This window comes from Muntiacus reevesi, chromosome X (genome assembly GCF_963930625.1).
Source record: "Muntiacus reevesi chromosome X, mMunRee1.1, whole genome shotgun sequence".
In the NCBI taxonomy this organism is placed as follows: domain Eukaryota; kingdom Metazoa; phylum Chordata; class Mammalia; order Artiodactyla; family Cervidae; genus Muntiacus; species Muntiacus reevesi.
This window is the reverse complement of record NC_089271.1, coordinates 131191436-131304549: the sequence shown is the minus strand read 5'-3', so window position 1 is coordinate 131304549 and position 113114 is coordinate 131191436. Positions and strand designations below refer to the sequence as shown.

The 113114-nt window shown below is 42.6% G+C and overlaps 1 protein-coding gene and 1 long non-coding RNA gene across 4 annotated transcripts; both read left to right on the top strand.

Moving 5' to 3' along the window:
- Positions 1-6134: 6134 nt before the first annotated feature.
- Positions 6135-9303, top strand: ZCCHC12 (zinc finger CCHC-type containing 12). Its single transcript, XM_065915604.1, has 4 exons — positions 6135-6329; positions 6679-6730; positions 6937-7076; positions 7477-9303. Exon 4 carries the CDS (start codon positions 7587-7589, stop codon positions 8793-8795), a length of 1209 nt encoding a protein of 402 aa, XP_065771676.1. The 5' UTR covers positions 6135-6329; positions 6679-6730; positions 6937-7076; positions 7477-7586; the 3' UTR covers positions 8796-9303.
- A 13240-nt stretch (positions 9304-22543) lies between these two features.
- Positions 22544-79695, top strand: LOC136153427 (uncharacterized). Of its 3 annotated transcripts, none has more exons than XR_010660397.1 (8): positions 22544-22731; positions 26131-26246; positions 33047-33122; positions 33969-34114; positions 34205-34282; positions 52360-52401; positions 62415-62506; positions 78454-79695. It is a non-coding gene; the product is annotated as an uncharacterized lncRNA (long non-coding RNA). The 3 variants fall into 3 exon arrangements; XR_010660396.1 differs by lacking the exon at positions 33969-34114 and adding an exon at positions 33720-33743; XR_010660395.1 differs by lacking the exons at positions 33047-33122; positions 33969-34114; positions 34205-34282; ... (1 more) ...; positions 62415-62506; positions 78454-79695 and adding an exon at positions 26438-27581.
- Positions 79696-113114: the final 33419 nt, after the last annotated feature.

Here is a 113114-nt window from a genome sequence, read left to right as displayed (position 1 = left end):
TATGCCACAACTACTGAGCCTGTGTGCCACAACTACTGAAACCCACGTGCCCTAGAGCCTATGCTCTGCAACAAGAGAAGCCATCACAATGAGAAGCCCATGCACTGCAATGGAAAGTAGCCTTCTCTTGCCATAACTAGAGAGAGTCTGTGCAAAGCAAGAAAGATCTAGCACAACCAAAAATAAAAATTATTTCATCAATTAATAAGAAATTCAGAACAAGGGTGTGATGAGAGATTAGGGTCAGATTTCACAGCACTGGGGAGCTGAAGAGAGAGTCTGAAGGTAACCCATAAGTTACTGCCAGCATTACCCTCATCCCTGCCAGGTGACCAACCTACCTTCTCTCTTCCTCCATCACCCTCCACTCTCCACCACCAGCACCCTACTCTTCTGTCCACAAGATAAAGGCCACACTCCTGAGTTGGAAGGTGCCTCATCTCCAAATTGGAACTGTCTATTCCAAAGCATTCTAACTATTGGAATTGGGAGTAAGAAAGCAGAAAGGAGCAGATGAAGTACCTTGGCAGGCTAAAGAGGAACCCCACAGCAGCCAAAAGACATCGGATCATTCACTTGCTTCCAAGCAAGAACAGTCAAGAACAAGATCAACAGCAACAACATTGCCCTTGGGCAGTCCATTTGTGCAGCACATGCTGCCACCACCCTGACCCCCAAAAGTCCCACAGTTCAGTTCAGTCGCTCAGTCGTGTCCGACTCTTTGCAACCCCATGAATCGCAGCATGCCAGACCTCCCTGTCCATCACAAACTCCCGGAGTTTACTCAAACTCATGCCCACTGAGTCGGTGATGCCATCCAGCCATCTCATCCTCCGTCGTCCCCTTCTCCTCCTGCCCCCAATCCCTGCCGGCATCAGGGTCTTTTACCAATGAGTCAACTCTTTGCATGAGGTGGCCAAAGTATTGGAGTTTCAGCTTCAGCATCAGTCCTTCCAATGAATACCCAGGACTTATCTCCTTCAGGATGAACTGGTTGGATCTCCTTGCAGTCCAAGGGACTCTCAAGAGTCTTCTCCAACACCATAGTTCAAAACCATCAATTGCCACAGGGACCTCCTAATCACAATCTACATGAAGGAAAGTAAACATGCTTTCCTAGAATCAGAAGTAAGGGGAAAGATAGTGTTGTGGGCTGAATTGTGTCTCCCCAAAATTCATATGTGGAAGACCTAAGCCCTAGCATCTCGGAATGTGACTGTATTTAGAGATGCACATATGTGTGCTCACTCATGTCTGGCTCTTTGTGACCCCATGCACTGTAGCCCTCCAGGCTCCTCTATCCATGAGATTCTTCTTCCTTTGAAGGAGGTCGCCATTACTGTCATTACCCCTACCATAGTTGGGTCCAAACAACAGAGAGGGTACACAGCCCTGCCCATCAACAGAAAATTGGATTAAAGATTTACTGAGCACGGCCCCGCCCATCAGAACAAGACCCAGTTTCCCCCACAGTCAGTCTCTCCCATCAGGAAACTTTCATAAACCTCTTATCCTTATCCATCAGTGGGCAGACAGAATGAAAACCACAATCACAGAAAACTAACCAAACTGATCACACGGACCACAGCCTTAACTAACTCAATGAAATGATCAGTCATGCCATGAAGGGCCCCCCAAGACAGAAGGGATCATGGTGGAGAGTTCTGACAAAATGTGGTCCACTGGAGAAGCGAATGTTAAACCACTTCAGTATTGTTGCCTTGAGAACCCCATGAACAGTATGAAAAGGCAAAAAGATATGACACTGAAAGAACTCCCAAGGTTGGTAGGTGGCCCCATATGCTACTGGAGAAGAGTGGAGAAATAACTCCAGAAAGAATAAAGAGATGGAGGCAAAGCAAAGACAACACCTGGCTGTGGATATGACTGGTGATGGAAGTAAAGTCTGATGCTGTAAAGAACAATATTGCATAGGAACCTGGAATGTTAGGTCCATGAATCAAGGTAAATTGGAAGTGGTCAAACAGGAGATGACAAGAGTGAACATTGACATTTTAGGAATCAGTGAAGTAAAATGGACTGGAATGGGTGAATTTAATTCAGATGACCATTATATCTACTACTGTGGGCAAGAATCCCTTAGAAGAAATGGAGTAGCCCTCACAGTCAACAAGAGAGTCCAAAATGCAGTACTTGGGTATAATCTCAAAAACGACAGAATGATCTCTGTTTGGTTCCAAGGCAAGCCATTCAGTATCACAGTAATCTAAGTCTATGCCCCAACACCTAATGCCTAAGAAGCTGAATTTACTGGTTCTGCAATAACCTACAAGACCGTCTAGAACTAACACCAAAAAAAAAAAAAAAAAAAGATGTCCTTTTCATCATAGCGGACTGGAATGCAAAAGTAGGAAGTCAAGAGATACCTGGAGTAACAGGCAAGTTTGGCCTTGGAGCACAAAATGAAGCAGGGCAAAGGCTAAAAGAGTTTCGCCAAAAGAATGCACAGGTCATAGCAAATACCCTCTTCCAACAACACAAGAAATGACTCTACACATGGACATCACCAGATGGTCAATATCAAAACCAGATTGATTATATTCTTTGCAGCTGAAGATGGAGAAGCTCTTATATAGTCAGTAAAAAGAAGACTGGGAGCTTACTGTGGCTCAGATCATGAACTCTTTATTGCAAAATTCAGACTTAAATTGAAGAAAGTAGGGGAAAACACTAGACCATTCAGGTATGAGCTAAATCAAACCCCTTATGATTATACAGTGCAATGACAAATAGATTAAAGGGATCAGATCTGATAGAGTGCCTGAAGAACTATGGGTGGCGGTTCATGACATTATACAGGAGGCAGTGATCAAGACCATCTCCAAGAAAAAGAAATGCAAAAAGGTAAAATGGTTGTCTGAGGAGGCCTTACAAATAGCTGAGACTAGAAGAGAAGCTAAAGGCAAAGAAGGAAAGGAAAGATATACCCATCTGAATGCAGAGTTCCAAGGAATAGCAAGGAGAGATAAGAAAGCCTTCCTCAGTAATCAGTGCAAAGAAATAGAGGAAAACAATAGAATGGGAAAGACTAGAGATCTCTTCAAGAAAATTACAGATACCAAGGGAACATTTCATGCAAAGATGGGTACAATAGAGGACAGAAATGGTATAGAACTAACAGAAGCAGATGATACTAAGAAGAGGTGGCAAGAATACACAGAAGAACGATACAAACCCACAATGGTGTGATCACTCACTTAGAACCAGACCTCCTGGAGTGCAAAGTTAAGCGGGCCTTAGGAAGCATCACTGCAAACAAAGCTAGTAGAGGTGATGGAATTCCAGCTGAGCTATTTCAAATCCTAAAAGATGATGCTGTGGAAGTGCTGCACTCAATATGCCAGTAAATTTGAAAAACTCAGCAGTGGCCACAGGACTGGAAAAGGTTGGTGTTCATTCCAATCCCAAAGAAAAGCAATGCCAAAGACTGTTTTAACTACTGCACAATTATATTCATCTCACACACTAGCAAAGTAATGCTCAAAATTCTCCAAGCTAGTCTTCAACAGTACATGAACTGAGAGATTCCAGATGTTCAACATGGATTTAGAAAAGGCAGAGAAACCAGAGATCAAATTGCCAACATCCGTTGGATCATTGAAAAAGTAAGAGAGTTCCAGAAGAATATCTACTTCTGCTTTGTTGACTATGCCAAAGCCTTTGACTATGTGGATCACAAGAAACAGTGGAAAATTCTTAAAGAGGTGGGAATACCAGGCCACCTTACCTGCCTCCTGAGAAACCTGTATGCAGGTTAAGAAGCAACAGTTAGAACCAGACATGGAACAACAGACTGGTTCCATATTGGGAAAGAAGCAAGGCTGTATATTGTCACCCTGTCTATTTAACTTATATTCAGAGTACATCATGTGACATGCCAGGCTGGTTGAAGCACAAGCTGGAATCAAGATTGCTGGGAAAAATATCAATAACCTTAGATATGCAGATGATACCACCTTTATGGCAGAAAGCAAGTAGGAACTAAAGAGCCCCTTGATGAAAGTTAAAGAGGAGAGTGAAAAAAGCTGACTTAAAAGTCAACATTCAAAAACGAAAATCAAGGCACCTGGTCCCATCACTTCATGACAAATAGATGGGGAAACAATTGAAATCGTGACAGACTTTATATTCTTGGACTCCAAAATCACTGTAGATGGTGACTGCAGTCATGAAATTAAAAGACACTTGCTCCTTGGGAGAAAAGTTATGACCAACCTAGACAAGTTAATAAAAAGCAGACATTACTTTGTCAACACAGGTCTGTCTAGTCAAAGCTATGGTTTTTCCAGTAGTCATGTATATGAGTTGGACTATAAAGAACACTGAGCATCAAAGAATTGATGCTTTTAAACTGTGGTGTTGGAGAAGACTCTTGATGGTCCCTTGGACTGCAAGATCAAACCAGTCAATCCTAAAGGAAATCGGTCCTGAATATTCATTGGAAGGACTGATGCTGAAGCTGAAGCTCCAATACTTTGGCCACCTGATGCAAAGAACTGACTCATTGGAAAAGACCCTGATGCTGGGAAAGATTGAAGACAGGAGGAGAAGGGGACGACAGAGGATGAGATGGTTGGATGGCATCACTGACGCGATGGACATGAGTTTGAGCAAGCTCTGGGAGTTGATGATGGATAGGGAGGCCTGGCATGCTGCAGTCCATGGGGTTGCAAAGAGTCAGACATAACTGAACGACTGAAATGAACTGAACAGAACTGAACAGTAAAGACTCTTTCACTTGATAAGGTAACATTGAAGGTTCCAGCGCTTAGGACTTGATATATTTGGGTGAACATTTAGTCTCCTACAGAATCCAAAACCTTTGCAAACAATTTCAGGAAGATCATGGACCCCAGGAAGAATATCTGCTCTGTCGTTGCATGTCAGCATAGGTATGCTGTGAACATATACACTGGAAGTTCAGTTCAGTCGTGTCTGACTCTTTGTGAGCCCATGAACTGTAGCATGCCAGGTTTCCCTGTCTTTCACCATCTGCTGGAGCTTGCTTAAACGCATGTCCATTGAGTCAGGGATGCCATCCAACCGTCTCATCCTCTGTTGTCCCCTTCTCCTCCTGCCTTCTATCTTTCCCAGCATTAGGGTCTTTTCCAATGAGCTGGCTGTTCACATCAGGTGGCCAAAGTATTGGAGCTTCAGCTTCAGCATCAGTCCTTCCAGAGATACGTTGGAAGCAGGTCTATTATTCACCATCCTCTTGACACCTCCAAATCAAATACAGTGTTTTTTTTCCCCTAAAAAGGTAGAAATAGCGATACAGATGTACAGAACAAATGGATGGACACCAAGAGGGGACAGGAGGGGGCATGAATTGGGAGACTGGGATTGACATATATACACTACTATGTATAAAATAGATAACTGATGAGATCTTGCTGTGTAACACAGGGAACTCTGCTCAATACTCCAGTGACCAAGAGGGGATATATGTATAACTGATTCACTCCGCTGTACAACAGAAACTAACATAGCATCGTATAGCAACTAAACACCAATTAAAAAAATACAACCCCCCACCCTCCAGCTCTAGCCCTAGTAAGTCAGAATCTCCCACAGGCCAGGCCCAGGAATCTGCATTTCCAATAAGCACCCCAAAATGATTGAGGCAGCCAGCCTTGCACACATCCTTTAGTGAGTATTGGTTAAACAGTCTGAGGGCACAAGTCCCCTCACTGTTAAATGGACGCAGTACTGCCACCTCCTTCACAGGAGAAAAAAAAAAGTCTGTGTAAGCTATTTGCACAAAGAAAACGCTAACGCTTTTATTTTCCACTCCCCCGATACAAAGGTGAAGAACTTTTACTGCTTATTTGATTTGGATTCCGCCTCATGTTTAATGCACCTGGCTCCAAGGCCCAAAGTTGAACCGACAGAGAGAGGGAGAAGGGACGACTCGAGAAAACTCCAGTTCCCACAACCAAGCCGCACTTGACCTCGCGGGGACCTGCTGCTCATCTCCACCCTCCACCACCGGCGAGCATTTGTATCCCGCCCGAGGCTGCGCGGAAAGCCCGCCCCCGCGCCCCGTTGATTGGCCGCGCCCGCCCGCCCGTCACGCTCTTTTGTCTCGGTTAGCTGAGGATAAAAGCTGCCGCGGCTGCCGTGGGAACTGCTGCCTGGACTCGGCTACCAGTCTCAGGGTGGCCGTGCGAAGCAGCTTCATCGGGTGGTCCCGGCTAGCTCAGCGGCTGAGGAGGCGCCCATCTTTTTCCCCTGCAGGGCCGCGGAGACAGAAGGCGGAGACGCAGCTGTCGACGCCAAAGCGTCCGGTGCCCACCAGCCCAACACAGGTAAAGAAAGGGGGGCGCGATTGCCCCGCGCGGAGAGAGCAGGGGGAAGCCCTACCAGGACTGGCGGCTCCCAGTTTAGGGAATGGAGGTCTGCGCGGCAGGGGAAGGAGCCCTCCCGCGGCCTGGCTGCGCTGAGGGAGGAGGCAGGGTTCCACTGGATGCTGCCGAATGGGTAGGATTTGCCTGGATTGAGAAAGGGGGCGTTTTCAGGGGGAGGGGGCAAGGGGCGCGTTTGGGAGGTTGGAGAATCGCAAACTGCCTTGAACCCCCTTTGCATCTCCTCATTCCTTCCGGCGGGAGGAATATGTGGGTGTGCGTCTCCAACTCCGATTCTCTTTCTCGGTGGCAGGCCACCAGAGCCGAAGCTGAACTTGAATTCTGTGCGGCTGATTACAGAGCTGGTAGGACGACGATTTCCCCGGGGGAAATGGAATGGGGGGCCTTCTTTGGCTTGTATTCAGAAGGTGGGAGAAGGAATTTTCCACCTGGCTGCTGCGGAGGCCGCGGGGTGGGGTGTGGGGGGCGGGGAGGAGGAAGCGGGATGAGGAATGAGGCTGTTTCTGACCCTTCCCCTCCCTGCCCTGCCCTACCCTCTGCGGCGGCGCAGTCTTGACGCCCTGAGGTCCCAGATCGGCGACCCACGGTGGACAGCAATCGGTTGAAGCCCGGAGGCGAGCTTTCCCACGGAGGCTACCGGTTGCAGAAGCTGGAAGTGAAATAAAGGCGCGCACTTGCTCCTGAGCTCCTGTAAGAATCTGAGAAATAGCGGGGCGGGCTGTGGAGTGGACTTTAAGAAGGGGGTGTGGTTGAGACCGGAGGAGGTTAATGAGATCTTGTTTATTCCCACAAATCCGTGACCGATGTGCTCTATTTTGAGAGCCCACTATCCTCTCCATACACTGTTACACTTAGAATTAGAAGCAACAGTTGCCGTCCCTCTTGAAGGAACGGAGGGAAGGGATAGAAGTGGCTGTAAAAAGCATCGTGCTAACACGAGACACCGGCTGGCTCCGTGAGGTTTAATTGCCAGTCTCCTGGAGGATATTTTTAGGGTAGTGGGCAGATATAAAATGTACTGCAGGATATTCAGGAAGGGAGAAAATAACCCCTGCTCCCATCTTTTATTTCGTTTGTTTCTTTTCTACAGTTTCTACTGAGGTAGGAGGACTACAGAATCCCCCAGGACGCCTGCAGATTAGGCTTTTTGTAAAAGCCTGAGCATCTTGTTAACATTTAGAGACCCGGACATCGTCCGTCATGACTAGCATCATTGCGCGCGTGGGTAACAGCCGGCGGCAGAACGCACCCTTGCCACCTTGGGCCCATTCTATGCTAAGGTCTCTGGAGAGGAGTCTTGGTCCTTTAATGGCCATCCTGGCAGAGAGAAACCTGAAATTGTTCTCGGGGAGGGTGGTGCCAGCCCAGGGGGAAGAAACCTTTGAGAACTGGCTGATCCAAGTCAATGAGGTCTTGCCAGATTGGAATATGTCTGAAGAGGAAAAGCTCAGGCGCTTGATTAAAACCCTGAGGGGCCCCGCACGGGAGGTGATGCTTTTGCTGCAGGCGGCCAACCCCAACCTCAGCGTGGCAGATTTCTTGCACGCCATGAAATTGGTGTTTGGGGAGTCTGAAAGCAGTGTGACTGCTCATAGTAAATTTTTTAACACCCTGCAGGCGCAAGGGGAGAAAGCCTCCCTTTATGTGATCCGTTTAGAGGTGCAGCTCCAGAATGCTATTCAGGCAGGGATCATAGCTCAGAAAGATGCCAACCAGTCTCGCCTGCACCAGTTCCTTTTAGGGGCCGAACTGAATGGGGACCTGCGCTTCAGGCTGAAGAATCTTCTCAGGATGTATGCAAATGAGCAGGAGCGCCTCCCCACTTTCCTGGAGTTAATCAGGATGATAAGGGAGGAAGAGGATTGGGATGACACTTTCATTAAACAGAAGCGGGCCAAGAGATCTGAGTCAGTGGTGGCAAGGGCAACTAGCCCAGTGGCACTTGGGGGCTCCCCACCCATAGTGATTAATAATAAAGACTGTAACGTGATCGAGATAGATGATACCCCCGATGACTCAGATGAGGATGTGATCCTGGTGGAGGAGTCTCAGGACCTTCCACTTTCATTCTCGGATTCTCCTCCCCCCAGATGCAGGGCCAGACCTCAGGATCAAGTGCTAATCATTGATTCCCCCAACAATTCCCAGCCTCCATCTCCTTGCACCAGTGGGGGTTCTGGGTATAAGAATGATGGTCCTGGGAATATGCGTAGAACCAGGAAACGAAAACACACAATTCGCTGTTCATATTGTGGTGAAGAGGGCCACTCAAAGGAAAGCTGTGACAACGAGAGCAACAAGGCCCAGATGTTTGAAAATCTGATCATCACTCTGCAGGAGCTGGCACATAGCGAGGAGAGGTCAAGAGAGGCCCCTGTCGAACCCAGTGACCCTTTTGAGCTTCAGTGAGGTGCTAGCCCCCAGCTTTAAGTGAATCCTAACCTATATGCAGAGTCCAGCAGTGGGAAAAATGGGGGCAGGATGCTTCTAACCACATAAATTAATCCACAAAGCAGCTTTCTTTTGGGGTGAAGGATGGAGGGTCTTGAATATTGGTATAGTGGAGGGAGATGGCCTGACCTCCATCCTTGCTACTAATCCCCTGCTGCCTAATCCTAATCCTCTGTGTGTGCTGCTTTCCTTGATGCCTTTATTCTCTTTGTGAAAGTGATATAATTCATTGTTAAATATTAAAACAGTAAAGACAAATGCAAAATATACAAATTACCCCAAACCCTTCAACCCTTAAATAACCATTGTCAACCCTTTGATGAATGTCCTTCTAGGTAGTTCCATTTACCTATGTACCCAGATAGATATATGTATAGATAATAGTGAGCAAATATAAGTGTTGTTCTAAAGTCTGTATTTTTTCAGCAAATAATATATGTTGTGAGCTTCTTTCTATATCAATAAATAGCAGCAGTTAGTTTACTGTCTGTGTATTATTTTAGGAAGAAGTAGAGGAAAAGAATAAGAAAAATACAGTGAAAAGCTATAAACGGGGGGGGGGGGTTATACACTGAGGTGGGGTTTTGATTAACTTCACTTTGCAGATGAAGAAAAAGGAAGAAGAAATGGGCTGAAATCTTCCCCAGAGGTAAATGGACAGAGCCCCTTACCACAGCTGACCTGTCCCTTAGGTCACAGAGCCAAACTGTGGCACCCGCTAGTTGACAACGTTCAAAGGCTTTCTTCTCTAACATATCCAGAAGATTCTGACCGGGGGGAGGCTGGTGCTGAGGTAATAGCCCAAACGGAGGATGCCAGGGGTCCATTCCTGATTACGTGGGGAGGGGCCGTTCTCCCTGCTCTGGGCCGGTTTCTGACATCGCCATTGCAATGTCTTCTCCCTGTCCAGGTCACAGTAGGAAATCTCTCCTGTGGGCTGATGTGGCCCCTCCCCCACCCCACTCCCCCAGTTAAGGAAGGAGAGAGCAGCTACTGGTGGGAGCCAGCATCAGGGGGCTCAGCCCCCAGAAGCCCTGAAGTGACACGTTAGGGGACACTGTCAGCCCAACGACTTCAAGGCAACCCCGCTCAATCCCGCAACTGAGAATAGCTGGGGAGGGATGAAAAGCAATATAGTTGCCCATACACATGAAGGAACACGTGGTCAGAAAGCCAGGAAGCCTTCCACATTATTTTAGTGGAGTGGAGGACATTCATGTCCTGGGGAGAAGAAGCAGGGTGGCGGGGTGGGGGTGGCGGGGTGGGGGTGGGGAACACCTTCCCAGGAACTTGCCCTGTCCCTTCTCCCAATCTCATATTGGAGATATTGGAAGGGGTTAAAGAGGACTCATCTGACCTCAGACCCCAAGGTCCTTAACGCTTCTTGTAGGTGTAGAAACACCTACCTCTGTGAGCAGCACAGGGCTGGGGGCACGGGAGTGGGGAGGACTGCATTTAAGACAGGTGACTGAAGGAAGGAATGGGCACACCTGAGAATCTGAAGGAGTTGATGTACAGGAAATCGGTGCTCCTCAGAGCCAAGAGGAGGGAGCCCAGCGGCTGGAGAGGGTTTGCCAGGGGCTAGAGAGTAAGAGGAGAGCAAGTGAGGGCCCATCAGGGACACTCACAGGAGACTGACAGTGACAGGAAGGCTAGTCAGAATCAGACCCCGGGGTCCAGGCTGAGGGTACCAGCAATGCACTGGTTGATGTGCCCAGAGAGAGACAGTGGGGTTCCCATTGTGTTAGCAACTGAGGGAGGAAGGAGAGGGAGACACCAGGTGCTGTAAGAAGCCAGTACAGCCTTTCCTGGGCTGTCAAGCCTCCGGAACCTGCTTTGAAAGAACACCCTACCCCCCACCCCCAGGCACATTCTCCATCGGTGGAAAGGGTACAGGCTCAGCCTCCCTTGTTCTGCCATCACCCCTCCCCCGGACCCCAGCATCCCAGGTTTGGCTTAAGCCTCAGCCTCCTTAACCCTCCTGACCAGAGGGAGGCTGGGAGGGCCTCTCTGCCTTAGACCCTTTAGCTGAGAACCAGCCCAGCGTGCAGATTCCAGAGGCACTCTCCTTGCATCCATCCCTGGCACTTCTGGGACCCTGGTAGCCACCACCATCTCTCCAGAGCCAAAGGGGACCCCCTCCCTCACCTCCAGGCAAGAGGCAGCTCCACTCAGGCCCCCAAAGCCATATGGACCCCCAAAATTTCCCAGATCATATAGAGTTGGAAAAATCCCTGATGCTGGGAAAGATTGAGGGTAGAAGAAGAGGGTGTCAGAGGATGAGATGACTGGATGGCATCACCAATGCAATGGACATGAACTTGGGCAAACTCTGGGAGATGGTGAGGGACAGGGAGGCCTGGCATGCTGCAGTCCATGGGGTTGAAAAGAGTTGGACACGACTGGGCAACTGAACATCAACAATAACATAGAATTTAAACTTTAATTCTTCTCTACCTCTCCATCTCTGCTGTTTTCTTAATTTTACTTTATAAACACTTGTTGAATATTTGCCCAAAGATACACTCTATGTTGCCACGTCTCTCTAGTATCCAGTAGAAGAGATAGCTGAAATAAGACAAAAATAAATCCTGCCCACCTCACTAACCTCCTTTTCACTGGAGTTAGCTTGGGAGTTCAGTTAGACCACCACTTTGAAAATATATTCTGTGATTCACCCCCTTTTTCTTCCCTCTTTCATCCTCCTCTCTGGTGTATGAATTTGAGACTGTCTACATTTTTATTTCACCAACCTGATGCCATCTGACATTTCTTTTCTGTTTCACTTTGTGTGACACTGGCTTTTCCTTTACTTGAGAAATACATATTCTCCCTAATTAGGAGACATGGACCCAATGCCTGAGCATTCAGATCAGACTAATGGGGTTAGCCAAAAAAAGCCTTCATTTCAAACTCTAAGCTTCTTTCTTCCTTTCTGCCTTCATTCTCATTGGTCGCTAAGAGGTGAAAATCACTCTTTTGTCTTGTCAGAAGAAACCGGCCTTTCTGCATTAAGGATCCCTCCTTCCTGGCATTCTTTTCCTTTGGTTTCCATGATGCCCCTGTCTCATGGTCCCCCCTTCCCTGACCTGTTTGGTGCCTGGTTCTCAGTTTACTTTGCTGAATCTTCTTCCTTTTCTTGATCTTTCCTTGCTGCTGCTGCTGCTTCAGTCATGTCTGACTCTGTGCGACCCCAAGGACAGCAGCCCACCAGGCTCCTCTGTCCACGGAATTCTCTAGGCAAGAGTACTGGAGTGGGTTGCCATTTCCTTCTCCATAATAGTAATCAAAATCAAAATCATTACAATTGTGATTTAAGAGCTTATTGCATGCCTGTACCAAGTCCTTTATTAGCAGGCCCCAGCCTTTTTAGAACCAGGGACCAGTTTCATGGAAGACAATTTTCCTATGGTGGAGGGGAGTGGCTGGTTTCGGGATGATTCAAGTATATTACATTTATTGTGCACTTTGTTTCAATTATTTTTACATCAGCTTCACCTCAGATCATCAGGCATTAGATGCCAGAGGTTGGGGATGCCTACTTTAAATGCATGCGCTCCTTTAGCCCTCCACATCAATTCCATAAAATAGGTATTACTATTAGCACATGTTTCAGATGAGGAAAGGGCTTCCCAGGTGGCTCAGCAGTAAACAATTGATCTGTAATGCAGCAGACACGGGTTTGATCCCTGGATTAAGAAGATCCCCTGGAGAAGGAAATGGCAACCCACTCCAATATTCTTGCCTGGGAAATCCCACGGACAGAGGAGCATGGCTGGCTGCAGTCCATGGGGTCCCAAAGAGTTGGATACGACTTAGCGACTAAACAACAACAACAAAAACAGATGAGGAAACACACTGCAAAGTTAAATAAACTTGCCTAGGGGTATGCAGCTAGTTAGCGGTGGAGCCAGAGGTCACACTCTAGGGTGGGAAGCCTACACTTCTTACGTATCTTAGCTCTCCTGTGTACACAGCACCCTACAATGTAGGTGCTGCTGAAGCTGCCTATGAACAGGAAACTGAAGTTTCTAAATTCAGGATGATAAGACCTGCCTTGCCCAGGTGCTTGGTGTATGAGTGATTAGCATCAGGCTTTCAAGAAATGGTAACTATTACTTGGTTAGAATGCGTGATTCTGCTACAAAAGGAAGGATGGGGGAACGTAAATACTGTCTTTGCTAAGCAGACAGTGCTTATTCAGTGATAATCTGACACTGTAACAGTTGGGCTCCAGGAGTTGTACCGAGCCTGGCCCCTGGCAGGCACAGGAGTGAAATCAGAAATGCCTGAGTGTTTAGTGGGCTTCCCTGGTGGATCAGTGGTAAAAAATCAGCCTGCCAATGTAGGAGATGTGGATTAATTAGACCCCTGAGTTGGGAATATCCCCTGGAGGAGGAAATGGGAACCCACTCCAGTATTCTTGCCTGGAAAATCTCATGGACAGAGGAGCCTGGTGGGCTACAGTCCATGGGGCTGCAAAACAGTTGGACATGACCGAATGACTAAACAACCACAACAGCCACAACAAATATATATACACAATACATATTTACATGTGTATATATATTAATATATACATACACAGTGGGATATTACTCAGTCATAAGAAGAATGAAATATTGCCATTTGAAGCAACATGGATGCAGCTAGAGATAATCATACTAAGTGAAGTAGTAAGTCATAAATAGAAAGACAAACACCATATGACAGGGGTCCTCAACCTCCAGGCTGTGGACTGGTACCTCCTGCCAGATCAGCGGCACCATTAGATTAGAAATAAGGTGCACAAGAAATGTAATGCACTTGAATCACCCTGAAACCATCCTTGCACTCTAGTCTGTGGGAAAATTGTGTTCCATGAAATCTGTCCCCAGTGTCAAAAAGGTTGGGGACTACTGCCATATGATATTACTTATACGTGAAATCTAAAATATAATATGGGCTTCTAGTATTCTCGCCTGGAGAATCCCATGGACAGAGGAGCCTGGCAGGGTTCACAGTCCATGGGGTCACAGGGTTGGACATGACTGAGCGACTAAACACAGCACAGCACAGGGATCTTGATGGGCTTCCCAGGTGGTGCTAGTGGTAAAGAACCTGTCTTCCAATGCAGAAGATGTAGGAGACGCAGGTTCGATCCCTGAGTCTGGAAGATTCCCTGGAGGAGGACACAGAAACCCACTCCAGTATTCTTGCTTGGAGAATCCCATGGACAGAGGAGCCTGGCGGGCTATAGTAATGGGGTCACAAAGAATTGGACATGACTGAGTAAGCACCCCCACACACAAAATATAACGCAAACGAACCTCTATCTATGAAACAGAAAGAGATTCATGGACACAGAGAACAGACTGGTGGTTGCCAAGGGGGAGGGAGGTGGGGGAAGGATAGAGTAGGAGATTGAGGTTAGCCGATGTAAGCAGATTGCACATTCTATCATGTGTGGAATGAACAAACAAGGTCCTCCTTATACCACAGGGATCTCTATTTGCTATCCTATGATAAAGCATAATGGAAATGAATACATAAAAAAGAAATATATAACTGAATCACTTTGCAGTACAGCAGAAATTAACACATTATAAGTCAATAATAAATAAATAAAACTGCACGCCTGGACCAGCATTCTCATTCTGTTTTCCCTCCTCTGTTTGCCCATCACATGCCTCTCTTCTAGCACACCACATAATTTACTGATTTATTATATTATTTGTTTATTCCTGTCTATCCCCCACTAGACTGTAAACATTTTAGTCTGCTTAGTTCACTGTGGTATCCCCAGCTCCTAGAATACTACCTGGAACATAAATTGGATTTCAATAAATGCTTGTGAATGGAACAAATCAAGTGCTTGGCACAGAGTAGGTACACAGACAATGGCAGCCTTTATTATTGCTACACTCCCAGAACAAATGTTGTTGGAGGGAAGTCAGTCAAGGAAAGAACAGTGTATACTGCTGAACTGCCATCCATCGAGTTGATGAGATCAGGAACCTGGGAGACATTCTAAATCAACTGCTTGCTTCTCTCTCTCCCACTCACTCTCTGTGACTTGTTAATTGGACCACTCACTCCTAGCAAAGCAGAAAGAGAGATGGGTTTCTTTGTAGCTTCATCCATATCACATCATCAGATCTTAGGTTTAGGTGTTTCAAAGTCCCAATTTCACGTGCACTTATAAGTATTAAAAGACAACTGCCCTGTAAAATATGGATGTTTTGGGTACTCTTTGCTATTCGCCTTTTACTGAAGGATAAGTAAAAGGATAATTATGTGGTGCAGTCACTATGGAGAACAGTATGGAGGTTCATTAAAAAATTAAAAATAGAGCTACCATGTGATCCAGCAATCCCACTCCTGGGCCTATATCCAGAAAAGAGGAAAATTCTTATTTAAAAAGATACATGCACCCCAGTGTTCATATCAGCACTGTTTATAATAGTCAAGACATGGAAACAACCCAAGAGCCCATCAAAAGATGGCTGGTTTAAGAAGATGTGGTATTATACATACAGTGGAATATTACTCAGCCATTAAAAGTGAAATAATGCCATTTGCAGCAACATGGACCTAGAGATTATTGTACTAAGTGAAGTAAGTCAGACAAAGACAAATACTATGATATCACATGATATCACTCCTATGTGGAATCTGAGAAATTGTACAAATGAGCTTATTTACAAAACAGAAACAGACTCATAGATATAGGAAATGAACTGATAGTTACCAAAGGGGAAAGGGGGGAGGAATAAATTAGGAGTATGGGATAACAGATACAAACTACTATACATAAAACAGATAAGCAACAAGGATTTACTGTGTAACACAAGGAACTATATTCAATAACTTGTAATAACCTATAATGGAAAAGAAACTGAGTCATTTTGCTGTATACTTGAAATTAACACAGTAGTGTAAATCAACTATACTTCAATAAAAATATGTAAGACTTATGTGCATAATAAATAACCTAAGATGTAAAAAAAGAGTAATAATAATGAATATTATTTTCACTTGCTCTGTGTTGAACATGTAAGTAATATAGTAAGAACTATTAACCCCATTTTATTTTATTTATCTATTTATTTATTTTTTATTATTAACCCCATTTTAGAGGAGTTAAATGGGTCTCAGTAAGAGAGAGCAAGAGGATTAAGGTGTTATATGCCTGTAAACACAGAGTAAGTCTGGCACCAAAGCCTGTGAACTTTCCATCATATATTTGAAGTAAAAGTGTTGACATTAATGAGATAACCGGTATCACAGTGGAAGATCAGTTATTGGGGCAGGAGTAACAGACAGATATGAACATCTGATCAATTTCCTGTTCATCAAGTACAGGTTAAAGCTGTTTGAAAATCTGTAAGTGAAAGAACTTAAATTTTACTAGAGGGAATATGATGGAGGTTGATTTTAAATATCCTGAATGGACCAAGATCAATTTAGCTAGGGAAACATAATTGAAAATAGAATCTCTTTAGTATCACTGATCTCTGAAACTCAAGAAATCGACACATAAACTTTTCCCTTCTCTGTCTGCCAGAATGTTTGGTAAAACTATTTTATTCACTAAATGACTTTAGAGTTGCTGTAAAAGTAGGAAATTTAGAATACCATAAGATTATATAAAATTTTTATATGCTTAATATTTAAAAAGGCATCAAATGATACAGAAAGAATAAATAAGCCATAGGTAAGTACTGAACATTTGGCATATTTCTTTTAAATCTTTTTTCTAACTTTGAGAGTGTGAGTGTAGATATATGTACAATTTATTGAGTAAAATTTGTTCTTTTTCTATTAATAAGTACAATAACTTCAAAAGCACAAAATAAAGATTGGCAAAAGAGAAGTAAGGGAGTGGTAACACCTGAGCAAATATAAAAACATACCAAGAAAACCTACAAGAAGTAAACTGTTACTGGCTGACAAATAATGATCATTAATTGTAGTAAGTATGATTATTTTCATAGACAAAGCAAAAGAATTGGTGGAAACATTTCTGAAAATAATGAGGGACATTAATGTAAAATCTGAAAGGATTAGGAAAGGAAAATGATAAGAAGAAATTTTATCTATAGAGGATACGAGTGAAAGGACAGAACTCAAGTTAAGCTAGAAGATAGTGAGTGAGCTTGGTAGTTGTAGAGAGGAAGACATGATTATAAATTCACCCAGGCCCCAGCCACATCACAGACTGACCTCACAATTAGAATGCAGAGATCCTCTGCCTTGAGTGAAGCAGCTTATCAGAATAAAACAAGAGTGACGACATGAATCAGCCATGGATTTACATGTATTCCCCATCCCGATCCCCATGTAAATCCATGGCTGATTCACGTCAATGTATGGCAAAAACCACTACAATACTGTAAACTAATTAGCCTCCAACTAATAAAAATAAATGGAAAAAAATAAAAACTATGATGCGAGAGTTCTTCTCTCTAGACTAATTAAATCAAGATCTGAAAATGCATTAGGATTTGTCCATAAATGATTCTCACATGCAACCAAGGTATATATATATATAAAACAAACAAGAGTGATGAGAACCATGGCAGGGGGAGCCAGGGGACAGAACACAGAGGAGGGCCCTATAATCCAGGGGCTCAGAAATGGCTTCTCACAGGGGGTCATGTGTAGGCCATAGGACTAATATCCTCAGCAACTGGGAGAGCAAAGTGATCAGCGCTTTAACCAGTGTGAAACCTACCTACCTTACCACTGTGGTCAGAGAGCCCCAAGAAGGCAGTCCAAGAGGACAGAGGAGCACACTGTTTCCAAGTTGAAGGTCTTGAGCTGTTGTGCTGAGGTCTCAGCTGCATTGGATGTCAGTGGGGACTTCAAAACTATCAAGTGCCGACTCTCCAAATATCTCCAACACACCTGTTGATATGACCAAGTTGAGTTTATCACTTACCTCTGTAAGCGAGAACCCCCACCTCACAAAGCTTTACTAGTGTTTTAGGGAGGAAGGAAGTTCCAATGGATTGAGAAATGAAAGCATGGTTTACGGTTGAGGGTCTTTTAATCTGGGACTTGATTAGGACTGGAGTAGTGACCTTGATGGACTTCCCAGGTAGCACTAGTGGTAAAGAACCTGCCTGCCAATGCAAGAGACATAAGAGAAGCGAGCTTGATCCCTGGGTTGGGAAGATCCCCTGCAGGAGGGCATGGCAACCCACTGCAGTATTCTTGCCTGGAGAATCCTATGGGCAGAGGAGCATGGCAGGCTAAATTCCATAGGGTTGCAAAGAGTCAGGCATGATAGAAGCAACTTAGCACGCACAGCAGAGATCATGATACTAAAAGGCTGGGATTGGTGGAAGCTGCAAGGGGAGGATTTTGAGGAGGGGGACTTAAAGAATTTCAGAGTGCAAACTGTTGATGGCTTCCATAGAAAAGTTTATGGATCTTTGGGGAGGATGCTGTAGTGAAGAAACCATTTGCCTGGACAGAGGAGTCCTGGAAAAGTCAGTCAGTCAGTTTAGTCTCTCAGTCGTGTCCAACTCTTTTCGACCCCATCCTTGTCCATCACCAACTCCAGAAGCTTGCTCAAACTCATGTCCATCGGGTCAGTGATGCCATTCAACCATCTCATCCTCTGTCATTCCCTTCTCCTGCCCTCAATCTTTCCCAGCATCAGGGTCTTTTCCAATGAGTCAGTTCTTTGCATCACGTGGCCAAAGTATTGGAGCTTCAGCTTCAGTCCTTCCAATGAATATTCAGGACAGATTTCCTTTAGGATTGACTGGTTTGACCTCCTTGCAGGCCAAGGGACTCTCAAGAATCTTCTCCAACACCATAGTTCAAAAGCATCTATTCTTTGGCTTTCAGCTTTCTTTATGGTCCAACTCTCACATCCATCCATGACTACTGGAAAAACCATAGCTTTGACTTTGACCTTTGTCAGGAAAGTAATGTCTCTGCTTTTTAATATGCTGTCTAGGTTGGTCATAGCTTTCCTTCCAAGGAGCAAGCATCTTTTAATTTCATGGCTACAGTCACCATCTGCAGTGATTTTCGAGCCTCACCCACCCAAATAAAGTCTCTCACTGTTTCCATTGTTTCCCCATCTATTTGCCATGAAGTGATGGGACCAGATGTCATGATCTCCATTTTTGAATGTGGAGTTTTAAGTCAGCTTTTCCATTCTCCTCTTTCACTTTTATCAAGAGGCTCTTTAGTTCCTCTTCACTGTCTGCCATAAGGGTAATGTCATCTGCATATCTGAGGTTATTGATAGTTCTCCCAGCAATTGTGATTCCAGCTTGTGCTTCATCTAGCCTGGCATGTCGCATGATATACTCTGCATATAAGTTAAATAAACAGGGTGACGGTATACAGCGTTAAGGTATTTTTTCCCCCCAATTTGAAACCAGTCCATTGTTCCACGTTCATTTCTAGCTGTTGCTTATTGACGTGCACACAGATTTCTCAGGAGGTAGGTGAGGTGGTCTGGTATTCCCATTTCTTGAAGAATTTTCCACAGTTTGTTGTAATTCACACAGTCAAAGATTTTGGCATAGTCAATGAAGCAGTAGTAGATGTCTTTCTGGAATTCTCTAGGTTTTTCGATGATCCAATGGATATTGGCAATTTGATCTCTGGTTCCTCTGCCTTTTCTAAATCCAGCTTGAACATCTAGAAGTTCTCAGTTCATGTACTGTTGAAGCCTAGCTTGGAAAATTTTGAGCATTACTTTGCTAGCGTGTGAGATGAGTGCAATTGTGTGGTAGTTTGAGCATTCTTTGGCATTGCCTTTTTTTGGGGATTGGAATGAAAATGGACCTTTTCCAGTCCTGTGGCCACTGCTGAGTTTTCCAAATTTGCTGGCATATTGAGTGTAGCACTTTCACAGCATCATCGTTTAGGATTTGAAATAGCTCAGCTGGAATTCCACCACCTCCATTAGCTTTGTTCGTAGTGACGCTTCCTAAGGCCCACTTGACTTTGCACTCAGGGATAGTGCAAAGTGGGTTCTAGGTGTGTGGGTTCTAGGTGAGTGATCACACCATCGTGGTTATCTGTGTCATTAAGATTTTTGTACAGTTCTGTACCTCTTCTTAGTATCTTCTGCTTCTGTTAAGTCCATACCATTTCTGTCTTTTATTGTGGCCATTTTTGCATGAAATGTTCCCTTGGTATCTGTAATTTTCTTGAAGAGATCTCTAGTCTTTCCCCTTCTATTGTTTTCCTCTATTTCTTTGCATTGATCACTGAGGAAGGCTTTCTTATCTCTTCTTGCTATTCTTTGGAACACTACATTCAGATGGATATATCTTTCCTTTTCTCCTTTGTCTTTTGCTTCTCTTCTTTCCTCAGCTGTTTGTAAGGCCTCCTCAGACAACCATTTTGCTTTTTGCATTTCTTTTTCTTGGGAATCAATTTGATCACAGGCTCCAGTACAATGTTACAAACCTCTGTCCATAGTTCTTTAGGCATGTTATCATCTAATTCCTTAAATCTATTTGTCACTTCCACTGTATAATCATAAGGGATTTGATTTAGGTCATACCTGAATGGTCTAGTGTTTTTCCCTACTTTCTTCAATTTAAATCTGAATTTTGCAATAAGGAGTTCATGATCTGAGTCACAGTCAGCTCCCCGTCTGGTTTTTGCTGATTATATAGAGCTTCTCCATCTTCAGCTGCAAAGAATATAATCAATCTGATTTCGGCATTGACCATCTGGTGATGTCCATGTGTAGAGTCATTTCTTGTGTTGTTGGAAGAGAGTATTTGCTATGACCAGTGCGTTATTTTTGCAAAACTGTTAGCCTTTGCCCTACTTCATTTTGTATTCCAAGGCCAAACTTGCTTCTTACTCCAGGTGTTTCTTGACTTCCTGCTTTTGCATTCCAGTCCCCTATGATAAAAAGGATAACTTTTTTTTTTTTTTTTTTTGGTGTTAGTTCTAGAAGGTCTTGTAGGTCATTGCAATTCAGCTTCTTGGGCATTAGGTGTTGGAGCATAGACTTAGATTACTGTGATATTGAATGGCTTGCCTTGGAACCAAACAGAGATCATTCTGTCATTTTTGAGATTATACCCAAGTACTGCATTTTGGACTCTTTTGTTGACTATGAGGGCTACTCCATTTCTTCTAAGGGATTCTTGCCCACAGTAGTAGATATAATGGTCATCTGAATTAAATTCGCCCATTCCAGTCCATTTTAGTTCACTAATTCCTAAAATGTCAAGGTCACTCTTGCCATCTCCTGTTTGACCACTTGCAATTTACTTTGATTCATGGACCTGACATTCCAGGTTCCTATGCAATATTGTTCTTTACAGCATTGGACTTTACTTCTGTCACTAGTCACATCCACTGCTTTGCGTTGTTTTCCTTTTGCCTCAGCCTCTTCATTCTTTCTGGAGCTATTTCTCCACTCTTCTCTAGTAGCATATTGGGCACCTACCAACTTGGGGAGTTCATCTTTCAGTGTCATATCCTTTTGCCTTTTCATACTGTTCATGGGGTTCTCAAGGCAAGAGTACTGAAGTGGTTTGCCATTCCCTTCTCCAGAGCACCACATTTTGTCAGAACTGTCCACCTGTGACCCATCCATCTTAGTTGACCCTGAACGGCATGGCTCATAGTTTCACTGCGTTAGACAAGGCTGTGATCCATGTGATCAGTTTGGTTAGTTTTCTGTGACTGTGGTTTTCATTCTGTCTGCCCTCTGGTGTATAAGGCTAGGAGGTTTGTGCAAGCTTCCTGATGAGAGGAACTTCCTGGAAAGTAACATCAGTGAAGACAGTGGACTAGCAAAGTCACATTTATGTAGCTAATACTGTGTGGTTTAGTTTCTTAGTGTCCAGGCTGAGTGTGGGGATGGACTGTTTTAATTCTCATACACAAAACGTTTTATGAATAATTCACCTTAGGTATGCATTTATTTTGTAGTGTCAAGACCCTTTTGTTCCCCTGAATACCGAGGAAAGATGACACCTACTCTTCTTATGAGGTGTTTGCTAAGCCCTGAGATACTAATTAAATAGCTAGCTTTAACAGTTTAAGCCCTTTAGGTGGATTATTTTATTTAATTCTCACAAACACCTTGTGAAGTTGGCACTAATTCATTTTTTCAGACCTTCAAGAAAACACAACTTCAACAAAGCTGCCTTATTCGATTCGTTTTTTCTGAAGGGATCCAGGTTCAAGATTATTTTGCCATTCTGTCCTCTTTGGGGGCCTTTTTCCCTTTGGGAATTACTGAGGAAGTGATGGAGGCAGCCTCCATCTGCTCCACTTTGGATCTGGGTCACCTACCCTTGGGATTCCTGGTGGCCCAACTGGTAGAGAATCCGCCTGCAATGCGGCAGACCTGGGTTTGATCCCTGGGTTGGGAAGATCCCCTGGAGGAGGGCATGGCAAACCACTCCAGTATTCTTGCCACGGGGGGAATCCCCATACAGTCCATGGGGTCGCAAAGAGCTGGACACGACTGAGCAACTAAGCAACCGCAGTAGTATCAGCTCCCTTCAGCATTGCGGCTTCACCATGGGGCCGGTGACCCCTCTCCTTCCAGAGGACCCCGCGTGGGATTTGGCTGCTCTGCAGACCGGAAGCCACCCCAACCCCTCGCGCATGCTCCGACCATCTGGTGTCCGCCGCGCCGGTTTTTCTGGTTTCCGGCTACCAGGGGGCGCTAGGACCCAATCGCACGTGCTGGGAGGGGCGGCGGCCAAGCAGTCGGAGAGCCGCGCGTTGGGGCTTGTGGGACCGTGGCTTGGAGCACGGGAGGGCTGCGAGCCTACTCAGGCTGCTTTTCTTCTTCCATCACCTTCTCCTTTCGCTGTGCACGGGCCACACGGTGGAACTGCAGCGGTGAAAACGGCTGAAGTCGGGGCGCTGTAACCTCCTGGCGACCCTGAGGAGCAGCAGCGTGAGTTTCCCGGGTACCGGGAGGCCCTGGGAGGAGACACCTCATCCTGACTTTGTGGCAGTTTTTGCCATCCCGTAACGCAAAGGAGGGACTTGGTCCCAACCTTTCCCTTAGATCGGAGAGGTGCCCTTCCATCCTCTTGCCCTTGGAGGGATGTGCTCTCCTCTGGAGTATCCTGGCGGGGTGGGGGTTGGGGGGGGGGGAGGCGGGCCTGGAGGGGTGGAGTTTGTATACTACACTTGATCTTAGCCAAAAGGCCGAGAAGCGATTGGAGTTTGTTTCTTTCAGCTGTTCTGGCAGGACTTCCTAGCCCAGTAAGCATTAACCAAATTGCTAGAAAACCCCCAAACAAACAAACAAAAATCATTAACATTCTCACAGATATGCTAGAATAGAACAATTAACCGTTTATGAACAGGGCTTGAGAGTTGCAAGAAATGAACTTGTTACCTGACTAAGGTTTATTGCTTGGCGTAGGGGTCTAGGCACACTCACACTTAAACTGGCAGGCCACTGATTGTCCAGAGTACACAATGGGATCACCCAATCGGAAATGGATTCTACACCTCATCGTGCAGTATTCAGAGATGCTGACTTTGCTGTTTCTGTCAGCACAACTGGAAGCCCCAATTGACAAAAATGCATCCGAAATTTCATTCACCACAATTCTTACCAGGTCTTGCCATGGAGGACAAAAGTTAAATTAGATAAAAATGAAATAATGTAATAGATTAATGGTATAAGAGCCTTATATTTTACATACCATTAAATTCACTCATTTTGAGTGTACATTTGTTTTTAGTAAACTTTAGTAATTGTCACCACAGTCCAGTTTTAGAGCATTTTTATCATGCCACCCCACCCCCTAAATTCACAAAAGACTATTTGTAGTTGATCTCTCCTCCCACCTCTAGTCCTGAGCAACCATGTAAACTGTCTTCTGTCTCTGTAGTTGCTTTTTCTGAACAGTTCATGTGCATGGAATCATACAATATGTAGTCTTTTGTGAATGACTTCTTTCACTTAACATATTTTTCAGGTTCATCCATGTTGTAACACATATCAGTACCTCATTGCTTTTTATGGCTGAATAGTATTCCATGGTACGGATATGCCACATTTGTTACCCATCTATTGGCTGAAGGACACTTATTTCCACTTTTTGGTTATCATGAATAATCCTGTTGTGAACATCTATGACGACATATGTTTTCAGTTCTCTTGATTTCACTGCTCTGCTCTGGTGCTGCCATATCACCCTTAGCAGACTTTTGTTATAACACTTAAGACCACTGCCAAGTAAGCTTGGGTTCATTTTCTGCCTCTCCTCTAGAGAGGGCAAGGACCATGTTCACTTGTTCCCTGGTCTAGGAGTGGTATTTCTGGATCATAACTGCATGTTTAACTTCTTTAGGAATTTCCAGACTTTTCTAAAGTGGCTGCCATTTAATATTCCCATTGGTAAATGTATGAAGGTTCCAATTTCTCCACATCCTCACCAACACTTGTTTTGTCTTGTTGTCAGTATCTCATTATGATGTTAATTTGACTAGACTGGTAGTTGGTTTAGCTAGTTTCACTTCACTCTAATGAATACCTGTTTTAATATTTTAATGTAGGAGCTGAAATGAGTAATACATGGTCACTCTTTGCAAGGAGCTAATATATAGCTCCTTCAGGGAGACACGTAGAGAAACAGATAATTACAGTTACAGTGTGTTAAGTGCTCTGAAGGACTTGAGCATGGGGTGCTGTGGGGAGCAGAAGAAACCTAACCTAGGCTGGGGAGAGGATGGAGGAAAGTATTATTTTTTTTAATTGAAATATAGTTGATTTACAATATTGTGTTAGTTTCAGGTATACAACAAAGTGATCCAGTTATATACATATGTTTTCAGATTCTTTTCCATTGTAGGTATTGAATACATACAAGATATTGGATTAAAAAAAAAAAGATATTGGATATAGTTCCCTGCATTGTATAATAAGTCCTTGTTGTTTATCTATTTGATATATAGTAGTGTGTATCTGTTAACCCCAAGCTCAACCATAATGAAACAAAGTGTAGTTTGTCAATTTCATTTTTTCATTAGTAGACCATATTACAAAACCATGTAATCAATTATTATTATATTTTGGGTTTCATCACTAAAAAACTATGGAAATTTGTTTTTTTCTGTTGTTATATAAGTACCTACATAATATTCTCGATTTTGCTTCTTGGCCCATATAGCCTAAAATATTTACTCTCCGACTTTCACAGAAAAAGTTGGCCAACTCCTGGTTTAGTAGAATAAACAGACATAGAAAGCAGTTGACATGTACTTGTTGGGTGACCTTGGGAAGTCACTTTACCTCTCTGGCCTTGATTTTTATTATCTATAAAATAGAGATAAAGGGTGATGGGTGGATGAGATAAGCTCTAGGGTGAAAAAACCCCCATCTCCTAAATTTTTATAAATGATTTAGTTATGTAAATATTTGAGATACTACTCTGTTCTAAGAACTGTTAGAGGTGTTGAGGATACAGTAGGAAACAATGTTCTTGTCCTGAAGAAGGATACTATTCTAAATGAAAGGAGATTTAGGTTGTAATGTGTGATCTGAGATTGGATCTTTAATTTAAACAGACTAGCTTTATAGGGAATTTTGGGGGAAAGTAGGCAAATATAAGTATGGATGGGTCTTAGATGAGATGAAAACTTTTTTTTAAGTGTTTTGACTATGCTTCATGGCATGTGGGATCTTAGGTTCACTGCAGTGGAAGCTTCTTAACATGGAATGGTAAAGGTTGATAATTGAGAAAAAACAGTTATAGAGTTACAAAGCATTATGTACATGCATTATGTCATTTTGGTAGAAAATACATATATATATTATATATACTTAGAAAAAGATCTGAAAGGATATATACTTAGCTGTTAATAGTGACAATTTCTGGGTGATAGAAATAGAAAGTTTGTTATTTTTAATTTAAATTTATTTGTTTTAATTGGAAGATAATTGTTTACAATATTGTATTGGTTTCTGCCATATAGCAATATGAATCAGCCACAGGTATACATATGTCTCCACCCTCCTGAACTTCCCATCCCACCCACTCAGCACCGGTTTGAGCTTCCTGCATCATATAGCAAATACCCACTGGCTATCTGTTTTACGTATGGTAATATATATATTTCAATGCTACTCTCTCAATTCACCCCACCTTTTCCTTCCCCCACTGTATCCACAAGTCTGTTCTTGTTTCTAATCTTTTTATTTTCTAACTTTCCACAATGAACAAATATACACTGCTTTTGTAAAAATAAAAGATTTTTTCTAATTTAAAACATAATCTCTCTTCTTGGTGCTTACCTGCTAGTATTAGTATTGCCAAATCTGTCATTTTTTCCCTAGGGAAACACAAGTAAGAATGGAGTGTGCTCTTCTCCCCGGAAGCTAACAAAAGATCAAGTCTTTCTCTGTGAAATGGCTGTAGAATGTAAACTGAGACTCCTGGCATTTCCCTACTGGTAAGTAGAGCTTTCTTATACCTGGGGCTTTAAAATGGGGTGGGATTCTGTAGGATTGGAGAAGGAAATAGCCACCCACTCCAGTATTCATGCCTGGAAAATCCCATGGACCTAGGAGCCTGCAGGGCTACAGTCCATGGTGTCGCAAAGAGTCAGACATGACTGAGTGACTTTACTTTCACTTTCTATAGGATTGCTGACATTAAAGAAGAAGGCCTAGTAAGGCCAATGTTGACTGTATACAGCTAAGCACCATGCCTAATCTGATAGTGGATACAGGTTTATCTCCTCCAGCGATGGACACATCAGGATACTGAAGCTGGATGTGATCAAGCATTTGAATCATGTAACTCCTACTCCTTTTATTCTAGGCCAGGGATCCATAAACCCTGACAGCTATTTTTGTAAATAAAGTCTTACTGCAACACTTTACATATTGTCTATCACTGCTTGTGCCTCACCATGCTGTAGGTGAGTAGTTGTGACAGATGTTAAGTATATGGCCCACAAAATCAAAAAATTTACCATCTGGCCCCTTAAAAAAGAACAAGTTTATGGATCCCTGTTCAAGGCTCACAAGAAAACTGTCTTAGTAGGTGAGCCTGTGGGGGAGAGAATGCCCATTTTACAGTTAAATGAATACATTGATGTTCTAATTTATAAACTTTATTCTCTTCTAAGCTTTATTAGCGTGTGTCAGTATTCCCAGTTTCAGATGACTCTAGATTACTCATTAGATTGGATTTCTTTTTTTTTTTCCAAATTGAAATATAGCTGACATGAAATATTATGTTAGTTTCAGTTGTACTATATAGTGATTTGATACTTGTATGCCTTATGAAATGATTGCCATGGTTAAGTGCAGTAACCATCTGTTCCCATACAGTTATTATGTATTATGAACCATATTCCTTATACTGTATATTACATTCATGTGACTTATTTATTTAATAACTGGAGGTTTTCACCTCTTTATTCCCTTCATCTATTTTGCTTCCACCACCCTCCTCCCTTCTGGTAGCTACCCTTTTGTTTTCTGTATCTGTGAGTTTGTTTTCATTTTGTTTGTTTTTTAAGATTCTACGTATGAGTGAGAGCTTACAGTATTTGTCTTTCTCTGTCTGACTTATTTCACTTAGCATAATATTCTCCAGGCTCATTCACATTGCTGCAAATCGTAGAACTTTTATGGTTGAGTAATATTCCATCGTGTGTGTATGTGTGTGTGTGTGTGTGTGTATACCACATCTTCTTTAGCCATTCATGTATCAATGGACCCTTTAGCTTGCTTCCATATCTTGGCTATTGTATTAATAAATACTGCTGCATTGAAAATTGGGGTATGTATATCTTTTCAAATTAGTGTTTTTGCTTTCTTCATATAAATACTCAGAAGTGAATTCCTGGGTAGTAGTTTTTTAGGTACTCCCCACAAAATGCTTATTCCTTACAAAGGGCAAGCTAGTAACTTCACTGTGGAGAAACCCGGCAGACACCACCTTAACCAAATGATCAATTAAGATTAATAGTTATGGAACAAACTGATATCATGTGCCTCTTGATAGGATGCACTGAAAAGGACACAGTGTCACATCTATAGTATTCTCGCCAAAACAGATGGTCTAAATTGAGTCACAGTGAACCATCAGAGAAACCCAAAATTGAAACAGCCAGTATTTTTCAAAAGTGTCATGGTAATGAAAGACCAAAAAACAAACAAACAAAAAGACTGGGGAACTATGGAGCTGAAAGGGACAGGTGTGATCCTAGACCAGAAAAAGGACATTGTTGGGGCAATTGGAGGAAACTGAATACAGTCTATCAATTAGATAATTGTGTTGTATGAATGTTAATTACTTGATTTATATTAATAGTATTATTCTGTGATTATGGCAGATGTTAACATTTGGAGAATCTGGGTGAAAGATATGTGAGGATTCTTTGGGCTATTTTGCATCTGTTTTTTGATTTTTGTAGTTTCCAAATGAAAAGGTGAAAGTGAAATGGGAGTCATTTACCACACCCCTGAATAGCCGTAGGTGATCTGACTGCAGTCTGCAGTGTGTCTTGTAGGGGAGCCAGAGTATAATTGGGGGATCAGTCAGGAAACAGTGGCAGTTGACCAGGAGAAAGATGATGATGGCTTAGACGACGGGATGGCAGTGGAGATCGAGAGGGGTGGATGGATTCAGGATACTTGTTAGCATCTCCACTGGAAGGACACTGAGCAGGAAGGAATAGAAGGGAGGACCATCTCCTTTGAAAAGGATGTTCTCTAGGCATTATCTTCAGATAAAATATAGAACAGAAGAGACCCTGCATGTCTATATGGGTTCTTTTTGTTGCTGTTGTTAGTTTTCTGGATTCTAAATTCTTGAGTATGGAAACTATATTTTATCTTTTTTTTCTCTATGGATTTCAATAGTGTTCCTCTCATCCAAGGGAAAACTAGGAAAGAAGCTTTCTTTGGTTCCCTCCTGTGTTTGCTTCTGACAAGGACTTTTTTTTTCCCAATTATTTTTATTAGTTGGAGGCTAATTACTTTACAATATTGTAGTGGGTTTTGCCATACATTGACATGAATCAGCCATGGATTTACATGTGTTCCCCATCCTGAACCTCCCTCCACATCCCATCGCTCTGGGTCATCCCAGTGCAACAGCCCCAAGCACTTGTCTCATGCATCCAACCTGGACTGGCGATCTGTTTCACACTTGATAATATACATGTTTCAATGCTGTTGTCTCAGATCATCCCACCCTCGCCTTCTCCCATAGAGTCCAAAAGTCTGTTCTATACATCTATGTCTCTTTTTCTGTTTTGCATATAGTGTTATCGTTACCATCTTTCTAAATTTCATATATATGCGTTAGTATACTGTATTGGTGTTTTTCTTTCTGGCTTACTTCACTCTGTATAATGGGCTCCAGTTTCATCCACCTCATTAGAACTGATTCAAATGAGTTCTTTTTGATGGCTGAGTAATATTGCATTGTGTATAGTACCACAGCTTTCTTATCCATTCGTCTGCTGATGGGCATCTAGGTTGCTTCCATGTCCTGGTAATTATAAACAGTGCTGTGATGAACATTGGGGTACACTTGTCTCTTGCAGATCTGGTTTTCTCGGTGTGTATGCCCAGGAGTGGGATTGCTGGGTCATATGGCAGTTCTTTTTTTCTTTTGTATCAACATTTTTTTTTCATTTATTTTTATTAGTTGGAGGCTAATTACTTTACATTATTATAGTGGTTTTTGCCACACATTGACATGAATCAGCCATGGATTTACATGTGTTCCCCATCCCGATCCCCCCTCCCACCTCCCTCCCCACCCCATCCCTCTGGGTCTTCCCAGTGCACCAGCCCTGAGCACTTGTCTCATGCATCCAACCTGGGCTGGTGGTCTGTTTCACCTTTGGTAGTATACTTGTTTCAACGCTATTTTCTCAGAACATCCCACCCTCACCTTCTCCCACAGAGTCCCAAAGTCTGTTCTGTACATCTGTGTCTCTTTTTCTGTTTTGCATATTGGGATATCGTTACCATCTTTTTAAATTCCATATATATGCGTTAGTATACTGTATTGGTGTTTATCTTTCTGGCTTACTTCACTCTGTATAATGGGCTTCAGTTTCATCCATCTCATTAGAACTGATTCAAATTAATTCTTTTTAATGGCTGAGTAATATTCCATTGTGTATATGTACCACAGCTTCCTTATCCATTTGTCTGCTGATGGGCATCTAGGTTGCTTCCATGTCCTGGCAATTATAAACAGTGCTGTGATGAACATTGGGGTGCACGTGTCTCTTTCAGATCTAGTTTCCTCGGTGTGTATGCCCAGGAGTGGGATTGCTGGGTCATATGGCAGTTCTATTTCCAGTTTTTTAAGGAATCTCCACACTATTCTCCATAGTGGTTGTACTAGTTTGCATTCCCACCAACAGTGTAAGAGGGTTCCCTTTTCTCCACACCCTCTGCAGCATTTATTGCTTGTAGACTTTTGGATAGCAGCCATCCTGACTGGCGTGTAATGATACCTCATTGTGTTTTTTTTTTTTTTTTTTAATGGCACAGCACTTTTTATTTTCTTTAATCAGAAAAATATATCCCATGTTTCCGGGAGGGAGACCAGGTATCTGCAGGCCCTGCTCTGGGTGTCAGGGACTTCACGACCAAGCAGGAAGGAAGGCTTGGGCCTGGAAACCGGGGTGGGGTGGAGTGTGAGGGGCGGGGTGTGTGTATGTGGCCTCCAGGAATCAGGTCACTGCTAGAGGTGGCCATCACAGCCGCGTGAGACGGGCGCACACAGCACTGAGCCCTGGTGGCCGACGCTGCTCTCCCACCTGTGCCGGGACTCCAGGGGCAAAAGGTGGATGACCCTTGAGTGCAGACGTGGGTCTGGTGGTGGGGTGGGAGCTCGTGGTTTTGATTTGCATTTCTCTGATAATGAGTGATGTTGAGCATCTTTTCATGTGCTTGTTAGCCATCTGTAAGTTTTCTTTGGATTAATGTCTGTTTAGATCTTTGGCCCATTTTTTGATTGGGTCATTTATTTTTCTGGAATTGAGCTGCAGGAGTTGCTTGTATATTTTTGAGATTAATCCTTTGTCTGTTTCTTCATTTGCTATTATTTTCTCCCATTCTGAAGGCTGTCTTTTCACCTTGCTTATAGTTTCCTTTGTTGTGCAAAAGCTTTTAAGTTTCATTAGGTCCCATTTGTTTATTTTTGCTTTTATTTCCAATATTCTGGGAGGTGGGTCATAGAGGATCTTGCTGTGATTTATGTTGGAGAGTGTTTTGCCTATGTTCTCCTCTAGGAGTCTTATAGTTTCTGGTCTTACATTTAGATCTTTAATCCATTTTGAGTTTATTTTTGTGTATGGTGTTAGAAAGTGTTCTAGTTTCATTCTTTTACAAGTGGTTGACCAGTTTTCCCAGCACCACTTTTTAAAGAGGCTGTCTTTTTTCCATTGTATATTCTTGCTTCCTTTGTTGAAGATAAGGTGTCCATAGGTATGTGGATTTATCTCTGGGCTTTCTATTTTGTTCCATTGATCTATATTTCTGTCTTTGTGCCAGTACCATACTGTCTTGATGACTGTGGCTTTGTAGTATAGTCTGACGTCAGGCAGGTTGATTCCTCCAGTTCCATTCTTCTTTCTCAAAATTACTTTAGCTATTTGAGGTTTTTTGTATTTCCATACAAATTGTGAAATTATTTGTTCTAGTTCTGTGAAGAATACTGCTGGTAGCTTGATAGGGATTGCATTGAATCTATAGATTGCTTTATGTAGTATCCTCATTTTCACAATATTATTTCTTCCAATCCATGAACACGGTATATTTCTCCATCTATTTGTGTCCTCTTTGATTTCTTTCATCAGTGTTTTATAGTTTTCTATGTAGAGGTCTTTTGTTTCTTTAGGTAGATATACTCCTAAGTATTTTATTCTTTTTGTTGCAATGGTGAATGGTATTGTTTCCTTAATTTCTCTTTCTGTTTTCTCATTGTTAGCGTATAGGAATACAAGGGATTTCTGTGTGTTAATTTTATATCCTGCAACTTTACTATATTTGTTGATTATCTCTAGTAATTTTCTGGTAGAGTCTTTAGGGTTTTCTATGTAGAGAATCATGTCATCTGCAAACAGTGAGAGTTTCACTTCTTCTTTTCCTATCTGGATTCCTTTTATTTCTTTTTCTGCTCTGATTGCTGTGGCCAACACTTCCAAAACTATGTTGAATAGTAGTGATGAGAGTACTCAAACTCTTCCAGAAAATTGCAGAAGAAGGTAAACTTCCAAACTCATTCTATGAGGCCACCATCACACTAATTCCAAAACCAGACAAAGATACCACAAAAAAAGAAAACTACAGGTCAATATCACTGATGAACATAGATGCAAATATCCTTAACAAAATTCTAGCAAACAGAATCCAACAACATATTAAAAAAATCATGCATCCTGACCAAGTGGGCTTTATCCCAGGAATGCAAGAATTCTTTAATATCCGCAAATCAATCAATGTAATACACCACATTAACAAATTGAAAGATAAAAACCATATGATTATCTGAATAGATGCAGAAAAAGCCTTTGACAAAATTCAACATCCATTTATGATAAAAACTCTCCAGAAAGCAGGAATAGAAGGAACATACCTCAACATAATAAAAGCTATATATGACAAACCCACAGCAATCATTATTCTCAATGGTGAAAAATTGAAAGCATTTCCCATAAAATCTGACAAGGACTTTTCTCTTGAGAATCCCTCTCTGCTCTTTTTTTTAAACTTAGGACTATATCTTTTTTTTTCAATGATTTCATTTATTTATTTATGGCTGTGCTGGGTCTTAGTTGCTTCTTTTCTGTATTTGCAGTGAGGTGCTGGCTACTCTCTAATTGTGGTGCGTGGGCTTCTCATTGAGGTGGCTTCTCTTGTTTTGGAGTTTGGACTCTAGGGCATGCAGGCTTCACTAGTTGTGGCTCCTTGGCTCTAGAGCCCAGGCTCAGCAGCTGTGGTGCACAAGCTTACCTGTTCTATGGCATGTAGGATCTTCCTGGACCAGGACCGTGTCTCCTGCATTGCCAGGCAGATTCTTTACCACCAAGCCACCAGGGAAACCCTCTCTCTGCTTTTTTTATGAAAGAGTTTGAATTCTGTGTTCTCACTCAAACTGTGACCTTTACAGAGCCCCATTGGTTAGTTTGGGTTTCCCCGTGATGCGCCTTTCCCTACATTTAGATCTTTACCTGGAATACACTCAATATAATTTTGTCTGTTTTTCAAGGCTGAGTTCAAGAACCACCCACTCCGAGTTGTCTTCCTAGATTTTCTCAGCCCAAAGTAATCCTTCTTTTTCTGAGGTAAGTCATAAGTCTTGTTGTTCAGTCTCTCAGTCGTGTCCAACTCTTTGTGACCCCATGGACTGCAGCACGCCAGACCTCCCTGTCCATCACCATTTCCTGGAGTTTGCCCAAGTTCATGTCCATTGAATCGGTGATGCCATCCAACCATTTCATCTTCTGTCACACCCTTCTCCTGCCCTCAATCTTCCCCAGCATCAGGGTCTTTTCCAGTGAGTCAGCTCTTCATATCAGGTGGCCAAAGTATTAGATCTTCAGCTTGAGCATCAGTCCTTCCAATGAATATTCAGGGTTGATTTCCTTTAGGATTGACTAAATTGATCTCCTTGTTGTCCAAGGGATTCTCATAGCTCTTAGTTTATTTGTTTTATTTAGACCCCATTCACTGTTTTACAGTCATACTCATTGCTTTGTGCTTATTTGGCTTTGTTTGTTTTGGGCCATGCCACGGCATGTGGGATCTTAGTTCCCCTGCCAGGGAAGTCTCTGTACTTGTTCATATTCATGACTTATATCCTCTACTTGATTTTAAATTCCTTGAGGGAAGATACTTATGTTGTTCAACTTTAAATGAATAATTTTCTTTCTCATCATCAGATACAAAAGAGGTTCAACAGTGAGGTAAGTTGATAAATTCCCCAGTGTACTTGGAATCTAATCTTGAGTTTCTTGTGTTTCTAGTGAGGACTTTTCCTGTGAAATACTAAAGTCATTTCCTTTGTCTCCAGCAATCTCCTTTGTAACTTAAAGCCTGTTTTCTATGATTTTCTTTGCCATAGTGTTGATGGAACTGCTTCCACCAGGGGGAGCTCCTTACTATATCTAGGTCAATTTCTTTTTCTTTAGAGGCAAAAGAAAGGAGACTTCATCAGGCAAAATATTGAAGCAATGGGAATACAAACAATAGGAAGTAGGAACTTGGGACTTGGGACTTGATTTGGTTCCAGCACCAGTTGACCCAAATGCCGTTTCACTTGTCATATTGGGTTTTGGTATGATTCCGGCCCATGTGTAAAGATTTCCCTCTCCCCAGTCATTTATTTCATCTACAGATAAATATTAATCATGTACTTTCTGTCAAGTATTGTAGATGCTGAGCTTCATCTGTGAACAAAACCTACCGAGTCTCTGACCTCATGGAACTCATGAGGTGGAATCAGGTGGGTAACAGATAATATGTAAGATAGATAGATACAAAGATGGGGATGAGTGCTAAAGGGGGAAAACAATGCAAAGTCTAATAGGCCATTGTAAGAACTTTGATTTTTACTATAAATGAGATGGGAAGCATTGGGGAGTTTTGAGTGGGAATGATATGATCTGACACGTTTTAAAAGGATCATTATTGTTTTCTGTATAATACATTATATATAAGAGGATAAGCTTGGGCCAGACTGGTAACAGTGAAATTTGGAAAAGTTGCTGGATTTGGGGGTGCATCTTGAAGTTGAATTTGCTGACAGATCAGATGTGGGATGTGAAAGAGGAATCAAGGAAAACAGAGTCACCGTGTTGCATAACACCAATAGCATTGTCTAAAATGTGGCTGGTGCTCTCTGGAGTGATATAACACAGTGTTTCTGTTTGAGGCAATGCCAAGGTTTTCATCCTGAGCAGCCGAAATGATGGAGTTACCACTAACTGCAGTGGTAAAGACTGTAGGGAAAACAGGGTTGGGAGTGTAAAAGATGTTAAATTGAGGATGTGTTGAATTTGAGATGCCAGTCAGACATCTAAATGGAGTTGATGAGTGAGCTGTGGGGTACAAGAGCATGGCACTCACAGGCGTGGTTAGGGCAGGAGATAAATATTCTGGAGTCACAGATGTCTAGATAGTATTTCAAACTCTGAGATGGATGAAATCTCCAGGAGTGAGGATAGTTAAGAGGAGGGGACCACGGATCCTACCCTGGGGCACTCTGACAGCCAGAGATTAGGAGGATGATGATGAGGAACTGGCAAAGGAGACTGAAAAGGAGTGGCCAGTAAGGTGGAAGGAAAACCAGAAGAATGTGGTGCACCCAAAGCCTCGTGAAGAAGGTGCTTCCAGGAAGAGGGGATGATCAACTGTGATAAGTGCTTTTGGTTGGCCAGGCAAGGTGAGAGCCCAGAATATTCTATGGACTCTTGCAACATAGAGGCCCCTAGTGACCTGGATAAAAGTCTTTTCAGTGGACAAAAGCTTGATGGGAGTGGGGCCAAGGAAGAAGGGGAGGAAAAAAATTGTACATGGGGAATATAGACAAATATTTTGAAGAATTTTGCTGTCAAGAAGAGGAGAGAGATGAGGCAGTAACTGGTATGGTATGTGGGAAGGTCAAGAGAAAGTATCAGAATAGGAGAAAATAGAGTCCAGAAATAAACCCACACACCTATGGTCAATTAATCTACAACAAAGGAGGCAAGAAAATATGCTGGGGAAAAAACAGTTTCTTCAGCAAGTGGTGCTGGGAAAGCTGGCCAGCTACATGGCAGAACAATGAAGTCAGAACACACCCTCACACCACAGACCAAAATAAACTCACTGTGGGAGGAATAATGAAATGTTTGCCCCAGGAGTACTCACCAGTCGTTGGAGTTCACTAGTCCTTAGTCACATACGTTTCTGGTAATTCTCAGAGAAGCAAGGTGTTGAGGGAGGGACAATTGCCAGTAGGTTTGACTGGAACAAACTCTAAGGAAACCCGTGGACAGCCTTTAATAAAACTGGACCCAGAACTTCCACAGTTAGGAAAGGGGAGAGTACCTCCACGTGTGGAAGCAAACAGTTGGGGTCATGAGCTATAGCTGGCCCCCTGATCTATTGGGTGATTCTAGCCTCCTGTGCCAACCTTGGCGGATCTGGCCTCCATTATACTGAAAACAGCCTGTACATCTACCTCCAGAAACATTATCTATTATTATTTACAGAAGGGAGATGAAAATAAATTCTTGTAGATGCTGTGAACATGACAAAACTCCAGGTGGGGTGTGAACCAAGCAGGAAAACTGACATAAAAATTCAGGTCACAGTACCACAGTACCACTAATACCTTTGACTGTGTGGATCACGAAAAACTGTGGAAAATTCTTCAAGAGATGGGAATACCAGACCACCTGACCTGCCTCATGAGAAATCTGTATGCAGGTCAAGAAGTAACAGTTAGAACTGGACATGGAACAACAGACTGGTTCCAAATAGGGAAAGAAGTACTCAAGGCTGTATATTGTCACCCTACTTATTTAACTTATATGCAGAGTACATCATGCAATATGCCAAGCTGGATGAACCACAAGCTGGAATCAAGATTGCTGGGAGAAATAGCAATAACCTCAGATACGCAGATGATGTTACCGTTATGGCAGAAAGCGAAGAAGAACTAAAGAGCAAAGAGCTTCTTGATGAAAGTGAAAGAGGATAGTGAAAAAGTGGGCTTAAAATTCAACATTCAGAAAACTAAGATCATGGCATCCAGTCCCATCACTTCATGGCAAATAGATGGGGAAACAATGGAAACAGTGAGAGACTTTCTTTTCTTGGGCTCCAAAATCACTGCAGATGGTGACTGCAGCCATGAAATTAAAAGACGCTTGCTCCTTGGAAGAAAAGCTATGACCAATCTAGATAGCATGTTAAAAAGCAGAGACATTACTTTACCAACAAAGGTCCACCTAGTCAAAGCTATGGTTTTTCCAATAGTCATGTATGGATGTGAGAGTTGAACTATAAAGAAAGCTGAGCACCGAAAAATTGATGCTTTTGAATTGTGGTGTTGGAGAAGACTCTTGAGAGTCCTTTGGACTGTGAGAGATGCAACCAGTCAATCCTAAAGGAGATCAGTCCTGAATATTCATTGGAAGGACTGATGCTGAAACTGAAACTCCAATACTTTGGCCACCTGATGCGAAGAACCAACTCATAAGGAAAAGACCATGATGCTGGGAAAGATTGAAGGTGAGAGGAGAAGGGAACAACAGAGGATGAGATGGTTGGATGGCATCATTAACTTGATGGACGTGAGTTTGAGTAGGCTCTGGGAGTTGGTGATGGACAGGGAAGCCTGGCATGCTGCAGTCTGTGGGGTCACAACGAGTCTGACACGACTGAGCGACTGAACTGACCACTAATGATGTCCTTATTCCTTGGCCAGAAGTAGACTTGGCGGCAGAAACCCGTGTCTAGCTGGGCTCACTTCTTAGCTGTGTATACTAGGAGCGATGGCTTTGAGAACACATACAAGTTTCACTGCTCACCAGTCACCATGTTCTTTTTTTTGTATTTGAACTTGTTTCCCAGTCTCATGTCTTCAAGGTCCAGCTCAAGTGTCACTTGTTCTGCAGAACCTTCTGTAAGCCCCATCTCAGGCAAAATGCATCATTTCCTTCCCTGAGTTTCCAGACCACTTTTTCTCTCTCTCTCTTCTCACATCTGTAACACTGAGGTGTGTGTGGCTGTGAATGGAAGAGATGGCAGAGTACAGTGGATAAGAACACAGGCTTTGGAGCAAGGATGCTTGGGTTTATATGTATAATATATATAAATATATATATATACATATATACATTATAATATAATGTGTGTGTGTGTGTACCAAGTCTTAGTTGCAGCACATGAGATCTTTAGTTGCGGCATGTGGGATCTAGTTTCCTGACCAGAGATTGAACTCAGGCCCCCTGCATTGGGAGCGTTGAGTCTTAGCCACTGGACCACCGGGGAAGTCCTGGCTGCATCTCCTTGTGCCTCAGTTTCTCCTCTGTTTCATCTGAATAGAATAGTAGTAAGAAGAAAGAAGTTAATACATGTGAAGTACTTAGAACAGTGCCCAGCATGTAGTAAGTGCTCAGTAAGCTTTAAAAAAAATTTTTATGGGAGTAGAGTTGATTTACAATGTGGTGTTACTTTTAGGTGTACAGCAGTATAAGCTTTTGTTATTTGTCTCTCTTCTCCTTGAGGAATAAGACCATGCCCTTTTGTTAGCACTGGGATTGGCACAGAGTGCTAGGTGCTTAATAGATATTTGACTCAAGAGGTTTCTAAATCAAATTCAAGTTCATGTTTAACAGTTTCATATGTGTATGGCCCTTTCATTAGCTCACTTATTTATTGCTGTGTACCACTCTGTGTAGTGGTTAAAAATGAAGGTTCTAGAACCTGATGCCCTGGTCTGTGTTGTTGCTTAGTCACTTACTAGCTTGTTAGCCTCTATTGCCTCAGATTCCTCATTTGGAAAATGAGAAAAAAATATAGGAAGTTAAACAGTTACTGAACATTCAAATGTTAACTATATCTATTTCTAATCTTATTAATTAAGTGACTTAATATACACCTCTGATGTTCTATGGACTGTGTTGGACAGTAGAGTTGCAGAAATGAATAAGGCTTGGTTCCTGCTCTAAGAAAACGCCTCTGCTAGGGAAGGCAGCAAGTCAGTAGGTATAGGGCCTAGCGGAAGAAGGGAGCAACTTTTTGAGAGGGACCAGTGAGGGGAAAAGGGAGGGTCATAAGGTTTTTTTAGGGTTTTCCCTGGTGGCTCAGTGGTACAGAATCTGCCAGCAATGCAAGAGATGCAGGAGATGTGGGTATCATCCCTGGGTCGGGAAGATCCTCTGGAGTAGGAAATGGCAACAAACTCCAGTATTCTTGCCTGGAGAATCCCATGGACGGAGGAGCCTAGTGGGCTGCAGTCCATAGGGTAGCAAAGAGTCAGACATGACTGAGCGACTGAGCACTCATGCAAGGCTTTTTGGAGCAGGTACATCCTGAGCTTTGAATCTGTGGGTTGTGGATCCTGGAAAAAGAATGTCAAATAGGTGTCAAAATCCTTTTTGTGGTTCATTGGAAATGAGTTTTAGAACAGACATCTTCCATCGATTTCCTGAATAAGACCCCTTCATGAGAGGTCCCACCCTCTATTTTGAAACCGAGAGAAACTGTTCTGGGCCAACAACAACGCATCGTCAGGCCAACCTAAGTGCACCAAAAATGGTTTTGAACAGTTTTCCTTGAGCAAAACTCCTCTTTCCTTTTGTCGTTAAGCCAGAGAGCCGTCACGGGCAGAGGAGTACATTCCACGGGCCTCTGTCCTGCCCTCCCCCTCCCTCCCAGTGGATTTTCTGAAAAGGTTGGCACTCTCTTCCCTTTATCACCCCCACCATCAGGTGACAGGCAAAGCAGAGAGAGGCATATTTTCTAAGAAAAGGCCAGGACCCTTTTCTCACTCACACCTCTCATAGAGACCTCTCCAAGATGGTGGTATGGGGCTATAGTAACATTTTTGAGATCAAAGACAGGGTAGGGGTAGATGAAAATGTTGGTCTTTTGTCTCTTAGAAAACCAATAAAGCCAGTGACGCTTGTCTGTATTCCCCGAGTAGTTCATAAGAACAATAGAATTCAGAGTTCCTGGTGTTCCTCTAGAGCTGATTTTGGCAAGTGATAAGCAGCTTATAAAAGGGCTTATTATTGAGTAGAGCTTTGGCTGCCTGACTTTTAAGGTTGGTTATTTATTTTGCATGTTGTATAACAGGAGCGTTGGGCAATGCTCAGAAGAGGCCTTCTGGGTCAGGGAGTAAGGGCTTCTCTGTCTCCTCTTGCCAGAAGCAGATTCCAGTGCAGAGTATGAACCCAAGCCATGGCTTTCCTGCAACCTCTAATCATCAGACAGGCCTTCTCCTTAGGGGTTGAACATTTCCATCAAGTCCCAGCCCCAGAAAAATAGATGTGTGTGTAATTTCTCCAATTCACACTGATAACGTGACCTGCCTTTGAAAGACATGTTTTTAAAGACACACTGTGGTCATTTGCAACAGTCATATACAGGGTCCCTGGCATCTCAGTAGGTAGATGCTCTGAAAGGTAGGACTTTGAAGAGCACCCAGCCCAAATTGTCCCCAGTCCTTTTGGTTCAAACGTTAAAGCATGTACCTCCCATCTCCTGCTGGCCTTACTGGTTCCCTGAGAAAGATCCAGACATTTTAGAGACAGTGAATGAGGGAAATTCTTCTTTCTCCTGTTCTAAACTTTAGGAAACTGAGCCAAGGCTCTCAAGAAACTGCGATGGTCTTGATAGAGGAAAACTTAGTCGTGGCTCTTTTTTTCACTTTTCTCTTGTTTGATTTTTATGAGAACCTGAATTTATGAGGATGTTGTGTTTATACAGGCTATAAGCCAGCATTTGTGTCTGGTCATATTAGTACAATGGGAGACAGCAGGAGGTTATAGGTGCCTGGGCAGAGGTTTCATGAGCTATTGAACGAGTTGTAGATGCTTTATGATATTTTGAAGACACATGTCTTGGGAGAGGTGGCCTTTACACTTGAAGTTACTGTTCCAGGATGAACCCTCCCTTCTCAGAGACAGGTTTTGCTGAAGAAAGCCTTGGAAAGCATGTGAGAAACAGTCATCCTCATAGAGTTTATGAGTGTGAATAGGTTAATTCTGTGCACTGAAGTCTCCAGCATCGGGGATGGTCACTGCTTTGGCTCCTGTATTAGTCAGGATAAGCTAGATTCTGCAGGGACCCATGCTCAGTTGTTCAGTCATATCTGACTCTTTGCAACCCCATGGAGTGTAGCCCACCAGGCTCCTCTATCCATGGGATTCTCCAAGCAAGAATACTGGAGTGGGTGGTCATGCCCTGCTCCAAGGGATCTTCCCAATCCGGGGATCAAGCCCAAATCTCCTGCATCTCCTGCATTGGCAGGTGGAATCTTTACCACTGAGCCACCTGGGAAGCACCAGACTTTGATGGAATAACAAATAAGCAACACATATGTTGCTCACATAAATAAGATTTGATGCAGACTGGTTGGCTCTCTTTAATTTTGTAGTAGTGCCATCTGGCACACATGACCTCCAAGGGCACTGTGGCAGAGGAAAAGACAGCTGGAAGCCCATAGGCCTTAATTGCCTCACCCTGCCATTGACACATCACTTCTGCACATATTTCAGTGGCAGGAACTCATCACCTTTCCCAGTCTAATGCCAGGGTCAGAAGCATACCTGGTCTATCTGGTGGCTGTGGAGAGTCTCTCCTATATCCTCTGGGGACCAACTGACCCTTAACTTCACACCCCACTCTCAGGGAATGTATGAGTGATGTTGATTTCCCAATTCTGCAGACACCAAACCAGCTCTCCAACCTGACAGACAGCTCTAGTTTTAACTAACGAGAGGACACAGGACAGGCAGTGCTTACCTGTTTGTCAGCTGCAGTCCTTTTCCTCGTCCTCCGTCATTGTTCACCGTGACGCTCACATCCTCCTTCTGCTTCTGTCTTAAGACTCACACTCGTGTGAATGTAAAATGGCTCCCACTTCAGACACCTTCATCACTCTGGTCCCAGGTTCCAGGTCTGACTGGAGCTATGGGAGTGTTAAGTGAGAAAGTGGAAGAGCTGCTCTTTCTGAAGTTCTCACAAAGTTGGGCAGGCAATCCCTGTCTCTAATGGCCCTCAGGCCCCAGAGTTGAGGCACCATAAATTAATCTACAGCAAACCCCCTGACGAGATTGAGGGAGCAGAGTTCCCCAGTGTCCATGAGTATCACTGAGACAGGGGCCTTACTCCCCTCCCAATGCCGTGTTCTCTGTAGTTATGGTTGCCCTTCTCCCAGGAGGAGGATGACCAGTGGAGCCGTTTCCAGATTTCTCTCCAGAAGTTAAGACCAAATTCCCAGAAGGGACCTGAGAGCTAAAAAGTGGTTGGCTGCTCCTGACCTGACTTATCTTGTGTAGCTGAACCATAACCACTAGAGTATATTAGTGTGTGTGTGTGTGTGTGTGTGTGTGTGTAAAAATCAATCCTGTGGTGTTTGGTGACTTTGGGTGCTCAGCCCTTGGAACAGTTTGCTTCTTTTCTTGTTGTTTTCCCTTGGAATCTCAGGTGCAAGAAAACTAAGGAAATAATCGACTCTTCCTGCCTTTAGTGTCTTCCAGAGGAGAGGGGTGGCTGGGGTCAGTGTAGACCAATTCAAGGAGTGTACATCTGCCAGAGTTGCAGCCCATCTTCCTTGTTTCTGGCATGTGTATCTCTCTGCAGGATGAGCCCTAGACCTGATGTAAGTAAGTTATCCACAGCGGAGCTGGGTAGCTGATGACCTGGTTGGCTTTGAAGGGTAGGAGGGGCAGCAATGTAACGAGGCAGGGGTTGGCATGGCTGTTTCTGAAAGAGAGTCATGATGATGAGTTTTTCCTTTCTCTCCTTTGGCTTCATTGTGATATTCTGTGTGGGTCCTATTAGTTTGAATCTGGGCGAGACTCGCCCAAATAGTTCTTAGATACGAATCACATCCCCTTACCTACTAGAGTCACTGTCAAGCTCATTATGGTTAAAAGATTTCTCAGGCCAGATACAGCACTCACCTGGGCTAGAGTCTACCATTTAAATGTATTTCATACATATGAGCGTTATGTCCTTTATAATATGTTTTTCATTGTTTCATAGTTATTCCAGATTGAATCACTTTAAAAATTTTCTTTGTGTTTTCTTTATGGGAAAACATCATTCAATGGTTGTTGTTTATATTCTCGTCTTTCTTTCCCAGTAACAAAATTTTAATTCTTCACTTTGACATTTTCATGTCTTCTTCTTCGTGTTTCATATTCCTGCTGTTGATTGCCACTCTCCTCACTAAGTTTTCTCCCCCTTCCCAACATTGAAACCTAAGCCTTCTTCTCTTTGCTATGTCTTCAGTTTGAGATGTTGTGTGTGAATTCTAGTAAAACTTTTAAGTGATTAATGATATTTAACTTTGAGCCAGTTAGAATCTCGCAGACTTACGTGATCTTTCTAAGGACTTCAAAGTAATTCACCTTAAAAACTAAAATAGTCCACTGTAGTACTATGTTTATCATCTCTATCTGGGAACTAGGTAGGGGCACATTTTATCCCTTCTTTCTTTTTGTTGTTGTTAGTTTTTTTTTAAAAATGTGTTTAGTACTATGTTCAATGAACATAGCACCATTAAATACTAAGACTATCTGTCTATTTATCCTTGTGGGGTCTTAGTTAAGGCTTGTGGGATCTTTGATCTTCACTGCAGCATGCTGGATGTGGGATCATTATTTGTGGCATGTGAACTCTTAGACGAAGCATGTGGGATCTAGTTCCTTGACCAGGGATCAAACCTTGGCCCCCTACATTTGGAATACAGAGTCTTAGCCACTGGATCACCATGGAAGTCCCTTCCTTCTCTCTCAAGAATGGTCAAATCAAGGTGCAGAGGTGATAACTTTTCCATTGTCATCATCTTGATTGCTGTTTGATGTCCAGGCCAAAGTAAGGAACTGCTAGCCTATGGATTCTGCATTATTCCCTCCATTGTAAGCTAAAAATGATGCTAGGACAGGCTGAGGGAGACTGCTTTCCATCATGTGTGGGTTAATGGTCTGGCAGAGGCAGGACTCTGGATTTAGAGGCCCCCAGAAGATAGGGACCCCAGCATCTAGGCAATCCTCCTTTCATATTTTTTTTTCTCCTTTCATATTTTGTGCGTAGCTGAGTCTTTGGGGCCTGACCCAGCTTTCCCAGCAGAATCCTGTGGTCATCCTTTTCTACAGAAGATGTGGACAGAGTGGGAATTTAGCTGTCAGTAATATTATAGACAGTAGAAAATTTCAAGTGTTGCTTCTTAAAGTAACAAGTGATGGCTGAGGGTGCACGGCAGCATGACCTTCTCGGCAGCTTATCAAATGAAGTGTCAAGTGTGAAATGGTTTCTAAATTGTAAAAGTATGAAACACATGATGGCCATTGGTATTGCATTATAAATTGCATGAGTTGCTTTTTTGTCATGATTTTAAAGAATGACATCAAAGATCTCAAGTATTGCTGTAGTTCAGTTCAGTTCAGTTCAGTTCAGTCGCTCAGTCGTGTCCGACTCTTCGTGACCCCATGAACCGCAGCATGTCAGGCCTCCCTGTCCATCACCAACTCCCGGGGTTTACCCAAACTCATGTCCATTGAGTTGGTGATGCCATCCAACCATCTCATCCTCTGTCGTCCCCTTGTCCCCTTCTCCTCCTGCCCTCAATCTTTCCCAGCATCAGGGTCTTTTCCAGTGAGTCAGCTCTTCGCATCAGGTGGCCATCTGCAGTGATTTTGGAGCCCCCAAAAATAAAGTCAGCCACTGTTTCCACTGTTTCCCCATCTATTTGCCATGAAGTGATGGGACTAGATGCCATGATCTTAGTTTTCTGAATGTTTAGCTTTAAGCCAACTTTTTCATTCTCCTCTTTCACTTTCATCAAGAGGCTCTTTATTTCTTCTTCACTTTCTGCCATAAGGGTGGTGTCATCTGCATATCTGAGATTATTGATATTTCTCCTGGCAATCTTGAGTCCAGATTGTGCTTCATCCAGTCCAGTGTTTCTCATGATGTACTCTGCATATAAATTAAATAAGTAGGGTGACAATATACAGCCTTGACATACTCCTTTTCCTATTTGGAACCTGTCTGTTGTTCCATGTCCAGTTCTAACTGTTGCTTCCTGACCTGCATACAGTTTCTCAAGAGGCAGGTTAAGAAACTTCAAAATTCACTTTGCTTACCTTCTGATTAGGGCATTTTTTTGTTTTGCATGAATGTAGAGCCCATGGCTGAGTTATTTTTTCTCCAGCTTCACTGAGATATAATTGTATGCTGAAAACTGCAAATAATTAATATATATAATCCGGTAAGTTTGGACACATGAATGGACCTAGATGACATTAGGCTAAGTGAGATAAGTCAGTCACAGAAGGACAAATATGACATGAGATTCCTCTTAGATGAGACCTCTGAAATAGTCAAAAGTAAGGATGGTGGTTGCCAGGGGATGGGAGGATGGGGGTATGGGGGGAGGGGTTGGTATTCAATGGATAGAAAGTAACAGCTATACAGTATAAGATGCGAACGTTCCAGAGACCTGAATTACAAATAGTGTTTACAGTTAACAATAAGGTTCAGTTCAGTTGCTCAGTCATTTCTGACTCTTTGTGACCCCATGGACTGCAGCATGCCAGGCTTCCCTGTCCATCACCAACTCCCAGAGCCTGCTCAAACTCATGTCTATCGAGTCAGTGATGCCATCCTACCAACTCATCCTCTGTCGTCCCCTTCTCCTCCTGCCATCAATCTTTCCCAGCATCAGAGTCTTTTCCAGTGAATCAGTTCTTCACATCAGGTGGCCAAAGTATTAGAGCTTCAGCTTCAGCATCAGTGCTTCCAGTGAATATTCAAGACTGATTTCCTTTAGGATTGACTGGTTTGATCTCCTTGCAGTCCAAGGGACTCTCAGGAGTCTTCTCCAACACCACAGTTCAAAAGCATAAATTCTTTGACTCTCAGCTTTCTTTATGGTCCAACTCTCACATCCATACACGACTACTGGGAAAGCCATAGCTTTGACTAGATAGACCTTTGTTGGCAAAGTAATGTCTCTGCTTTTTAATATAATGTCTACGTTGGTCATAGCTTTTCTTCCAAGGAGCAAGCATCTTTAAGTTTCATGGCTGCAGTCAACATCTGCAGTGATTTTCAGGCCCAAGAAAAGAAGGTCTCTCACTGTTTCCATTGTTTCTCATCTATTTGCCATGAAGTGATGGGACCAGATGCCATGATCTTCATTTTTTTAATGTTGAGTTTTAAGCCAACTTTTTCACTCTCCTCTTTCACTTTTATCAAGAGGCGCCTCAGTTCCTCTTTGCTTTCTGCCATAAGGGTGGTGCCATCTGCATATCTGATGTTATTGATATTTCTCCCATAAATCTTGATTCCAGCTTGTGCTTCATCCAGCCTGGCATTTTGCATGATATACTCTGCATATAAGTTAAATAAGCAGGGTGACAATATACAGCCTTGACGTACTCTCTTCCCAGTTTGGAACCAGCCTGTTGTTCCATATGTGGTTCTAACTGTTGCTTCTTGATCTTCATACAGGTTTCTCAGGAGGCAGGTCAAGTGGTCTGGTATTTGCATCTCTTGAAGAATTTTCCACAGTTTGTTGTGATCCACACAGTCAAAGGCTTTGGCATATTCAATAAAACAGAAGTAGATGTTTTTCTGGAACTCTCTTGCTTTTTCTGTGTTTGAACGGACGTTGGCAATTTGATCTCTGGTTCCTCTGCCTTTTCTACATCCTACTTGAACATCTGGAAGTTCTCGGTTCATGTACTGTTGAAGCCTCGCTTGGAAAATTCTGAGCTTACTTTGCTAGCATGTGAGATGAGTGCAACTGTGTGGTAGTTTGAACATTCTTTGGCATTGCCTTTCTTTGGGACTGGAATGCAATAAGGTATCACAGGCTTAAAAATTGATCAGTGCATTTTTTTTTTTTACATCATCTGGTTTCTCTCTGGATTTGCCTAAGGTCAATACTTCACCTTTTAAATTTCCTCAGCATTCCACAGTTTTGGGGAAAAGGCAGAGATGTTCCTCAGTTGGAGGTTAGAGCAGATTCCCAAGCCCATGTTACCCCCACTTTGTTGGCACTTCGCTTTCTTATTTTTTCAATTCATTTGTTTTTAATTGAAGGATAATTGCTCTACAGTATTGCATTGGGTAGTTTGCTCTCTAAAAGAAGAATCTGGCACAGCTTCATGTTTATTCTTGGTTATTCTTCCCAATTTACTGTCACTCAGAGCTGTCTGAGCCAGGGAGTTGGTGCGGGGACAGGGGATTTTGAGGCCTGGCCTAATTCCAGGCAGATATCCAGTAGCACAGCACTTAACCCCAGGCCAGGTTTCTGGCAACTTCTGTCCTCTGGAATTTTGCTCTAAACCTAGAAAGAAGAAAATAGACATAAACTCCCTCAAACACAGAGCGATAGCACTGGAGTCACCAACTTTATTCCCCAGGCCTTTTCTAGTGCCTTGCTTACAACATAGCTCTAAAGAATGTTGTCATCTGGTTTCTAGCTGTACAGATTAAAAGCAACAGGAAGAGATATTGGAGTGGGGGATGGGGGGAAGAAACTCAGATATACTGATGGGAAGTCATACTGACAAAATAGCACAACATAATAAAGCATGTTAATTCTGATTACCCTGAGCTGGCTGGGAAAAGATTCAAGTGAATTAAGAACTCTGGGAAGCATGTAATATATACATGTATATTTCATGTCATCAGAGATAATCTTTAAACATTTTGGTGTTTAAAGGATACAATTTGCTTATCTATACAAATCCAGTTGTTTCTAACTCTGCTATACCTTGCCTAAGCCAGAATTATGAACTATTTCTTGCAATGACAATATAATGCTTTTTGATAGTGAGATTTGAAGCTCTGAGCAGAACTGAAATTGTCTTGTTTTATGAGAGTGATTCATGCATTAAGCAAGAATGTGATTTGAATCCTAAATTCATTCATTGTCAGATATGGTCCTTAGTAGAGGCATCCCTTTTCAGACTTCATCTGAGGCTCCCTCAGGTACCTCTAGGTTTTTGCTCACATTTTGGAGATTGGCCTAGGAGCTGCCTGTGATCCTGCACGGAGGCCCGAGCTGCATGGGAGGGCAGCTTAGGGCTTGGGGATACCAAACAGGAAGTGACCTCAAGCCTCAAAGAAGTCACTGCCTGTTGCCTGGGTTCACTGTGCCAATGAACCAGCCCGGCCTCGCTGTCACCACCTCTGAGTCAGAAGTCTGGGCAGGGTGCAGAGGCTAATGTGCAGACTCCACCCTGGCAGCCTGTCCCATTCTCATGGCCTTGAGCTCTCTGCCCAGCTGCTGTGAACTGGCAGGCCTTGGGTGGAAGGGACACTGGTTGGGCCAGGGCTTTCTGCTGCTGTCAGAGGCATCTGTGATCAGTTCAGTTCAGTTCCTCAGTCGTGTCCGACTCTTTGCGACCTCATGGACTGCAGCATGCCAGGCTTCCCTGTCCATTATCAACTCCCAGAGCTTACTCAAACTCATGCCATGGGATTGGTGATGCCATCCAACCATTTCATCCTCTGTCGTCTCCTTCTCCTCCTGCCTTCAATCTTTCCCAGCATCAGGGTCTTTTCAAATGAGTCAGTTCTTCACATCAGGTGGCCAAAGTACTGGAGTTTCAGCTTCAGCATCAGTCCTTCTAATGAATATTCAGGACTTATTTCCTTTAGGATGGACTGGTTGGATCTCTTGAAGTCCAAGGGACTCTCAAGAGTCTTCTCCAACACCACAGTTCAAAAGCATCAATTCTTCAGCGCTCAGCTTTCTTTATAGTCCAACTCTCACATCCACACATGACTCTTGGAAAAACCATAGCTTTGACTAGATGGACCTTTGTTGGTAAAGTAATGTCTCTGCTTTTTAATATGCTGTCTAGGTTGTTCATAACTTTCTTCCAAGGAAGCAAGCCTCTTTTAATTTAATGGCTGCAGTGACCATCTGCAGTGATTTTGGAGCCCCCGAAAATAAAAAGTCTGTCACTGTTTCCATTGTTTCATCCATTTGCCATGAAGTGATGGGACCAGATGCCATGATCTTCGTTTTCTGAATGTTGAGTTTTAAGCCAATCACCTGCAATCACCTCCCTCCTTTTGCTGGTTGATTAATAGTCTTGGCACTCACCTCTGCTGGCAGAAAAGTCTTGTTCACACCTCTGACTCCCCACCCTGTGACACAGAGCATGATTGCCTCAGCTCAAAGCACAGGAAGAGTGAGGCTGCAGAGCCCATGCAGCAGGCAGAAATGTGGCTCCCTTAGCCCTTGCCAGCATGATGCCTTGGCGGAGCCCTTTGCCTCCTCCCTGTTCTGTCCCTTAATGCACTTCACCAAGGGGTGCTTGCTAATTGGCCAATTTACTCCATCCTCCTTTTTTGGGGATGATTCTCATGGCAGTAGGACTACTGAATGGGGCACTAAAATGTGGTAAAGCCCTGGACTGGAAATCGGGAAAGCTGGGTTCTGGTCCTGGATCAGCTGTGGGGTCTTAGGTCTCTTACTCCTCTGCCCAAGGGGGAGGGGCAGTGGTTGCATTCAATGATCTCAAAGGTCTAAGCACTCACTCTTCTGTTCTCTGTCCTGTTCATACAGATAGAAATGGGCCATTTTTGAGCATACCTTCTCTTTTCTTCCATCTCCATATCTCCCTTCACCTGAGTTTCTCTTGTGGTGAATAAGTTCTGAGTCTCTTTCTTTCAAAAGCTGGCCAGGGAGTATGGCAGGATTGTATTCTCGATGCCTGAGTTCTGGGAGTTTTGATTTTGGAACTGATGTGGAATTCAGGATTGATACAGATATGGTAGTCTCATCTGAAAGTTTATCACTGAATAGCAGGCAGACCAGCCCACCTACCTGTCCGTGTCACAGTGAGGTTTGGAACTCGACATCTCAGCCTCAGTTTACTCTCTTGCATGTGACTTGAGCCAGTGCAGGAGGACTAGGCTGTGCCCTTCCCTCTTATCCTCAGCACTTCCCAGAAAGGTGAGGGAAGGCTGGAGAGGGTGTAGCAGCAAGCTTGGTCATGGATACCCGACAAATGGCCGACTTTATTAAATGCCTACTGTCTGATAACTGAGCCAGGGATTGTGGAGCAGGGAGACTAAGAGGGCAGCTTTTGACAAACAAACCCTGCCTGTTCTTGGCTTTTGGGCCTACATCAAGTTGTTTACTCCATTTGGCATGCCCTTCCTCTCTTCTTAGCTTATTGAAAATCCTCACCATCCAGCAAGTTCCACCTCTTGCCTGAACTTCAGCAACCTTTTACTGAGGACCTCACCATTCCCCAGCCCTGTTTGGGGGATACAAAGATGAACAGACATGTAATCCCTGTCCTCCAGCAGACTGTGCTGTATATATTTTCCTGCTTGGGTCACAGTGGCTTCATATTTCTTCCTTTCTTCTCTCCAGCTAAAACTGAAGCCCCTTGAGGGCAGAGGCTATATTTTGGGGGCTCCACAATGGCAAATAGATGGGGAAAATGTGGAAACAGTGTTAGATTTCATTTTCTTGGACTCCAAAATCAATGTAGATGGTGACTGCAGCCACAAAATTAGAAGAGGCTTGCTGCTTGGAAGAATAGCTATAACAAACCTAGACAGTGTATTAAAAAGCAGAGACATTACTTTGTCGACAAAGGTCTGTATAGTCAAAGCCATGGCTTTTCCAATAGTCAGGTATGGACGTGAAAGTTAAACTATAAAGAAAGCTGAGCACTGAAGAATTGATGCTTTTGAACTGTGGCGTTGGAGAAGACTCTTGAGAGTCCCTTGGACAGCAAGGAGATCAAACTAGTCAATCCTAAAGGGAATCAACCCTGAACATTCATTGGAAGGACTGATGCTGAAGCTGAAGCTGAAGCTCCAATACTTTGGCCATCTAATGCAAACAGCTGACTCGTTTGAAAAGACCTTGATGCTGGGAAAGATTGAGGGCAAGAGGAGAAGGGGGCAACAGAGGATGAGATGGTTGAATGGTATCCGTGACTCAGTGGACATGAGTTTGTGCAAGCTCCGGGAGTTGGTGATGGACAGAGAAGCCTGGCATGCTGCAGTCCATGGGGTCGCAAAGTATCTGACATGACTTAGTGACTGAACAACAACACTTCAAGTTGGGTGATTCACTAGAAGAACGACTCACAAGATGCAACAGCAGGTTTTAGTTGCAGCTGAGGTCTTACAGCAAAGGATACAGAGGAAGGCAGCAGGAAAAATACACACATTGCTCGGGGATAACCTTCTGAATTTTTCCCTACCCAGGGCCATACAGGAACAACTCACAGCAAACTACAGGGACACTCATGACATGTCTGTGCCCAGGGAAGTCCACCAAGTCTTCAGGTCTGAGGCATTTATGAGACAAAACTTAAGACTCAAATGAAACTTACTTAAATCCAGGTACCTCATAACTCTTCTTAAACACTCCTGAGAGGACCTCCTGAGCTGGTACAACACACACCATTTCTCTGGACAGTATGGTCAATCAGAGACATAAAGAACCTGCTGAGGGCCATTGTCCCAGGGGTATAGGTCAGGGGTCAGTTATGATGCCAGGGTCCCTTGGAGACATACAAGGACTGATCCACGAGACCTTCTGTATTAACTCTTCCTTCCAAACTGTGTCTGATACAGTTCTTGTCCCCTCTCAGAGTGCCCAGTGTGGGGCTACACAAGACCTGGCCTCTTCTTTGAGCTCCACCTATCTACTTGAGCTCCACACTCCTATCTATTTGTCTTCTCTAGTCCCCTAGACACTGGTATGTGAACATGTCAAAATCTGAACTTGAACACCCCTCCCCACCCGCCACCACTCTTCCCCATCTCAGTAACTGTCAGCGTCATTCACTCTATTGCTCGAGCCCCAAACCTGGGCATATCCTTGATTCTCCTCTTCCTTTCACCCCCTCATCCACAGTCGATCCATAATTCTTATTTTTTTTTAATATTTATTTATTTATTTGGGTGCACCAGGTCTTAGTTGCAGCACTAGAGATTTTTAGTTGCGGCATAACTCTTGGTTGCAGCATGTGGGATCTAGTTCCCTGACAAGGGATCAAACCCAGGCCCCCTGCATTGGGAGCTTGAAGTCTTAGCCACTGGACCACCAGGGAAGTCCCTGTAATTACTATTGATTCTAATTCTGAGGTGTATCCCAAATGTGACCACCTCTCATTCTTTCAACCAGTCTGGTCCAAACCACCATCGTCTTTCATCTGAAATACTCGTCTGCTTGGGCTTCCCTGATGGCTCAGTGGTAAAGAATCTGCCTGCCAGTGCAGGAGACACAGGAGATACAGGTTCAATCCCTGATCTGGGAAGATCCACTGGAGTAGGTAATGGCGTACCCACTCCAGTATTCTCGCCTGGAAAATCCCATGGACAGAGGAGCCTGGCGGGCTACTATCCAGGGTGTTGCAAAGAGCTGGACACTGTGACTAAATGACAACATCAAAGCTCCATTTTTTTTAAAGCATTTGTTTCTTTCAGTTATGTGCTGATATAATCCAGTGTAACTTTTATTATAAGTATGTCAGTTACTAAGAAAAAGAAACAATATATTTTTAAAAAGTAAAACTAAAGTTTAGTGCTTAAGGTTGCAACTTGGGTACAAATTAAAAAAGAAAACTAAAAGAATGCAAAGAAGGATTGGGATGGGATCTATATCAGGTTTCTGAGGTAGCTGGCAAGGTTCTATTTCTTGACCTAGATGAGAATAAGAAGGTATTGACTTTTTAATGCTCTACTAAGATGTGCAGTGTTTTATATGTTATACTTCATAATTTAAAGTTATTACAAATATGTATATCAACTGTTCAAATGTAAATTATTTTAATGCAGATCCCTTGTGTGTTTTCATTTCAGGATCCCTGAAGACTTCCTTATGGATTTTGTCTCTGGGAACACGTGAGTTCCTGTATGAGTTTGACAGAGAGTTTAAAATATGTATCATCGCTTATAGTCAGAGTCTTACAAATGAAAACAAAACATCATTTCCCTTATCAAACTGGCAGAGACTTTTCAAAAATGTTATTACTCAGTGTTGGCGAAAAGTATGAAGATATAGGTACTTATATGCCCTGCTGGTAGAAATGTAAATGAATACAACCTTTCTAGAAACCCAGCTTGTAGTCTGGAACAAGGGCCTGAAAATGTTCATATTCTTTTTCCCAGTAAGCTCAATTCTAGGAGATTTATGTGAAGGAAATGATCAGAGATTACATGCAAGAATGCGCCTTGCAACAATTTTGTAATACTGAAATCTTGGAAACAACAGAGATGTTTAATACTCGGGAAATAGTATCATCACACGATGGAATATTATGCAGCCATCAGTATGGATGGTTTTGAATATTGGCACATAGAATGATGATAGTGGTGGCCAGGATTTATTAATCACTTACTATTTGCCAGGGATGACTATACCTCTTTAAATGAATTCTTGTATCGCTGCAGCAGTGCTTTGAGGTGAGTACTATGATTATTCACATTTTGCAGATAAGAAAACTGAGGTTCAGAAAGTTATGTAACTTGTCCAAAGTCACACTGTAATTAGCAGTAGAGCCAGAGCTTGCATCCAGGCCTGAATACTCCAAATTTACATAAAGGCTGTTAATAGTAATAATCTTTAAGTGATAGGATTATAGTAATTTTTTTCCTACTTTAAATTTTCTTTTATACTCTTAATTTTATACAGCCATCACTTATCAATTTTACAATCAGAAAAAAATAGCAGCTTCTCCCAGGTATTCCTGCCACCCAAGGATATACTGACTTCTGGCAGAAGTGTCTAGGAGCAAAGGTAGGCCCAAGGACCTTGGGACAGGAAATCCTGAAGAGTTCCCTGAGGTTTGGCCTCCCCAGCTCAATGGCTAGTCCACACTTTTCCTGAGAACACTTTCACTGGACTGGACAGGCAGCCCCCTTGGTCTGGGTTCTTTGCTTCTGTACAAGTAGTCTTGCTGAGGAAAGGAATGGCATATGGGCAGGGACAAAGGGCAGGAACGGCCTACTTTTTTAATTTCCTACTAAAATTGCCTCCCTGAATTCCTGTGTCTCACACTGCTTGCCTCGTAGCTGTGCCCTATGTAACAGGAGTTCTAACTTGGCACCTCTGGTATGCTTCTCTACCACATCTACCCTTAGACCAAGGCTCAGGCAGCCTCCTTCTGGCTCGAACTAACCAGCAACCTTGTTCAGGGGGCTTCATGTGGCTGCCAGTGGGTCATCACCACTTTGTCCTATTTCCATGCATGTATCTGCTACTCCACCTTCCTCCTGATCACAACTGGTCTTTTCCCTAAACTGGGATCTTTTAAGGGAAGATGAGGTCAGAAAATGCAACAGACTCAGCGTGACACCCACCATCCCCCCACCTTTCTCTAGACCTGGGAAAACTTACTCAGTGCTCCTGCCTTACAAAGAACAGATCGGTCCATGAAAGAAAGACATTCTGGGAGTCTGCCCCAGGTTAGCCAAGAGACCTGGGCATGAAACTGAGCTCTTTGGCTTCCTGTGCCCCCTGTGCTGTCTATATTTAGCCGAACTGCCCCGAGCCTTGTCCACCTTGACTGAAAGCCAAGGCAGGCAGTTTGCTTATAAACATTCCATGCCTGCCAGCTCATGCCAGCCAACCATTTAGATATCGGTTTTAAAATATGAGGCTCCTCTTGCACCCAAGTCCGAGGGTCTGCAGAGAATACACACCAAGGGCTCCACAGCCCAAGTTTTTCCCAAGGCCAAGAGTGACCTCAGCCAAGTGCCTGAAAACGAAAGGCGTGTCTCTCGCCGCTTCATCTTGGCAGGGCTCAGCCAGCAGCTCCCTGTCAGTCCCACTGTTCCTGGTCACAGTTCTTTGAGTGTGTTGACCTACTTTCTCCCCTTCAGAGGGAAGACAGAAGCCAATAAATGTCTCGCGAGAACTCTTGCTCTCAGGAATGGTGACTCTGTCTTCTGGCCCCTCATCCTTTCCCTGCTCCATTATCACTCTGCTCTGCCCACTTCAAGCTTGACTGGAGGAAAACCCTGAGTGTTGCTTACTGTCCCCATGTTACCGCTGTATTTTCAGAGGCAGCATGGCCCACATATCACAGGGATGGGGACAGAGCCTGCCCACCTTTCCTTCCTTTCTTTTTTTCTTAATATTTATTTTTTGAGCTGTGTCGGGTCTTAGCTGTGCTGCATGAGATCTCCACTGTGTCATTTGAGATCTTCCCTTGCTGTGCAAGTTGTGGTGCATGGGCTCAGTTGCCCCATAGCATGTGGGATCTTAGTTCCTCAACCAGGGATCGAACTTATGTCCCCTGCATTGCACGGCAGGTTCTTAACCAATGAACCACCAGGGAAGTCCCCCCACCCTTTCTTTCCCTAGTACAGCCCCCTCTGTTAAGTGCCGTGTGCTGGAGTGAGGTTGCTTCTGCATGAGAACCTTTTGTAGATCTGCAGGGTGTCTCTGATTTTGTGACTGGTGGCATGATGAACTAAGAGACATCCAGCTTGACTCTTTCCTACATCTTTGGCATTGGCCTCTGAATAGTGTCTCAGGTGTCTCAACTCTGTAGTTGCCTTGACAGGCAGAATCCTTCTTTGGACAGTGTACACAGGTGACTCTACAATACTCTCCATTGAGATTTTCAGTGGCGAATTGATCAGTTTAAGCTTTCTTTACACTTCCCAGTCTGCATGCCATTGCCCACTTCCTCTAGCCATCAGTTATAATCAGCTTGGAAAATATATGCCCATTTTAACATCAGTCTGAGGAAAGTTAATTAGGTGGATAAGTCTGCTGGGGTTCAGAGGTAAGGGTATGGCTATGTCATATAATGAATTCCAGAGTGCCTTGGGATTATCGAGGGGCTTTAATAAGCTGCCATGTCTATTCTCCATGACCGTAGGTAATCAAATGGATCTTATTTAGCTCCTCTATCCCTGGCTGCTTTGTCTCCTTTCTTCCCAACTCGTCCCTGTGTGCAGAGCAGATTATATACAACCAGCCTGTCTTCTAGCATCATTTCAGATTTCGTTGACATTGGGTAACAGGTGGTTTGAAAAAGATTGCAGGTCTTTTTCACAAGCTCCAAAATCATATTAGAGTCATGGTGGCCACAGGAGCCTGCACCTCTGCAGCCAGCTGGGCCAGGGGTGGGGTGAGCCCTCCCCCTGGAGAGCTTAGCCAGCAGCAGGTGAAGAGACAGGGCATAATTGCAGACAACAGTTGGGGGATCTGTGCTTTTGGGAGACCTTTCCTACTTGTGGCTGTGAAGTGCCTGTCCCCCCGCCCAACCATCTGGGTCAATTGGAGGCAGAATTAGAATGAATAACAACAGGACCTCTGTCTCCCCAGGACTGGAGAGGGGAGGGGGCAACTGGGATGGGCACAAGGATGAACTGTGGGCAGTGGATAGAAAGGGTGATGTTACTGAAGAGGTGAATGATGGAAGGGACGATAATGGAAGTTATTACCTTAAAGGATGCCTCAGAGTTTCCTCAAGACTATGAAGTGAGAAGAGCCAGATCGGCAGGGTAGAGAGGAGGACACAACACTTAGAAGAAGCTTGCAGAGCCTATCTTGTCATAGGCAGCACACTTCGGTGCCTCACTGACCTAGGAAACCTTCTGTAATGAGGGCAGTGTTTCTTTGTGCTCTCTAATACGGTGGTCAATAGCCACATGTGGCTTTTGAGCACATAAAATGTGACTGGTGTGACTGAGGAACTGAATTTTTAGTTGTAGTTAATTTTAATTAAATTGACCTACATGAAAAGATGCTCATCATCAGTAATTATTAGGGAAATGCAAATCAAAACTACAATGAGGTGTCACCTCACACCAGTCAGAATGGCCATAATTAAAAAGTCTAGTAAATGTTGGAGAGGGTATAAAGAAAAGCTAACCCTCCTACCCTGTTGATGAAAGTATAGGTTAGTACAGCCACTATGGAAAACAGTATGGTAGTTCCTCAGAAGACTAAAAATAGAATTACCATATGATCCAGCAATCTCACTCCTGGGCATATATCCAGACAAAACTCTAATCTGAAAGGATAACATGCACCCCTATATTTGTAGTAGCACTATTCACAAAAGCCAAGACATGGGAATAAACCTAAATGTCCATTAACAGAGGAATGGATAAAGATTTGGTGTATATATACAGTGGGATATTATACAACCATAAAAAGAAGGAAATAATGTCATATGCAGCAATTGAATGAATCAGGAGATTATTACACTAAGTGAAGTAAATCGCAAAGACAAATACCATATGATACCACTTATATGTGAAATCTAAAATATGACACAAATGGACTTATTTACAAAATAGACCCACGGACATAGAAGGCAAACTTATGCTTACCAAAGGGGAAAGGGAGTGGGGGAGAGAAGGATTGGGAGTTTGGGATTAGCAGATGCAAACTATTGTATATAGGATGGATAAACAATAAGGTCCCACTGTAGAGCACAGGGAACTATATTCAATATCCTGTGATAAACCATCATAGAAAAGAATATGAAAAAGAATGTGTGTATATGTATGCGTGTGTGTGCGCGTGTGTGTGTGTATAATGTATGTATAAATGACTCTGCTGTACATCAGAAATTAACACAATATTGTAAATAAACTATACCTCAATAAAATTTGAAAAATAAAGACATAAATTGACCTAGCTGCATGTGGTTAGTGTTTGTCCAGTGGGGGCAGCGCAGCCCTAGAATCACAGTTGACTCAGGCAAGTGGGCGGTCCACTGCAGAGCTTTAAAGTACCAACTACAGCTGACAGCCCTGGTGTAAATCCTGGTTTTTTACTAACTTTGCAACCTTGCAGAACCTACCCAACCTCTTTGAGCCTATTTTCTCATCTGTAAGATGGAGAGTCTAACAGTGCAGAAACCACAGAAGGCTGTTGGAAAGATTGAATGAGGTAATTCATGTAAAACTCTCAGCAAAGTGCCTGACATCTGTGAGGTGCTCAGTAAATGGTTACTGTCAGAATGTTTTGATGTTAAGATGGTATGATGTTTAGACCTATCTTATTTTTCTGTGCTTTGGCCCTAGTCATTGAACATCAATAAATCAACCTGACTTGCTAAGTGCCTGGAGGTGTGAGGATAATGACATTTGCCCTTATTGGCTCCCTTGAGCTCCATAGCACAGGATCTGTTATTTGATTTTGTAGCTTTATTGAGTCTGAGCTCTGAATGAAATGAAGCTTTTTAATGAAAGAAAAGATGAAATTGTCAAGGTCAGAATAATAACATGAAAAAAAAATCGCATGTCCCACGTTTCCAATTTTCCATTCATTGAACAGGCATTTATTTGCTGAGGGACTAGTGATTACAAGCACAGACATTGGAGCTAGACTGACTGGGCTTGTATCCATTACTTACTAGCTGTGTGACTTGGACAAAGTTACTTAAACCTCTCTGTGTCTATTTCCTACTTCTCAGTTGAGCATAGTAATAGTACCTGCCTCATAGGATTGTTGTACATATTAAATGAATCATACAATGAAATATTGCTCCACCATAAAAAGAGTGAAATAATGCCATTTGCAGCAACATGAATGGGCCTAGAGATTATCATACTGAATGAAGTAAGTCAGAGAAAGACAAATATCATATGCTAATACTTATACATGGAATCTTAAAAAGTGGCACAAATGAACTTATTTGCAAAACAAATAGAGTCACAGATGTAGAAAAGAAAATTATGGTTACCAGCAGGAAACTGGAGTGGCGTATGTGCGTGCTCATTCACTCAGTCATGTCTGACTCTTTTGTGACCCCATGAACTATAGGCCACCAGGCTCCTTTTGAAATCTTCATGGAATTCTCCAGGCAAGAATGCTGGAGTGGGTTGCCATTTCCTTCTCCAGGGGATCTTCCTGACCTAGGGATCGAACCCAAGACTCCTGCATTGGCAGACTGATTCTTTATCACTGAGCCACCTGGGAAGCCCCATACACTACCATATATAAAATAGATAACTAATAAGAACCTACACAATAAGGAACTCTACACAATACTCTGTAGTGGCCTAAATGGGAAAAGAATCTAAAAAAGAGTGGATATATATCTATGTATAATTGATTCACTTGCTGTACACCTGAGACTAACACATTATTGTAAATCAACTATACTGCAATAAATTTTTTTTAAAGATTAAATGAATCAGTGCATGTAAAGCACTTATCAAATTACTTAGCACTAATAATAAGCATTTGATAAATATTGGCTGATGTGATTAACTATATGCTCGGCACCATATTAAGTGCTGGTAAAACAAGTAAGTACCATCCCTGCCCTCATTAGGCTTATTGGCTAGTAGAGGGAGAGAGCTACATGGACATAGAAATATAATAAGATATAGACAATAAAGATGGAAGCATGCTCAGGATACTGAGGGGACATCAAGAAAGAAGAGATCAAGTTGGTTTGGAGGGCAATCTGAAAACTTTTCATAGAGCTGGAGAACAGTTAGTGGTGGGGTGCATTGCGGATAGGTACATGTTTGTAGAAATAAATAAGAATGATGTGTCCAGAGAACTAAAGGCAGTTGATCAATTGGTATGCCTCGGATGTAAGGGAGAGGGAGTAAATGGAAGATAAGGTTGAAAATGTCAGCAGGAAACAAATCCTAAAATACCTTATACATTAAGAATTTTTACTTTATCTCAAACAATGGGAAATCATCAAAAGGTTTTAAGTAGGGAAATACCATGATTGGGCATTTTAGAAGAACCCTACTGGCAGCCACAGTTGGGGGGAAATACTAGAGGCAGAGATGTCAGCTAAGAAACTACTATAGTCATCCAGGCATAAGATGATGAGGTTGATGACCTAAAGTAACTGTCATGGGGATGGAAAGGTGGGGAATGGTACTGGAGATTGAATTGACTGATGAATACAGAAGGAGGACCAGTTTTGAAGAGGAAGTCGATGGAATCATTTGGGGCCATATCAGGTTTATGTAAGGCATTTGGAACTCATGGAAGAAGGAGGTTAGCACTGGACATACAAATATGGGAGACTTTAGAACTCTGCATCAGGTCCCTTTTTTACTTATTCTCTACTTTCTTCCTAGGTTATTTATTCCCAGGGCTTTAAATACTATATCTATATTGATAAGTTCAGTTTCTAAACTTCCATCTCTAGCCCTGACCACCTCACTGAGGTCTATCTGACTTCTATAGCCAGCCATCTACTTAGGATCTCCAGTTGGATGACTCACACACATCTCAAACATGTCCAGAACTCAGTTCTTGAAGCAAGACCCAATCCTGCTTGCTCCTCCCCTTGTCTTCCAGCCTCAGTGGCACCCACCGTCTGTCTAGTTGCTTCAGCGAAAAACCTGAGGCACTCTGGTTTTTCATTTTCAAACAGCCAGGCACTCTGGCTGTTCATTCAAGTTGCCTTTGTAAAAATTCTTTCCTCTGAGTCCAGCAAATTGACTTAGGAACAAGCTGGACTGGAACTCATTCATAAGTAGGGGTCTTACTGTATGTTTATTGGAGAGGGAACTGGTGGAATTTGCTGGGTGAGGGATGGGAGGTGAGGGAAAGGAAGGAATCAAAGGTACTTGTACAGTACCTGGTAGGTGCTCAATGAATATTTGCTGAATGAATGGGTTGAGATATGAATAGAAGTTGAAGCTGTGGGAAATGTGTGATCTTAGGATCACTTCAAGGAGAGTCTGAAGAGTAAAATGAGATTCTAAAGAGATGTGCAGAGGAAGGGATGCTTACAAAAGCAACTTGAAGTAACAACTAGGGTGGTAGGAGGAGAAGCCGGAAAGTGTGAGAGTACAGAAGGCGGTCCTGCTTCCCTCTCCAGAAGTAACCAATGCTAACAGATGGGTGGGGAGCCTTCCAAATCATCTTCTATATATTTACATACATTCACAAATGTTTATATTGCATGCATATGTAGTTTGGGGTTTTATGTAAATGAACTCATAGTACGTGCATTATTCTAGCACTTGCTTTTTTAAAAAAAAAATAACAGCTTTATTGAATTGAGCTGTACTTCACACACCATACAATTCACACATTAAAACTGTACAATTCAGTGGTTTTTAGTATATTCATGGATATATACAACCACCATCATAGTCAGTTTTTGGAACATGTTCATCACCTCAAAACAAAACCCTGAGACCTTTAACTGTTACTCCCTTATCCCCAATGCCCGCCCACAGCCTGAAGACACCACTAATCTCCTTTCTGCCTCTATAGATTAGCCTATTTTGGACTTGCCTATAAATGGAAGCATGTAATACATGGTCTTTTGTGACTGGCCTTTTTCACTTAGCACATGTTTTCGAGGCTCATCTATGTTATAGCATGAATCAGAACTTCATTCTTTTTACTGCTGAATAACATTCCATTGTACATGTACACCACATTTTTTTAATCAATTCATCAGTTAGTGGACACTGGGTTGTTTCCGCTTTTTAGCTGTCATGAATAATACTGTTATGAACATTCAATTACAAGTTTTCGTGTGGATGTTTATTTTCATATCTCTTGAATATATACCAAGGAGTGGAATGCTGGTGTTTTGCTGAAAGTTTTCACTTTTGTTTCAGGTTCAAAGGATTTGTTAACAAAGTAAGCCACTTGTTATATACAAATAAATAATACAGATATTTATTAGAGAATTATCTAGCTTACTTTTATTAAAAGAAAAGAGAACTAGAAAGAGCGGAGAATGCATCACCAAGTTGGGTTTTGACCAACATCCAGACTTAAAGTCCCATGTCACAGCACATCTGGAGTCCAGATTGGGAAAAGGGTCCCAGGCAGTGTGTCCACTCCGTGGGTGAGACTTCAAAGATTGCAGTTCGGGGTTCCCGCTTATAATCCCAGGATGGATGCAAACTGATATCATCATCAATCTGTGACCAAATTGCAAGCCTAGTTTCCTGTTAATGCTGTTTGTTTTGTCTTGTAAAACTTGGAATGTTGCTAAGCCTATAGCAACATTTCTATAAAGAAAGCTGAGTGCCGAAGAATTGATGCTTTTGAACTGTGGTGTTGGAGAAGACTCTTGAGAGTCCCTTGGACTGCAAGGAGATCCAACCAGTCAATCCTAAAGGAAATCAGTCCTGGGTGTTCATTGGAAGGACTGATGCTGAAGCTGAAACTCCAATACTTTGGCCACCTGATGTGAAGAACTGACTCATTGGAAAAGACCTTGCTGCTGGGAAAGATTGAATGCGGGAGGAGAAGGGGGCAACAAAGGATGAGATGGTTGGATGGTGTCACCGATTCGATGGGCATGAGTTTGAGTAAGCTCTGGGAGTTGGTGATGGACAGGGAAGCCTGGTGTTCTGCAGTCCATGGGGTCACAAAGAGTTGGACACGGCTGAGCGACTGAACTGAACTGAACTGAAGCCTGGGGCTTGGTTGTCCAGGCCCCCTCCAGGTTCTCAACAATCTCCAGATTCCTCCCCCATCTTATCTATGGTGCTGTGAGTCTTGCACTCATAGCAGGCAGTCACTCCCAGTCAGGGCAGTGTCCAGGCAGATTAGAAACAAGGTCAGAGGCCTGCCCTGCTTTTCTTTGAAGCCTATACAAGACTATTCATTTAATTTCCCTAACACTGGATCATACAGTATCTCTATGTTTGACATTTTGAGAAACTGCCACATATTTTCAAAGTGACTGCACCATTTTACATTCCCACCAGCAACCCAAGAGGGTTGCAGTTTCTCCACATCTTCACCAACATTTGTTATCTTGATGATTGCCATACTTGGGGTGTGATATCACTTGCTTTTTAATTTAAGGTGCCTTGAATATTTGTCCATATCAGCACATATAGATTTCTTGCATATATAACCACCATGTAATATTCCACAGAGACCATGCTTTTCAAGATGATCCTGTCCTGTACCACTGTGCTCTTTTCTCCCCCAGGGCTCAGCAGCATGGACACAGAAACAGCAGTGGTGGCTGGTTGCATTGATCCAGATTTGGAAGTTGTGTGGCAGTTAAAGCAGAAGGATAAGGTGAGAATGGTGTTGATGGTAATGGTGAGAGAATGCTTGAAGTGATTTACCAACCCTGGTGCATATCATAATGGTGACAGCCACAGTGACAAAGAACTGAAATGGGTGATATAGCACAGTGGCCGGTACCTTAAAAGTAGGGGTTCTGCCCATGTTCATTGCAGCACTGTTAACAATAGCCAAACATGGAAGCAACCTAAATGTCCATCAGTGGGAGATGGATGAAGATGTGTGTGTGTGTGTGTGTGTGTGTGTGTGTAATAGTATTCAGCCATAAAAAAGAACACAACAAATGCCATTTTCGGCAACATGGATGGACCTAGAGATTGCCATATGGAGTGAAGTAAGTCAGACACAGAAAGACAGATGTTATATGATATCACTTATAACGTGGAATCTAAAAAGAAACAATACAAATTAACTACAAAACAGAGACTCAATCTCTGTAACTTATGGTTGCCAGGAGAAAGAGGGGGGATAGTTAGAGAGTTTGGGATGGACATGTACACACTGCTCTATTCAAAATGGATAACCAACAAGGACTGACTATGTAGCACATGGGACTCTGCTCAGGATTTTGTGGCAGCCTGGATGGGAGGGGGGTTTGGAAGAGAATGGAAACATGTATATGCATGGCTCTCACCTTTGGCACTCACCCAAAACTATCACAGTGTTGTTAATCAGCTATACTCCAGTACAAAATAAAAAGTTTAAGAAAAAAAGGTAGGGGTTTTGCATGACACTGAAAACATATTTTTTTGTTTTATTTTGCATTTACCCATTTTCTTTGTTGAGGTTTTCTTTCTTTTTTTTAATTGCATCATTTACTGTTTGCCTTCTTAAACAGAAGGCACAGAACATAATATAACCTTGCTTTGTGACTCAGAGTGGCCATTATGACCATCTGCTTTTGCCCTGGACCTCTGAGGCATGTAGTAATATGTCTTTCCCGATTAAATGGGTCCCAGATTTCTGTGCTTTTGAAATTCTATCTTGTTTAGTTTCCAGCTTTACTCTTTTTGGTGTCAGAGGCTGAGACCAGTGTATTCTAGGTTCTTCTAATGTACAGATGTTTCACCAAGGACTGACCTCATATATCTCCTGTGAAGTTCATGGATTTTATGATAGCAGTTTCTCAGGCTGTTTAGATGTTTTTTCCTCCTTTAGGTTTGTGCTTGTATTATGGCAGAGGTTATGAGAAATATGATCTCCAGAGAAGTGTTGGTGCTTCTTTAATTTGATACAAGCTGTTTTTGGCAAGCTAGTTTTCTAGCATTGAAGAATTGAACGAATAAGTTTGTATTTACCTTATCCACACTCTTTTTAATGATAGAGACCTGCTCTGTCCAATACAAGCAGCCACTAGCTACATGAAACTTTTGAAATTTCAATGTAAGTTAAGTAAATCAGATTAAAAATTCATTTCCTCATTAGCCCTAGCCACATTTCAGGTTCTCAGTAGTCACATGTGCCTAATAATTGCTATTGTATTGGAGAGTGCAGATACAGAACCTTCCCATCATCATAAAAAGTTCTAATTTTCAGCTGTGGTCTAGACTTTGAATCAGTCTCCTCTCAGACTGGAGTTTTAAACATGAAACTTGTGCAGCAAGCATTTAAACAGCAGCCATGTTCCTACTACTCTATAGCACCCTCTGACCATCTGCCCCCATCATGACCCTTCCTTGCCCTCTGTCAGTGTAGTACTTCCTGTTGCTACTATAATAAATTACCACAAACTAAATGGCTTAAAACAACGTAAATTTATTATCTTACACTTCTGGAGATCAGAAGTCTAAAATCATCCATTTTTCAGCTTCCAGAAGCCATGGGCATTCCTTGGCTCATGGCCCCTTCCTCCATCTTCAAAGCCAGCACATAGCATCTTCAAACCTCACTGTCGGTGTCTGACCCCTGCTTCACATTGCCTTCTCTAATTCTAACCCTGCTGTTTCTCCCTTATGTGGACTCTGTAATTAGATTAGGCCCACCTGGATAATCCAGGAAAATGTCCCCATCTTAAATCCTTAACTTAATCACACCTGCAAAGTCCATGTAAGGTAACATCTTCCCAGATCCCAAGGATTAGGACATGGACATCTCTGGGGGGTCACGATTCAGCGATTCAGCATACTAGAACAGGCAGTCTTCTCCAGTGGCCTCTTGTTTTCCTTGAAGATCAGTGCTGCACAGAGTGCTGATATGCCAAGGTTTTCTGCAGAGAAAGGAGAATATTTTAAAATCTTATTTTCTGATTTTCTGCCTCCACCCTGTCTGGAAATATTAATGCCAAATTTTGGTTGTTCTGACTCCTCAAAATATGATCCTGTGAGTGCAGGGCCATCGGAGTGTCATATAGGTCAGACAGATCCACAGCTGACTCAGCCTCCAATCAAGAGTGTTTCCCCACGGTAACACAGTTGCTGCTTCAGGGCTGGTCTCTGCCAGCCTCTCTTCTCAAGAACAAACAGACCACAGACATAAACACAAAAAACCCTCCTGAACTGAGAACTTGTTATATTACCCAAAGCAAAGTCTCCTGAGCATCTCTTTGCCAAGAGAAGGGTGGCAGATGAAAGCCAGAGTCCTTCCTAGGAGAAGCAGCAGCAGAAACCAATGTGAAATTGGACTTCTACTTTCAGTCTGGACAAGATGGCATAGACTCATTGCTCCCTCTTCCTCTCAGCTGAGTATAATTATGAATCCTAGAAATAATTCAAGAGGCAACCAAAGGAGAATTCTAAAAGAGGTAAAGAGGAAGGCAGAGTGGCTGGGAATTCCAGGACTGGAGGAACACAGTGGTAGCCTTATGACTTACCACCCAACAGAAGGCAACATAGGCCCAGTATTTCCCAGCTCCCAACCTAGCAACAGATGGTTGCTCAGGTAGGCTCCTCTGGGTTGAATGGGAGTCCTACTGACAATACCAAGTGAGCATGGCAACTTCAGCAAGGAAATGTAGCAGGGAGCCCCACTGACAATAAGCAGTCAGGAGAAGTGCTTTCATTTCCCACCAGGCCAGAGACTCCCCTGGCCCACCAAAAGATACGTGCAAACAGGGCACCATCAAGGGGAAATCCTATTGCAGCAAGCAGTCTGGCTCAGGAAACCTTTTGTCCTTACGATCTTAAGGATTCCCCTCTCCCCAAAAGATATACCAGGCATACAGCACTGGCAAGGGGTGGGGGAGTTGCCACCAGAATAAGCAAAGCCAGGTAATGTGCTGTTTTTAAAGACTAGAGACTCACCTCCTCCATCCAGAGAAATGAGGCAGCCCAGCCTGGTGAAGCACCTTCTGCTCCCTCAGGCAGCACCAGCAGGGACCAGTGAGGGCCCCGTCAGCACCATGTTAACCAAGCTGGACAAAATAGCACCACAGAGGTTCTGAAAAGTAAATTGTCATTGAAACCACAGCCTACAAAAGTAGGCTAGGAATTGTGTGCTAAAACTAAACATTGTCCACTAAAATAAAAGACTTAAATTGTCTCCTAAAATAGTAGTCAAATGTCCAGGATACAATGAAAAATCACCCATCATACCAAGAACCAGATAATCACAACTAGAGTGAGAAAAGACAATCAACTGACATCACTACCAAGATGAATCAGATGTTAGAATTATCTGACAAGGATTTTTTTTAAAGAGTTTTTGTTGAATGATAATTGCTTTACAGAATTATGTTCTTATCTGTCAAACTTCAACATGAATCAGCCATAGGTATACATGTATCCCCTTCCTTTTGAAACTCCCTCCCATCTCCCTCCCCATCCCACCCCTCTAGGTTGATACAGAGCCCCTTTTTGAGTTTCCTGAGCCATACAGCAAATTCCCATTGGCTATCAATTTTACATATGGTAATGTAAGTTTCCATGTTACTCTTTCCATAATCTCACTCTCCCCTCCTCTCTCCCCATGTCCGTAAGTCTATTCTCTATGTCTGTTTCTCCACTGCTGCCCTGTAAATAAATTCTTCAGTACTATTTTTCTAGATTCTGTATATGTGCATTAGAATACAATATTTATCTTTCTCTTTCTGACTCACTTCACTCTGTATAATAGGTTCTAGATTAATCCACCTCATTAGAACTGACTCAAGTGCATTCCTTTTTATTTCTGAGTAATATTCCATTGTGTATATATACTACAACTTATTTATCCATTCATCTGTTGATGGACATCTAGGTTGCTTCCATGTTCTAGCTATTGTAAATAGTGCTGCAATGAACAATGGGATACATGTGTCTTTTTCAATTTTGGTTTCCTCAGGGTATATGCCTAGGAGTGGGATATGCCTAGGGTATATGCTGGGTCATATGGTGGTTTTATTCCTAGTTTTTCAAGGAATCTCCATACCGTCTTCCATTACATTTCCACCAGCAGTGCAAGAGGGGTCCCTTTCCTCCACACCCTCTCCAGCATTTATTGTTTGTAGACTTTTTGATGATGGCCATTCTGACCAGTGTGAGGTGATATCTCATTGTAGTTTTGATTTGCATTTCTCTAATAATGAGCAATGTTGAGCATCTATTCATGTGTTTGTTAGTGATCTGTATGTCTTCTTTGGATAAATGTCTGTTTAGGTCTTTTTCCCACTTTTTGATTGAGTTTTTTGTTTTTCTGGTATTGAGTTGTATGAGCTGCTTGTATATTTTGGAAATTGATCCTTTGTCAGTTGTTTCATTAGCTATTATTTTCTCCCATTCTGAGGGTTGTCTTTTCACCTTGCTTATAGTTTCCTTTGCTGTGCAAAACTTTTAAGTTTAATCAGGTCCCTACTTTTGTTTTTATTTCCATTACTCTAGGAGGTGGATCATAGAGGATCTTGCTTTGATTTATGTCATTGAATGTTCTGCCTGTTTTCCTATAAGAGTTTTATAGTTTCTGGTCTTACATTTAGGTCTTTAGTCCATTTTGAGTTTATCTTTGTGTATGGTGTTAGGAAGTGTTCTGATTGCGTTCTTTTACATGTAGCTGTCCAGTTTTCCCAGGACCATTTATTGAAGAGGCTGTCTTTGCCCCATTGTATATTCTTGCCTCCTTTGTCAAAAATAAGGTACCCATGGGTGCATGGGTTTATTTCTGGGCTTTCTATCTTGTTCCATTGGTCTGTATTTCTGTTTTTGTGCTAGTACCATACTGAGAATTATCTGACAAGGATTTTAATGCAGCACCACAAAAATGCTTCAATAAGCAAGCCATGTCTCTTCCATAAAATGAAAGGAAAAAAAATAGGAAGTCACAGCAAAGAAACAACAAGTTATAAAAAAGAAACAGCAATTATAGAAGGAAGGATACAATAGCAGAAATTAAAAACTTGCTGGTTAGGCTCAATAGTATAGTGGAGATGACAGAGGATAGAATCAGTGAACTTGAGGATACACCAATAGAATTTACTCAATCTGAGCAGCACAGAAAAAAATAGACTGGAAAAAAATAGAGCCTGTGAAACCTGTGGGAAATTAAAAAAGATCCATATCAGAGTCCTAGAAGCATACCAAAATCAAAGACAGTGCAGAAAAGGGAGAAAGCTATAGACAAATATCTCATGGACTTAGAAAAATCTTCAACAAAACATTAGAAAAATGAAACCAACAATGTATAAAAGAATTACACACCATGACCAGGTGAGATTTATTAAGGTATGCAAATCTAGTTCAATATTTTAAAAATCAACATATAAAAACTTGAAAAAAAATCAGTCAACTTGGGCTACCATATATATCTGACTCTTTGTGACCCCATGAACTGTAACCCACCAGGCTTCTCTGTCATGGTATTCTCCAGGCAAGAATACTGGAATGGGTTGCCCTTCCCTTCTCCAGGGCATCTTCCTGAACCAGGGATTGAACCCAGGTCTCCTACATTACAGGTGGATTCTTTACCTCCTGAGCCACCAGGGAAGCCCCATCCATATGCCCATATCAGTTAGCAAAGAAAAATACATTTGATAAAATTCAATACTTATTCATGATAAAAACCAGTATACTAGGAGTAGAGGGGAACTTCCTTAACTTCATAAAGAACATCTAAACATAACAGCTAACATTATACTTAACAGTGAAAGACTGAATGTTTCCCTTTTAAGATTGAAATGAGGGAAGCATGTCTGTTCTTATCACTTCTATTCAACATTGTGCTGGAAGTTCTGGACAGTATAACAAGACAAGAAAAAGAAATTTTAAAAAATCCAGATTAGAAAGAATCAAGGAAAACTATCTCTGCAGAAAATTTGACCATGTGCACAACAAATCACAAGAAATCTTAAAAAAAAAAAAACCTTCTAGAACTAATAATTGAACTCAGCAAGGCCACATGATATAAAATCAACACAAAAATCAGTTGCGTTTCTATATAGTAACTGGAAATCTAAAATAACACCATTTACAATTGCTCCAAAGAAAATGAAATATCAATATTTAGGTATAAACTTAACAAAGCAGGTACAGAATTTGTATGCTGAAAATTACAAAACACTAATGAAAGAACTTGAGATTGATTGTGTTCATGGACTGGAAGATTCAGCATACTAAAGATGTCAGTTCTCCCCAGATTGATTTATAAGTTAATGAAATCTCTATCAAAATCCCAGCAAGGATTTGTATAGATAGAGATAGGCTTATTATAAAATTTATATGGAAGAAATTACCTGATTGCCTAGTGGTTAGGATCGTGCTTTTACTGCTGTGACCCAGGTTCAGTACCTGACCAGGGTACTGAGATCCCACAAGTCACTCTGTGCAATGCCCCCCTCCCCCAAAATTACATGAAATAGCAAAGGACCTAGAGTAGCTAAAAATGATTTTTATAAAGAGCAAACTTTTATAAAGGATAAACCAATGTAAAAGCTTACTATATAGCTACAGTAATTAAGCCAGTATGGTAAAAGTGGGAGGTAAACACACAGATAAATGGAACAGAATAGAGAACCCAGAAACATACCCACACAAATTTGTTCAATTGATTTTTGAAAGTTGTAAAATCAGTTCAGTGGAGGAAGGATAGCCTTTTAAATAAATAGTGCAGAAGCAGTTGATATCCATGGGCAAAATAAGTGAATTTTTACCTAAACATCACACTATATATAAAGATTAATTCAACATGGATCACAGACTTAAAGTGCAAAACTATAAAACTTGTAGAACAAAAGTCACAGGACGAAATCTTCATGGTCTAGGGCTCAACAAAGTGTTCTTAGACTCGATACCACAAGCATGATCCATAAAAGGAAAAACTATTAATTGTATTTCATCAAAATAATGAAGTTTTGTTCTATGAAAGATCCTATTAATATGAGCTACAAACTAGAGAAATTACTTGCAAAGTATGTATCTGAAAAGGATTTTTATCCAGAATATATAAAGAACTCTCAAAATTCAAACAATCCTGTTAGAAAATATGCAGAAGATATAAACAAACTTTTCACTAAAGAGAATATACAGATGACACATAACACATGAAAAGATGTTCAACATCATCAGTCATCAGGAAAGTGCACATCAAAACCATAGTGAGATATTACTGCACACCTATCAGTTCAGTTCAGTTACTCAGTCATGTCCGACTCTTTGTGATCCCATGGACTGCAGCACGCAAGGCTTCCCTGTCCATCACCAATTCCCAAAGCTTGCTCAAACTCATGTCCATTGGGTCGGTGATGCCATCCAACTGTCTCATCCTCTGGCATCCCCTCTCCTCCCACCTTCAATCTTTCTCAGCATCAGGGTCTTTTCCAATGAGTCAGTTCTTCGCATCAGTTGGCTAAAGTATTGGAGTTTCAGTTTCAGCATTAGTCCTTCCAATGAATATTCAGGACTGATTTCCTTTAGGATTGACTGGTTTGATCTCCTTGCCGTCCAAGGGACTCTCAAGAGTCTTCTCCAACACTGCAATTCAAAAGCATCAATTCTTCAATGCTCAGCTTTCTTTTTAGTCCAACTCCCACATCCATACATGACTACTGGAAAAACCATAGCTTTGACTAGATGGACACATCTATGAGAACAGCTAAAATAAAAAATATTGACACCAAATGCTGGAGAGGATGCAGAGAAACTGGGTCACTCATACGTGTATTCTTCAACATATTAATGTTTAAATAAACTGTAGGACATATGTGCCATGGAATACTACTCAGTAATAAAAAGAAGTAGGTTATCCATTCATGGTAATAACTTGGGTGAATCTCCCAGGAATCCTCCTGAGTGAGAAAAATACCAGTTTTAAAAAGTTACATACTGTATGGTTGTTTATATAATACTATTGAAATGACAAAATGTACAGTGATGGGGGACAGTTAGTGGGTGCCACAGGGGTTAGAAAATGGGGCAGATAGAAGGTAAGTATGAATGTGTAGGGAGCAACTGGAAGGATCCTTGTGATAGTACAGTTCTGATCTTATTGGTGGATTCATGAACCTACACATGTGATAGAATTGCAAACAACTCAATCCACAGACATATACAAACAAATGATTACAGGTAAAGCTGGGCATATCTAGGCAAGATCAATAATCATGGGCAGTATTGGTGCCGTGGTTGTGGTATTGTACTACAGTTTTATGAAATGTTCCCACTTTGGGAAACTGGGTAAAGTATACATGGTATATTACTGCATTATTTCTTACAATTGCATGTGACTCTACAATGATCTCAAAATACAAAGTTCAATTTAAAAAAAAAGAAAAAACAATCCGGGCCTTGAATATTTTGCCAGAAGCTGAACTATGGAATCTGACTCATTTGCGGGCATGAAACTAGTTGGCCTTTTGACTACAGAGTAGATAATTATAAAGAACAGTGACTCCCCCAACTTGAGGGTGCAGCCCCTTTGGGAGCCTGTAATAATCCAAAGAGGTATTGTTCACCTTCTGGAAATTCTCAATAACCAAATGTAATTGAAAATCACTTTCATGAAATAACAAACATTTGCTATATAAATCTTCATCTCAGAGAACCACACTAGAAAATCAAAATAGGAGATCTCTAACCTCTCCACACGTTAGCCCTTCCCAAACAGCAATCACCAGCCTGATCGTTCTTCATACCGTCAATGTCTGAGATCTGAATTGGCCTGTTAAGTCTGTATGGTGAACAGCTGTCACCCCTAACCCTGGGCAACCAGAAGGCTCAGACCATAGAGAAACTCTGAGGGGGAATGAGAGGCTGTGGATGATTGGCAAACCCCATTCCATTGCTCGGCCAAGGCCTCCAAAGGGATGCACCACCTTTAGATTCAACATTTTCCTTAAGAGAAGCTTAGAGGCTTTTCATGATCTTTTCCTAAAAGCTTTTTTCCTGCTTGTTCTTCAGACCTGGAGCATCTTGAATTTATCACTTGCTTTGATCAAAGAGAAACTTGATTTCACAGAGGACTAAACAAACAATGGGGAAAGCACATTTCCCCTTAAAATTAGTTTTTTTTTCTTTAGTGACTCAAATTTAATCTTGTTAACATTGGCTTTAAAAAAAATGTCCTCACAAATTGTTTGTCTGCAAAAGAGATCATTTGGAAGTTTGCTTTGGTTTTATGATTTAATATCTAAATTACTAAATTGGCCAAGTTAAAAACCTTGACCTTCCTTAAGTTTTTAGGTTCTGAGGCAAGAATACTGGAGTGGGTAACCATTCACTTCTCCATGGGATCTTCCTGGCCCAAGGATTGCACCTGGGTCTCCTGCATTGCAGGCAGATTCTTTACTATCTGAGCCACCAGGGAAACCCTTTATCAGGATTCCCCCCAAACTCCCTCATGCTGCCCATTTGTAGATACACCCCCTCCAAACCCTGGCAACCACGGATGTGTTTTCCATCACTGTATTTTTCTCTCTTTGAGAAAGTCATAGAAATGGAACCATACAGTAGAGAACTTTAAAACTGGCTTCTCTCAGCATCATGTCTTCAGGATTCATCACATTGGTGTATCTATCAATAGTTCATTTAAGATCCTTTTTTACTTCTGAATTACTCCCCAATTTCATTAATTAGTTTTCTAAGCAGGCTTTGTAATAGTGTAGCAACAGTATAATCTATGTGCAATGAAATCACCTTTGGTAAAATGACTGACAGTTACTAAGGTTTTTCTTATCCAGTTATTCATCTGTTTCGGCTGATAAAAAAATAAGGCAAAGAGGCAAGAAGTAGATAATAATTTCTAAATAAGCATCATAGAGTTCTAAAACCAGCAAGCAGCACCCCTGACTGCCTGAATTGTTCTCAAACCACTTCTCTCACCACTTGAGAAACCTACCAGGACAGCAGTGGCCACTGGACTTCTAGACATATGCTTCCTGCCCAGGAGCCTTCCTGTTGATTCTAGAGCCAGCTTCACACAAAAGAATGAGTACAGTTCTCTAGAAAGTAACATCCCCCCCGCCCCCCACAGATCACACCCATACCCCCTGATCACACCCACATCCCCTGCAGTGAAATCATGGAGTCTCAACCACTGGACTGCCAGGGAAGTCCCGAAGGTGACATTTTAAGGAATTCTTGAACTGCCCTCCTGAGGAACCCAAAATGTCTTTTACTAAAGATTTGTCATACCAGAAACTTCTACTATTAGAATCACTCATTTAGGCTAAGGAGTTCCAGAAGACCTCTCTTTAAAAAATGCAAACATGTCACATAGGAGGATATCCCGTTATGAAATTGGGCCCTGAGGGGCTGAAACAAAATCTTCTGACCTGAGGCAGAAGCCAGATTTGGAATGGAGCTCAGTGCTAAGGGCTGGGACCCCGGCTTAAATTAAAGGTGAGGTCAGATGACTCTGCAAGGCCAAGTAGCAGCAGTGTAATAAGCAGGACTTTATGAGGCCTTCCCAGGGGAGCTCTTTCCCGGTGTCCTCTGCTAAAGCTCCTCTCTGAAGTACCTAGAGGATAGTATTTGATGCAAATTTCCTGAGTTGGTTTGCAGATGTGAAACCGCCCCCCCAATAGAAAATGTTAACTACTTGATGACCAGGAGCACATAGCCCCAGGCCTCCCAGAGCTTAAGGACTGATAATGTTAACCCGTGTGACACTACCCTCTTCCCTCGCCATCAGAGAATCCTGTGTGAGTTGATCACATACCTTTCGACCCCCTGCCCCACCTGACTTTTATAAACGCTTTGCAGAAACCCTTCAGAGAGCTCAAGGCTTTTTAGGGCAGGAGCCACCCGCCTCCTGGCATGGCCCTGCAGTAAACCCTTCCCTACTCCAAACTCTACCTTTTCAGTTTGTTTAACCTCACCGTCAGGTGCATTAACAGCAGGAGACACTGGGACCCAGGGAAGTGGGCTGAAAAGGGGTGGGGGGGTATGTGTCAAATGAGGCAGTGGGACATGCTAAGAACAAACATTACCTGTGTCCTCAGTACAGCCGGGTCATGCCCTGGTGGCCCCACTCTGGAGTCAGATCGCTAGATGCTGTGTTTGCTTCTGTCTTATCTACCTACTAAGTCAACACGAAGTCGAAGCTCTGAAACCCAATTCAATAAGAGTGTTTATGAATCCAGTGTACTTAGCCAACACTAAGGAGGAAGCCACCTTCCAACTGCAGGAGGGCTTTCCTTTTTTATTCAGTTTCCCTTTCTTTTGTGTTTATAGTCTTTCCCCCTTCTCCCCAAAGGCACGTCACTCTGAAAGTCCTGCTTGTATTAATAAAAGCAACTCGATGGCCAAGTATCAGAGACTCTAGGTGGAGGGGAAACCGAGTCATTTCCTGTGAGGGAAGGGAGTCAGCCTCGAGTGGTCAGACTTACCCCAAACTGAGGGCAGTAGGACGACCCTTGCACACCCACTTAGGAAGCCAGGGCCACCTTAGCCTGGGGTTAGCTGTGGCCTTGGTCTTCTTCACCAGTGTTATTTTACAACCTCTTGCTCCACGCAGACACGTACAACTAATGAAGTAACTGTTGGCGCATCTGCCAGCAACACAGCTCATTTCTGTTGATTAGTCATAGACCAACAATCAGTAATTTGGTAGATTGCACTTGAGCTGACACATTTTCAAACTAATGGTTCATAAAACAGAGGGCCACTCATTTTATGTATATATAAGTGGCTCTTAGTGCATCAAAAAGATGTTTAAAACAACAAAGGAATACTCAAAAGCACAGTTTATCATCTTGGTTGGTAACATTCAATGGCAGCCCTTGGTTAAATAAGCAAAGCAGCACACAGACAGAGGGTGGAAGTGCTGGGGCAAGCGCAGGCTCCTTCCTAAGGACTTCTGGCCATGGCACCTGGGGCTCTAGGCAGGTGTGCTGAGGGGCTGCCCAGGGAGCAGGAGAACTGAGTTGCGAGATTGTTCAAACCTTTGCAAAGAAAGAATCACAGAGACAGTGCTTTCTGAGAAAGAGCAGAAATAAAGTAGACCTAGGAAGCTAGTTGGGCTTCCCTGGTGACTCAGTGGTAAAGAATCCGCCTGCCAATGCAGGAGATGCAGGTTCGACTCCTGGGTCAGGAAGATCTCCTGGAGACTAGAATTGTAACCCACCCTAGTATTCTTGCCTGGGAAATCCCATGGACAGAGGAGCCTGGAGGGCTACAGTCCACGGGGTCTCAGAGTCAGACATGACTTAGTGACTCAACAACAGGAAGCTAGTTAAGTGTTTGAGACCCAAATGCCAATGGAAAAAGCTCTGTGTCTTTAGAGCTGATGCAATTGGAGCCTTTCATATTGAGGCATGAACATTTACAGCTGGGGCAGCAACCTCCCCTACATTTCTGTTCATCTGATTTTCAATTTCAGTTGTTCATTCTCTATACCCAGCCCCACTGTGGGACTGCGCACTAATTATCTCATGGTGGTGATACCATCTGCTGAAAAGGCTGGCAGCTGAGCCACTACCATCTTCCTACCTCTACCTGCCCTGGTACACGAAACAGAAGGCAGTGTACTGTCCCCTGTGCCCTACTCAGGGGACTGACTCAGCTTCACAGATTGAAGCAGAAACTGAGAACTTGACCCATTCTCCAGATTGGAGCCTTTGCCTATGGTGTTTAGTACTGGAGTTGGGGGACTCAGCCTGTGTCTACATGTGGCCTGGGTGGTGGAGCAGGTGAGACAGGCCTTGCGGTGAAGTATTTGGCTAAACTACCTTCCTATGTGGGTCCACACACCTGTGATTGACTCATGGGCCTGGGTCTGATCTAAATGAACAAGTGAATTTCTTGACCACCACTTTTATTTCTCTCCCTGGTACCTAGACACAATTAAAAGCCATTTGGTCACAAGAGGGTTGAGAGGGTGTAGACAAGACTGAATCATCCCATCCTTGACCCTGAAAAAAGAATTGAAAGGATCTGATGTACACATAAATCAGTTGTACCATCTTTTTGTAGAAATGGCAGCATGACCTTTCTTTGTAATCCCACTCAAAGTATTTTTAAACTTCAGAATAGGAGTGAGGAACCCAGGGATTGACACTGGTAAATTGTTGCAAACAGGCAGTATGGGGGAAGGTGGACAGGGCATACGGTCCCTAGTCTAATCTCCCCCTGCCCATGAAGTTCTGAAAGTTTGGTGAGAATAGTTGGTGAGTTAGAATGATAGTTAAGCATCTATTCTTTTATATATGTTAAAATATTCTTAATGCTTATGACAGCTGTGAGGGATGTTACAGAGAGAGGAACATATTCACTGTCTAAGTAGCAGAGATAGGGAATAAGTCTTGATTTTTTTTAGTTATTCTTTATTTTTACTTATTTTTAATTTTGTTTTATGTTGGAGTAGAAAATCTTGATTTGACCAGAGAAAAAAGGTGGTTTGTTTTCCACTTTTGAGCCATTGATTTCATCTCCAGGGAACACAGCCTAACTGTTGCACAGCTGGGCACTGACATTAGTAGCAAGAAGCCAATCACATTTTTTTTCCCTTTTCACTCTCCTTTTCTTTTACTGATCGTTATCTGTAACTGTTCAGGTTCCTTGGATTTTTTTCCCTGTTATCATTAGCTTGTAAAAGAATGTGGTCAGCTTCCCCCATTTGTATGAATGTAGAAGAATATTAATATAGCTACAAGAAAAGCAGAGATAAGCCAGAAGTCAAAGAATCAGAGTGTTCCAGCCAGATGAGCCATAGAAAAAACTGGGACCAGCCCTTCACTTGTTTTGTGTGTGTGTGTGTGTGTGTGTTTGTTTTTGTTTTTGTTTTTGTTTGCTGCTCTTCCCTGGTAGCTCAGTTGGTAAAGAAACTGCCTGCAATGCAGGAGACCCCAGTTCGATTCCTGGGTCGGGAAGATCCTCTGGAGAAGGGATAGGCTACCCACTCCAGTATTCTTGGGCTTCCCTTGTGGCTCAGCTGTAAAGAATCCACCTGCAATGCATGAGACCTGGGTTCAATCCCTGGGTTGGGAAGATCCCTTGGAGAAGGGAAAGGCTACCTACTCCATTATTCTGGCCTGGAGAATTCCATGGATTGTATAGTCCACGGGGTCAAAAATAATCGACTGAGTGACTTACTTTCACTTTCACTGTTCAGTATGTGGGATCTCAGTTCCCCTACCAGGGATTGACCCCCTGCAGTGGTAGCTCAGAGTCTTAAGCACTGGACCACCAGGGAAGTCCCAGCCCTTCACTTTCACCGTGGGGAAACAGAGACCCAAAAAGGGAAGGTGGGTCATGATTCCCATTTTTGTCCTCTTTCCGGAATGCGATATATGATTTTACTGCTCCATACTTTCCTTTCTAATGATAATTTGTAAAAGTTATTATTAGGCACTTCTGGGGCACCAAGCCAATTAGGTTAAGGAGTGGTACAGAGCCATATGATGGTAGGGAAACCTAGACCCAAACTAAACATTCACCCTGGACCATCAGATCTGGAGTTAACCCTCATTTGTGTTGTGTTGGCATTCCCCTAGGTACTAGGTACTGTCCTTGGCCTGCTTGTCTTCTGTTGGGTTGACCAAAAGTTTCATTTGGGTTTTCTGTAAAATGTTACTGCAATTCTTAGGCTGTTCTACCTGTCTCAGTGGATAACTCATCCCTTCTCCAGTTCAACACCCAGCTTGTTACCTGTCCATCTCTTTACAAATCTCTGCTCTTCCCTTATACCCTGCTGTACTTGTAACCGCAACAAAACCTCTGTTTTGTTTGAATAAAAACAAGCAAAAATCTTTTCAACCTATGTCTCCCTGCCCTTAGCTATTCCCTTGTCAGCCAAGCCTCTTGAAAGAATGGTTTGTATTTGATGTTCTAAGTCCTTCCTTTCATTCACCCCAGTGCCAAACTCAACGGGTACCTTTTAAGTCTTTACTTTACAGGATCTTGCTCTGCAGCATTTCACACTGTATTTGTCTGCCTGAAACTCTTTTTCCTGACTTTTCTTCTCTAGATTCTTCTACTCCTCTGTCCCTCAAGGATCTTAATCAATAGTAGTTATATCTTGGGTTCACACCCAGCTTACATCTCCTTTACTGCAGTACTTCCCAACCCATCATCTCTCAGGAAAGGATGGTAAAGCCCGGGACACAGTCAGTAGGTCTAGTGATGGCTCTCTAATGGGAGGTGGATACTGAACCTGTGGGATTCTGTTCTCTACCCCCCACCACAAGAATACAGTGAGATCGAGGAAGCAGATGGCAGGGAACTTGGCTGAGGGGTCACACTGACTCAGAGGCTGACCCTACAGTTGTGATTGTGTGAGTGGATGAGTGACTAGAAGATACTTCCGGGCAGAGGAGGCAGCATGAGAAATAAAGGCAACTCTGCCTGAGAAACAGGGAAGAGATCCTGAAACAGGGAGGGGTGCAGAGGAGCAGAGGAGCAGAGAAGGGAATAGGAGGGAGACGGGAGTGGGGAGAGGAAGCATGGGAGAGGGCACCCAGGGGAGTTCTGACTGCCCGTGAGGGGCTGTGGTGCTGGCTGCACTACATTTCCACATGACTCCCTGGGTCCTTGTAATGACTCTCTCTGTTCACTACCTTATTTTAGTGGGGTTTTGTCTCTTGCCACTTTTATCCTAAGGTACCTCTTCTTTTGTGGTGCTGGAGAAGACTCTTGAGAGTCCCTTGGACTGCAAGGAGATCAAATCAGTCAATCCTAAAGGAAATCAACCCTGAATATACATTGGAAGGACTGATGCTGAAGCTGAAACTCCAATACTTTGGCCGCCTGATGTGAAGAGCCGACTCACTGGAAAAGACCCTGATGCTGGGAAAAATTGAAGGCAGGAGGATAAGGGGACGACAGAGGATGAGGTGGTTGGATGGCATCACCAACTCAATGGGCATGAACTTGGACAAACTCCGGGAGACAGTGGAGGATAGAGGAGCCTGGCATGCTGGGATCCATGAGGTCTCAAAGAATCAGACATGACTTAGCGATTGAACAACAACAATCTTTTCTTCCTCCACTTCCTCAACCTCACCCTGAGTGATCTCATCCACTCTTTTTTCAGTTTAAGATGTTTTTATTCAATGCATATAGTTTTTTTTTTTTTTTTAAAAAAAAGCATGCCAAAGGCTTATACAAATGGATTATACACAGTGATAAGCAGAAGACCCTATGCCCACCCCTTTCATGCTTCCCAAAAGCAGTCTCTCTTTGAAGTATTCCTTATGGTGTTTACCTCAGTCATTGAAAAGAATATAATTATCCCACTATTCCTTTATTTTTATTCCAGTAAAATATACATTGCACAGATTTACCATTTCGACTAATTTATGTGTACAGTGGCATTAAGTATAATTGCATTGTGGTACAGTCATCACCACGAGCCATCTACAGAAGTTTTTCATTCTCTCAAACTGAAATTCTGTATCCAGTAAACAATAACTTCTCATTCCCTTCCTGCCCAGCCCCTGGTAATGACTCTTCTAGGTCGTGTCACTATACATTTTATTCTAGGTACATCATATAAATGGAATCATACAATATTTGTCCTCTGTTGTCACACTTATTTCACTTAGCAAATGTCTTCCAGGGTTGTCTATGTTGTAATATATATCAGAATTTCGTTCCTTTTTAAAGGTTGAAACATTCTATTTTATACACATACAACATCATATTTTATTTATCTTTTCATTCATTGATGGACATTTGATCTATTTCCATCTTTGGCTATTATGAATGTGCTGCTGTGAACTCAAGTGTATAATATCTGTTTGAGCCTCTGCTGTCATTTCTTTGGGATATATATATCCAGAAATGGAATTATTGAATCATATGGTAATTCAGTGTTTGCTTTTCTGAGGAGCACTGTGTTGTTTTCCACATTCTACTATTTTATAAAACACTATTTAAACATCATGTACTGATTTTGTGTTATGGTAGCTGAAGATCCATCCTCTCTTGAAGTATTCTCTAGGCCTTGTGTGCTAATGACTTCCCATCTATATTTCCAGCCCTCACTTTCCCTTGAGCTTCAGGCTTATATTATCCAAATGCTTGCTGGACATCTCCATGTGGATGTTAAGCTCAGGATATGCAAAGCATAATTAAAATGCTTGCCCCTGCCTCTACCCAGACTTTCTCTTCCTCTGGTTATTATACTGCCCCTTCATCAGTGAATGTCACTTGTGTCTACCCAATAAGTCAAACAAGAAACCTGTAGAGGAGTGGGAAGGTGTGGGTGGGAGGGAGACTCAAGAAGGAGGGGATATATGTATACTAATAGCTGATTTACTTTGTTGTAAGGCATAAACTAACACAACATTGTAAAGCAATTATCCTTCAATAATAATAATAACAAAGAAACTTGGAGGTTATCACAAATTGTTCCTGGACCTTACCATCCAATGGTTAACTAAGACTTCCAGATTTTCCCTCTGAAATATTTCTAAACTCCATTCCCTTTTCTTCTTACTCACTGTCACTGCCCCAGTTGAGATCTTCATCATCTATTGATTGAACCACTTGCAGCAGCCTCCTCCTAACTTGTCTCCCTGCCTCCATTCTTGCCCTCATTTAATTCTATTGCAAATTGATCTAGGCCAGTTTAGCCTCTGGCACCATCAGGTACTTTTCAGTGAACATCAGTAATTTCCAATGTCTGGAATTATCTGTGGGTTGTAGTTTTCATCCCCCAGAGCCTCCATACCAGGTGGTATGTTCCACTGAAAACAGGACTTCGACCCAATTCTGCCAAGCATACATTATTAGCAGTTGGGCATAGTCCTGCAACCTGTCCTCCAGGAAGCCCCACGCAGGAAAGGTTCACTTGAAGCACATTTAGCAATTCTCCAGCAGTAGCATTTTAGCTAAACTTCTGGTCAAATCAGGCAGCAGACTCATCCATCAAGTGTCAGGAGCCAGGACCCAATGGATTTCTAGACCTAGAATGCCACTCTGGAAGTAGCAGTGTTTTAGGCCCCTTTGATGCAAGGGCAGACAAAAGCAACAGTCCATAAATCTGGAACACTATTTATTTAACAAGTGAAAGTTTATTTCTACCATCCCGTATGTAATGAGCAAACCCTCTAGTGTAGATTTAGGTAGATTGGTTGAAGTTTTCCAGTAGCTGCTTCTGGAGCATGAACTCATAATTAGAGCCCTTCAGATGCAAACTAAGCACTGCTAGAATGTATTCCTCTTTGAGGTGCTTCAGACAGTAACTGTCCCTAGAGTTTATCTATATGTTCATGTATACGTATAGGTGTGTGTGTATTTTGCGTTGTCTGTGCTGAGGTTTTTGTTGTTGTTGTCTTGTTTGTTTTGTTTTTTGGCTGCATGGCATGTGGGATCTTATTTCGCCAACCAGGGATCAAACCTACAGCCCCTGCAGTAGAAGCGCAGTCTTAACCTCTGGATCACCAGGGAAGTCCCTGTGCTGAGTTTTTTCAAGGTAAATTTCAGGCTATATAACAAATCTATCCTCCCATGGACATCTGTCCATATTGTTCCCCTGCATAAAACCCTTCCCTTTCATGGTTCCCGGTTGCCTGTAAAATCAAGTCCAAACTCTTTCAAGTGACATGCAAGGCCTTGCCAAACAACCCCCACCACTTTCTTTTCTGTACTTTACCCTCTAGTCTAGAATTACCAAGCCACTTGTAGTGAAGCACCCACCACCCATGATGCTCTCCCCACCTGCCTAACCCACCTTCGCACTTTCCTTCACCTGGCTAATTCTCACTCATCCTCTTTGACTCAATTCAGGCAGTTAGCCCTTTCAAGAAGGCTTCCCTGGAACCTAATGGAGTTAAGCACAGAGTCGGACACAACTGAAGTGACTTAGCATGCACGCATGCATTTAATTTTGAATAGCACTTATATATGCCAGGAACGATTCTAAGCACTTTTCATCCTCAAAACAACTCTGTGAGTTAGGTTCTATTATTATCCCTCTTTTTAAATAAGGAAAATGAGGCAGATGAAGGTTTAACTTGTCCAAGTTCACATAATTGATGAGTGGCAAGTCACACTTCAAACCCAGGTTGTCTGGCTCCAGAGTCTGTGTGTATAGAAATCCATAAGCGATGCTCTGTATTTTCATAGCACCATATGCATACCTCTATCTCAGCATTTAGCATAGTAGTTTGAAGTTCTTTCTTTGAGTATGTGCCTGCAGCTTTGCCATCAGGACCTTAAAGCTTAATAGTCTCTGAAGTATGGTGTAGGGTTAGATCATGAAGTTTGGAATTAGCCATACCTGGGGTTGAGTCCCACCTCTGCTCTGTACTAAGCTGTCTCAGTTCAGTTCAGTTCAGTCGCTCAGTCGTGTCCGACTCCTTGCGACCCCATGAACCTCAGCACGCCAGGCCTCCCTGTCCATCACCAACTCCCAGAGTCCACCCAAACCCATGTCCATTGTGTCGGTGATGCCATCCAACCATCTCATCCTCTGTTGTCCCCTTCTCCTCCCGCCCTCAATCTTTCCCAGCATCAGGGTCTTTTCAAATGAGTCAGCTCTCTGCATCAGGTGGCCAAAGTATTGGAGTTTCAGCTTCAAAATCAGTCCCTCCAACCTTAGGCAAATTACTCAACCTTTCTATGCTTCCTTTTCCTTATATGTAAATTGAGAATAAGAATACCTCACAGGGCAATGGAAAAATTGAAATGAGATGATATCTCTAAAGCACCTAGCACAGGGTCTGACATAGCTAAAAAAAAAAAAAAAAAAAAAAAAACCTCTTGGTAATGCTTGACTATTACAAATAGTTTTTATCTCTGCATCTCTAGCAACTGGCACAGTGCCTGAAAAATAAACATTTGAGAAATACTTGTTGAACTGAACTATTATGGAAATCAGTAGACTGACATAGATATCTGAAGTATATCTTGTGTGTACGACTTCAGAATTGCTCCCCTGTAGTTAAGCAGGATGTGCCATCTCACTTTGCTGGGGAACTTATGAGTTTTACCTCCAAAGGATAGATAGCCCTGGAACTCTCCAGTCATATGATGAACAAGCATATCATTCTGGTCCTTGCAACCATTAGTTTTATTGTAGCTGAAGCTCAAATAAGATAGCTCATCACCTTGAAGTGAATCTTGTTATCCTAAGTAATCTCATCATCTTTCAAACTGAAAAGAGAACTCCATTGCATTTCCTTTTCTTAGAACAAAGGCTTCAGGACTTCCCTGATGGTCCAGTAGATAAGAATCTGCCTGCCAATGCAGGGGACACAGGTTTGAGCTCTGGTCCTGGAAGATCCCACATGCTGCAGGGCAACTAAGCCCAAGTGCTGCAACTAGTGAAGCCTGCATGCTCTAGAGCCCATGTTCTGTAACAAGAGAAGCCACTGCAATGAGAAGCCTGCACACCACAACTAGAGAGTAGCTCTTATGGCAACTAGAGAAAGCCTGCGTGCAGCGATGAAAACCCAGTACAGCTAAAAAATTAAAATGAAAAAGACCAAGAGATTCAGAACTCCCCAGAGCTATCCATTCTTATCAAATCTCTGACCTTTTTGGCTTCTGAAATTCCTATGTAAATTTCCTTCCCAGTATCCCAGAGATTTGAATTGCTGATGAAAAAATTCAGTGGTCAATCTATAAACAGAATGGGAAATTTTAAGCCAATCTGAGGATTATAATCTGGGAGACAGTCTCTCACAGAGAACTGTGAGAACTGTTCTGCCCATTAGAGGTCAAAGAACAATTGTATCCATTTTTGAGACAAAGGGTTTTATACATCAGATGTATTTATGGTTTACATAATTCAGATGTATACCTACAAAGTACTGGGTCACTGTGACCCCTTACAATGTTAAGAAGGAATATTATCCCCTAAAGGGGTTATTGAGTAATGTGTCATCATGACCCCTTACAAGATTAAGAAGGAATATTGGTCTCCTAAAAAGTGATCTTGCCAGAATTAAGAAGGAATATTATCTCCTAAAGGAGTTATCGAGTAATATGTCATCATGACCCCTTACAAGATTAAGAAGGAATGTTGGTCTCCTAAGAAGTGATCTTGCCCACACCAGGAGAACATTGTTCTTTACGGTTGAGCAGGTATTTCTGCCACTGGGGAGATCTGGTTGGTGCATAATGCACACTAGATGTGAGGGAGGAGGTCAGAGGGCAGAGAAAAATTTTATGTTTATGCTTTTCTTGACTTGCCTTAAAATGTGAATTTTTATTTCATCAGTATTAATCCTGGTCATAACCTAAAATCTTACAGTTTGATTAAATCTCTGATTGTTACACTACCATTTTTCTCTTTTTTAGAAGAACCTCACCCATTAACACAAAAAACGTGCAACTAACTGAGGATTCTGGATTCTTAGATGCTAAGGGAATAATGCCTGGAGTGTGGGTCTGGTCAGGGCAGGCTGCCCAAAGATCTCCAGGCAGATGGGGAAGGGTTGGTAGATTTCTGATGGCAGGGGCTTCCCAAGTTGAGGAAAAGGCACTGGGCATTAGTCAGAGACCACAAAGCATGTAATGAACGAGAGGTGAGGTTAGCGGTTTCATGCTTAGAGCAAAACCTGGGATTCCCCTCTCTTTCTCTGTCCAGATGATCAGAAATAAATCCTGGAGGGTTCAGAAACACAGAGATCAGAAATGTTTATCTCTAGAAAAGTGCACTGGGCCAGACATGAGGAGATACGGTCTCTCATTCTGGTTCTACCACCAGTTTGTCCCATAATGGCGGGCAGGTCATATAAACCCATTTTAGACCATTTTCTTGACCGTTAATTAGAGATAGATATGTAATCAGACTATCACACAGAGCTGGTGGGAGGATTCAGTGGAAACTTACAATATCCATCAGATATAAGTTACTGAGATACTATTATGAAAATGTAGATACCACACGAAGAGAGACCACTTTCAGCCTTGCCATCTCGCATGTTATTGAATAATAAATGCCAGCTGCTCAGAGACTCCAAGAAATAGGTGTCAGGTGCACTGAAGAGAAAGGATTCTTTTAAACAAATGAAGAAACCAAAGTTCAGAGAGGTTAAATCACTCCTCAGTTATTGAGCAGGAACTGTGCTAAAGCCAAATGTGAACTACTTCACTGCTTTGTTTTCAGAGCCTGAAAACTTAGTTGCATTCCTTTGGCAGGCCCTTTAAGAGGGAGAATTGGTGAGAATTTCAGGAATAGTGGACAACTAATGAGGGCAGTATTTTGGAGGTTGGCAGCTGATCTCAGATACAGGTAGCTTAATCTTTTTGTGTGCCTTAATCCACTATGACCTCTAGAACTAGAGGTTCATAGACCTCTAGTACGTATGAACTATGTATCGCTCCTTTTGAGCCTGGGAACTGGGAGTTGATAACACTGAAAAGAGTGGCAATATCCCTTTAAATCAATAAGTATTTCTGAAGTGAGGTCTTGGCAGAGAGAAAGCAAGTGAAAGGAAAGCGAGCTGGCGTGAAGATCTGCACTCCAGTGGATCAATGAGCAGAGTGGGAATTCAGATACAAGAGAGCCTGTCCATGGCCCTAGTGGTGAGAGGGAGAAAGACAGAGACATCTTCATTATCTTCCAAAACAGAGTTGTACAGTTCTCGAAGACCTTCCGGCCACTCCATGAAGACACTGGTATAGATCCTCTTTCCATTCTCTCTGGCCTCTTTAGTCAACCCTCAACATGAATATCATGAGAGGTTGCTGATTGTCTTTCTAGAAACATATTTAACCAGTTTTTTCATGCTATTTCAAAATCTGAAAGTAGAGAAAGGAATTTAGGGCAATCTTATGACATTGTTGTGGAGGTTCCAGGTTTCCTCTTGGAATGCATGGAAGGTTTTAAAGCAACTGTTCCCTTTGACTAGCTCAAAAAATCCTCCTTCCTCCATCTCCTGTTTTTTAAGATTTTTTTTTATGTGAACCATTTTTATAGTCTTCCTGAACACCACAATGAAAAGCAGCCCCTGCTCACCACAACTAGAGAAAGCCTGAGCACAGCAACGAAAACCCAGTGCAACCAAAAATAAAAATAAATAAATTATCTTTTAAAAAAAATATTGGAAAAGTCCAGAGGAACTGGCAATGAAAATATAAGCCAGTCATGGGTATATCATAACAATGGCAATAGCAAGTATAAAGGCCCTAAGGTAGGCTTCATTGATGGATGTTTTCCAGATATGGCCTCAGTGAGGACTCCACCACATCGAGAAACTGGTAGCATTAGCCCAAGGTTTCTAGATCAGCATCTTGCCAAAATGAGCCCAGTTTAGGCCAGTGGTCTGGTGGCTCAGTCAGTAAAGAATCTGCCTGCAATGTGGAATACCTGGGTTGGGAAGATCCCCTGGAGGAAGGCATGGCAACCCACTCCAGTATTCTTGCCTGGAGAATCGCCATGGACAGAGGAGCCTAGCAGGCTACAGTCCATAGGTTTACAAAGAGCTGGACACGACTGAGCACAGCACACAATATTGCTTCTGTTTTATGTTATTTGGGTTTTTTGGATGGAAGGAATGTGGGATCTTCGCTCCCCATCTAGGGATTGAACCTGCTGCACCACCAGGGAAGTCCCTCTCCATCTCCTTGAATCTAGTCTGCATATCTGAGAGAATTCTGATTATAGTTTATATGACATTGGCATCTGCTTCTATCACTTCATGGCAAATGGAAGGAGAAAAGGTGGAAGCAGTGACAGATTTTGTTTTGTTGGGCTCCAGTCACTGCAGATGGTGATTGCAGCCATGAAATTAAAGGATGCTTGCTCCCTTGGAAGGAAAGCTATGAGATAACTAGACAAGGTATTAAAAAGCAGAGACATCACTTTGCTGACAAAGGTTCGTGCAGTCAAAGCTATGGTTTTTCCAGTAGTCATGTACGGTTGTGAGAGTTGGGCCATAAAGAAGGTTGAGCACCAAAGAATTGATGCTTTCAAATTGTGGTGCTGGAGAAGACTTGAGAGTCCTTTGGACAGCAAGATCAAACCAGTTAATCCTAAAGGAAATCAACCCTGAATATTCATTGGAAGAACTGATGCTGAAGCTGAAGCTCCAATACATTGGCCACCTGATGTGAAGAGCTGACTCATTGGAAAAGATCCTGATGCTGGGAAGGATTGAGGGTGGGAGGAGAAGGGGACGACAGAGAATGAGATGGTTGGATGGCATCACCAACTCAATGGACATGAGTCTGAGTAAGCTCCAGGAGTTGGTGATGGACAGGGAGGCCGGGCGTGCTGCCGTCCATGGGGTCTCAAAGAGTAGGACACAAATTAGGGACTGAGCCACAGCAACATTGGTGCACCATAACACTGGTGCACAAGGGCCATTCCCATAGCAAAATCCCACCTTTTACACCTGTGTTAAATGAAGGGGTTGGTGGAAGTTCATATCCATGTTAACATATGACTTTAATCAGAGACTGAAGATGACCCCTTGTTAATAGTTTGGCATATGAATCATTTAAAACACAAAACAGTTTTCTTGTGGTGAAGAGAGGTGCTAGAATTCACCCTCATCCCCTCCTCCTGAATGTGTATTTTACATAAGATTACTCAGATTTTCTAACAAGATTAATAGTATGCTGTTATAACATAATTGCAATATTATACCAGAAGCATTATCAATGCTAAGTACTCTCCAATTTAGAATACATGAATAAATTTTCTAAAACTCTTGAGAAGAGTATCCATTTTCCCAGCTAAATAATCTTTAAGTTCAAAAGGTAAAAAAATATTTCTTCTTATATGGAAAATGGATATATATGGGAGTAGAGTTTTGGTAAGCATTTGTGAATTCCCTGCTGGTAGATTTAAAAACCTCCTTGGCAAGCTCAGCTCAGTGCTTTGTGATGACCTAGAGGGGTGGGATGGGGGGTGGGTAGGAGGGAGGCTAAAGAGGGAGGGGATATATGTATACTTATAGCTGATTCACGGTGTTGTATAGCAGAAACTAACACAACATTGTAAAGCAATTATCCCCTAATTAAAAATAAAAAAATGCCTCCTTGGTGACCTCATGGCAACTAGGGATACTATGCCCATTTCTACCTAGGGGCCAAGGTAGAGTGTCTGCAGAATTATGTATCCATTAAGGTAACATTAACTTTGCCGTTTCAACATACAGTGTCCAAGGTCACCCTGGATGCTGACAACCAGCCAATAGATGGGAAAAACAGAAAGAGTAGAGAAGGCAGGTGAGCTTTTCAGATTGGCCTGAATGTCACCCACACCCCTTCCATCAGCATTCCACTGGCAAGGACTTGTCAGGAAGGCCCCACCTAGATGCAAAGGGAACTGAGAAATGGTAGTTCTTGTCTGTGGAGCCACTTGCCAGTCACATCTCAGGAATGATGGAAGGACAATACAGATATTTGGAGGCTAGCTAAGTGACTTTGTCGAAGTTGTACTGTGGTAGTAACTAAGTTCTTATCTCAACTCCACAGTCTGCTTTGTGATGCCAGTGGTAAGGCACTACAAACCACATTTCTGCTTTGTTGGCCAACTCTATCTTGTTGTTGTTCAGTTGCTCAGTTGTGTCTGACTCTGAGACCTCATGGACTGCAGCACGCCAGGCTTCCTTGTCTATCACTATCTCCCGGAGTTTGTTTAAATTCATGCCCATTGAGTCAGTGATGCCATCCAACCATCTCATCCTCAGTTGCCCCCTTCTCCTCCTGCCCTCAATCTTTCCCAGCATCAGGGTCTTTTCCAATGAGTCAGCTCTTCATATCAGGTGGCCAAAATATTGGAGCTTCAGCTTGAGCATCAGTCCTTCCAATGACTATTCAGGACTGATTCCCTTTAGGATGGACTGGCTTGGATCTCCTTGCAGTCCAAGGGACTCTCAAGAGTCTTCTCCAACACCACAGTTCAAGGCAAAAGCATCAATTCTTCAGCGCTCAGTATTCTTTATGGTCCAACTCTCACATCCCTTCTTGACTACTGGAAAAACTATAGCTTTGTTAGGTTCTGCCAATAGGGGGCAGTAGAAGAAGACCGCAAAGCAGGAGAAGGTAGAGACTTCCTGCCTGTTTGCTTACCGTGGGTTTTCCTGTCTGTTTGTGGTTCCTGTATCACTGCAGCCTTGTGTGTTCACCCTGCAAACAGCAGTGCCTTCCTATAGCACCAGCTGAATCTGGTTGTAGTTTTTCCAACACTTGGAAGAATCTGCCTCATCGTGTCTGCTCAGAGACACTACCAACAATCTGTCCCCATTCTTCAGAAGTCTGGGTTCCAGCAACACGGGCACCTTCCTCCAAACTCAGACATCTTGGCACCAGTAGGCAAGTACCCCCTTTTCAGAAGCCTGAGGTTTAGCTCCAGGGAGCCCCTCTCCCAAGTTTTAGTAATTACAAACTCTTCTCTTCCTGAACCCCCAAAGCTCCAGGGTGATGGCTGCTCCCTGCAGTTTTTACCTTTGTGACATCTTAGAGGAACACTATCTAATAGAAATATAATGTGAATACTAGTTTTTAATTTTCTAGTAGCCACGTTAAAAAAGTTTTTAAAAATGGTGAAATTAACTTTGATGATGCATCGTGTATATCAATCTAATCTGTTTTCATTTCAGTATATGATCACTGTAAAATTATTAATGAGATATTTTTATTAATAATCTGGTGTGTCTTTTATACTTACAGCACATTTCAATGTGGAGGATAAATTTCACCAGGAATATTTGATCTATACTTACATTTTATAAAATTTACAATTGAAAATATAGTTTCACCAAATCAAGTTGTTCCAAACATATGTCAAAGTTTTCTAATAATTTAATTGAGTATCAATTTGTAATTTTTATTTGGAAATAACTGTGCCTCTACTTAATTATATTGTGCCAATTAATTGTCTTGTTTTGACAATGACTCTAATTATGGAAAATATCACTGATGAGGGATGCTAGATGGTCATTACATGCAACCTCTCTGTAGTATTTTCTTTTTTTTTTTTTTTTGCAATTTCTTATGAAGGCACAGTTGAGTTTTAAGAGTTCTTGACATGTTCTGTATAAAAATCCTTTGTTAGAGATGTGATTTACATATATATTTTCCCAGTTCATAGCTTGTCTTTTTATCTTCCTAACAGGGTATTTCACAGAGCAAAAGATTTTCATTTGGAGGAAGTTCAATTTATTGATTTTTTTCTTTTATGTATTGTGCTTTTAGTGTCATGTGTAAGAACTCTTCGCCTAACCCTAGGTCATGAATATTTTCTGCTATGTTTTCTTCTAAAATTTTATAATTTTATATTTAAATCTGTGATCCAGTTTGAGTGAATTTGTATGTAAGGTATGAGGTTTTTTGTATGTAAGGTATGAATTTGTATGTAAGGTATGAGGTCTAGGTTTATTATTATGTTTAACACCTTTGCCTACGGATGTCCATGAAAGAAAGATTGAAGCAGGAGGAAAAGGGGGTGACAGAAGATGAGATGGTTGGATGGCATCATCGACTCAATGGACACGAGTTTGAGTAAACTCTGGGAAGTCCCTGTAATACACCTTAAAATCAGGTAGTGTAAACTGTCTGAATGTGTTCTTTCCTCAAAGTTGCTTTGACAGTTCTCAGTCATTTCCATTTACATATGAATTTTCAAATCAACTTGTTGTTTTCTATAAAGTTCCTATTGGAAATTTGAAAGGGATTGTATTAAATCTGTAAATCAATATGGGAAGAATTGTTGTCTCAACAATATTGAGTCTTCTGACCCATGAATAAGGTATAAATCACTTTTTAGATTTTCTTTAGTTTCTCCCAGCAAAGCTTTATTGTTTTCAGCATACAAGTTTTGCACATCTTTTCTTGCCCAAATGCTTTGACCAGAACCTCTAGTCAGTGCTAATATAAACAGTGAGAATGGACATCTTGATTTATTACTGATCTTCTTATAGGGGAAGAACTCAGTCTTTCAACATTAAGTATGATGTTAGGTATAGGGTCTTCATAGATGCTGTTTATCAGGTTGATGAAGTTCCTTTGTATTCCTAGCTTGCTGAGAGTTATTATCAGTAATGGATGAAAGAGCTGAGAAGTAGAAGCTTTAGACCTCACCCTACCTTAGTCAGAGTTGTTCTATGTTTTTTTTTTTTCTAATTTTATTTTATTAGTTGGAGGCTAATTATTTCACAACATTTCAGTGGGTTTTGTCATACATTGACATGAATCAGCCATAAAGTTACACGTATTCCCCATCCCGATCCCCCCTCCCACCTCCCTCTCCACCTGACTCCTTTGGGTCCTCCCAGTGCACCAGGCCCGAGCACTTGTCTCATGCATCTCACCTGGGCTAGTGATCTGTTTCACCATAGATAATATACATGCTGTTCTTTCGAAACATCCCACCCTCACCTTCTCCCACAAAGTTCAAAAGTCTGTTCTGTACATCTGTGTCTCTTTTTCTGTTTTGCATGTAGGGTTATCGTTACCATCTTAGTGTGGATATTCTCTGTGAAATGTGTTTACAAAATGAATTCAACTCCTAATAAGAAAAAAAAGTTTGAATAACACTACCTTATACAATATGCTAATGTATTTGGTAAATTCTATTAGTCCAGAAAAATAGAACCAATAAGATAGATCGATAGATAGATATGTGTGTATAATATAATATAATGAGGAATTGGTTCACAATATTATGGAAGTAAGAAGTCACAAGATCTGCTGTCTGCAAACTGGAGGCCCAGGAAAGCCAGTGGTAATTCTTAGAGAATAGATGAATTCCAGTCTGAGTCTGAAGGCCTGAGAACCAGGGAAGCCAGTGCTGTAAATCTCAGTACAAGGGCAGAAGATCAATGTCCCAGCTCAGTCAAGCAGACAAGAAGCAAAAGGGATGAATGCCTCCTTCTACCTGGTGTTCTATTCAGGCCCTTGATGGATTTGATGATGCCCACACTGGGGAGAGCAGTCTACTTTCCTGAGTCCACCAATTCAAATGTTAATCTCATCCAGAAACACCCTCATAGACACACCCAGAAATGATGTTTAATCTGAGCACCCCTTAGGTCAGTCAAGTTGACACATAAATTAAATCATCACAGTAAGTTATTGGAAAATTGAATATAGATTTTTAAAATTTTCCAATGAACTAGGAACACATGGGGAAATCTTTTGAAAGACTATTCCTGCATCCTTTGTAAAATCTAAAGGATTCTGAGGCCATGCTTGAAGACGCAGGTTCTGGGAATTCTCTAGTGATCCAGTGGTTAGGACTATGTACTTTCACTGCCTAAGGCACGGGTTCAATCCTGGGTTGGGGAACTAAGATCTTGCAAGAAGTGTGGTACGGCCAAAACAAATAAACAAAAGCCAACAAAAAACCCCACTGATTCTCAGCCTCTTAAGTAGAGTTGTAAGACTGAAAGGGAACTTTCCAGAGAAGATTGCTCTCACCTTCCACCCCCAGGGGTGGTAGTGCTAGAGAGAAGATGTGGCAAGTCTAGAGAAGGACATCTCTCACTGTTCTATATGTTAGCAACAAGACAGAAGTTCTGCACAGCCTTGGAGTCCCTTGGGATCACAGACTGCTTGAGGGCAGGAACTGTATGACTTTCTTTTCTGTAGCTCCTCCAGCTGTCTCTCACAGTTCTTTAAACATCTCATGTGCTCAATGGATAAATAAATGGTACATGAGCAAATATCTTTTCCATCCTACCATCTCCTGCCCCTTACTTTTTTTTAACTTTATTTTTTTTTAATTTTCATTTTTTTTCAGTTTTATTTATTTATTTAGTACTTTTTAAGCTCACTGGGCCCAGCTCTAGACAGACCTGTGAAACAGATCAAGTTTGCCTTTGATGCCCTTTACTGAGCAGGTGGTCCTGTCTCCTGAGTGTCTATTGTGTCCTCTGACTCACGATGGTTTCACTCTCAAATCCCAGAAAGGCCTGTTCTTCCTAGGCAGCATCCCAGACCTCACCTGAGCTTCCTCATTATGTGTCCTTTATCTTGCATTCTTTAAAGGTTTCACAAAGTTAGGGTTAGGCCACCTGGTCAATGAGCATTACAGAGAAGAGAACCTTCAAACTCTTGCCTTGGCACGTGACTTGGGTATCCATAGCACTTTCCTCCGTCTCTCACCTTCTTTAAGCACTGAGCCCATCCATGGTGAGCCATACTTACCCACCTCCCAAGCCCCCTTTTCTCTCTCTGAGGACAGTTTTGTGTGATCCTGGGGTTGTTTGGTTTTGAAGGGCAGGTAAGCCTCAAGAATAGAGCAAGCCCTGCTTGAATCAGTGTATCTTTGTTATTTGTTGGGGAAATAAGGTATTCATCATACTGAATGACACTGTCTTTAGTTAAAATGACCTGTGATCACAATGTATTGATTACGTTTCTTCTGCAATTCATAAACTGGCTTTGAAAACAATTCCAAAGAAGGAATTACAAAAGGTTTTGAGCAATAGAAGCTTCCCAGGGCAGTATCTTTGAAAGACTGTTCATTTATATGTTTAAGTTGAAAATGTGCTTAGAGAAAACTCAAATATTTCTCTTGAAAATTATTGAACATCTACTCTAGGGAGCAGAGTGTGCTATTTAGAGGTTAAGAGCATTACTCTGGAGCTAGACTGCTTGGGTTCTAATCCTGTGTCTGTACCTAAGTTACCTGTATAGTCTTGAACAAGTTACTCAACCTGTTGTTTCCTCATTTGTAAAATCAGGATAGTCCCTCCCACATAGGGTCACTGTGACAAATCAGTTGAGTTAATCACATAAAGTGCTTAGAATGCAGGACCTGGTACATAGTAAGGGCTTATTTTCTTGTGCTCCAAAATCACTGAGGATGGTGACTGCAGCCACAAAATTAAAAGACACTTGCTCCTTTGAAGAAAAGCTATGACAAACCTAGACAGCATATTAAAAAGCAGAGACATCACTTTGAGAACAAAGGTTTGTCTAGTCAAAGCTGTGGTTTTTCCAGTAGTCAGTCATGTATGGATGTGAGAGTTGGACCATATAAAAGGCTGAACACTGAAGAATCAATACTTTTGAATTGTAGTGTTGGGGAAGACTCTTGAGAATCCCTTGGACTGCAAGGAGATCAAACCAGTCAATCCTAAAGGAAATCAACCCTGAATATTCACTGGAAGAACTGATGCTGAAGTTGAAGCTCCAATACTTTGGCCACCTGATGCGAAGAACTGACTCGTTGGAAAAGATCCTGATACTGGGAAAGGTTGAGGGCAAGAGGAGAAGGGGGTGACAGAGGATAAGATGGTTGGATGGCATCATCAACTCAATGGACATGAGTTTGAGCAGACTCTGGGAGATAGTGATGGACAGAGGAGCCTGGCGTGCTGCAGTCCATGGGGTCACAGAGTTGGGCACAACCTAGCGGCTGAACAACAACACGTAGTAAGGGGACAATGAGTTGTTATTATCGTCATAACAATGTTTGAGGCACTGTGTTAGAAAACACTTAAGGTAATACTTAAAAGGTATATCCCTATCTTCAGGAAGTTCACAGTCTAATAGGAAATATGATGTATAATTCATGTCAATAAAATTTGATGAGTGACTTCAGAAATGCCAATGGTCATGATGGGAGGAACAGCTGACACGAAGAGGGCTCTAATAGGGAGAACATCTCAGTACAGTTCTATAAGCACCGAACACCCTCCACTTCATTCAGAACATTGTGTCCTGAGAATAGGAGTGTCAGTACGACCAGATGCTTGATATTCATAGTAGTGATGAGAACAGAAGGAACTGAGAGTAGAGATCACACTTTTTACTAAAATACTTCCCCCTTTTTTTAAAAAAACAAAAGAATGATTTGCAGTGTCAGTCCCTGTGAGAGTATTTAGTGCTCGTCCCTTCACTCTGAATAGAAACCTGTCTGGACAGAGAATTCATAGACTCTATCATCAATATGTCTCTCCAGTTTCAAAAACTGACATACCGTATTGCTCTGATCCTGAAAGAATTGAATAATCTGGAAGAATTTGCATTTTTACCAAGAGAGTTTAGTGATTTATTCTGGATTGGAATTGCATCAAAATTTAAGAATAGTAACATTAAATAATGAGATAATGTACACTTGAGGAGTGCATTGTTTCATTACTGTATCATTTTTTATGGTGCAGATATTAGTTTTTTCAATAAAAATATTGGTTGCCATTTTTTAAAACCAGAGTTTCCCCCTCTCAGAAATAGTTATGAGGATGACAATTTGTGTTGCAATCAGTTATTTTGTATGATTCATGAAGAAACACTTTAAAAATAACTTTGTAATAAAGATGGAAAACTGTTTCTCCACGATTGTGATTCATCATAATTATTTTTGAACATTTGGTAAATCCTATTTCTGGGAATTTTAAGAAGTGCTTTAAAACTCTCTCAGAGCCTGTTTAAGGCCCTCATTTATGAATTCTGCAAAAGCTTCACTTTGTGAGGAAATGGGCTTGAGGTCGTAAGCATAGTATGAGACAGTGTGGTTAAATGTTTCTGCCCTCTCCTCATCTTTTCAGTTTCTCTTCTGAGAATTGGAAAGTCAAAGGATTATTGGGGGGGAATTAAAGTAATTGCAAAGAAAAAGAGCACGGGCCAGCAACCTTTCCAAAATGGCATGGTCTGTGCTTCTGGGCCCAAGGGGCAAGCAATGGGTGGGGTATGTACTGAAAGGTTTCTCTTTCACAAGAGAGAATGGTGAGATTCCCATACCAATTCTTAAGAGAACTGTGATGGAGCCACAGATGTGTTTTCTTAAGAAAGGGAGAGAGGATATGGCAGTCGTAACTGGAGCCACCACATGCTATACTTGGCGTTTGTTCCAGATTTGCTTGGTTGAACTGAATTTCCTGCTTAAAGTTTGTAATTACTATTTGGAGAATGGGCAACATACCATTCCAAGTTGTGCAGAATGAGCACACAGCTGTCATCTTCATTTTCCTCCAAAGGCTATTAACAGTTGGTCCTAAAGTGAAGGATTTTATTCTGCTCTGTGGCTCATGAGTAGAGCAATCATAAAGTGTATTGATGTTGGCCAGAAAATCTGCATTCTGAGCATGTGTATGATTAACACCCTTCTTGGATACAAACTATGCCAAGAGTTTCCAACCTTACCTGGAACTTCCTAAGGGTTGTGAAAATGAATTTTTCACCAACTATGGCTGCTATAATTCCTGGTGCACTTCTTTTTTCTTTATCTTATTCATTTTTGCCTGTGCTGGGTCTTTGTTGCTGCCTGGGCTTCCTCTGATTGCAGGGAGTGGGGGCTTCTCTTATAGCGGAGCACAGGCTCTCGGGCACTCGGGCTTCAGTAGTTGCAGCTCCCAGGCTCTAGAGCACGGGCTCAATAGTTGCAACGACAGACTGCTCTGCGGTATGTGGGATGTTCCCGGATCAGGGGTCGAACCCTTGTCTCCTGCACACTGGCAGATGGATTCTTTACCACTGAGCCCCTGGGAAAGCTATACTGCTTTTATTTTTTTTTAAATCTATTTATTTAACTATAGTTGATCAATAATATTGTATTAGTTTCAGGTGTATAGCTTCAGATTCTTTTTCATTATAGGTTATTATGAGATATTTAATATAGTTCCCTGTGCTATACAGCAAATCCTGTTGTTCATTTTATGTACATTGATGTGTATCTATTAGTTCCATACTCCTAATTTATCCCTCCCCCTACTCTTTCCCCTTTGGTAACCATAAGATTGTTTTCTATGTCTTTGAGTCTGTTTCTGTTCTGTAAATAAGTTGATGTGTATTTTTTTTACATTCCACATATAAATGGTATTATGTATTTGTCTTTCTCTGCCTGACTTATTTCACTTAGTATGATATGCAAATGGCAATATTTCATTTTTCTTCTGGTTGAGTTATATTCCATTATACATGTGTGTGTGTATACACATATATACCACATCTTCTTTATCTGTTCACCTGTCGATGAACACTAACGTGTCCATGTCTTTACTATTGTAAATGGTGCTGCAGAACATTGAGGTGCATGTATCTTTTTGAATTAGAGTCTTCATCTTTTCCAGACATATGCCCAGGAGTGGGATTGCTGGATATGGTAGTTCTATTTTTAGTTTTTTAAGGAACCTCCAGACTATTTTCCATAGTGGCTGTACCAATTTACATTCTCATGGTATAGAAGGGTTTCCCTTTCTCTATACCCTCTCTAGCACTTATTATTTATAGACTTTTTGATAATAGCCATTCTGACGAGTGTGAGGTGCTACCTCATTGTAGTTTTGATATGCATTTCTCTAGTAATTAGCAATGTCGAGCATCTTTTCATGTGCCTCTTGGCCATCTGTATGTTTTCTTTAGAGAAATCCCTAATTAGGTTGGACTTAGTGACTTGATTCTAATGTAGGGAATATGGCAAAATGATGGGATGGCACTTCTGTGATTAGGTTACAGAAGATTGTGACTTCCATCCCACTGGCACTCTCTTTTGCCCTCTTACTTTAATGAAGCTTGATGCCATATTGCCACGTGCTGTATGGGGAGACCCACATGCCAGAGACTCAAGGAGGCCTGCGGCCAACAGCTTATGAGGAACTGAATCCTTTGTCCAACAGTGTATGAAAAATGGAATCCTGTGAACAACCATGTGACTGAACTTGGAAGCAGATCCTTCTCACCATCCCTGGCCTATGCCTTGATTGCAGGCTTGTGAAAGGCCCTGAAGCAGATGACCTAGCTAAGCCATGCCTGGATTCCTGAAAGTGTGTTTTAAGCAGCCAAGTTTTGGGAGTAATTGGTTATACTACATGCTAACTAATACACCTTCCAAGAGACAACCACTATCCTAAATGTGCTATCATCCTCATGTGTGTTAGTCATTCAGTTGTGTCAGACTCTTTGTGACCCCATGGGGTGTAGCTTTCCAGGCTCCTCTGTCCATGGGATTTTCCAAGCAAGAATACTATAGTGGGTTACCATTTCCTTCTCCAGGGTATCTTCCTGACCCAGGGATTGAACTTAGGTCTCCTGCATTGCAGGCAGACTCTTTACCACCTGAGCCACCAGGCAAAATCTTAACATTCCCACACACGTGTTTATATATATGCTACATTTGTATATATCATTTCTATGTATGCCTGTACACACATTTTATATATATATGCATATATATACACATTACTATATATGGTATGTATATACATATATATGTATATATAGTATACACATGTAATACAATTATTTTTTCAATTAAGAACATGTAGTACAAGTACTATATAGATATATATACATATATATACACATTACTGTGTGTATATATATATTGTTGTTCAGTCTTTCAGTCATGTCCAACTCTTTGCAACCCTGTGGACTGCAGCATGCCAGGCTTCACTGTTCTTCATCTCTCAGAGTTTGCTCAAACTCATGTCCATTGAGTTGGTAATGCCATCCAACCATCTCATCCTCTGTTGTCCACTTCTCCTCCTGCCTTTAATCTTTCCCACTATCAGGGTCTCTTCCACTGAGTTGGCTCTTTGCGTCAGGTGACCAAAGTATTGGTGCTTCAGCTTCAGTATTAACCCTTCCAGTGAATATTCAGGGTTACAGTATTACCCTTATACCAAAACCAAAGACATCACAAGGAAAGAAAATTATAGATTATTATCTTTTATGACTATAGGTGCAAAAATCCTCAACAAAATGCTAGCAAACTGAATCTGACAACATATAAAAAGAATTATGCACTATGAAAAGTTGGATTTATCCTAGAAATATACAGTTGGTTTAACATTTGAAAATAAATTAATGTAGTACATTGTAATGATTGAATAAAAAACAGAATCACATATTCATCTCAATAGATGCAAAAAAAGAATTTGACAAAATCCAATAGCCTTTTATGATAGAAACACTCAACAAACTAGAGATAGAAAAGAACTTCCTCACCTTGACAAAGGACTTCTATGACCCACAGCTAATCTACTTAATGGTGAAAGTATAGGTGCTTTATACCCTTACACTTAGAAATAAAACAATGTCTGCAGCTCAACAATTTAATGGAATTCTATCCAGGGAAAGTAGGTGGGAAAAAAGAAATAAAAGGCAGCCACATTGGAAAGGAAAAAGTAACATTATCTCTATTTGCAGATGACATGATCTTGTATGTAGAAAATCTCAAGGAATCTGCAAAGAAAACAAAACGCCTATTATAACTAATTAAAAAGTTCAGCATGATTGCAGAATACAGGATCAATATACAATAATCAATTGTGTGTCTGTATACTTACAATGAACAATCCAAGAAGATTACAAAAACAGTTTAATTTACAGTAGCATCAAAAAGAATAAAATATGTAGGAATAAAGCTAAGAGAAGGAATATACAACTTATACTCTGAAAATTACAAGACACTATTGAAAGAAATTATTTGGGAACACGTTTTATGCTCATGGATTAGAAGACAATATTATTAAGATGACAGTTCTTTCCAAATTGATCTATGGATTTGGTGCACTCTATATAAGAATCTCAGCTGGCTTCTCTTTAGAAAATGGCAAGCTGATTGTAAAATTCACAAGGAATTGCACATGACCCCGAATAGTCAAAGGAATCTTGAAAACGAAGAACAGGGAGGGGACATATGAATACCTATGGCTGATTCATGTTGATGTTTGGCAGAAACCAACACAATTCTGTAAAGCATTTATCCTTCAATTAAAAAAAAAGAAATCCAACAATTCTCTTCCAAGAGTTGAAGAATATCTTCCTTCCAAGAGAAAGGAAAATATATGCCCACAAAAAGACTTGTGTATAGCAGCATTATTCATGATAACCAAATGGTAGGTTTGTGTGTGTGTGCTCAATAGTTCAGTCCTCTCCAACTTTTTGTGACCCCATGAACTGTAGACTGCCAGGCTCCTCTGTCCATGGAATTTTCCAGGCAAGAACACTGGAGTGGGTTGTCATATCCTACTCCAGGGGATCCTACTGACCCAGGGAATGAACCTATGTCTCTTGTGTCTCCTGCATTGGCAGGTGGATTCTTTACTACTGGTGCCACCTGGGAAGCCCCAAACAACCCAAATGTCCATCAACTGATGAATGTATAAATATAAAGTGCTATATCCATACGGAATATTGTTTGGCCATAAAAGGAACAAAGTGCTTACTGATACAGGCTACAACATGGATACATCTTGGAAAACATTATACTGAGTTGAAGAAGCCAGTTACAAAAGATCACATATTATATGATTCCATTTATTTGAAATGTCCAGAATAAGGAAATATATAGGCAGAAAGTAGATTGGTAGTTGCTTAGGGCTGGAGAGAATAGGGAATAGAAAACTAAAGGCTATGAGATTTCTTTCTGAGGTGATGAAAATGTTCTAACATTAGTGATGATCACACATGTTGGTGAATAGACTAAAAACCATTGAATTGTATAATTGAAATGGATGAATGTGAATTATAATTAATTATAATGTTTATGGATATGAGTTATATCTCAATAAAGTTGTTTTAAAAATAAGCTGGTCATTCATAGGGCTCATCTCATTTGCTTCCCATCTCTCCAGGATCACTGTTCTTTGTTGCCTAATATATAGTGTCTTGAAAATTGTTGCTTCATACTGTCTGGATTTTTTTCTTTTGATTGTTTCATGCAGGAGGGTATATACAAATTCTACCATTCTGTCTTAGCTAGATGTAGCAGTCTCCCTATTTTTTAATTGAGGAAACTGAGACCAAAAGCAGCTAACTGGCTTACCAAAGTTCATACTAGTTAGTGGCAGAATCAAGTCTATAACCAGGATTTCCTAATCTCTCAATCTGAAGTTGAAACAGGATTGTTTCTCACCTCTGCAGCTTCTAGGGCAACTTGAGAGCTGAAGGTTAGTTACCCAGTTCAAGTGAATGTCTGGGCCTTGTGGATCCCTAAAACGTCCGATCAGTTCTCTGCCTTCCCTTCCGTTAGCAAGTATTTACTGCACATCTGTCTGCATTACATTTTGGGAGACATTCCTGGGCACGGAAAAGCAGGGGCTACCATCTCTGGCTCACCAAGAGGCTCACCATCTCTTTGGGAGAAAAGGCCGCACATGAAACATCTCTATGATTCAAACACATTTACCTATAATATAATGAATGACCACTCAACTGTGCAGCCAGGAGAGGCAGGAGGGGTCACGGTGTGAGGGCTTTTCTCAGGGAAGTCTTCCAAGAGGATGGAGAACTTGAGTTTCAAAAGATGGTAGCATCCTCTGACTGAGCGAGGCCAGAAAGGCAGGATGTTGTCTCTGCAGAACTTGTGTTAAAGTGCACATGAGGTCTCAGAGTCTCCTTGGCAATAATAAAAGCCTTGAGTCTTGGGGTGGGGGAAAAGAAGGGGATGTTATTATAGGAAAACAAGTGTCTTCTCAGGTCATGAAAAGCTGGGTTGTCCACTTGAAGTTACAGGACAAACGTTCCAGACCCTAGTTATTCAGCCACTCACTGAGCATGTACTGAGCACTTACTGTATACTGGGAGTTGTGCTGGGGGCTGAGGATTGACAGATGTCCAGGATTTGTGACTTGCCCTAATTCATGGTCTAGAGGGGAAGACACTTGGACATCGAGGACAGACTTCCTTAAGGGAAGGTGCTCGCTTTCCCCACCCCACTCCCCGTTGGTCAACAGAAGTGGCTACATCCTTTCCCTTTGCAGATCCATCATCAGGGTCGGGAGAGGAGAAACAGGGGAAGGACCCAGGGCCACAACAGCTGGAAGAGGTCTCCGCTTCCTGGCGGGCATGGCAGGGCACACTCCCCAAAGATCAGTCCTGAGCTCTCCTTTACAGCCCGGCCCCAAACTCACCCCTCCAGGAAGCCTTCTCTTCTGTGTCTGCTCCTCCTGCGACCCCCACAGGCTCTCCTGCTTGCACTGAGATGTGTGGGCACTGTTTGGCTCCCCTGGAAAAGCACAGGCCCTTTAGGGGGACGGTCCAGACCTTCTTCAAGTTTGCGACTCCCCTTCCCTGGGGTCTGCACAGGTAGGTGTCTGTTGATTGAATCACGGGGCTTTTGAATCCGTCTCACCGTCAATAGCGCTTCTCTTCTACTTGTCCAGGCCTGACTGTCTCCGGAGGGTCTTCCCACCCTCTTCCCATCTCGCTTTGGCTCCTCTGCAAGGCCTCCCGGGAGGTTTCCACACCTGTGGCCAGGTGTGATGCTGTGATGGTGGGTACAACGAGGGCCTGCGCCCCCAGTAGCCCCCCCCCCCCACAATCACAGGGACTGACTTGTGCTGTCATTGGCCTCCTAGACCACGTGTCAAGGCCAGAGCGGGCTGTGGGCGCTCACCGAAGAGAAGCACCCACACAGGGGTGCCATCTCCCTAGGGGAGACGAAAGCCCTGGGGTAAAGAGCGCAGCCCTCCTCTGTTCACGGAAGCCGAGGAGGGCAGGGAGCCAGCAGGCCTGCGGGAGTCTCTGGACTCGACCTGGCCTGCACATCTCAAGGGGGTCACTGCCAGCCTGTGACCTGGAGCCCAGCCCCTGGGAGTGGGGTGGAGTGTCAGGGCTCCATCCTTCCTGCTGAGCAGAAGTTCGGCCCTGCGGGGCCCTGGTCTTGGCCGAGTCAGCACTGCCGAAAGCCCCTTTTCACTCACAGGCTCCCCTAGCTTGTGGGGCTTGAAGCAAGAATAATGTGTCATCTCACTGTCTGGGTGGAGAGGGTCCCACCTTTCATAGACACTGCTCCTCCCCTGTCTCCTCCATGCCTCAGGATAGGCATAGGTGCGGGGTGGGCTTTTTCCATAAACTGTAAATTCACCTTCTTCATTTTCCCTCTTCCTGCTGGTTTTATAACAGAGAATTGCACTTCCCCCAACCAATTAAAAGAAAAAGTCTTAGCCAGTACAAGTGTCTGAGAGAGAACCAAACATTCCCGACCAAGATGGTCGGCAGTTTAAGTTTGATAACACCATGCTCAGCAACTACAGAGCAGGGACATGCGCCCTGCTGAGCAAACGGTTGGGTTTCAAATCCCTAATATCTATGAGCATCTTATGGGGTCAGAAACCCACTTGACCCAACATTGATGATAGAGTGGTTTTTCACAATTTAAAGGAAAATTTATTTTAAGAGATTCCAAAGTTATTGAATCTGAGTGACTCTGCATTTGCTTGTTCTCTTCCCCAGGGTTTTCAGATAGGCGTTTGTAGAAAGAAAGTGACTCATTCTATCCCATAGCTAATTCGTGGCTAAGCCTAGGACTTGGGCTCACTCTTTCTGAGTCCAGGACTCTTCATCTGAGCCTCCCTGGGATTTGGTCAGGGTTTGCTTCCAGGCTGAGGTTTAAACACTAAGTGGAGTGGAAGGAAAAGAAAATGTCTTGAAGCTCAGAGGTGTGAAGCCTTAGGACATTGACAACCAATGAAAAACTCAGATAAAGTGTCTCTGAGAGGATTATATGCTGCAAAGCAGTCAATGGGGAAACAGGACTTTAGTTCCTGCGAGGGGATTTACACATAAAGATCTAGGGACTCGTCTAACAGCATATTTGGGAGGAGTGAACAGGAGATGTCGGGGTGGAAAGTCAGAGTCCTGATAAAATTCTGGCTCTGGGACCTCGTACAAATTATTTCACCTTTTTCAGCCTCTACTGCTCATCTCAAATAAAGGAATGATGCTAATACCAGAGTTATTCCCAGTCAACTGAGGTCATCCCATCAGTCCCCATATCTGCTCCATGTTATCCTAAATGTCTCTTGAACACCCCACTTCTCTCTGCCCTCGTGGTTCCTTCTTTAGTTCATCTTTCTACCTGGTCTGCCCCAGGCTGCATCCTTTACATTCTACTCTACACACTGCAGCCAAAGAGATCTTTCTAAAACTCAAAGCCAGTTACGTGGCAAATCTGCTTAAAATCCTTCAATAGCTTCTTATTACTCTCAGCATAAGACCCAAACCCTGGCCCTGGTCTACAAGGCCCTTCATTTTCTGGCACCTGTCTATCTCTCCAGGCTTCTCTCACACTGCTCCTCTCTCTTAAGTTCCAGGCTCCAGCCACAATAAACTAGTAGCTGTTACCCAATGAGGCAGCCTCTCTCACCTCCAGCTTTTGCATAGCTTTTGCTTCTAGCTAGGCCTGCTCCAGCACCCTGTCCTCCCCCTAACCCTGTAGTCCTGTGGAATCCAGTATCCATTCCACCTGGGAAGTCCTCTCTCAGTCTGACCTGCTCCTCCTCTGTGCTCCCCAGCATCCCATGCTTCTGACTCCTTGGCACTCACAGCCCTGATTGAAATGACCTTTTGCTTTGTTTTCTCCCACTCAGCTCTGCAGGATGGTGACTTATTCATCATCATGTTTCTAGCAAAGACATGTTGAATGAACAATGCATGTTGAAATGATTCATAAACTGCAACTTGCTACACCAGTGTTAATAAGTATTATGTAATATTACGGTGTTCAGCTTGGTTATTTAATATTGTTGGCCTACTCACCCATTTGATAATAACTAATATCAGATTTCAGTTACATCATCCTGGTCCTTTATTATGCCCAATAATAATAAAAGTTACCACTTACTGAGCAGCTAATCTAGGCTAGATTCTGTGGTGAGATTTTAGATGTGATCTCATTTATTCCTCATTATATTAGGTTGACCAGAAAGTTCATTTAGGTTTTTACAGGAAAACTCAAATGAACTTTCTGGCCAATCTGATAGCAAGCTAGGTGATATTATAAGCATTATTCCCGTTTTTTCAGATGAAAAAAGTAAGGCAAGCTCAAAGAGGTTAATTAGCTTTCCCAATATCAAATAGCCAGATTTTGAATCCAGAAACTTTGAGTTCATGATCCAAACCCTGGTTCTAATCATCGCCCAGTTCTGCCAAAGTTTCAGATAAGGACACTATCAACAGAGTGAGAAGCAGCCCATGGAATGGGAGAAAATATTTACAAATCATATATTTGAGAGGGGGTTAACATCCAGAATACACAGAAAACACTTAAAACTCAACAACAAAACAACAACCCAGTTTTTTTCATTCTTTTTAAAATTGAGATATAGTTGATATGCATTATATCTTACAGATGTACAATACAGTGATTCACAATTTTTACAGATTATTCTCCATTTATAGTTATTAGCCAGGAGAGATAAGAAAGCCTTCCTCAGCAATCAATGCAAAGAAATAGAGGAAAACAACAGAACAGGAAAGACTAGAGATCTCTTCAAGAAAATTAGAGATAGCAAGGGAATATTTCAGGCAAAGATGGGTTCGATAAAGGACAGAAATGGTATGGACCTAACAAAAGCAGAAGATATTAAGAAGAGGTGGCAAGAATACACAGAAGAACTGTGCGAAAAAGATCTTCACGAGCCAAATAATCACAATGGTGTGATCACTCACCTAGAGCCAGATATCCTGGAATGTGAAGTCAAGTGGGCCTTAGAAAGCATCACTACAAACAAAGCTAGTGGAGGTGATGGAATTCCAATTGAGCTATTTCAAATCCTGAAAGATGATGCTGTGAAAGTGCTGCCCTCAATATGCCAGCAAAGTTGGAAAACTTGGCAGTGGCCACAGGACTGGAAAAGGTCAGTTTTCATTCCAATCCCAAAGAAAGGCAATGTCAAAGAATGCTCAAGCTACTGCACAATTGCACTCATCTCACAGACTAGTAAAGTAATGCTCAAAATTCTCCAAGCCAGGCTTCAGCAATACATGAACCGAGAACTTCCAGATGTTCAAGCTGGTTTTAGAAAAGGCAGAGGAACCAGAGATCAAATTGCCAATATCTGCTGGATCATCGAAAAAGCAAGAGAGTTCCAGAAAAACATCTATTTCTGCTTTATTGACTATGCCAAAGCCTTTGACTGTGTGGATCACAATAAACTGTGGAAAATTCTGAAAGAGATGGGAACACCAGATCACCTGACCTGTCTCTTGAGAAACCTATATGCAGGTCAGGAAGCAACAGTTAGAACTGGACATGGAACAACAGACTGGTTCCAAATAGGAAAAGGAGTACGTCAAGGCTGTATATTGTCACCCTGCTTATTTAACTTATATGCAGAGTACATCATGAGAAACGCTGGGCTGGAAGAAACACAAGCTGGAATCAGTATTGCTGGGAGAAATATCAATAACCTCAGATATGCAGATGACACCACCCTTATGGCAGAAAGTGAAGAGGAACTGAAAAGCCTCTTGATGAAAGTGAAAGAGGAGAGTGAAAAAGTTGGCTTAAAGCTTAACATTCAGAAAACTAAGATCATGGCATCTGGTCCCATCACCTCATGGGAGATAGATGGGGAGACAGTGGAAACAGTGTCAGACTTTATTTTTTGGGGCTCCAAAATCACTGCGGATGGTGACTGCAGCCATGAAATTAAAAGACACTTGCTCCTTGGAAGGAAAGTTATGACCAACCTAGATAGCATATTAAAAAGCAGAGACATTACTTTGCCAACAAAGGTCCGTTTGGTCAAGGCTATGGTTTTCCCAGTGATCATGTATGGATGTGAGAGTTGGACTGTGAAGAAAGTTGAGCGCCAAAGAATTGATGCTTTTGTACTGTGGTGTTGGAGAAGACTCTTGAGAGTCCCTTGGACTGCGAGAGATCCAACCAGTCCATCCTGAAGGAGATAAGTCCTGGGTATTCATTGGAATGACTGATGCTGAAGCTGAAACTCCAATACTTTGGCCACCTCGTGCGAAGAGTTGACTCATTGGAAAAGACCCTGATTCTGGGAGGGATTGGGGGCAGGAGGAGAAGGGGAAGACAGAGGATGAGATGGCTGGATGGCATCACCGACTCGATGGGCATGAGTTTGAGTAAACTCCGGGAGTTGGTGATGGACAGGGAGGCCTGGCGTGCTGTGATTCATGGGGTTGCAAAGGGTCGGACACGACTGAGCGACTGAACTGAACTGAACTGATAGTTATTATAAAATATTGTCTATATTCCCTATGTTGTATTATATATGTCCTTGTAGCTTATTTTATAACTAATAGTTTGTGCCTCTTAATCCCCTACTCCTATGTTGCCCTTCCTCCTTTCCCTTTCCTCACTGGTAACCACTAGTTTATTCTCTATATCTGTGAATCTGCTTTTTTTTTTGTTATATTCACTAGTTGATATTTTTTAGATTCCACATATAAGTGAGATCATACAGTACTCGTCTTTCTCTGTCTGACTTATTTTGCTTATCACAATACCCTCTAATTCCATCCACGTTGCTGCAAGTGGCAAAATTTCATTCAGCCACATACAATCTTATTTTAAAACAGGAAAAGACTTAATAGACATGTCTTCTAAGAAGATATACAAATGATCAATAAACACATGGAAAGATGCTCAGATCACTAATCACTAGGTAAACGCAAATCGAAATTGCAATGCTATGTCACCTCACACCCCCTAGGGTGGCTATTATAAAAAGAAAACAACAGAAAATAACAAATGTTGGCAAGGTATGGAGCAACTGGAACCCTTATACATTGCTGGTAGGAATGTAAAATGGTGCGGCCACTGTGGAAAATAGTATAGTGGATCCTCAAAAACATTAAAAATAGAATTACTGTACATCCAGCAATTCCACTTCTAGGTATATATCCAAAGGAAGTAAAAGCAGGGTCTGGAAGAGATATTTGATACTCGTGTTCGTAGCAGTATTATTTAAAACAGTCAAAATGTGGAAGCAATCCAAGTGTCCACTGATGGATAAATGAATATACATACAACAGATTATTTTTTGGCCTTTAAAAGGAAGAAAATTTTGACACATGCTACAACATGAATAAATATTGAGGTCATTATACTAAGTGAAATAAGCCAGTCCCAAAAGGACAAACACCGCAGGATTCCACTTATTTGAGATACTGAGAGTTGTCAAATTCACAGAGACAGAAAGTCAAATGGTGTTTGCCAGGGCTGGAGAGAGTGGGGAATGGGGTGGTTAAATAACGGGGACAGAGTTCTGGCTTTGCAAAATGAAAAAAATGTTCTGGAGATGGGTGGCACCAATGGTTGCATAAGGATATGAATGAACTTAATACTGAACTGTAGCCTAAAAATAACTAAAATGGTCAATTTTGCATTTTGTATATTTTACCACAATTTATAAAAGAAGATCCAAGCCTTGATTTTAACCATTTCCCAGTCCTGCCCAAGGCTTCTGATATTTTCCTTCTGATGAATGCTTGCTGCTTTCCCTTCAGAAAACCTGCCTTTTCTTTCTTTTTCCTCCTGACACCAGACTGCTCTCTACCAAGATCTCCAGAGCCTCACATTGGTCAGTGCCCCCAAAGAGGCAGAGTCCGGCCTTAGGCCTCTAGCCCTCTCTCTTTCGGGGAAGAAAATGCCTCTACTCTGAAGGCAGCCAGCACATATTTTACTCACAACAGTCAGCAGATGGCTGTGGATCCCTTCTGTTCCCAGGAATCACATCGGGACAAAGCTCGCTGTGCATTTTCCATCACTGGTAGCTATCCCAACAGTGACGTGGGGCATCGTTATTAATAGGTGAAGGACAAAGAGAGAGGGGAAGTGGCTTGGGCTGAGTCACACAGCAAAGTTAGAACACCCAGCTCCCAGCAACTGGCCTCGCCCTGGGCTCTATCCTGCACACCTGGCAGCTCCAGAGACTTGCTCCTTTTCGTACTCTGGGCCATGAACTCTCTGGCTAACCAAGCGGGTCCAACTTGTCTTGCAGAGAAATGAAGCAAAATCTTCCTTGGGACGGTATATTGTGGTCTTCCTGTTTCTACTGATTGGCAGGAAACCGAGCGCCCCCTACTTACTGAATGACCTTGAACACATCATTGAAAGTCCCTGCACCCTCGGAGTTCCCTTCAGTAAGGTGTAGACAAGAATTATTGATGCCTACCCCCAGAGAAGCTGTGGATGAGCTAGGGAGAGGGTCGGGGTACCCTTATCCAATTTATTCTGCATTATCCTTTACACGGGTGAACTTCAGTCCCGGCTGAGCATAATCACATGGGTGGACTTTAAAAATACAAATTCCTGGGCCTTGACCAACCTGGCTTACTTGGATTTCTTCTCTGTTCTCCTGGCCAAGTGGCCCCCAGTGTGAAGGGAACCCCCTTGAGTTGAGCAGTGGGGTGGTCTTGAACCTTTCTGTTTAAATCCTCTCAAGTCAGCTTAAAGGAACCTTTGCTACGAGATGGGAGACATTGCATTCTGTCTCCTTTGAGCTCGCTCTTGGACTCCCTGTTCTCCCAATTTTGGCACTTCTCACATACTGCTTGTTATTTTTCCTTAACTGTTTCAAATCTTTGTCTCTTACTTCCTCAGTTAGCTATCAGAGGATAAAAACAGTGTCCTACCCTTCTCTTCTTGCCCCCCCAAAATGCCAGCTCCGTTAGCACCTAGTAGCTCTTCAATAAATATTTGTTGAATGGCAGATCTTGTAATTTGGAAACCTGAAATCATTTCTTATTTATTTGGGAGGTGTTCTGTGTTCTTTGGAAGCTTTCTGGTCACATGGAAAGAACTTTATACAAAGAGGCAAGAGCCCTAGCTTCCAATCTTGGCTCTGTCACACACTCCCATTGTGACCTGCAGCAAGTCGCCTGCCTTCTCTAGCCCTCAGTCCCTCACTTGAGAAACCAGGACTGATATATGTTTCTTTCAGCTCTGGATTTTTTTCACTACTCTGGTTAGCCAGGGGCAGCCTTTTGTTGTGTCAATGTCTTTAATGTCTACCATGCCTTATTTTTTTTTTTCCTGTAAGAACTATGTCATTGATGAATCACTCTCGGTTTATAAAATGAGAAACTCAACTAAAGAACAAGCAAATGCTTTGGCCAAGCTTCCACCCCTAATGTGTGTGGGGGTGGGGGGGGTTGCTCATTCCTCACTGCAGCTCCCTGGTTAGGGCTGGATTCTTCCCTTCCAGAGCTATTACCAGCCCTTCCCAAGTGTAGGACTGTTAACCCCAAGTGAAGGACTGCCCACCCTCTCTGTGAACAATCCAGGGCAAAGGTATGACATAGACCAGATGGGTTTCCTCCTGTCCCTCTGCTCACTGCTATCTAGGGCCAGAATGTCCACTGAAATGTTCAGTACGATCTGTTCACATGTTGTTCCCTGAGGAGGAGATGAAGGACATGAGGCGAGTCCCTGCCCCGTAGCTGGCATGGGGAAAGGTGTGCTACCATATGTATGGGAAGACCTAGAAGCCAAGTGCCTAGTTCAGAGAAGATGCTCAACAAATTTGTTAAAAGAGGTGAAAATTGCCAATGTTTTAAAACTTTTTAATTTTAAGAAAGGGAAAGACTTTCTGCAATGAAATCATCCCCGAAGCTCACTAGGTGAAACTGGTGAATGCCCGGTTGTCGAGGGGAGCTGGAGTCAAGCCCTGCCTACTGTCTCCTCTGGGCCCCAGAGAGGATCCTCAGAGTTCAGGTGGGAAACTTGCTGTGAGTCAGCTGAAAAGAAGGGACAGATCAATTCATGGGCTTTTTCCTGGTTAACCTTAGCTAGGAGGAGATCCTGGCCAAAATATATTATATATATATATATATATATACATACATTTATATATATATATATATATATATATATACATACATATATATATATACACACACACACACACACACACACACACACACACACACACACACACACAAAATGGAAGTTTGAAGGACCCAGCCCTCTAAAGGGAATATTTGCATCTGAAGTAGAGTCATCCATTTCTCCTCTCTCCTTAGCTTCATCACGATCTAGGAACTTCAATTATTAAGGGCAGAGGAGAAGAAGTTTTGAGTAGATTTGTAAGTTGGTTCACCAATGAATATCAATGGAATTGTTTAAACAAAGGAAAGAGAAACATTGTGGTAACGTTTTCCAGTGTTTAATAGACACCCATTTGGTGTCATCCTGCAGGCAGTCTTGATTTGAAAATACAATGTAAAACTCTCATGGAGTCTGGTCAGTGAGTGGATGGTGCTGCCTTTTGCACCATTGCTCCCTGCAGTTTGAACATTCCTAACTTCATGGTTAGCCATGGGCACACACAGCTGCCCAGAGGGGCTACCTAATGAGAGCATCTCTATTCCAAGTCTGCAGGACTGCCTGACTGGGCCTTCTCCTTGTCTCTCCACCCATGACAGGTAAGGGAGGGAAGTCAACCCAGGGGATGCTGACTTGTCAAGGTGGTCCAGGGAAAAAAGCACATCCCAAATCTGCATCTGGAAGACAATTTTGGATAACCAATATCTAGTTTTAAAACTTGTCAAAGGGATATAATTCTTGAACTAAGAGGTTTTCATTATTATCCATCTCATGACTCTTTCATATGAATCTCTTTACCTGCCCCACAGACTATCCCACCTCACAGATGCCAGAAGAGGCAGGCAGATAATTAATGCTGACCCGCTACAGACTGTGTCCTCTGCCTGAATTCATATGTTGAAACATAATCCCCAATGTGATGATATTCGGAGATGTAACCTTTGAGAGGTGATTAGGTCATGAGGGTGGAGCCCTCATGAATGTGATTCGTGCACTTAGAAAAGACCTCACAGAGATCCTTGCCCCTTTCCACCATGTGAAGTTATAGCAAAAAGACAAATGGCTCGAGTCAGGACGATGATTCTTACCAGACAGTGGATCTGTCAGCGCTTTGATCTTGGACTTCCCAGCCTCCAGAAATGGATTTCTCTATAAGAAATATCTTTTTTTGTTTATAAACCACCCAGTCTATGACATTGTGTAATAGCAGCCTGAGCAGACTAAGACAGACCCCATTGAATAAAAGGGGAAACAAAGATAAAAGGAGCTTCCCTTAGGCAGCAAATTAGGAGGAGCCCCAGCTTCTCCCCACCTGCCTGGCACAACCCTCTCCTCTGCCTCCTGGCCAGTCCCCTGACTTCCTTAGCTTCAAAATCTGGTTCAAGCCTGACCTTGAAAAAGAAGACAGCCATCTAATCACCTGCCCTTCCACCAGTACTGCTGACTTCACCCCCTTGTCCAAGCCACCACCTCCTATAGCATCTGGACTAGTCTTTTGTACTTAATTAGTTGAGTTAGGTATCACGACATCTAGTCTTAGGATAGAAGGCACTCAAGGTTCAAGGGGAACTTGGTCATTAGGACCAAGATCTTGTCAAGCTAAGACCTTGTGGGAGGTCTGGCCCAAAGTCTCACATCAAGTTATGACAAAGCCAGGGCTGCTAGCCAAGTTTTCCTATGTGTGCCTTCTTGGCTATATCCTGAGTTCCTCGGTTTCTTTTCTTGGTCCCCTCCCGCTATGTGCCCGTGCCCCTTCTCCCCTTTGACCCTCTCCCCCTGTCCTGTCTCAGAGGGAGACTCTAAGGATGGCTGCATAGTACCTGTTCTCTGGGACCTTGGGGTTGACTCAAGGGGGATTAAAGAGTGGAAACAGACATAGCCTGGATGGATCCTGTGGTTCTTAGCTCCGCAACATAACCTGTCATTCTTGACATTGGTTCAGAAGCCCAAACGTTGCCTCTCAGAGTCTTAGATCACTCACCCAAGGTCATTCAGCTTAGAAAAGGCCATAGCAGGAGCCCATTGTAGGTCCTCAGGCCTATGGGACAGCACTCTTCCCCAGGCACCGCTCCAGGCAATATCCAGGGCCCGTTGACTCCCGAGGCCCACTGAGCCAGAGGCGAGCCCAGACCCCCACCTCCCTGCTCGGAGCAGCGGGACCCAGGGGGAAGTGTGTTACTCCTTTAAGTCTCAGAGCCTGTCTGCTTATTTGTGCTTTTGGCTCCCTTCCTAAGTGTGGGGGCGGGAGGGAGACACAGTGTGGGTGGTTCACTTTGGCCTTCTGGAAGTAAGCGGGGCACCCTTGACACAGTAAGCCAAGCACCTAGGCTGTGCGCAGCCCCCCGCCCCCCACCCCCACCGCATTGTGACGCGCCAGTGTCAGAACTCTCGGCTCTGGAGCAGCAGACCCGGAGGCAATTGAGCCGGCTGCTGGAGTGCGCCGGGACTCGCACTTTCTCCTGAGCTGCGCTCTGGGTTCCTATCTTCCCCTCGCGGTTCTCCCACGCCCCCAGAATACCCACTGACCCAGCAGGCCTTGTGCTCGCGGCCGCGCCCATCTGGCCGGTGGCCCCCAGGGTCTGGGCGCGGGCCGCCCACCCCAGCGCAGGTTCCATCGCTGGCGGAGAGAGAGGTGAAGAAGCAGGGCGCGCGGGGGGCCTCCTCCCGGTCCAAGCCGGCGAGCGCATCTTCTCTGCTTGTTCTTTCCGCTCTGCGAGCGCAGCCAAAGTGCTGAGCCCGCCAGGCCCGCTGCTCGGAGTCACTCGCAGCACAGGAGACCAAGCGCCCTCGGGTAACCACACTTACTGCCTTTGGGGGATTCCCTGGGGAAGGTGGCCAGGGACCCCGCAGGAGAGGTGCTGGGGCAGGGACCCAGGTGAAG

Coding starts and splice junctions, on each gene's coding strand:
- ZCCHC12 (XM_065915604.1), top strand. CDS start 7,587: ATGACTAGCATCATTGCGCGCGTGGGTAACAGCCGGCGGCAGAACGCA.